The sequence below is a fragment of the Tamandua tetradactyla genome, chromosome 1 (genome assembly GCF_023851605.1).
Source record: "Tamandua tetradactyla isolate mTamTet1 chromosome 1, mTamTet1.pri, whole genome shotgun sequence".
NCBI classification, from domain to species: Eukaryota; Metazoa; Chordata; class Mammalia; order Pilosa; family Myrmecophagidae; genus Tamandua; species Tamandua tetradactyla.
The window spans coordinates 49368891-49513069 of NC_135327.1; the positions used below are offsets into that span (position 1 = coordinate 49368891).

General features: G+C 38.6%; 1 long non-coding RNA gene across 1 annotated transcript; it reads left to right on the plus strand.

The window, feature by feature from the left end:
• The first annotated feature begins 48962 nt into the window (after positions 1 to 48962).
• LOC143684291 (uncharacterized) lies at positions 48963 to 103655 on the plus strand. The gene is made up of 4 exons (XR_013175959.1): positions 48963 to 49079; positions 95933 to 95988; positions 100792 to 100863; positions 102656 to 103655. It is a non-coding gene; the product is annotated as an uncharacterized LOC143684291 (long non-coding RNA).
• The last annotated feature ends 40524 nt before the right edge of the window (positions 103656 to 144179 follow it).

Consider the following 144179-nt stretch of genomic DNA (forward strand, 5'->3'; position numbering starts at 1 on the left):
ACACCATATCAATAAGTCAAAGTGGAAAAACCACATGATCATATTGATTGATACAGCAAAGCCATTTGACAAAATTCAACATCCTTTCTTAATGAAAACACTTCAAAAGATAGGAATAGAAGAGAAATTTCCCAATATGATAAAGGGAATATATGAAAAACACACAGCTAACATCCTCAATGGGAGAAAATCTGAAAGCTTTCCCTATAATATCAGGAACAAGACAGGATGCCCACTGTCACCATTGTTATTCAACATTCTGCTGGAAGTTCTAGGTAGAGCAATTAGGCAAGAAAAAGAAATAAAAGGCATCCAACTGGAAGGGAAGAAGTAAAAATTACACTGTTCACAGATAACATGATGCTATATGTATAAAATTACAAAAAATCTACAGCAAAGCTACTAGAGCTAATAAACGAGAACAGCAAGAGCTAATAAACAAGAACAGCAAAGTGGGAGGGTATAAGATCAATACTCAAAGATCAGTAGTGTTTCTATAACTACTAATGAGCAACCTGAGGAGTAAATCAAGAAAAAAATTCTATTTACAATAGCAACCAAAAGAATAAAATATTTAGAACTAAATTTAACTTAGTCCATAAAAGACCTATACACAGAAAACTACAAGAAATTACTAAAAGAAATGAAAGAAGGCCTAAAAAATGGAAGGACATACAATGTTCATGCCTTGGAAGACTAAATATAGTTGATGTCAATTCTGCCCAAATTGATTTATAGATTTATTGCAATACCAATTAAAATCCCAACAACTATTTTTTCTTCCTTGCTTTAATTTTAAAGTGGTTTATGAAACATATTGTACAAAGAGGCTTTATGATGATTACTTAGATTTTTTTTTTAATTTGCCTATGGATGAGCTAACTATTTTTGTTGGTTAGGATTTCCATATGTTAATTGTTAAAATTTTTGTATCTTCATATTTTCCTGAAATAAGGAAAATATTTAGTAACATAGTTCATTGCTATAGTAATGCTGATATTTGTAAAAGAACATTCACAGTTCTGACAGCTGATCAAATTATACCTCAGTTAGTGTTTAATAATAGAATTTAAGAACTTTGCTATCTGAATATGTAGATTTTTTTCCTTGTTGCCTCAATTTTAAAACTGATTTGTGAAACTTACTGTGCAAACACAGGCTTTCCAATGAGTATATGGATACATTATTTAAATATGCCCATGGTTAAGCTAACTAAGATATACAATTTTGGTTGTTCTAAGGGTATTGTTTTTTTTCTTAAATAAAAAATAATCTCAACAACTTACTTTGCAGATGTAGAACAACTAATAAGCAAATTTATTTGGAAGGGCAGTGTATTGGTTTTTTAAGATGCCAGAAAGCAATATATCAGAAATGGATCTGCTTTACAAAAGGGAATTTAATAAGTTACAGGGTTACAGCTCTAAGACCGTAAATAGGTTCTAACTAAGGCACTCAGAGAATGATACCTTGGCTCAAGGAAGTGTGACCTGGGAAGGGATGTGGTTGGCATCTACTCGTCCTTGTTCACTACTTCTGTTGCTTCCAGGTTCTGATGCTAGTGGTTTCCTCTCTAAGCATCTATGGGCATTCACTTATCTTCTCCAGAACAAAACTCTGGGGTTTCATCTTTTAGTTTAGCATCTGCCGGAGTCAGAGGCTTCTTCTCTTCAGGTTCTGGCTATTTCTGAGTCGTTGTTTAGCACCCGGCCTATTTCTGTCTTGATCTCCAAACCTCTACATTAGCTCTGTCTGAGCACTCTCCAACATGTTTTCCCTTTTAAAGAACTCCTGTAAACTAATAAAACCCAAACTGGAATGGGCGAGTCACATCTCCTTCTAATCAAAAGGCCACACCCACTATTGGGCACACCACATCTCCATGGAGATTATCTAATCAAATTTTCCACCCTACAATATTGAATCAGGATTTCAAAACACAGCTGCCCCCAAGATTGGATTAGGATTAGATGTGGCTTTTCTGGGGTACATAATATTTTAAAACAAGCACATTCTACCCTCTTAACCCCAAAGAAACATGTTTTTTTCATATACAAAATTCATCCATCCCACAAAATCATAAAAACCTTAAACCATTTCATTAACAATAGAAATACCATACAAAATAAACAGTACAAAATCTCATCAAAGTCAACTACAGCATGGTCTGTTCTAAGGTAAAAATTTCTCCTCTGGCTGTGGACCTGAAAAACACACAACGAGTTATCTGCTGCCAGTATAAAAAAGGAGGAACCGTCATAGGATACACAAGTCCATTTCCACAGGGAGAAACTGAAAGACAAACAGGGGACACCAGACCCAAACAGTTCTGAAAAACTGCAGAGTGAACTCCATTAGGTTTCGAAGTCTGAGAGTCACTCATTTGAGGGGCTTTAAAAATTGGCAGTTGCACCCTTTCCAAGGGCCTACACAAGGATCTTGCACTCTGCAAATGCCTGGGTGTTTGCTGCAAAGTTGAAGGACATTGTGATGACCACCATCTCCAAGTTTTGGGGCAGCAGCCAGGATCTCTGTCATATCCTGGGCACATGCTTAACCCCTCCTGAACAACGAGGTGACAGCCAGTCTCTTCACAATCAGAGTATGCTCCACCCTCTCTGTGGGTAGGGCACCATAACTCTTCCAGAGCATCTCAGTGGAAGGCCCACCCTCTGCCTTCAGGGCAAACTCACCCTCTCCTTAGGTATGGATGGGTCAGCTCTCCTGGCTTGAGATTTCTGGCTCCAGCTTCATGGTTCTGTCTTTTAAACAATTTTCTCTTCAATTTGTCCCTTTTCTGTCCCTCTTAGTCCAGTGGGTCTGTTCATACAGATCTTGCAATTTCCATGCTCTTTTAAAGGACTCCAGTAAACTAATCAAGATTCACCTGAAATGGGTGAAGTCACATCTCCACTTAATTAAATGTCACACCCATAATTGGGTGTGCCACATCTCCATGGAGATAATATAATCAAACATTTCCACCCTCCAATATTGAATCAGGATTAAAAGAAATGGCTGCCCCCATAAGATTGGATCAGGATTAAAATATGGCTTCTCTGGGGTACATATAATACTTTCAAACCAGCACAGGCAGTGTGTCTCAAGTAGCTAAAAATATCTTGAGAAAGAAGAATAAAGTGACAGTTCACACATTACCTGACTTTAAAGCATATTACAAAACTATGTTGGTCAAAACAGCATGGTACTGGCCTAAAGATAGATTTATAGACCAATGGAATTGAATTGAGTGTTTAGAAATAGAATTTCTCATCTACTGAAAATTGGCCTTTGATAAGGTAGTCAAGTCAAGTTAACTTGGATAAAACAGCCTCTTGAATAAATGGTTTTTGGAGAACTGGATATCCATAGCCAAAAAAATGAAATAGGGTCATATCTTACACATAATATAAAAATTAACTCAAAATGGATCAAACCCTAAACATCAGAGCTAAGACCATAAAACTTTTAGAAGAAATTGTAGGGAAATGTTATAGATCTTATAATGAGAGGTGGTTTCCTAGAGCTTATACCCAAAGCACAAGCAATGCAAAAGAAATAGATAAGTGGGATCTCTTCAAAATTAAACACTTTTTTTGTGCATCAAAGTACTTTTTCATAAAAGTAAAAAGGTAGTGTACATAATAGGGGTAATATTTGGAAATGACATGTTATATAAGGGTTCAATATCTAGAATATATAAAGAGATTCTACAACTCAACAACAAAAATACAAACAACCTCAATTAAAAAATGGGAAGAAGACACGGACAGACACTTTTCTGAAGAGAAAATACAAACGGCTCAAAAACATATGAAAAGATGCTCAACCTTCCCAAATGGTATTAGAGAAATATCAAAACCACAATGAAATATCATCTCACAACTACTAGAATGGTGAGTAGATGTAAAAAAAGAAAACTACAAGTTCTGGAGAGGATGTGGAAAAAGAGGCACACTTATTCACTGTTGGTGGGAATGTAGAATGGTTCTCCCACTCTAGACAGCAGTTTGGTGGTTCCTCAGGAGGCTAAGTTTAGAATTGCCATATGATCCAGCAATCCCATTACTAGATATATAGCCAGAGGAACTGAAGGCAAGGACACAAACAGACATTTGCACACCAATTTTCATAGTGGCATTATTCATGATTGCAAGTGATGGAAACAGTCAAAATGTCCATCAATGACAAGTGGCTAAACAAACTGTGGTATATACATACGATGGAATATTACACAGCTATAAGACAGAATAAAGTAAGGATGATGCAACAACATGGATGAAACTTGAGGACATTGTGCTCAGTGAAATTAGCCAGAAATAAAAAGACAAACAATTTAGTCTCACTAATATCTACTTTGAGAGTTAAAGTTGAGAACACAGGTTGTCATGAGCTAGAGAGAGGGTAGAAATTGGACTTTGATGTTTAAGTAGTACAGAATATTCAACAGGATTGATTATAAAGATTCAGAAATGGTGGTGGCACAATAATATAAGTAAACTGAATGAAGCTGAATGTAAACATGGTTGAAGGAGGAGGGCTGGGCACACGTATGAAGCTATAAGGAAAGACAGGATAAAGACTAGGACAGTATAACTTAGCGAAGCCTATTGTGGGCAGTGATGATGATTAAATGTGCAAATAGAAGAATGTTTTTGCATGAGGGAGAACAATCAAATGTCAACATTGCAAGGTGTTGAAATGGGATACTATACGGAAAAATATATAATCAATTCAGCTAGGGTCTGTAGTTAACAATAGCATTGTAATAAACTTCCATTGAATGTAACAAAGACAACTTGCCAAAGTGAAAGTTCAATAAACAGGAGATACAGGGGAGGGGTATGGGATTCTTTGGGAAGAAGTGGAAATATACTCATATAAACTGGAAGCAAAGGCATGGCCATATAATTATGCCAGGAACCATTAATTTTTTACTTAGGTTGGATAGTATGGTATATGAATAAAACTGTTTAAAAATGAACAGAGAGATTCAAGTGCTGAAGAAAATGAGGAGAGACAGATGTACTATTCATTGTTGGTATGGAAATAAAGTGGTGCAGCCCTTCTGGCGGGCAGTGTGGTGGCTCCACAGTAGGCTAGGGCCTGCGACCCTTTCATTAGGTCTATACTTGGAGGAGCTGAATGTGGGAACATGAATGGACATTTGCATGCTATGTTTATGGTGGCAGTGTTTGTGATTTGAAATGGATTTAAGTAGCCTAAAGATAGTTCCACTGAGAGATGGAAGGGGGAATTGTGGTGTATCTATACAATGGAATATTGAGTGGCTACAAGAAGATATCAAGTTCTGATGCGTTCTAGTTTGCTAGCTGCTGGAATGCAACACACCAAAGATGGATTGACTTTCAATAAAAGGGGACTTAAATATTTAGTTAACGTATGGTTCTTCAAAGGAAAGGCAGCTAATTTTCAACTGAGGTTCTTTCTCACCTGGGAAGGCACACGGTGATTTCTGCTGGCCTCCTCTCCAAGCCTCTGGATTCCAACAACTTTCCCTGGAGTGATTCCTTTATGCATCTCCAAAGGCCTGGGCTGAGCTACGAATGCTGAGATGAGGTATGCTGAGCTGCTTGGGCTGCTGATGATATTGACTGCTCTCTCATTTAAGCACCAGCCAAATGAGATTTAATGATGTTAAATCAAACATCATTCATTGCAGCAGGCATGCCTCCCAGCCGACTGCAGATATAATCAGCAACAGATGAAGTTCACATGCCGTTGGTTCATGTCCACGCAATAGAACTAGCACCGTCACCTGGCCAAGTTGACACCTGAATCTAACTACCACATGAGGCATGCCAACTAAGTGGATGAAACTTGAGGACAGTATATTGAGTGAAATATGCCAGAAATGAAAAGATAGATATTATAAAACCTCACTAATATGAACTAACTATAATGTGCAAACTCTGAGAATTGAATTCGAGAACATAGGTTATCAAAAGTCCTATGTAAATTTTCCTAGATTGTCAGCTTTTATAGCAGTCACATCCATTCTGGAGTAATACCTTATTTCTTCTGAGATTCTGAGCTCTTTGTGTTTAACCTGGTTGTTCCCTGGAATATCAGGTATTTGTGTGACACCTGAGACTGAGAGCTAGAGTTCTGCAGCTATGACAGTCACCATTACCCCACACGGCAATTGCTAAAAACACTGACAAAGTGATCAGAATACATTTAGAGATATGAGTGAAGTTGATCTGGGTAGGGCTAAGTTAAATCAGACTAAAGAGTAAAGGATGATATTGACTGTGTATTAAAACTTCAACTTCTGTATGAGATCATAGGAAAATATATTTATTTGATGCAAAATTCATATTTTTACTAGCACAATATCTAATTTAACTTCTATGGTTAAGTTAATTGAACACCATAATTACATGGAACATTGAACAGGGAGTGAGGGTTTGCTGGTCTGTATAAGTTGGTAAGATGCCTCAATACATCCCACAGTAATTTGGTCAGAAGGTTAAAAAAAGTATTTGTAAAGTCCCCTTGAGGGACTGGGATAAAAGGTGGAAATATTAAACTTCCACACCTGGGGAGGACCTGATGTTCTCACAAGCATCGGGCACGACCAAGCTGATGGGCCAGGCCCTCAATCTTGGGGCTTCCCCTTATGAAACTTATTCCTGCAGGGAGAAGCTAGGCCTGCTCATGATTATGCCTAAGGGTCACCCCCAGAGCACCTCTTTTGTTGATCAGGTACAGTCTCTCTCTAAGCCAACTTGGCAGTTGAACTCAGTGTGCTCCCTGTTACAAGGAATATTACACCCAGGGGTATAAAATCTCTCTGGCAATGAGAGACATGACTCCTAGGGATGAACCTGGCCCTGGCTACATGGGACTAAGAAGGTCGTCTTGACCAAAAGGAGGAAGATAAATGAAACTAAATAAAGTTTCAGTGGCCTTAGAGGTTTCAAATAGAGTCAAAAGTTCATTCTGGAGGTTATTCTTATGCAGTATATAGATATCCTTTTCAGTTTTTAGTGGATTAGAATAGCTAGAAGGAAATACCTGATAGTATTGAACTGGAATCCAATAGCCTTGAGTCTTAAACATGATTGTATAACTATATAGCTTTTACAGTGTGAACATGTAGTTGTGAAAATCTTATAACTGACACCCCCCTTATCAGGTGTGTGGACAGGTGAATAAAAAAATAAAGACCAAAATAAGTAAATAATAGGGTGGGATGGGGAGTATGCGATGCTTTGAGTATTATTTTTACTTTTATTTTTAATTTTATTCTTATTTTTTTGAGTAATGAAAATGTTTAAAAATCTATTGGGAGGAATACACAGCTGTATGAGCAATATAATGATACTATTGATTGTACACTGGATGATTATATAGTATGTGAATATATATCAATCAAATTGCATTAAAATAAGTAGGATTAACATGTTTGATGTATGAGTTCAAATTGAATTGACTTTATCCACTCCACTTTCCCTTCAGTTTATAGTGATATTTAAAATTGTAAATCTTTTTTATCTGGATGATCATTCAAGCTATAGTAAGTTTTGTAGTTGTAGGAATACAGAATGTCAAATTGGTATAATTTTCAGTCATCTTCAAGAAGGGGTTAGTTAAATCTTGTTAAATGAACTAAAAATGAACATTAGGGGAAATTTTAGATAATTGACATGTTTGAAGTTTGCAGCATGGTGGATAACTCTTAGTGGTTGAAACATTTTGGGGGGCCACCATGTAACAGAATTCTCAGTTAGAAGGACTACTGCTTTCAGCCTATTGTGACATTTCCCAAGTTCTTAGAAATGTTGAAGCCAACAATTTGTGTTTAACATCTTCACGTCTTTAGATAGTGCCAATTTTTTATTTCTTAAGAAACAACGCCCTATCTCACTTGAAAAACCACAATGGAATGTTTTTAAGAGTAATGAAGTCTCCACAGCAAAAGACTTCTTACTAGTAAGTAAATCTTTGTTCAGAAAGAACCAAACTGCCAAACTTCTGAGACAAGAATTATAGTATTTGATTTCTCGTTTAGCAAGGAATTAAATTGTTCCTTTATTTCCTTCCCTACATGAGCACCTACAGCTTAGGACATTAGGAAAGTTTTGCCATTATTGTTGGTTTTGTGTTTATTCTTCAACTCACACAAAGAAAAAAGAACACTAAAAGCGAAAGAGAAATTTACCTAATTGTATTCTTCATCACTATTCGCATACCTGCCTTAAAGTCCACTGCCTGCACAATTTCCAAAAACAGGAACGCCTTCCAAATTGTAGACTGATGTCCTTCACCACAGCCATGAAGTGAATGACTAGCTAATGATTCATAGTCCTTTCCTCATCTGCTTTTCATCTGAAAATGAAAAAATTACCTCTTAACTACGATCCTGACAAAACACCTCCAGTGTGCCCCTGGAATTGAGAGATCTTGTCATAGTACAATTTCTCAGTCTAGGTTACGTTCACCCATGCAATCAAATCACGTTACTTACTATGTGTTCACTTGGTGTTTCAGTTTCATAGGCTGCTGAAGCAAATATCATGAAATGGGTCAGCGTGAACAGTGGGAATGTATTCACTCACCGTTTGAGGCTGAGAACAAGTCCAAATCAAGGCATGCGCAAAGTGTGCTTTCTTCCTGAAGATTGTGGCCTTCTGGGGCTGTCTGCCAGCAATTCATCGTCCTTAGCTTGTCACATGGCAAGACACATGGCGGTATCTGCTGGCCTCTCCTTTCTTTTCTGGGTTCCATTGATGTTTAGTGTCTTGATTCCAGTGGTTTCCTCACATCTCTTTCTGAATTTTATTCCACTGATACAGGACTCCAGTCATAGGATTAAGACTCATCCTGACTGAGGTAGGGCATAACCTGAACTGAAATAACCCTATCAAAAATTCCAATTTATGATGAGTTCACACCCTTAGGGATGAATTAGGTTTAAGAACATGTTTTTCTGGAGTACAGATAGCTTCAAACCACCACAGTTGAGTACTTATTCAAGTGAGGTCCCACAATTAATAAAGGTTAACAGAAGTACAAGATCTCACCTAGAATTTCATTGGTACAAATAAAAATAGTTAACAGTAAAGACAATGGCAAGCAGAACTACATGGTTCTGTTACTTAGGAGACACTTCCACTAATGCAGCTGGGTTAGACTGAGTGCTCATCCACATTCAGTTCTATTTTACCTGGTCACAGGCCCCTTGTAGTTAGATGGCCTTGTGATTAGTTCTGGTCAGTGAAACATGAATAATAGTGGTGTGCGACACTTCCGAGCTAAAGTTGAGTATTCATTTACTAATGCTACTTACCAAACTATCACAAACTTAGCAGCTCATAACAACATGCATTCACCATCACACAGTTTCTGGGGGTCAGGAAGGCAGGTGCAGCTTAATTGGATCCTCTGCTTCAGGGTCTCTCAGGGCTGCAATCAAGGTATCAGCTACTGAGGAAATATCTGCTTTCAAGCTCACAGCGTTTTCGGTAGCATCCAATTCTTTTCAGGCTATAGGCTGAGAGTCTTAATTTCTTGATGGCTGTTGACCAGAGGTCACCCTCAAATCCTTGTTGCATAGATATCTCTGTTGAGAAGTTTACAAGATAGCAACTTCCTTCTCCAAAGCCAATAAGGGAATGTCTCCTAGCAATTTGGGTTAAAAATCTTATATAATTTCATATACGAAATGACGTACTTCTCCTCACACTTGCCATATTCTGTTGGATACAAACAAGCCACAGGTCCTGCCCAGACACTAGGGGAAGAGGACCACACAAAGGTGTGAAACCAGGTAGTCAGGTGGAGGGGATCAAGGGGCCACCTCTTGGGTGATGCTCCAGTGCCCTCTTTTTCCCTATTGACTCTAGAAAATGGATGATGAAATGGCAGAGACCAAGACAGAAACCAACTGTATCCCCAAATCGCCTCTTAGAAAGGGAATTGTCGTGAAGCCTCACTTCTCCCACAGTGGATTTCGACTAAGTTAAGAAATTTGAGGGTTTTTACAGTTTGACCCAAAAAATTTACCTGAATGATGAAGAAGGAAAAGTAAAAGGAGGAAGATATCGGCAATTAAGATGAGTTGTTTAAAACGGAAAGAAAGATGTCAAGTATGAAGATGGGAAAACACGGAATCAAAAAATTTGGAAGTCCATAGAGGATTCTGATGGAGGGAAGAATTATGCTAATGTAGGGAGGATGAATGAGTTTCATTGCAAAAATATATATAAAAAGCTTGATATAATGAAATTCTATATTATTGTAAGTCGACAATATAAGGTATTGGAAAAAGAACTTATAAAGTATGTTAAAAGGAATTGCATTAATAGTGTATAAAGAAGGAGGATCCATGATACATTTTATGCATCTGTGGTATATCAAGGTCAAAGTCAAATCTTTATTTCTCCTGCTAAAATGTCTTTGTATAACTTCTACAACAAAGTGCAGGATGTTCTGGAGGGAAAACAAAGAAAAAAACCAAAAGCTTAATGTTCAGCATGCAATAGAACAAGAATAATTTTTTGACTAAAAAATATAGTCTTTTATACAATTGTATGCAATTTAATACTACTTCATTCTAACTGATATTGAAACATTAAATTAAGGCTTAAAATGTACAGGGTTCCTATTTAGAATGATGAAAATGTTTTGGTAATGGATGGGGATGATGGACGCATAATACTGTGAACATAATTAACAGTACTGAACTATATATCTGAATATAGTTAAAAGAGGAAATGTTAGGTTGTATATATGATAGTAGAATACAATTTTTAAAAAAATCTATGGAGGATGGGCCATGTTGGCTCAACAGGAAGAGTTCTCACCCACTATTCTGGAACCCAGGTTCCACTCCTGGTGAATGTCCATGCCAAAAAAAAAAAAAAAAAAAAAAAATCTATGGAACTGCACTACATAACCAGTGAATGCTAAACCACAGATGGTAGTTAACACTGCAATTATAAAAATGTGCTGTCATCAGTTGTACAAATGTTCTATACCAATGCAAGGTGTTAATTATAGGGTGGTATATGGAAATCCTGTATTTTACACGATTGTTCCATAAACCAACTTCTCTAATAAAAAAAAAAATTTGTAGATTTACAAAACAGTTGCAAAGCAAAGCTTCTGCAGAGAGTTCCTATACACTCTGCACCCAGCTTCCACCATTGTTGACATCTTATGTTAGTATGGTATATTTGTCACAACTAATGAATCAATGATGGCACGTTGCCCTTAACTAAGCTCCAAACTTTATTCATGTTTCCTTAGTTTTTACCTCATGTCCTTTATTTTTTTCTGTTCCGGACTCCATATAGAATACCACAGTACGTTCAATTTTCATGTCTCCTTAGGCTTCTTTTGGCTGTGACAGTTTCTCAGACTCTTCATTTTTGAGAGTGCTGCTCAGGCATTCATGGAATGTTTCTCATTTGGAATTGCTTGATGCTTTTCACAGGATTAGACAGTGAAGTGTTTAGGAAGGAGAGATCACAGAGGTAAAGTGTCATTCTTACCCCTTCAAGGGTAAATACTCTCTACATGTCTTATCACTGTTGATGCTAACCTTGATGGCTTGCCTGAAGTAGTGTTTGTCAGCTTTCTCAACTGTAAAATTATTCTTTTTTCCCTTTCCCATACTGTACTCTTTGGAAGGAAGTCAGTATGCCCAGTCTACACTTAGGGAGTGTGTCCACACTCCTTCTTCAGGATGGAGTATCTCTATAAACTGTCTGGAATTATTCTGTCTGGAAGATTTGTCTGTTCTCCCTCATTTATTTATTTATTCAGCCATGAATTTATTTCAGTTTCAATTCATGAATATTTATTTTGTATATTGGGATCCAATTTGATGCTGAATTGTATTGCTCAAACTACTCCAGCTTTGAACAAGGGGAGCTCTTTTCGTTGGCACCTCTGCCCCACTGATGTACCTTTATTGTCATGTGTTATTTGAGCACTTTCTTACATTCTGGCACATCAGTATGCTCCAACTTTATATTTCATATATTTCCTGCCCTAGTCCTAGAATCAGCTGTTTCTACCAGGGGTCCTGGTTCCTTCTTTTGGAGAATAATATCAAAAAACAAGATCTGACCTTAGGTATGCTCATTTAGCCACTGAGTTTTGTAGTGATTTGTTACACAGCAACAGCTAACTGACAGAGGAGAAAGTGGTAAAGATATTTGCAGCTAAGTTATACAAAAGTAGTCTGATATACTAAAAGGAGTTAATGTCTTATTAGGTTTCTGTAGGAAAATGATACATTTTCTACTTCAAAGAATTTTTAAAGTTGTAAAAATATTCATAAATAGATTATGCTAATTTGAATATGTTGGGTATTTTAGAAGGATACTTTTAGAAATGAGAATGCATAGAATGTTAAAAGCCTATATGCTTTTATCTGTATGTTAACTATATTTAGTATATAAATATGTAATTAAAATAGAAAGAAAACATTGTGATATAAGTAGGACAGATACAGCTGTTCCACTTTTCATCAAAGAAACAGAGACTGAAAAGGATAAAAGCAAAACAAATTATTAAAATATGGTGCAGAGAGGGCTGGGAATTCAAAAATTGAAATGCCAGCTTTGTATCCTGAGCATAATAATAATGTAATTTTGTGGCACTAAAATATCTAAAAGCAAAGCAGTTATTTTATCAATTCTGTGGTTGAAAACAAATCCCACTTCTCCCAATATCATCTTTATCCATGGGTTGAAGTACTTGGTGACTCAATAGTTTCGAATTTCCTTGTTTTCTTTCATGTTTCCTTTCCCTCAAAGTCCCAAACCCTTATCACACTCAGCACAAAATCAGCAATTATTCTGACACTGTCGCTCATAAACTAATTAATTTCTTGTTTTAAAAAGATGTTAGTCTTGGGGGCTGTTCTAGTTTGCTAGCTGCTGGAATGCAACACACCAGTGATGGATTGGCTTTTAATAAAAGGGGATTTATTTCATTAGTTCTTCAGAGGAAAGGCAACTAACTTTCAACTGAGATTCTTTCTTACATGGCACACGATGGTCTCTGCTGGCCTTCTCCCCAGGCCTCTGGTTCCAACAACTTCCCCTGGGGTGATTTCCTTCTGTATCTCCAAAGGCCTGGACTGAGCTGTGAGTGCTGAGATGAGGTATGCTGAGCTGCTTAGGCTGTGCTACCTTGAGCTCTCTCATTTAAACACCAGCCATTTAAATCAAACATCATTCATTGCAGCAGGCACACCTCCTAGCCGACTGCAGATGTAATCAGCAACAGATGAGGTTCATGTACCATTGGCTCATGTCCACAGCAACAGAACTAGGCACCTTCACCTGGCCAAGTTGACAACTGAATCTAACTACCACAGGGGCACAGGAAGAATTCTCGCCTGCCATGCGGGAGACCCAGGTTCGATTCGCGGTCCATGTGCTTCCCCCAAAACGTACAAACAAGCAAACAAACAAGAAAATTCAACAAATAAGAAATGGAGCTGGGTTTTAGAGGATAGAAAAAGGAAGACAAAAGTATATCCCAGGAAGGTGTGAAAATCCACCCTCTTAATTTAAGTGGCAACCCCTGATAGCCTCCACTTTGGAATAAATATGGACATGAAGTTAACTAAATTTTACTTTAATCACCTGTGTGATCCAGAGAAAATTAAATTTTTGAATTTTAATTAAGGGTGGTATCAGAATGGTTGGCCTACAACTAACTGATAGAAACAAATTCCTTCCTGGAGAATTATACTGTTTCCTTAAATCTTAAATTCCTCCTCCAAAAACTTTCCAAAATACATTGACTAACATGCAGTTAAAGATAAGCAGGAAAATAAGCAGATATGATGGACAACAGAAATTGACATTCAAAAAATTGAGAAACTGGAATTATTAGACAAATGAAAAAACAATTTTGCTTTCTGTTTTTAAAATTTTTTAAAACGGCAAGTTTTAAAATTTTAGGTGGGAACTGGAAACTATATGGAATTAAATAGATTTTTTAAAAAACAAATAGAAATCCCAAGAGTTTAAAGTACGATAACCAGCATTAAAAACTCAGAATTGAATAGTGAGCTTGTAAATCGGACATTAGGTCAGAAAAACCATTCAGAGATGAAGCAGAAAGAAAATAACATGTGGTAAATAAAGAAAAGGAACCAAAATATTTAGAGCATGCAGCAAGGAAGTCTAAGGTATATGTATGTGGAGTCCTCTAAGGAAAGGAGCAAAAAAATTGTGCATAGAAATTATTTGAAGTGATAATGCTGAGCATTTCTAGATTTGAACTAAAATATAAGTCTAAAGATTCAGGTAGTTTAACAAGTGACCGTCAAGATAAATAAGAAAGATCTTCTCTATATTTCATAGAAGAAAACACAGAGAAACAACAACAACAAAAAAAAACAAGAATAAAATGTTAAAATTAAATAGAAGAAATAAAAGGTCATCTTCAAAGGAAAATAGTTTGGCCTTTAACTGATTTTTCAATACCACTTTAACCAGAAGACAAGAAAATGATTGCCAACCTAGAATCAACACTCAACAAAATTATCCTTCAAAAAGGAAAGCAATATGAGCACATTTTCAGACAAGCAAAAACTAAAGGAGTTTACTACCTGCAGATGTACACTAAGGAAATTCAAAAAAGAATATACTTCAGGAAGAAAACAGTGGTCCCAAAGGGAATGAATGAAAAGCAAAGAAAGGAGCAGATATAAGGATAAATCTATATGAATACTGATTTTCTAAAACATTATTATTGGGAATTTGTATATGTATATGCAACTGAAATCACAATAATAACAACATATAAATTGTAAGAAGGTAAAAATTGTTCTATTATTTATATTTTCTGAAGGAAGATAAATGTGTTCATCAAAATTAAAGTTAAGGTAAGGATACATGCTTTAACTTTTAGGAAAACATGAAAAGAATTTAAAAGTAAATGAGTATATAAAAAAATCTGTACCAGTTATCTATTGCTGTATAACAAAACTACCACAAACTTAGTGGCTTAAAACCACATGCATTTTTTTTTTGTCTTATCATTAATGTGAGTCAGGTGTCTGGGAATGGTTTAGCTGGGTTCTCCATTTTAGGGTTTCACGAGGACAATCAAGGTGTCAGCCAGGGCTGTGATTTCATCAGAATTTCAAACAGGAAGGCATTCACTTCCAAGTTCTGGTGGCTGGCAACATTCAGGTCCCATGGGTTGCTGGGCAGAGGGTCTTGTTTTCTTGCTACCTGAAGGCCACCCTCAGTTCGCTGTCATGGGGCCAGCCTTCCCAGCATGGCTGATTAGTTCTCATATGTGGCAAGGAAGAGTGCCTGCTTCCAACATGGACACTGCAATAATATATGGCAATCATATACACATACTCATGTACATCGTATCCCCTTTGCATTTTCATTTGGTTAGATACAAGTCACAGGTCCTGCCCCTACCAAGAAGAAGGAATTACACAAGGAATTGATTCCTAAGGAGTGGGATCTGTGGCCAATTTAGAGCCTGTCCACCAAACTATCCACAAGAAGACAACAAATTTAAGCAACCTAAATAAAAAGAGAGAAATAAATCGATTGCACAAAATAAGGTGGCCAATTTAAATAAAATGAAATCAGTAACTATACCAAATGTAAAGGCACTAAAAGTTCCAGTTAAAAAAATGATAGATGGGTGTGCAAGTGTAGTGCAACGGTAGAATTCTTGCCTGCCATGCGGGAGACCTGGGTTCAATTCCCAGTCCATGCACTTCCCCAAAAAACAAACAATCAAAACAAACAAAGCAAAAAGTCAATAACGTTGCTGCAATAAGAGGATGCTCACATAGAAAAATAATGAAATGTGAACCTGCCATACAGCTACACACACACACACACACACACACACACACACAAAGGACTGACAGTCTGAATTTAAAGAGAAATAACTAAAAAACAATTATATTCAGCAAACTCTGAGAGTTAAATTAGAGAACACAGGCTATCAGGAGATAGAAAGAGGGCAGAGATTGGACAATCAATGCTTAAGGAGTACATATTCAATAAGGTTAATTGTAAAGGTTCAGAAATGGATAGCACAATACTGTGTGAGGATAGCACAATATCGTAAGTGTAATTAGCAAAGCTGGGTGTGAGTATGGGTGAAAAAGGAAAGCTAGAGTCATGTGTGTCACCAGAAGAAAAGCTAGAGGATAAAAAGAGACTGAATAACTTAGCAAAACCTAGAGAGGACAATGATGTGGCTAGTTGTACAAATTTAAGAAGGTTTTCACATGAATGAGAACAAATGTATGTCACTATTACAAGATGTTACAAATGGAATGTAAATGGAAAAATATGATTAATGCAAGCTAAGATCTATAGTTAACAGTAACACTGTAATATTCTTTATTAATTGTAATGAAGGCAATATGCTAAAGCTAAATGTAAGCAAGAGGGGGTTGTTAGGGAAAGGTTTGGGATTTTTTCTTTCCTTCTTTTGGGGTGTTTGCATGAAGATTGTGTTGGTGAATGCATAACTGTGTGATTACACCAGGAGCCATTGATTGTTTGCTTAGGATGGATTACATGGTGTGTGAATAAAACTGTTTAAAAAGTAAACAGAAAACTACAAATGCTGGAGGAGATGTGGAGAAAGATGTATAACTATTCACTGCCAGTAGGAAGTAGAATTATGCAGCCCCTCTGGAGGGCAGTGTGTCAGTTCCTCAGGAACTGAGTATTGCCATATTATCTAGCAATCCCATTACTAGGTATATTCTGGGAAGAATAGAAAGCAGGGACACAAATAGACATTTGCACACCAATGTATATGGTGGCATTATTCACAATTGCCAATGAATGGACGTGGCCCAAGGATCCAGCAACTAACTGCTAGGCAGAGGGGCAAACTGTGATGTTTACATATGAAGGAATATTGTGCAGTTGCAGAAAGGAATGAAGTCGTGAGGCATGCAATGATGGTGATAAACTTTGAGGACATTATATTGAGTGAAGTAAGCCAGAAATGAAATGACAGCTATTGCATGGTCTCACTAATATGGAGTAACTATAGAGAGCAAACTCTGAGAACTTCTAAATATGCAAATATAAGAATGTTCTTACATGAACTTGAACAAACTTGTATCACTATTAGAAGCTATTAATAATAGGGTGGTATATGGGAAAATACAATTAATATAAACTAAGGTCTATAGTGAACAACAATATTGTAATATTCTTGCATTAGTAATAACAAAGGCACTGCACCAAAGCTAAAAGTCAATAATGGGGGATGTCAGGGGCATAGGATTTTTCTTTGGAAGATAATGAGAATGTCCTTATATTAACTGCAGTGGTGAATGCATAACTAGTGATTATACCAAGGGCCATTGATTGTACACAGGATGGATTATATGGTGTGTGAATAAAACTGTTTTTAAGAAACTAATTATGTGCTATTTACAAAGATATGAGAACCCTAAAAAAAAAAAAAGAATGACTGAAAAAGGAATACCACACAATCATCCATTAAAATAGTCAACGGAGCTCTATTAATATAAGAAAAAATGGCCTTTAAGACCAAACAGATTTTTAGAAATCAAGAAGGCCCTTTCTTTGTGATAAAAATATACAATTTGCTAGGGAGCTTAAACAATTCTAAAGTCTCAAAATATAAAAGTGAAATTTGACACAATCACAAGAAGAAATAGAGAAATTAACAGTCAGATTCAGGGAATAAAGCACTCTTCTCTTGGTAATTCAGAGAAGATGCAGGCAAAGAACTCAATAACGATATTGGTACAAAAGGATTAGCAAAGGTGATGTCAGGAACAAATACAGATGACTATACTACACAACTACAGACAAATTATTTTATAGCACAAATGGAATATTTGCATAAATTGACCATATCCTAAGGCACAAGCAAATCTCAACAAATTCCGAAACATATAAACTGAAGAAAGTCATCTGATGAGAATAAAATTAAGAAACCAATAATAAATTATAAATAGAAAATAATTCAGAGTCTATGAATGTAGATGATAAAAACATCTATACCTTTGTTATCACTTTCTCTTCTAACTGAAACTCTCAATTTTTCCTTGATATTGAATGTAGATGACAAACCTCCATAAAATATAGTACCCATTGTGGTAGTTAGATTCAGGTGTCAACTTGGCCAGGTGAAGGCACCTAGTTCTGTTGCTGTGGACATGAGCCAATGGTACATGAACCTCATCTGTTGCTCATTACATCTGCAGTCAGCTAGGAGGTGTGCCTGCTGCAATGAATGATGTTTGACTTAATTGGCTGGTGCTTAAATGAGAGACTCAACGTAGCACAGCCCAAGCAGCTCAGCATACCTCACCTCAGCACTAGCAGCTCAGCCCAGGCCTTTGGAGATGCAGAAAGAAATCACCCCAGGGAAAGTTGTTGGAACTGCTGGCCTGGAGAGCAGGCCAGCAGAGATCGCCCTGTGCCCTCCCAGGTAAGAAAGAACCTCAGCTGAAAGTTAGCTGCCTTTCCTCTGAAGAACTAAAGAAACAAATCCCCTTTTATTAAAAGTCAATCTGTCTCTGGTGTGTTGCATTCCGGCAGCTAGCAAACTAGAACACCCATGATTCTCACAAATAGCAGTCACAGACATTTCTATGTCATATCACTATTGTTACAGATCGCTCCAAATATCTTTTACACTCATCACTATTTAGAAATTATGATAAAGATTAGACCTGTTTCACTTGATCCTGCTCTTCAAAGTGTTAATAAAAAGAATACTCATGACTTTATTGCAAACTGTTTTTATTATATAATATAACATATACAAAACAAAGAAAAAAACAATAGTTTACAAAGCACTCTTCAACAAGTAGTTATAGGACAGATCCCAGAGTTTGTTATGGGCTACCATGCCATCATCTCAGATTTTTCCTTCTAGCTGCTCCAGAACGTTGGAGGCAAGAAGGAATATATATTTTTTATCATCACAATTGACTTTTCTTTTCTTTTTGTAAAAAATAACATACATACAAAAAAGCAATAGACTTCAAAGCACAGTAACAATTGGTTGTAGAACAGATTTCAGAGTTTGGTATGGGTTACAATGCCACAATTTTAAGTGTTACTTCTAGCTGCTCTAAGATACTGGAGACTAAAAGAAATATACTGATTCAGCACTCATACTCATTTGTTAAACCCTATCTTCTCTGTACAACTCCACCATCACCTCCTCCAGACGTCCCTCTTCTGTATTTTTTTTCAAATAGCAGATCTCCCTTTAGTATTTCTTGTAGGGCCAGCCTCTTGTTGACAAATTCTTTATTTTAATTTCTCCCTCAGTTTTAAAGGGCAATTTTGATAGGTACAGAGTTCTTGGCTGGAAGTCTTTCTCTTTCAGGATCTTACATATATTATGCCACTGCCTTCTCACCTCCATAATGCCTGTTGAATAGTCTGAACTCAGTCATATGTGGTGTATAGTAGATTATTTTTCTTTTCTGCTTTGAGTATTTTTTGCTTCTCTTCAACATTTGACAGACTGAATAGTATGTGTCTTGGGGAAGGCCTATTTGAATTTATTCTATTTGGAGTTCTTTGGGCTTCTTTGATTTGTGTATTTATGGCCTTTGTAAGGATCGGGAAGTTTCCCCCATTATAGCCTTATCTACTCTTCCTAGCCCTTTACTCTCCTCTTCTCCTTCTAGGATACCAATGATTATATTTGAGTGTTTTGTTTTGTCCATCATTTCACTGAGATCCGATTCAAACTTTTCCTTCTTCATACCATTTGCTGTTTCGAGTATTGGAAATCAGTTGTTCTGTCCTCTAATTAGCTTATTTCTTCTGCTTCTTCAAATCTGTTGTTGTGTATCTCTAGTATGTTTTTTATTTGGTCTACAACATCTTTAATCTCTGTGATATCTGCTATTTTTCTATTTATTCTTTCAAATTCCTCTTTATGTTCTTCTTGTGTTTTCTTGATCTCCTTTATGTCATTAGCCATCCCATTTATTTTATTTATTAGAGTTATATGAACATATTTGATTAGTTGTTCCAAAGTCTGTGTCTCCTTCGGTGTTTTAATTTGGTCATCAGGCTGGGTTATATTTGTATGCATCTTAATGTGCTTAGTGATCTACTGTTGTCTTCACCGCATGTAAATACCTTGATAGGTTTACTTTGGAAGTTGATTTCCTTTAGTAGTTTAAACCTTTGTATTTTGGGGCAGGACATAACAGTGCGGTAATGCTTTACAGCACAAATATAGGTACAGGTTGAGGACACTAGGTAGGTGCCTGTGAGCATGGGGTTTTGATCGCAGGGTCGTAGAGTTGCTGTGCAGAGGCAGCGGCTATGTGGTGCAGTTCAGGCAGAACTCGGAGTGTAGGAGCAGGGTGCAGCATGAGGGATGCAAAGGTAGTGTGCTGTGGGAGGCAGATGGGGAGGCCGTGTGGATGCCTGGTGTGCAGGTAGGATGTGGGTGGGCACATGGAGTGTGGGGATTGTGGGTATCAGGGTGTAGGGTAGGTGGCTCAGAGGTCAGCGCACGGGGTACAGGGCAGAGGTATGTCCTTGTGCAGGGTGGCAGGGGAGGGGGTGGGGGGATCCAGAGGGTCCTGGATGCAGATGTGGGAGTGTGCAGAGGTGTGCACAGGTCATAGTGGTTGAGGGACGTGGGTGGGTGGGGCTGTTGCATTGGATAGGCAGTGCGCTGGCTCAGATGCACAGATGTGGAGAGGGTTGGAGCAGGTGTGTACGTGTGTGCAGGGCAGGGGCTAAGTAGCAGAGATGTGCACGGGAACACCTGCCAGGTGTAGGAGCAGGGTGATTGTGCCCGATGGGGAGAATGTGACTGTGTAGGTGTGCGGACCTGGGGGAGGCGGGGCCCTGATGAGGGCTGGTCTTGCGGGGGGGGGGGGGGGGGGTCCCTTGTGTGCGCATGCGCAAGGCCATCTTGTGCGCATGCGTGGGGGCCCTTGTGTGTGCATACACAGAGCTCAGTGGCAGCGGCCTGCAGTTACGTTCGAGGGATGTGACTTGGCTTACTTCCATGTCCCAGTCTCCCTGTCCGGCACTCCTGAGGTCTCCAGGCTTCCGTCTGGAAAGAGGTACATTAGGCTGTTTGCACCAGCCAGATGGTCTCCTGTTCTCTGCTTCTCAATTCCTCAGCTTTTGCAACTAGGGATACCCTATTAGTGCCGAAGACTCTCCCAGCTTACACTGGAATTGCTGTCTCAGTCACCTTCCCATCCCTTCTCTAGTAGCTGTTCCTTGGAGCAGGGGTCAACTCAATCTATCTCATTCCACCGTCTTTCTGCAAACTTATTTTTATGTATTTGAATATCTGTATTTCAATATAGTTGTTGTCCTTTATAATTTTATCAATTTTATTATATGTGTCAGAAATGTTATTTTGAGAAGGGTCCATCACCAAGGTTCGTGGCATATAAAAGCCAAGAACTTCTTTATATCATTGATGATTCTTTATGCCTTTCCTTGAGGAGTAGCTTCTTCCCTGCTGCCTTCCCCTCTTTTAGTTAGAACAAGATGGGGTGTGTTTTTCACCAGTGTTCCAGGTGATTTTCCCGTTAATATAGCAGATGAGAGGGAGAGAGACTCCTTTCTCTGGGTACTGTGGTTTGCCAGAAGATTCTTAGGTCAGTATGGAATTTTTGGAAGGAGGCATGTTGGGGGTGAAAGGTGTAGCTCCTAAAGAAAAATACAACTGGACAAAGGATTCTGTGTGCTTACATGTGTGGTAGGGAATCTCTGGGTGATACTCCAAAATAAAAAATGTGTGATTCCTTCTTTGAGATATCTCACGTCTTTGACAAAACTACATCACAATATGCTGTGTATGCCTGTACCACTTCGGGAACCTGGTCAGAGCCTGATTCTGGCATAGGTCAGTGTGGCAAGGGAGGCCAAGCAGCCAGGAGGAGCACAGACCCCGAGGATGGGGCTGGCCTTGGCCAGGTTGTGAAGTTTGGGTTTGGGCTTGATTGACCTCTACCTCTAAAAGGCATGGGAATCACAGCCAGCATCCTTCAAGTGTGAACTGCAGAGCAGAAAGCTACCAAGTCAGTAGCAGAATGGATAAATTAACTGTGGCATATTCGTGGAAAGGAATATCCTACACGACGAGAATGGACACATGATAACTGCACTCAGTGGTATGGCTAATTCACACAAACATGATGTTGAGTGAAAGAAACCAGATATAAAAGACACAAACTATATGATTCAACTTATTGAAAGATCTAAAACAGACCAAACTAAGCGTTGGTGTCAGTAATGTGATTTTTTGGCAACTGGTAATGTCTGGGAACTGGCTACACAAGAATGTTCAAAATGGGAAAATTCACTGGGTTGTATGCTTATACAACAACAACAACCGTGATTTTCAATATTTAAACTTCTATTAAAAATGCAAAAAAAACCTACAGAGGAGAAATGACTTCCTCAACCATGAAGGCAATGGATAAAACTCTTGCCTCATTTTTCTGCCTCAGTTCCTTTATTTTTCAATGCTCTGGAGATAAGGGAAGGTTAGGACAATTTGGAGGAATGAAAGAAATACAGGGAGAAGTGTTACTTTGAAGGAAAAGGAAAAATTATCATTTTCGAGAAAAATATTTACACATGCATAATTTACTAAAATTAAATTATGAGCACCTATTAAGTGCCAGGCACTGTTTAATAAATTAAATTATTGAGCACCTATAAGTGCCAGGTACTGTTGTAGGTACTAGGAATAATCAACTAACAAATCAGGCAAAGATCCTACCTTCATGGAACTTAGACTCTAGTGTGTGTGGGGGGGGTGGGGGGGTGGGGGGCGGACCATAAAATATATTAAATACAGATGTAAGTTTTATTGTAGTTAAAATGGCAGCAGTACACTGGAAAAAACAGCTGGTAAAGGAGGTCACAGTGCTGAAGAGGAACTGGTTATACATTTTTAAAGGTGGTGAAAATACATTTAAACAAAGACATGAAGATATTAAATGATCTGTATTCCTCTGGTCACTTGATTATTCTGAAAACAAAATTAGCTTTTGACCTTTGGATATGCATATGGTCCCTAATCTATCCCCAGAACGATCAACACATGCAATTGAGTCACCTTTACAATATTAACCACATATATGCAAGCCATGTCCCTGAAGTCATGACCAAGGATAACAAAATTAACCAAAACAGGTCCTTGCCATTTATCTGTTTTGTTACAGTATAGCAAACAAGCCTCTGGCAGGAAGCAGGCCCCTTCCCCCATAACCCCTCTTTAGCAACCCTTCCTGAGTCTACCTACCAGCGAGCAGCCAATCACCTCCCTCCAGTGTATCCAGTTACCATATTAGGAAGATGCTAGCAGCCCTTCTGTCTATAAATACCTTGTATCAGGCTCTGGACAGGGCTCAGACTTTCAGAGGCTGCTCACCTGAGCTCTATGACCATAAACTGATAGGACCTACTTCCTGAAACTTTGGAGCCTTGATCCCAGTTCATTCTATTTCTGCATAACGTCCCTGGAGGCTTGCAGCCTTGTTCCTGATCACACGCTCCAGTCCTGTTTTCGCATAACGTTTCTGGAGGCTCTTGCAGAGCCTTGTTCCTGGTTTCGTGCTACATTTCTGGGGGCTCACCCAGGATCAAGAGGCTGGTGATAGTCTCACCTCCCTCGCTCACAGTGCAACATTGCCCGGACCAGAGACACAGTGGGATCCAGTGCTGGCAATGGGGCTTTTCCCCCTCTTTTGGACTCCTGACCTCCCTGGCCAGGGCACTTATCACTGCTGGGGTGGCAATGGATCTGGGACAGTTTCAGGAACTAGGTCCCAGTGAGCACTGGCTGTCTGACTGATAAGCACCCAGGTACATTCGGTGTCGGCTCTCATAAAAGCCTGGGGGAGCCTGAGTGCAAGGGGAGCCTGAACACCTCCCAAGGCTATCCGAGTACCGGTCTCTGCCAGAGGACCAAGGGTAAAAGAAGTCTACAGGTTTGGTTTTGGGAAGGGCAGTGCAGGAGGAGTGTTGGAGTGTGTGTGCGACTGTGTGAGTGAAAGAAAGCCCTGGGCCATAGGAGCCATGTTCCAGGCCATGATTGAGTTCAGACCCTGCGATTCCTGTGACCCTCCTAAGGGCCAGGCCAGACCGAACAAAGTGACTGTCTGTCTGAGATCCTCTGTTGTATCATTAGTAACTCCCTCCCTATCTGTTGGCTCCACTGATATGGGAGAGGAGGTCCGTAAGACACTGTTATGGTACATAATGCCCAACTTTAAGAAAGCTTTTTACTGGTGACTGGGGAGTCAAGCTGACCCCTGGCTAACTTAGGAACTTGTGTGAATTAGAATGGACCACCTTCGGGGTGGGTTGGCCATCTGAGGAAGTTTTTGAATTAGAAAAGGTGAAGGCAGTTTATAGTGTAGTGTCAGGGATGCCTGGACACCCAGATCAGTTTCCCTACAGTGCCATTTGGCTGAAAGTTGCAAAGAAGAAGCCAGGGTGGATAAAGACTTGCCTTGATGGACAGTGCCAGGTGCTTTCACCCAAGTGGTAGACAAGCCCCGCAAGAAACCGAAGGGCAAGCCCAAGGTCCTGTTACATCCAGTACACCAGAAGAAGAATATCCCCCGCCTTATTTCATGCCACCAACACCCACAGCCCTGCCAGGTTCCTCCACAGTGAGCCCAGACTCCCCCGCTAGTCCAGAAATGTCGCCCAGGGCCCTGCTGAGTCTGGCCACTCCTGAGCCCCACGAGCAACAGCAGCTGTGGCCCTGACTGGGAGCAACAAATGAGACAGAAGACCCTGGCCAGATTAAGACCGGCGAGCCCACGTGCCCCTGAGATGGAACCAGTGTGCCTACTGCAAGGGGGAAAGGCACTGGAAGAGGTGCCCCAACGAATCTGCCCCCTGGCACCCGGAGACAGCACGACGCCAGCTCCAGGCCTCACCCTGATCCTGCCGCCGGTGCCCTGGCCAGTGACAAACTTTCCGACTAGGACAGACTGGGCTCCATTTTTCTGGCCCCCAGGAACCCATGGTTGAGGTAAAATTGGGGGGCCAAGCACTGGACTTTATGGTAGATACTGGTGCCGAACACTCGGTAGTAACCCAGCCCCTGGGGAGCTCAGCTGTTTTTAGGCTGAACAGTAGACATAGTCAGCGCCGCCAGCATGGTACAGAGGGGAAAAAAAACATTCCTGAAGACCAGAGAATGCAGTATTGGGGGCCACTCAGTGTCACATGGGTTCCTGTATGTGCCAGAATGCCTGGTGCCGCTACTGGGCAGAGACCTCAGGAAGCTGCATGCCCAGATTACTGTTAGGCCTGGAGGAAAAGCCTCCTTAGGGATTAGCAGCCCCAGAAGATCTTACTTCTAATGCAGCAGCGGGCGAAGAAGCCCAAGGCAGGAGAGGCGGTCTGTCCTAGCCTGCCTTTTCTGGCATTCCAAGTGTCTGGGCTGAGTACAACCCGCCAGGCCTAGCCAAACACTGTCCCCCAATGACAATTGCCCTGAAGCCCACGGCACGCCCCGTGGTGGTACAACAGTGCCCAATTCCTCAGAAGGCCTCAAGGAGATCCAAGGCCATTTGGTGCGGCTAGAACATCACCAGATCATCCGGCCCTGCAACTACCCATGGAATACTCCACTACTACCCATGAAAAAAACCCAAACAGAAAAATTCCACCTAGTCCAGGACTTGTGAGCAGTTAACACAACCACAGAAACCATTCACCCGTGGGTCCCTAACCGAGACATTCTCTTTAGTCTGTTCCTGGCGTAGGTCAAGTAGTTCTCCTGCCTGGAATTGATGGACACCTTTTTCTGCATCTGGATAACCCCAGTCAGCCAGGAAATATTTGCCGTTGAATGGAAAGGCCCTCCATGGAAACCAGAAGACAATATACTTGGACTCGGTTGCCTCAGGGTCTCAAAAACTCCCCCATATTTTTGGGCAAGCACTAAGGAAGAGCTTGCAATTTTTCCCAGCTAAAGATTGCAACTGCACTGTCATGTAGATGAACTCCTGCTTGTCTCCACACCCCTCAGTGACTGCGAGTGGGGGACAGAGCACCTTCTCCGTTACCTGGAGTAGGCAGGGTACCGTGTGTCCAGGAAGAAGGCCCAAATCTGCCAGCAGCAAGTCAAATATCTGGGTTTATACCTACAGGAAGGGACCTGAACCCTAGGACTGGAGTGTAAGCAGTAGTCTGTGCCATCCCCACACCAACTTCCAGAAAACTAGTCAGAAAGATTCGGGTGGCAACCAGGTTTTGCAAAGTCTGGATCTCTTTTTAGTAATCAGTTCTCTAAAAAGAATTGTTGATTGGTTGGCTAAATTTACCACTAACTGCTTTAAATTTGCTACAACTTTCCTTTGTTTATATGCTTCAGAGTGTAACAAGATGTTAAATTTGCAAGTTTCAGCAGAAGCACCAAAATATGATAGATATCAAATTCCAGTGGAGGGGCCATGCAACGGTGGCTCAGTGGCAGAATTCTCGTCTGCCATGGCAGAGACTGGGGTTCGATTCCCAGAGCCTGCCCATGCTCCCTCCCCCCCAAAAAACCTCCAGTGGAGGTACTGGACCATGGGCAAAAAACTTAGAAGAAATTATTGTGAACCATTGTGATAACTGTTGAAACTATCACAAAAGGAAGAGACAAAAACGTTTCAGTGCTTGGGGAATGAAAAGAATTCTTTGGTAAGAGTTGCTGTGTTGTAAATCCCAGCCTATCAAGGAAAGAGCGAAATGCATCTTTCCTGCCTCTCAAGTCTACAAAGATCAGTTTCACCAGCACCATTTGGAGAGCTTGGTTAGTGTTGGTCCTTATGGAGGAAGAACCACAATGTCTGGGATCTGACCTACACCAGAGTATTAACAAACTAAGAGCCTGTTGCTTTTAGCTCGAGAAGGCAGGGCAAGAGAGGAGCAAAAGTTGACGACCAAGTTTATGAAATAAGTGCACTTCCAACAAAGGTGGGACAAAGGATCCCTGGGTCTCCTGTGACCCATATGTGGTTCTCAAGGAAAAAGCTAAAAGCTTAAAGTTACCTTGACTCTTGTTTAAGGGGACCAGAACTGTTGGGAATTCGATCATGTCTGTGTTGAAGAAGCACTTAGAAAACTAGTGACAGAGGGTAGAGTGGAAGCTTGAAGAATAGAATGCATCACCCACATTGTGGGATTGGATTAGTAGAGCTCAGTAGGGGATCCACCGAAAACCTATGAAAAAGTCCATCAGAATCAGCTCTAAATATCTGCCAGGCACAGATGATAAAACCAACTCATGGCAGTATCAGTCAAGGAAAAACTTTCTACTCCCATTGCCAGCCTTCCTGCCTCCCCTTGCTTATCCCATTGGGCGTCAATTATGTACCTAGTGAGGGGCAGAGGGAAAGGGAAACAAGGAAGATAAGGATACTTTCTCTCTAAAGGCAGATGACCAGCTGGCAGCCAGCCCCAGTTAATGAGGAAATATCTATTAATGTTAAATCTAGTTCAGAGTGTTGATTATTTTCTAGAGGTAGTCATTATTTTATTTTTTTAAACATTTTTTTATTGTGAAATATAACGTGCAAAAAAGTGATAAATTTCAAAGTACAGTTTAACAAGTAGTTATTGAGCAAATTCCAAAGTATAGAATGAGTTACTATATTTGCATATATTTCCTTCTGTCTTTTCTAATACACTAGAAACTAAAAAGAAATATCTGTGCAATGACTAGTAGTTATAATCATATGTTAAATCCTAATTTCTCTATTATAACTCCTCCCACTCAGTTGATCAGTCTCTCAATATTCTAGACATTCATGCAATGGCTGTTTTAACTTCTTCATGCTGGAAAGGGGTGTTGGCCTGAAGAGGTAGGGAATGCAACTGGTGGATGATCTTAGAGACTGTTGCCTCTGGGTTTCAAGGCTTATCTGGCCAGGAACAATCTGGAGGTTTTAAGTTTATAAAAAATAAACTTAATAAGTAAAATTTTTATAGAGTCTCAGATAGAGCCATGGGCATTCTTTAGCATTTTCAGATATACTGTTGATTGGGATTTAGCATGCCATGACAATTTGCAATATCTGGTTGAAGCCTGCTAAGAGCAATCTCCAGAATGATTTCACAACTCTAGTCATTTGAAATCTCTTAGCCACTGCACTCATATTTTGTTACATTTCTTTTCTTCTTTTTGGTCAGGAAGGCATTGTCAATCCTGCAATTCTAGGACCAGGCTCATCCTCAGGAGTCATACCCCATGTTGCTGGGATGGGAGGGGAGCAATGTAACTTTTTTTTTTTTTATTAATTAACAGAAAAAAAGAAATTAACCCAACATTTAGAAATCATACCATTCTACATATGCAATCAGTAATTCTTAACATCATCACATAGATGCATGATCATTGTTTCTTAGTACATTTGCATTGGTTTAGAAGAACTAGCAACACCACCGAAAAAGATATAGAATGTTAATATAGAGAAAAAAATAAAAGTAATAATAGTAAAAAAACAAAAACAAAACAAAACAAAACAAAAACCTATAGCTCAGATGCAGCTTCATTCAGTGTTTTAACATGATTACTTTACAATTGGGTATTATTGTGCTGTCCATTTTTGAGTTTTTGTATCTAGTCCTGTTGCACAGTCTGTATCCCTTCAGCTCCAATTACCCATTATCTTACCCTGTTTCTAACTCCTGCTGGACTCTGTTACCAATGACATATTCCAAGTTTATTCTCGAATGTCGATTCACATCATTGGGACCATACAGTATTTGTCTTTTAGTTTTTGGCTAGACTCACTCAGCATAATGTTCTCTAGGTCCATCCATGTTATTACATGCTTCATAAGTTTATCCTGTCTTAAAGTTGCATAATATTCCATCGTATGTATATACCACAGTTTGTTTAGCCACTCGTCTGTTGATGGACATTTTGGCTGTTTTCATCTCTTTGCAATTGTAAATAACACTGCTATAAACATTGGTGTGCAAATGTCCGTTTGAGTTTTTGCCCTTAATTCCTTTGAGTAGATTCCCAGCAATGGTATTGCTGGGTCGTATGGCAATTCTATATTCAGCTTTTTGAGGAACCGCCAAACTGCCTTCCACAGTGGTTGCACCATTTGACATTCCCACCAACAGTGGATAAGTGTGCCTCTTTCTCCGCATCCTCTCCAGCACTTGTCATTTTCTGTTTTGTTGATAATGGCCATTCTGGTGGGTGTGAGATGATATCTCATTGTGGTTTTGATTTGCATTTCTCTAATGGCCAGGGACATTGAGCATCTCTTCATGTGCCTTTTGGCCATTTGTATTTCCTCTTCTGAGAGGTGTCTGTTCAAGTCTTTTTCCCATTTTGTAATTGGGTTGGCTGTCTTTTTATTGTTGAGTTGAACAATCTCTTTATAAATTCTGGATACTAGACCTTTATCTGATATGTCATTTCCAAATATTATCTCCCATTGTGTAGGCTGTCTTTCTACTTTCTTGATGAAGTTCTTTGATGCACAAAAGTGTTTAATTTTGAGGAGTTCCCATTTATTTATTTCCTTCTTCAGTGCTCTTGCTTTAGGTTTAAGGTCCATAAAACCACCTCCAATTGTAAGATTCATAAGATATCTCCCTATATTTTCCTCTAAGTGTTTTATGGTCTTAGACCTAATGTTTAGATCTTTGATCCATTTCGAGTTAACTTTTGTATAGGGTGTGAGATACGGGTCTTCTTTCATTCTTTTGCATATGGATATCCAGTTCTCTAGGCACCATTTATTGAAGAGACTGTTCTGTCCCAGGTGAGTTGGCTTGACTGCCTTATCAAAGATCAAATGTCCATAGATGAGAGGGTCTATATCTGAGCACTCTATTCGATTCCATTGGTCGATATATCTATCTTTATGCCAATACCATGCTGTTTTGACCACTGTGGCTTCATAATATGCCTTAAAGTCAGGCAGCGCAAGACCTCCAGCTTCGTTTTTTTTCCTCAAGAGGTTTTTAGCAATTCGGGGCACCCTGCCCTTCCAGATAAATTTGCTTATTGGTTTTTCTATTTCTGAAAAATAAGTTGTTGGGATTTTGATTGGTATTGCGTTGAATCTGTAAATCAATTTAGGTAGAATTGACATCTTAACTATATTTAGTCTTCCAATCCATGAACACGGTATGCCCTTCCATCTATTTAGGTCTTCTGTGATTTCTTTTAGCAGTTTTTTGTAGTTTTCTTTATATAGGTTTTTTGTCTCTTTAGTTAAATTTATTCCTAGGTATTTTATTCTTTTAGTTGCAACTGTAAATGGGATTCGTTTCTTGATTTCCCCCTCAGCTTGTTCATTGTTAGTGTATAGAAACACTACAGATTTTTGAATGTTGATCTTGTAACCTGCTATTTTGCTGTACTCATTTATTAGCTCTAGTAGTTTTGCTGTGGATATTTCAGGGTTTTCGACGTATAGTATCATATCGTCTGCAAACAGTGATAGTTTTACTCCTTCCTTTCCAATTTTGATGCCTTGTATTTCTTTTTCTTGTCTAATTGCTCTGGCTAGAACCTCCAACACAATGTTGAATAATAGCGGTGATAGTGGACATCCTTGTCTTGTTTCTGATCTTAGGGGGAAAGTTTTCAATTTTTCCCCATTGAGGATGATATTAGCTGTGGGTTTTTCATATATTCCCTCTATCATTTTAAGGAAGTTCCCTTGTATTCCTATCTTTTGAAGTGTTTTCAACAGGAAAGGATGTTGAATCCTGTCAAATGCCTTCTCTGCATCAATTGAGATGATCATGTGATTTTTCTGCTTTGATTTGTTGATATGGTGTATTACATTAATTGATTTTCTTATGTTGAACCATCCTTGCATACCTGGGATGAATCCTACTTGGTCGTGATGTATGATTCTTTTAATGTGTTGTTGGATACGATTTGCTAGAATTTTGTTGAGGATTTTTGCATCTATATTCATTAGAGAGATTGGCCTGTAGTTTTCTTTTTTTGTAATATCTTTGCCTGGTTTTGGTATGAGGGTGATGTTGGCTTCATAGAATGAATTAGGTAGCTTTCCCTCCACTTCGATTTTTTTGAAAAGTTTGAGGAGAGTTGGTACTAATTCTTTCTGGAATGTTTGATAGAATTCACGTGTGAAGCCGTCTGGTCCTGGACTTTTCTTTTTAGGAAGCTTTTGAATGACTAATTCAATTTCTTTACTTGTGATTGGTTTGTTGAGGTCATCTATATCTTCTTGAGTCAAAGTTGGTTGTTCATGCCTTTCCAGGAACCCGTCCATTTCATCTAAATTGTTGTATTTATTAGCGTAAAGTTGTTCATAGTATCCTGTTATTATCTCCTTTATTTCTGTGAGGTCAGTGGTTATGTCTCCTCTTCCATTTCTGATCTTATTTATTTGCATCCTCTCTCTTCTTCTTTTTGTCAATCTTGCTAAGGGCCCATCTATCTTATTGATTTTCTCATAGAATCAACTTCTGGTCTTATTGATTTTCTCTATTGTTTTCATGTTTTCAATTTCATTTATTTCTGCTCTAATCTTTGTTATTTATTTCCTTTTGCTTACTTTGGGATTAGTTTGCTGTTCTTTCTCCAGTTCTTCCAAGTGGACAGTTAATTCCTGCATTTTGCCCTTTTCTTCTTTTCTGATATAGGCATTTAGGGCAAAAAATTTCCCTCTTAGCACTGCCTTTGCTGCGTCCCATAAGTTTTGATATGTTGTGTTTTCATTTTCATTCGCCTCGAGGTATTTGCTAATTTCTCTTGCAATTTCTTCTTTGACCCCCTTGTTGTTTAAGAGTGTGTTGTTGAGCCTCCATGTATTTGTGAATTTTCTGGCTCTCGGCCTATTATTGATTTCCAACTTCGTTCCTTTATGATCCGAGAAAGTGTTGTGTATGATTTCAGTCTTTTTAAATTTGTTAAGACTTGCTTTGTGACCCAGCATATGGTCTATCTTTGTGAATGATCCATGAGCACTTGAGAAAAAGGTGTGTCCTGCTGTTGTGGGGTGTAATGTCCTATAAATGTCTGTTAAGTCTAGCTCATTTAGTGTAATATTCAAATTCTCTGTTTCTCTATTGATCCTCTGTCTAGATGTTCTGTCCATTGATGAGAGTGGGGAATTGAAGTCTCCAGCTATTATGGTAGATGTGTCTGTTTCCCTTTTCAGTATTTGCAGTGTATTCCTCGTGTATTTTGGGGCATTCTGATTCAGTGCATAAATATTTATGATTGTTATGTCTTCTTGTTTAATTGTTCCTTTTATTAGTAGATAGTATCCTTCTTTGTCTCTTTTAAGTGTTTTACATTTGAAGTCTAATTTGTTGGATATTAGTATAGCTACTCCTGCTCTTTTCTGGTTGTTATTTGCATGAAATATCTTTTCCCAACCTTTCACTTTCAGCCTATGTTCATCTTTGGGTCTAAGATGTGTTTCCTGTAGACAGCATATAGAAGGATCCCGTTTTTTAATCCATTCTGCCAGTCTATGTCTTTTGATTGGGGAATTCAGTCCATTAACATTTACTGTTATTACTGTTTGGGTAATACTTTCCTCTACCATTTTGCCTTTTGTATTATATATATCATATCTAATTTTCCTTCTTTCTACACTCTTCTCCACACCTCTCTCTTCTGTCTTTTCGTATCTGACTCTAGTGCTCCCTTTAGTATTTCTTCTAGAGCTGGTCTCTTGGTCACAAATTCTCTCAGTGACTTTTTGTCTGAAAATGTTTTAATTTCTCCCTCATTTTTGAAGGACAATTTTGCTGGATATAGAATTCTTGGTTGGCATTTTTCTCTTTTAGTAATTTAAATATATCATCCCACTGTCTTCTTGCCTCCATGGTTTCTGCTGAGAAATCTACACATAGTCTTATTGGATTTCCCTTGTATGTGATGGATTGTTTTTCTCTTGCTGCTTTCATGATCCTCTCTTTCTCTTTGACCTCTGACATTCTAACTAGTAAGTGTCTTGGAGAACGCCTATTTGGATCTATTCTCTTTGGGGTGCGCTGCACTTCTTGGATCTGTAATTTTAGGTCTTTCATAAGAGTTGGGAAATTTTCAGTGATTATTTCTTCCATTAGTTTTTCTCCTCCTTTTCCCTTCTCTTCTCCTTCTGGGATACCCACAACACGTATATTTGTGCGCTTCACATTATCATTCAATTCCCTGAGCCCCTGCTCAAATTTTTCCATTCTTTTCCCGATAGTTTCTGTTTCTTTTTGGAATTCAGATGTTCCATCCTTCAAATCACTAATTCTATCTTCTGTCTCTTTAAATCTATCATTGTAGGTATCTATTGTTTTTTTCCATGTTTTCTACTTTATCCTTCACCTCATAAGTTCTGTGATTTGTTTTTTCAGTTTTTCTATTTCTTCTTTTTGTTCAGCCCATGTCTTCTTCATGTCCTCCCTCAATTTATCGATTTCCTTTTTGAAGAGGTTTTCCATTTCTGTTCGTATATTCAGCATTAGTTGTCTCAACTCCTGTATCTCATTTGAACTATTGGTTTGTTCCTTTGACTGGGCCATATTCTCAATCTTCTGAGCGTGGACCGTTATCTTCTGCTGGCATCTGGGCATTTAGTCAGATTTCCCTGGGTGTCGGACCCAACAGGTTGTAAGAATTTTCTGTGAAATCTCTGGGTTCTGTTTTTCTTATCCTGCCCAGTAGGTGGCGCTCGTGGCACACGTTTGTCTCACGTGTTTGGAAGGGATCCCCCCGGTCACCGTTCTCCACGGCCTGGGGATTTCCGATCCAATTCTCTCAGTTGGTCTGGGGGGCCGCGCGTGGTGGGGGCGTCAGCCACCGCGGCTTGAGGGGACCCTTTGGCTCCTATTATTAAAGCCCCTATTGGTGTTTGGTTGGACCCAGTCCCTGTCACTGTCGGAAATTTCCTCCTCTCCTTGGAGGGGTGCCGGTCGCCGCCCGCCGCGGCCTGGGGAACTCGCCACCGGACCAGGAAGCCGCCCGTGGGGGAGGGGTGCCGGTTTCCGGCCACCATGGTTTGGGTAGCCCTCTGATCCGAGGCTCTTACCCGGTCCAGGAAGCCGCCCGCAAAAGAGGGGCACCGGCCGCCGCGGCTTGGAAAACTTGCCTCTCTGAGACTCTCAGCCGGCCTGGGAAGGAGGGAGGGAGGTGCTCCAGCTGCCAGCTGCTGCTGCTCGGGGAATCGCGCGCCGCTCGGGAATCTCACCGTAGCAGAGTCTCGCAGTCAGTCTAGCCAGTCCAGACTGGGGTACACTGTGTGTCCATTCCCTGCCATGGCCCCGGGAGCTATTCTGCACTGTTTCTGTTCACCTAGTAGTTGCTCTGGAGGAGGAACTAAGATGCACGTATCTTACTAAGCCGCCATCTTGGCCCTGCCTCTCTCTCTGTTCGCAATGTAACTATTAATTTTAGACAAATGTCATCACTTCAAAGAGAAAAATAACAGACATACCCCCACCAAAGAGAAAACCAAAACACCCCATATCCCCCCCCCTGATTATTTACCCGTAGTATTTGTTGGTACTAGTAAAGTGTTCCTTTTAAATATAGTCCAGTGCATGAAATAGGTAATTTGTCCCATATATCACTATATTATTGACTCTTTGTGTAAGTGCTATGCAATTGAAATAGTTCATACAAGACTTATTTGTATTTGTAGGGTTAATCGGTGAGATACATCACTTTAAACAACCCCTTTCATATTCATCTTCAATACACCACTATTACTTATAATCCCAATAATGAACTACCTTCATCTCTATCAATTCCCATGCATATGTTCAACCTCATTAACAAGTCTGTACACATTAGGTAGCCATTATCCCTTCTGTAGCTTCTGTCTATCTCTAGCTCCCTATGTTCTACATTTTAAGACTTTGAATTTACGTTTTCTATGGTTTTCATATTAGTGAAATCACACAATATCTATCTTTTTTGTCTGGTTTATTTCACTCCACATTATGTCCTCAAGTTTCATCCATGTTGTTGCATGCTTCAGGACCTCATTTCTTCTTACTGCTGCATAATATTCCATTTTATCTATATACCACATTTTGTTTATTCTTTCCTTTCATGATGGGCACTTGGATTGTTTCCATCTTTTGGCAATTTGGAATAATGCTGCTATGAATATCAGAGTGAAAATGTCTGTTCTTGTGATTGCTTTCAGACCTTTTGGTTATATACTGAGTGGCAGAATTGCCAGGTCATAAAGTGTGAAACCAAAGAAAAAGATGTTTATTTGAGGCAAAATTTACCCAGTTATGGGTAGGACATTTTGATTAGTGGTTTCCATGGAGATGTGTCTTCATCCATTCAAGATAAAATCTTAATCCACTTACTGGAGTCCTTTAAGAGGGAAACATTTTGGAAAATGCTTTAGAACTAACACAGACATTTGGAGATGCATTAAGAAAATACTCATGGGGAAGTTGTTTGAAACCAGAAGCCAAAGAAGTAGCCATGCCAGCCACATGCCTTTCCAAATTGGCCTTTCTTGAGTCAAGGTATCTTTCACTGAATGCCTTAATTTGGAAATTCTTATGGTTATAGACCTGTAAACTTGTAACTTTAAATTCTCTTTATAAAAGCCAACCTATTTCTGGTATATTGCATTTCTGGCAGCATCAAGAAACTAAAATACCAACTTAATTCCAACCCCTTTCAATATTGACATTCATTTATTCTCCTTATGTGAAAACATTCTTCTATTTGTACATTTAATCACCATCATTGTCCACTCTAGGTTTTGCTAAGTTATGAAATTCTGGTCTTTACTATCCTTCCTTCTGCAGTCATACATGCCCCTTGTAGGAAACCTTTTGATGACTGATTGAATCTCTTTACTTGTGATTGGTTTGCTGAGGTCTTCTATTTCTTCTCCAATTAGTACAGGTTTTTCAGTTTTTTCCAGGGAACTGTCTATTTCATCTAAGTTGTCTAGCTTGTTGGCATACAGTTCATAGTATCCTCTTATGACTTTTTTTTTTCACAGTCCCTGGTAATGAACCCTCTCTCATTTCAGATTTTGTTTGCATCTTCTCTCTTTTTTACTTTGTCTGTCCAGCTAAGGGTTTTTCAAGCTGGTTGATCTCACAGAACTGACTTTTGGTTTTATTGAGTCTCTCTAATTTATTTTGATTGTTGTTGTTTATCGGTTCGTTGAATTCTACTTTAATCTTTGTTATTTCTTTTCTTCTACTTATTATAGGGTTAGTTTGCTGTTCTTTCTTCAGTGGTTCAGTTAGGTCTTTGGCTTTAGTTCTTTCTTTTTAATGTAGGCATTTAGAGCTAAAAGATTTCCCCTCAGTACTGCCTTTGCTGTATGCTAAAAATTTCCCTCTCAATACTGCATTTGCTGCATCATATAGTTTTTGATACATTGTATCTTCATTTTCATTTATCTCCAAATACATCTTTCTCTTGTAATTTCTTCCTTGACACACTGATTGTTTAAGAGTGTTTTACTTAACCTCTATATATTTGTGAAAGTTCTGGTTCTTTGGTGGTTATTGATTTCCAGCTTCATTCCATTATGGGCAGAGAAAGTGCTTTACATAACTTCAATCTTTTTAATTTTATTAAGACCTGTTTTGGGCCCCAGCAGATGAGCTATCCTGGAGAATATCCATGAGCACTAGAGAAGAATGTATGTCCTGGTGTTTTGCAATGTAATGATCTATATATGTCTCTTAGGTCTAATTCATTTATTACACTGCTTCTTTTATTAATATATAGTGTTCTTCCTTGTCTCTTATGACATCTTTGCATTTATAGTCTATTTTGTCTGATATTATAGCTGTTCACGTTTTCTTTGCATTACAGTTTGTGTGGAATATTTTTTTCCCACCCTTTCACTTTCAATCTATTTGTGTCTTTGGGTCTAAGGTGAGTCTCTTGTTAACAGCATATAGTTGGATCATAATTTTTAATCTGTTCTACCAATGTGTATCTTTTAATTGGTGAATTTGGTTTGTTAACATTCAAAGTTATTACTGTAAGGCAGTTCTTAAATCAACCATCTTATCCTTAGGTTTTTATATTTCAGATCTATTGTCTCCTTCTCTCTTTTTTTATCCTTTAAGTGTTACTTACTAATGCTCTTTAACTTTGTGCCCTCCATGAGACCTCTCCCTCCTGCCTTGTTTTTTAACCAATAGAACTCCCTTTAGTATTTCTTGCAGGGCAGGTCTCTTGTTAACAAATTCTCTCAGCATTTGTTTGGGGGTGAAAGTTTTAAACTCTTTATCACTTTTAAAGGATGACTTTTGCAGGATAAAGAATTCTTGGCTGGAAATTTTTCTCTTTCAGAATCTTAAATATATCATACCACTGCCTTCTAACATCCATAGTGCCCATTAGGTAGTCAGTACTTAGTCTTATGTGGCTTCCCTTGTATGTAGTAAATCACTTTTCTCTTATTTCTTTTAGGACCTTCTGTTTCTCTTCAGCATTTCACAGTCTGATTTGTATGTGTCTTGGAATGGATCTATTTGGACTCATTCTATTTGAAGTTCGTTGGGCTTCTTTGATTTGTAAATGTATGTCTTTATAAAGATTGGAAAGTTTTCCCCAGTTATCTCCTCAAACAATATTCTTAACTCTTTCTTCTTCTCTTCTCCTCTTAGGACACCAGTCATTCTTATATTTGTCTGTTTTGTATTGTCCATATTTTCATGAGATCCAATTCCAATTTTTCCATCTTTTTTCATCATGTATTGAATTCGATTTCCTTTTCTTTTAGTTCACTTATTCTTTCTTCTGCCTCTTATCTGCTGTTGTATTTCTCTAGTATATTTTTAATTTGATCTACAGTATCTTTCATTTCTGTAGAGCCATTATTTTCTATTTATACTTTCAAATTATCCTTTATCCTCTTCTAAGCTCTTCTTGATAGCCTTTAGGTCTTTAAGCAACCCATTGAAGTTATTTAGGAGATTTGTATGTGTATCTTTGGTTAGTTGTTCCAAATTCTGTGTTTCCTCCATCTTTTTTTTTTCCATTTTTTTATTAATTAAAAAAATTAACAAACAAAACATTAAGATATCATTCCATTCTACATATACAATCAATAATTCTTAATATCATCACATAGTTGCATATTCATCATGTCTTGTGCATTTCCATCAATTCAGAAAAAAATAAAGAGACAACAGAAAAAGAAATAAAATGATAATAGAGAAAAAAAAGAATATACATGCCATACCCCTTACCCCTCGCTTTCATTTACCACTAGCATTTCAAACTGAATTTATTTTAACATTTGTTCTCCCTATTTTTTATTTATTATTTTTTTTATTAATTAAAAAAATAACTAACACAACATTTAGAAATCATTCCATTCTACATATACAATCAATAATTCTTAATATCATCACATAGATGCATATTCATCATTTCTTAGTACATTTGCATCGATTTAGAAAAAGAAATAGAAAGACAACAGAAAAAGAAATAAAATGATAATAGAGAGAAAAAATAAAAATTAAAAAATAAAAAATAAAATATAATAAAAATAAAAAAAATAAAAAACTACCTCAGATGCAGCTTCATTCAGTGTTTTAACACAATTACATTACAATTAGGTAGTATTGTGCTGTCCATTTCTGAGTTTTTGTATCCAGTCCTGTTGTACCGTCTGTATCCCTTCAGCTCCAATTACCCATTATCTTACCCTATTTCTATCTCCTGATGGTCTCTGTTACCAATGACATATTCCAAGTTTATTCTCTAATGTCAGTTCACATCAGTGGGACCATACAGTATTTGTCCTTTAGTTTTTGGCTAGTCTCACTCAGCATAATGTTCTCTAGGTCCATCCATGTTATTACATGCTTCATAAATTTATTCTGTCATAAAGCTGCTTAGTATTCCATCATATGTATATACCACAATTTGTTTAGCCACTCGTCTGTTGATGGACATTTTGGCTGTTCCCATCTCTTTGCAATTGTAAATAATGCTGCTGTAAACATTGGTGTGCAAATGTCCGTTTGTGTCTTTGCCCTTAAGTCCTCTGAGTAGATACCTAGCAGTGGTATTGCTGGGTCATATGACAATTCTATATTCAGCTTTTTGAGGAACCGTCAAACTGCCTTCCACAGTGGTTGCACCATTTGACATTCCCACCAACAGTGGATAAGTGTGCCTCTTTCTCGACATCTTCTCCAGCCCTTGTCATTTTCTGTTTTGTTGATAATGGCCATTCTGGTGGGTGTGAGATAGTATCCATTGTGGTTTTGATTTGCATTTCTCTCATGGCCAGGGACATTGAGCATCTCTTCATGTGCCTTTTGGCCATTTGTATTTCCTCTTCTGAGAGGTGTCTGTTCAAGTCTTTTTCCCATTTTGTAGTTGGGTTGGCTGTCTTTTTATTGTTGAGTTGAACAATCTCTTTATAAATTCTGGATACTAGACCTTTATCTGATATGTCATTTCCAAATATTGTCTCCCATTGTGTAGGCTGTCTTTCTACTTTGTTGATGAAGTTCTCTGATGCACAAAAGTGTTTAATTTTGAGGAGTTCCCATTTATTTATTTCCTTCTTCAGTGCTCTTGCTTTAGGTTTAAGGTCCATAAAACCACCTCCAATTGTAAGATTCATAAGATATCTCCCTATATTTTCCTCTAAGTGTTTTATGGTCTTAGACCTAATGTTTAGATCTTTGATCCATTTCGAGTTAACTTTTGTATAGGGTGTGAGATACGGGTCTTCTTTCATTCTTTTGCATATGGATATCCAGTTCTCTAGGCACCATTTATTGAAGAGACTGTTCTGTCCCAGGTGAGTTGGCTTGACTGCCTTATCAAAGATCAAATGTCCATAGATGAGAGGGTCTATATCTGAGCACTCTATTCAATTCCATTGGTCGATATATCTATCTTTATGCCAATACCATGCTGTTTTGACCACTGTGGCTTCATAATATGCCTTAAAGTCAGGCAGCGCAAGACCTCCAGCTTCGTTTTTTTTCCTCAAGAGGTTTTTAGCAATTCGGGGCACCCTGCCCTTCCAGATAAATTTGCTTATTGGTTTTTCTATTTCTGAAAAATAAGTTGTTGGGATTTTGATTGGTATTGCGTTGAATCTGTAAATCAATTTAGGTAGAATTGACATCTTAACTATATTTAGTCTTCCAATCCATGAACACGGTATGCCCTTCCATCTATTTAGGTCTTCTGTGATTTCTTTTAACAGTTTTTTGTAGTTTTCTTTGCATAAGTCTTTTGTCTCTTTAGTTAAATTTATTCCTAAGTATTTTATTCTTTTAGTTGCAATTGTAAATGGAATTCATTTCTTGATTTCCCCCTCAGCTTGTTCATTGTTAGTGTATACAAACACTACAGATTTTTTAATGTTGATCTTGTAACCTGCTACTTTGCTGTACTCATTTATTAGCTCTAGTAGTTTTGCTGTGGATTTTTCAGGGTTTTCGACATATAGTATCATATCATCTGCAAACAGTGATAGTTTTACTCCTTCCTTTCCAATTTTGATGCCTTGTATTTCTTTTTCTTGTCTAATTGCTCTGGCTAGAACCTCCAACACGATGTTGAATAACAGTGGTGATAATGGACATCCTTGTCTTGTTCCTGTTCTTAGGGGAAAGGTTTTCAATTTTTCCCCATTAAGGATGATATTAGCTGTGGGTTTTTCATATATTCCCTCTATCATTTTAAGGAAGTTCCCTTGTATTCCTATCCTTTGAAGTATTTTCAACAGGAAAGGATGTTGAATCCTGTCAAATGCCTTCTCTGCATCAATTGAGATGATCATGTGATTTTTCTGCTTTGATTTGTTGATATGGTGTATTACATTAATTGATTTTCTTATGTTGAACCATCCTTGCATACCTGGGATGAATCCTACTTGGTCGTGATGTATAATTCTTTTAATGTGTTGCTGGATTCAATTTGCTAGAATTTTGTTGAGGATTTTTGCATCTATATTCATTAGAGAGATTGGCCTGTAGTTTTCTTTTTTTGTAATATCTTTGCCTGGTTTTGGTATGAGGGTGATGTTGGCTTCATAGAATGAATTAGGTAGCTTCCCCTCCACTTCAATTTTTTTGAAGAGTTTGAGCAGGGCTGGTACTAATTCTTTCTGGAATGTTTGGTAGAATTCACCTGTGAAGCCATCTGGCCCTGGACTTTTCTTTTTGGGAAGCTTTTGAATGACTGATTCAATTTCTTTACTTGTGAATGGTATGTTGAGGTCATCTATATCTTCTTGAGTCAAAGTTGGTTGTTCATGCCTTTCTAGGAATATTTCCATTTCATCTACATTGTTGTATTTATTAGCATAAAGTTGTTCATAGTATCCTGTTATTATCTCCTTTATTTCTGTGAGGTCAGTGGTTATGTCTCCTCTTCCATTTCTGACCTTATTTATTTGCATCCTCTCTTTTCTTATTTTTGTCAATCTTGCTAAGGGCCCATAATCTTGTTGATTTTCTCATAGAACCAACTTCTGGTCTTATTGATTTTCTCTATTGTTTTCATGTTTTCAATTTCATTTATTTTTGCTCTAATCTTTGTTATTTCTTTCCTTTTGCTTGCTTTGGGGTTAGTTTGCTGTTCTTTCTCCAGTTATTCCAAGTGGACAGTTAATTCCCGAATTTTTACCCTTTCTTCTTTTTTGATATAGGCATTTAGGGCAATAAATTTCCCTCTTAGCACTGCCTTTGCTGCATCCCATAGATTTTGATATGTTGTGTTTTCATTTTCATTCGCCTTGAGATATTTACTAATTTCTCTTGTAATTTTCCTTGACCCACTGGTTGTTTAAGAGTGTGTTGTTGAGCCTCCACATATTTATGAATTTTCTGTTACTCAGCCTATTATTGATTTCCAACTTCGTTCCTTTATGACCCGAGAAAGTGTTGTGTATGATTTCAATCCTTTTAAATTTGTTGAGACTTTCTTTGTGACCCAGCATGTGGTTATCTTTGTGAATGATCCATGAGCACTTGAGAAAAAGGTGTGTCCTGCTGTTGTGGGGTGTAATGTCCTATAAATGTCTGTTAAGTCTAGCTCATTTAGTGTAATATTCAAATTCTCTGTTTCTCTATTGATCCTCTGTCTAGATGTTCTGTCCATTGATGAGAGTGGGGAATTGAAGTCTCCAGCTATTATGGTAGATGTGTCTGTTTCCCTTTTCAGTATTTGCAGTGTATTCCTCATGTATTTTGGGGCATTCTGATTCAGTGCATAAATATTTATGATTGTTATGTCTTCTTGTTTAATTGTTCCTTTTATTAGTAGATAGTATCCTTCTTTGCGTCTTTTAAGTGTTTTACATTTGAAGTCTAATTTGTTGGATATTAGTATAGCTACTCCTGCTCTTTTCTGGTTGTTATTTGCATGAAATATCTTTTCCCAACCTTTCACTTTCAGCCTATGTTCATCTTTGGGTCTAAGATGTGTTTCCTGTAGACAGCATATAGAAGGATCCCGTTTTTTAATCCATTCTGCCAGTCTATGTCTTTTGATTGGGGAATTCAGTCCATTAACATTTAGTGTTATTACTGTTTGGGTAATACTTTCCTCTACCATTTTGCCTTTTGTATTATATATATCATAACTAATTTTCCTTCTTTCTACACTCTTCTCCACACCTCTCTCTTCTGTCTTTTCGTATCTGACTCTAGTGCTCAAAAGTATTTCTTCTAGAGCTGGTCTCTTGGTCACAAATTCTCTCAGTGACTTTTTGTCTGAAAATGTTTTAATTTCTCCCTCATTTTTGAAGGACAATTTTGCTGGATATAGAATTCTTGGTTGGCATTTTTCTCTTTTAGTAATTTAAATATATCATCCCACTGTCTTCTTGCCTCCATGGTTTCTGCTGAGAAATCTACACATAGTCTTATTGGATTTCCCTTGTATGTGATGGATTGTTTTTCTCTTGCTGCTTTCATGATCCTCTCTTTCTCTTTGACCTCTGACATTCTAACTAGTAAGTGTCTTGGAGAACGCCTATTTGGATCTATTCTCTTTGGGGTGCGCTGCACTTCTTGGATCTGTAATTTTAGGTCTTTCATAAGAGTTGGGAAATTTTCAGTGATTATTTCTTCCATTAGTTTTTCTCCTCCTTTTCCCTTCTCTTCTCCTTCTGGGATACCCACAACACGTATATTTGTGCGCTTCACATTATCATTCAATTCCCTGAGCCCCTGCTCAAATTTTTCCATTCTTTTCCCGATAGTTTCTGTTTCTTTTTGGAATTCAGATGTTCCATCCTTCAAATCACTAATTCTATCTTCTGTCTCTTTAAATCTATCATTGTAGGTATCTATTGTTTTTTTCCATGTTTTCTACTTTATCCTTCACCTCATAAGTTCTGTGATTTGTTTTTTCAGTTTTTCTATTTCTTCTTTTTGTTCAGCCCATGTCTTCTTCATGTCCTCCCTCAATTTATCGATTTCCTTTTTGAAGAGGTTTTCCATTTCCATTCGTATATTCAGAATTAGTTGTCTCAGCTCCTGTATCTCATTTGAACTATTGGTTTGTTCCTTTGACTGGGCCATATCTTCAATTTTCCTGGTGTGATTTGTTATTTTTTGCTGGTGTCTGGGCATTTAATCAGATTTCCCTGAGTGTAAGACCCAGCAGGTTGAAAGACTTTCCTGTGAAGTCTCTGGGCTCTGTTTTTCTTATCCTGCCTAGTATGTGGCGCTTGTCTGTCTGCTGGTCCCACCAGCAAAAGATGTTGTGGCTCCTTTAACTTTGGAAGGCTCTCCCTGCTGTGTGCATGGTGGAGACAGAGGAAAGGTTGTAGGCTGGTTTTAATAGCTTCAAATTGCGAAGTCCTGGGATCTAAATTCCTTGAGAGAGGAATTCCGCCTGAGTTGCATTTCATCCCTCCTCTGGGGAAGGGTCAGGTGGTAGAGAGCCCTGAAAGCAGCCTGTTTCTGCATTTGGGGTAGTTGCAACTTGTGTAATCCCGGCGCTAAGCCCAGAGGTAACCAAGCCTCCATAGAAACAGCCACAGAAGGCTCTGTTTCGCCCCCTTTCCTCTTTTTCAGTTAGCCCAATAGGTGACTTCCGCCTTGATCGGTTTTGCCTGAGCTGGGCGCCTACTTCTAGTAGTCACAATTTGTCCATTAACGCCACTATTGGTGTTTGTTTGCACTCAGTCCCCACTATTGTTGGAGACTCTTTCCTTTCCCTCCGGGTAGCCACCTGTGGGGAAGGGGCGCCGGTCGCCGGCCGCCGCGGCTTGGGGAATTCACTGATCAGAGACTCCCAGCCGGTCCGGGAAGGAGGGAGGGAGGGGCGCTGGTCGCCGGCCACCGTGGCTTGGGGAATTCACTGATCGAGACCCACTGCTGGACCGGGAAGCCACCTGTGGGGGAGGGGAGCCGGCCCCCGCGGCTTGGGGAATTCGCTGATCGAAGACTCCCAGCTGGTCCAGGAAGGAGGGAGGGAGGGGCGCCACGGCCCGGGGAAGCGTGTGCCGCTCGGGGAGCTCACCACAGCAAAGTCTCGCAACGGGTCCAGCCAGTGCAGACTGGGGTACGCTGTGTGTCCAGTCTCTGTCGTGGCTCCGGGAGCTGTTCTGCACTATTTCTGGTTATTTAGTAGTTGCTCTGGAGGAGGAACTAAGACACGCGCACCTAACTAAGCTGCCATCTTGGCCCCCTACCTCCTCCATCTTTTTAATTTGGTCATTTGGCTTGGCTATATCTTTTTGTTTCTTCATGTGTTTTGTGATTTTCGGTTGGTTTCTAGGCATTTGGTTATCTTGATAAGGTTATTTTGAAAGTTGATTTCTCTCTCTCTCCTAAGATTTTGTATTTGCTTGGGTTTGTATTGAAGGTCTCCTTCAACACTTGGCTTATCAGTAATCTCATGCAAAGACGAGGCCAAGGCCTGCAGGAAAAGAAAGTCTGTTTGAACATCTGTACAATATTTGGCAGAATGGCAGTTTGTGAGAGTGCACATTCCTAGTCTTCCCAAAAGATGGCACTTTTGGGCCACTTATTTCCCTCAAGCCTGCTTTTCCCTTACTGCAACAGCCCACTGGGCAGGGTCCTGACCAGGTGAAAGTCCAGTCAGTAGCAAGTTTCTGTATGTGCTAGAAATTGCCAGCCCCCAGGGGTGCAGGTGTGGGGACTGTGGCACCTTGGTGGGGATTCTACATGAGGGCACAAAGAGGTCGGTGATTCCCAGGATTCCAACTGGAATGACCTCATGCTGTGGAACTGAGAGTTTCACCTTTCCAGCCCACAACCAGCCTGTTAGGGCCGTGCTTTTTATAGGCTCACAAATTCCTGGCTGGTGTGCACCTGTATACGTCTCGGGTAAGGGAAGAACTCCTGGCTCTGCAGTGTGGCTTGCTCCCTCATCCCAGACACTCCACCTGTGCATGCTCTGAGTTCTGTGGGCCTCCATGGAGAAAGGATAGAGGCAGCGGGACTGAATTTCTCTTTCACCAACCCACTGTCAGATCATCTCTGCCCACATACTGTCTCCCCCCAAGGGGAAGGTCCCCTAGACTGGTTCAGGACTGGGGGGTAGGCATTGGGCACAGCAGCAAGGCCTCTGTGTGTGCACAAAACACATCTGTTGGTTCCCGTGTTCTTACACAGGTGCTCCCAGCTGCAGGACTGAGAGGTGACTCCCCAGTTGGCTGTGGAGGCAGGAATGCAGGAGCACACTGCTCCTCCAGAAGCCACTCCAGTCAGCATGTAGCAGCTGCCCCAGGTGTGGTCACTATTGAATAAACTCACCCTGTCCTCTCAGTCATGTTTTCTCTGCTTTTTCATCCAGGTCCTCCCTATATAATGTAGAAGTATCTCTCTGGCTGCTCAGACCCTGAAACCACTGTCCTGGTTGTCTTCTGACTTTTCTTTGGCTATTCCATGGTGGGGGAGTTAGTTTTGCCTACCTTATTCCACCATCTTCCCAGAAGTGCCTATCATTTATTTTTAATTACTCGATTGTGACTAAGTGGCTTGAAATAGTATATGAATTTCTGTTAATTTAAGGATATCCATGATGATTATGTGAACTTTACCCAAAGGCAGTGAAGTATCCTACCTGCCTAGCACTCTTACCACCACCACCAAGGAAATTAAAGACATGGTGGGAGAGAAAAATTAAGCTGCTTTCCCAATCATTTCCCATGAGTCATACTTGTTTAAAATGATGAACCCATGAGTAAAGCTTTCTGGGCCCACACATGAAGACTAATCTAAGGTTTAGGCAAAAGAAAAGTGTACAGTTAGTTGTTATTAACCCTAACCCATGTTTAATTATATGAGACCAGTGTTCTAATTCACAGTGTTTTGCCTCCTGTGGTTAGATCAGGGCCTCAGAGCAACCTGGGCAAATCTTCAAAACAGAGTAATTCTAGATCAATGATTCCTAAACTTTAGTATTGCTGCATAAAAGTAGTTGTACATAAGCAACCACACAAGGGCAGCTTGTTAAACATGAAGATTTCCAGGCCCCACCCCAGAGATTCAAATCCTAATGTTGGGGATATACCATTGTTAATCAGCACCCCAGGTTCTTATGAGGTAGGTGGTCTCCACCTCACTTTGGAAACACTGATTTATGGCATTAGTTCTCAAATTTTAATGGGCATATGAGTCACCTGGGACTCTTGTTAAAATGCAGATTCTATTTCATGAGTCTATGGTGGGTAAGATTCTGCATTTTAAGCCCTCCCAGGTGATACTGATGTTACTGGTTACTGGTCCAGTGACCACACTGAATAGCAAGGGCTAGGGTACTATTTCCTGAAACTCATTTTTCCTAACAATCGCAGATACTACCCATGAATAAAACAGATTCCAGGCTTCCATCTTCATCTTGTTGATCATAATCTAGATATCCAACATGTCTAATGGTAGACATTATGGAGAGCATACAGCAGCATGAACAAAACAGCTATTCCTCTCTCCTTTCTGATCTCTAGACCACAACAGGGGAGAAAGAGAAAGAAAAATTCAAAGCCTGTTGCTCTGTTCCAGTCCTCCTGGACCATGAAGGACAATTCTGAGTGTCTCCCTAGGTGGCTCAATACCCATACTTGACTTCACACAGAGATTTTCACCCTAGATCAGAAGTTCTTATCCTGACTGTACACTGAAACCACCTGGGAGCTTGAAAAAATATTGATGCCTTGGGTCGCAGTTCCTAGAAATTGTAACTTAATTAGTTTCCATATTGGGATTCTTAGAAGCATCTTGAATATGTCTAATGAATGGTGAAAGTTGAGAACCAGTGGCTCTAGAAGATTTTGTTCCAAGAACAACTACATGAAGAAATACTACCCGTCATTTTGTAACTGTGGCTAAAATCCTGTCCTTAGTTATTTGAGGTCAGGTTATTGCCTCCAAAAGTTTTCTGCTAAAACTCTATGGCCCAGATTCTCAATGGATGGAGGTGGCCTAAGGGTACGATGACTGAGAAATGGAAGGGGAAACTGTGGTGTTTACATACAATGGACTACTGAGCAACTGCAAGAAGGAGTGAAATTGTAAGGCATGCAACTCGCAACTCGGTGAATGAACCTTTAGGACAGTATGTTGAATAAAATGTCAGAAACAAAAAGACAAATGTTATAATGTCTCACTCATATGGATTAACTACAATATACAAACTCAGAGTATTGAAATCAAGAGCATGGGTTATCAAGTTGGGGCCTGTAGTAAAGGGTCCTAGATTGTAAACTCTTACAGCAGCCACATATATTTAGGAGTTATAATTGATATTTCTAAATTCTGATATATAAATTATTTGTATATAACCTGGTTGTTCCCTGAAATTTCAGGTATTTATGTGATACTTGAAACTCAGAGTTAGGCACTGAAGCTATGAAAGTCAGTATTACCCCATTCAGCAGCTGTTTAAAAAGCTGAAGAAGTTATAGACTTCATCTAGAGATATGAATGTAGCTGATCCGGTTAGGACTAAGGTAAATCAAAATACTGGGTAAAGGATGATATGCCCCATATTTTCAAACTTCAACCTCTGTGTAAGGCCAAAGGGAGAGATGTTTATTTGGTGCAAAATTTATATTTAGGTAGCACATTATCTAATTTGACTTGTATGGTCCCTTTACTTGGACACCATAATTACATGAAATCTTGAATAGGGCATGAGACATTGTTGGTTTGTCCAGGTTAGTGTGATGCCCCAATATATCCCATAGTAATATGGGCAGAGAGTAAAAAAGTATTTGCAAAATCCCCTTAGGGGACTGGGGAGAAAGGAGGAAATATTAAACTTCCCCATCTGGGTAATTCCTGATATTTTCATAAGCAATGGGATAACCAGTTAAATAGGCTGAGCCCCCAATCTTGGATTTTTACCCCTATTAAGCTTATTCCTGCAGAGGAGAGGCTAAGCCTGCTGATGATTATACCTGAGTCACCCCAGATAGCCTCTTTTGTTGCTCAGATGTGGCCTTTCTCAACTGCCCTTCCCCATGCAGGACATGAATCCCAGGGGTGTAAATCTCCCTGGCAATGTAGGACTTGACTCCCAGGATGAACCAGAACTCAGCATCATAGGAATGGAAAATCCTCCTTGACCAAAAGGGGGAAGAGAGATATAAGACAAAATAAAATCTCTGTAGCTGAGAGATTTCAGAGTTGGGAGGTTATCCTCAAGGTTATAGCTATCCCTTTTTAGTTTATGGTACATTGGAGTAGCTAGAGGGAAGTACCTTAAACTGTTGAAATGTGTTCCAGTAGCCTTGATTCTTGAAGAAGACTGTATAACTATATAGCTTTTATAGTGTGACTGTGTGATTGCAAGAAAAAAAAGGTACCAATTGTGTAATTCCTAAACCCACTACATATGATGAATTGGCAAACAGTTGTTTATTGTAGTATAAAGACAACTGACACAACTTTATGAAAAAATAAAATGAAACAAGTCTTCAAAAAAATCAAAACTATATGGCCCATAATTGAGTGCACCTCTTCAGCCTCATCTCTCTCCACATTTCTTTGTTTTAACCATACTGACCAGCCACAGGATACTAGACGTGCCTCTACTCTGCATAGAACCCCATTCCATCTTCTTGTCATCTAGCTGACTTCTGTTCACTTAAGTATTTGGAACACTCTCTGTAATTGTAGGTGAGTATCTGTTTGGAGATGCTGAGCACATTTGGTGGTGTGGTGTGTGTGGGTGTGTGGTGTTTTATTTTATATTGTGTTTTGAAATTCAAAAGGAATTCCCTTCCTTTTGTGACATTTTTTATTGTGAAATATAACATATATTCAAAAGAGCAATAAATTTCAAAGTATATTAGTAGTTATAGAACAAATTTCAAAGCCTGGTATGGGTTACAGTTCCACAGTTCTAAGTTTTTCCTTTTAGCTGCTCAAGATACTGGAGACTAAAAAGAAATATCAATATAACGATTCAGTAGCCATACTTATTTGTTAAATCCTATCTTCTCTGTTATACTTTCTCATTCTCCTTTGATCCTTCCCCTAATCTTAAGGAATATTTGGGTTATGCCCATTCTGAGTATTTCATATTGAAAAGGGGTATTGATAATATGAGATGGGGTATGGAACTGGTTGATGTTTTGGAGAGACTGGCACCTCTGGGTGTCAAGACTTATCTGGACTAGGAATCATCTGAATGTTTTAGGTTTCTGAAAAGTAAACTTAGTGCATACAACTTTTGTAGAATCTCAGATAGAGCCCTGGTTATTCTTTAGAGTTAACAGGAGAGATATTGATTGGGGTTTGGCAAGCTATGGCGATTAGTGATATCTAACTGAAGCCTCCAGAATAGGCTCTCGACTCTATTCAAATACTTTTAGTCATTGATACCTTATTTTGTTACATCTTTCCCCCTTTTTGGCAGGTAGACCTTGTCAATTCTACAATACTAAGGCCAGGTCCATCCCTGGGAATCATGTCCTGTGTTGGCCAGGGGGACTTTCACCCCTGGATGTCATGTCCCACATAGGGGAGAGGGTAATAATTTTACGTGCAGAGTTGGGCTGAGAAAGAGAGGCCACATTTGAGCAACAAAAGAGTTTCTCTGGAAGTAATGCTGAGGCATGATTATAGGTAGGCTTAGCTTTTTGGCCACAGATATAATTGCCATAAGATCAAGCCTCAAGATGAAGGGCTTGGCCTATTAACTTGGGAGTCCCTAGTGTTTGAGACAGTATCAGGGCTTACTCAAGTGGGAAAGTTTAATAGCTCTGTATTTTTTCTCCAGTCCCTCATGGGACTTTACCCAATACTTTTCAATTATCTGCCAACATACTCTTGGATGTATCTGGGTAAAACATTAAGCTATACAGAATTGCAAGCCTTAGTTTCCATTCTAGGCTCCATGTGTTTGGGTTGTTTAAATGAACTATCACAGACAGGTTGAATTAGATTGTGTGCTACAGAAAATTCAGGTTTTAGACAAAACAAAATTCTCTTCCTTTGGTCTTATACACTAGATGAAGTTCTAAAATACAGACACTTAAATTCTCTTCCTTTTTAAGGAGAGGAAATCAAATCCTGTTGGAAGAATCTGACAGCTTAACTAGTGAGTCCTTTTACCCTTCTCAATCTTATCCATTGAATACAGGAGAAACTGAATGGAATGAGGAGGGGAAAATGAGCATGTTTTAATATGACTAAACCCCAGACAAAACTGATATAGAACTAATATTAGGTCTTTAACGCATACTCATCCACAATGTCACCTCATATTTTATTGGCTCATTTCAGTCTTACTCCCAAGTAGAACTACATGGCTGCCAGGGAATCTGTTGGCCCCTGGTGATGGGTGAAAAAAGGTCAAAGGGATGCTTTTTATCTGGGATGAAGGTTTAGTTGTGTCTCATCCAACATATTGAAGACAATTGTTTTTCCAAGTGTGCTCCTTGCTGGTAAGTAACGTTATTCAAGTATATGATTGCTGCAGTAGGCTACAGTGCATTTTTATCAGCTTTGAACTGAACACTGAAATATAATTACATACAATAAACTGCACCCATTCAAAAGGTACAATTTTATGTTTTGACAAATGTATACACCCTTGTAATCCCCACCAAGAGTCAGAACATTTCAATCCTCCTCCAAAGTTTCCTCTGCTCCTTTGCAATCCCTCCCTCCCTCCACTCCTGGCCCCAGGCACCCACTGATCTACTTTCTGTCTCTCTATATGTATTTTCTAGAATGTTATATAATGGAATCATATATGATGTACTTTTTGTTGTATCTAAATTATTTCACACAGTATATTTTTATGTTACAGCTCCTATTTATTCCAACTAAACAAACTATTGGTCAAAATAAGCTTGTGAAGATCATTTTAAAAAAAAGGAAGGCAACTCTAATCAGCAAGTTGTAGGATTTTTTAATATACATTTTTATTCATCAATCAGGCAACTGTTATGCAGACTTTCATATCATGCCTAATAAACCTCTCATAATAATAGCTAATGTTAGCAACAATGTAGATAGATAAAAGACTTTCCTTCAGAGAACATAAGGTTCCATCAGAAAATTTTGAAGCACTGTTTTATTTTTACACAGGTGTGACACTGTAGTGTGTTAGGAAAAGTAACAGACAAAAGAAATGAAACCAGCTACAAGTAAAAATGCAAAATTTTCAAGGGAAACTAAGAACATAAGACTTGTGCAGGAGACAAAACTGCATTCTATATAATCGGAGCAAAGATTAGTCAGAGATGAAAAGTTTTAGAGCACTTTTAAAAAAATATGCTGTATTATTTTCAGATTCCCATAGTTAATTCTGCTGGCCAAGACAGAGGAGGAGAAAGTTCATTTCTATTAAGCCTGAAAATTTTCAGGTTTATTTCTGTAAAGGTGGGAATCGCTTCTGCATAGTCATTTTTCTGCTTAGTAGATGTGAAACACTTCCCAAGAGATTTCTCGCCTATTAGAGAGAAATTCACTCTCCCCACATTGTTTGCTTTGTGTATTCTTACTTTATTTTGATGAGAAAATCAACCCCTCTATAAAAAGATAGTACTGCGTGTCAGTGATTAGAGAAAGTTAAATTCTCAATAAAATGATAGTCTGTTAATACTGTTGGGATCACAGTGCAAACATTGTGACCCCTTTCTAAGGAATGTTAGCAGTGCCTTATTTCCATAATCTTTTAAAAATCTACTAATTTTAAAAGCTTCCTCATCCTCCACTGATTGTCATGAGGTCTATTCTCCCCTCCCTGGGAACTTCTGGGTCTCCTTTCCCCTACCTAAGTGACACCACACCCCTTTTTCCCTGCTGACCACAGGTAATGCTGGCAAAGACTTTGGTTGTATTTGGTATAAAAGAATGTAGTTTGGGCACGTGAAGGGCTGGGTTGTGTGTGGTTTCTGATTGCTGCTGACCCCATCCCCTGTTTCATTCACCCTGTAGTATACTTCTCATAATGACAGTCTTATTTTTAAAGCCAGTGCTCTGTCTATTCCCACAACATTTGGATTTCAGAATAGCCTAAATGAATTCTTGAAGATTCAAATTAGTGGTTTCCTAAATATCATTCTTCATTGGGAAGTACATTTTTCACATTTTATGTTAACTGAATTGGAATGTCTTACAATTGTTGATGTTTTTTAATCTATCAATCATCCAGCTACATAGATAGACAGATAGCTATCATCTATTTTATTTATTATTTGGCCAGGCAACAGGTATATGTTGTCCCTCTCTGTAAATATTTAAAGTCAGTCCTATTGTCCTCACCTTGTTTGAGTTATGCACAAAGTCACTTTTGCAAATATTGAACTTAATTACTCCTTAAAATATCTTCAGAAAAATCACACTGTGATTTCAGCATTGAAAAAAAAGTTAATAAATACACAGGAAGGCATGTAAACAGAGTAGCAGATTATAATTTGATATTGTGAAGCAAATGCTCATTGTTGGAGGAATTACCATAGTGTATGGCTTTTGCAAACAATATGTTATCAGTGAAGGGCACCATAGAATCCAAGAAAGAAAGTATTTGAAGCATATGAAATTGAGTTAAGTCTGGTTACTGCAAAAGAATTGCCTATTACATGCCATGTAAGATGACCCCAGCATCAGAGTACAGGCCACCTGGAAGGCAGTCTCAAAGACAAGAGTGGGGACCTTTCCTAAGAAAGGCCATATCACCAAAACTCTTGATGGTCCTAGGACCATATTGCTTAGGAAAAGATGGATGTAGACAATCTGTGTTAAAAAGTCATCATTTGATTCTGACTGTAAAGATGCCTTAGGAATGCCATAACTAATTTATTTTCTTTGTTCCTTCATTATCTTATATACACAAAAGTGATATATGACAAATGTGTATGTCTAAATAGGTCTTAAAGAAGATGTTCAGTCAGTACAAAATAAATTCAGTGATAATAAGTCATTCTGTTATAGATTAATTAGCAGCATTTTTCCTTAGTGGAACATAAAATAATAGTGCACTTTTATGATTAATGACATCTTAGATTCTGTGAAATATGGTAATGAAATTATACCAATGAACCAGGAGAAAAATGCATCTTTGAGGGCACAACAAGAGACACAGCTAAGTGGTGGCATCTCTTATTTAGAATGACAGATTACTCTTTTTAGTTCCTTCAATTAGTGCTAGTGTGGGGGGAGGATGGGAAATAATTGTAAAGCAGGAAAATTTACCAGGAGGGCTTCCACACCTCTCCTAATTATAATTCATTTGTATTAGCATATTCCCCAGCCACCATGTAAGACCCTCCTGAAAGGGTTGGATTAGTCAGCCATTCACATTTTAGTGGATTATTTGATCGAAGTGATTCCCACTAAACCTTAGCAGGCATAACCCAAGCTGAAATGAGAATGGGATTTCTATCAGAAAAGGTAGAGGGTAATTCATGGAAATAGGATAAAAGGGCAACGTCTTACAGATAATTTATGCAATTAAAGGATACTGGGCCAACAAAGGACTGAGAATACAGTAATGTTGAGCAAGGGAGGCAGATGAGCACCTACTTATGATTGTGGCGTCAGTGGAAGGAGCAGCTCTCAAATATGGCCCCCAACATCTTTGACCTTCCTCCCCACAACAGGGTACTAATGGCCCCAAATAATTCTGTCCCCCAGCGATTGGAGTCATCCTATCTGAGGCCCCAGGCATCATGAAACAGGCAAGCCATCATCTCGGTGTCCTGCTCAGTGTCCTGGCCCACAGAATCCATCAGCATAATAAAATGATTGCTCTGGGCATTTTGTCGCCCAAAAACCAATGACTAGAATGTTGTGGCTTAGTGAAAACATCCACGGGTCTCTCAAATTTCTGTAAGTTTTGTGAGCAGAGGCACTGACTACCCTTAGTTCTGGGATATCTTTTCAAGGATGCTTATATAGCAAAAAGATAAAGGTAGGGTCTCCCTCTGGAGCAAAGGGAAAATTTCCATACAACTTTGGAAGACAAAGAATCTCCCTTCAGAGTAGAGGCCAGGCATGCATATTGCTCATTATAAAATATTTGGTTTCCCTAAGCTCAGGGCTCCTTTTTTCTTTATATATAACCCATTGTATGTGCAGGAATTAATCTGGGACTGGCTGCTTCACTCCCATGGGACTTGGGGGCAAGAGAAGCTAACATAAATATGCTTGTAGTCAGATTCTGTATGCATAATAAAGGTGTTTTTTTTTTATCTTTATCCTAAGAGTCTCTTGCCTTGTGCCAGTATATATGACACAGTAACAGGTTGGTTGGCAGCTTGATGTAGGATAAAATCTCAGCCTCTTCACGGCTCTTGACAAACACATGAGTTGTAGAGATAGACGTTGGTTTAAATCTGTGGAGTGATTTGAAATTGGTGTGAGGTGGGCTAAGTTATGTAGCCCCTTTGAGTCTCAGCTTCCTCACCTGCAAATTAGGACAATAATCATATCCACCTTACAGAGCTGCTGTGAGAACTAAATGAGGCGTTGTATAGATAGTGGTCAGAATAGTGCCTGGCATCTTGTTAGGTGTTCATTTACCAGAATCTTCTCTCATTTAGTGTTCATTCTCCCTGGATTTTTCCAGAGCAATGGTCACATCAAATAGTCACATTACTCACCCAGGTGCCTCCCATTTCATGCGCAATAGGTATAGTCCTCAATCCTGGGGACATTCTTTCTTTATTTGCAGATTCAAGGTGTACTCATATTGCCATAGGATGTATTGTGGTTTTTGGCTTGGAAAAATATCATCACTGTTAGAGAGATGCATTATTTTCCCAGCCCTTTCCTGTGCTCTTCTTATATCTCTCTACTGAACCCTTACCAGAAACAACGAACAAGGCTGGCATCATTGTCACCTTTTTACTGATGACGGAACAATACCTTAGAGAGTTTCCACACCTTGGATAAGTCTAACCACCAATTAGTGGAAGAGGCTTTTTGGAAGATTAATATAGAAGTGGCAGATGTAATAACCTGAAATGGTCTGTATGAAAAAATAGTTTCAAAGCTATTGATCTTTTAAGAAAAGTTTACATCTTAGTTACAATTATAATTTACAAAAAGACCAAGCTTACTTTCTTAAAAAAAAAAAAAAGGCAGTGCTCTATGATCTTAAGTAAAGTGATCATAGAATTTATTAAGAGGATGCTGTTAATATTTATGTCAGGACAAGAGGCACAATGTAAGACTGTTCCAGAAGTTCAGTCTCTCTAACCTGAAAGGAAGTGACCCTCTCAATGATAAATGAATATAAATCTAGGTTAGCCTCTAAACCTGTCCAGAACACAGGCAAAATTAAACCATCTCATTACGAAATGAATTGAAAACTATAGAAGAGAAATACTGATAGACATAGCACTTATATACTTCTGTCCACAAATAAAGTTATAAACTCCAGTATTTGGGGGGAAAACATTTCTATGGAATGTAAATAGAGTGGCACATAGGACATTGAAATCACAAGCAAAGTTAAAATAAGCATCCTGTGAGCTTTTCTTGTATGGCTCACCCTTATTATAGCTGGAAACTCAATACCCACATCTTACCTTTAGATTTACCTAACAATTTACTTTCCTATTACTGTATCTGTGGATATGTTCATGTGCGTGATTGCATCAAATTGTCTATGATTGATGTCAGCTTTTACTTTCCCAAACTCTAGACCAGTGCTTCTCAAATTTTAGCATGCATAAGAATTAGCTAGAGAAATTTGTCAGAATATATATTCCTGCCCCACCCCAACATTCTGACTCAGAGTTCTGGGGTAGGGGTCTGACCTTTTTAAACATCCTATTCAGATAAGTATTAATGTACAACAAACTACCTTAAAACTCAGGGACACAGAACAGTAGGCATCTTACAGTAATCAGGGTCTTCAAATTTAAGGTGCCTGGCCTTATTACTTACATTTCAATGTGTTCTGAAATTGTTTCCAAACAATAAAATGCTTGTTATTATTTTAAATCTTTCTTCCACCTACTCCCTCAGTCCATAACCTACACTCACTGCAACACTTAAGAGAAGAAGAAAGACAACTTCTAAAAGACATAGGGGAGTAAAACATATGGCTAAAGAATAAAGAACTATTAGGGGGATAAAGGGTAAAATCACTTGGGTAGATGGAAATATTAGTGGTTAATGAGAGGGAGGGGTAAGAGGTATGGTATGTATGAGGGTTTTTCTTTTTATTTCTTTTTCTGGAGTGATGCAAATGTTATAAAAAATTATCATGGTGATTGATATCACCATGTGATATCACACAATTATGTGATGATATTGTGAGCCACTGATTGTACACCATGTATGAAATGTATGTGTGTGAAGATTTAGCAATAAAAATATTTAAAAATAAAAGAGGAAAAAAAGGCATAGGGGAGAAAAGGGCTAGGGGTGGTAGTTTTCCCCTCAGGAAAGGGCTTGAACATACCAGCTTAAACTGACCAAGATCTCTCTCCCAAGGAAACAAGTTCATGTGTTTCCAAAGATCTTGTTTATGTAACTCTTTAATTATAGTATAACCAAATCACAAGCATTCTACCATGGGAAAATGTAAAGTCATTAAGCAACTTAAATACCACCCCGCCCTTTTCAGGCAGACAACACAATTATTAAGCAATTAATGCATGTTGAGACATTTCCCATTTTTTTGGCCCTAATGCTGGGTTCAATCATTTGGGGCTAGGGAGCATAGATGAAACCTACTCATTACACTTCTTAATGGGAAGGAGAGTACCTTATATGTTTCTTTTTTAAATGGAATTTCAATTTCCAGCCCCCACCGGGCATAGAGCAAGGCAGGTTTAACCTGGTTGCAAAACAAAATTGGATACTGTTTGAGACTGCCCAGCATTTCCAATAGGCATATGAGTCATATTTGGAGTTTAATCTCTGTTAATTGGATGTCTTCCTGAGTTTGTAGACTTTATGTATTATGAGATCTCGGGTTCTGCTGACATATTGGTCTGTGGTTTGCTCTGGGTCCTACAGAATGGAAAACTCTCTTCACTTCTATTTCCCAAACAAGTACACAATGACCTGCTTTATTTACTTATGAAAATGTAGCTAGAGTTGGTGGTGAGACATGTTCTTTACAGTAGTGGTCGTGGTAAAATTATGGACACATATAGAGTTGAAAAATAAATGGAGATTTTTGTATAATCCTTAAATTAAAAATGTAAGTCACTAAACATTTTACACTTCTGTGGTCTACATTTGCTCTAAAATCAATTATTTTAATTCAGTCACTGACATGATGTTCTTTGTGGATAAAAATTTCTTTATCTCCGTAAGAGGCAAGAATGGACCATTCATTCAAGAAGTACAAATTAAGGTTCACCATGTACCAGGCACTGTTCTAATAAGCTTGAGGTCCCTGCTTTTTCATGGATAATATTCTCAGGGTGAGAGACAGACTACAAAATAAACAGATAAATAAACAAGGTAATAAAATAAAGCGAGGAATACTAGGAAGGACATCAAACACAGTAATGTGATAGATAGTTCTAAATCGGCTAGTCCAGTTGCAAGGCTAGTCCAGATTCAGTAGTCCAGGAAATAGGCTCCAGCCTTGAGAGAAGTTGTGGTCACATTGAAAGGAGAGGTTAATGGAGGGGTGAAGAACTGGGGCAAGTTTGCAATCAATCTACCATAGTAAGAAAACGATAACATTGCTGGGTAGAACTGAATGTCTATTACAGGAGTTGGCAAACAGTTTTATAAAGGGCTGCATAACAAACACTTTTGACTTTGCAGGCCATATGGCCTCTGTCACAACTATTTAACTCTGTCATTGTTGCACTAAAACAGCAATAGAAAATAAGTAAATGAATGGGCATGGCTATGTTCCAATAAAACTTAATTTACAAAAACAGATGGTGGGCCAGAATTTGGACTTTGGGGGCCAAAGTTTACTGATCCTTTGTTAACCTAGAATGAGATAATTTTGCTACCAAAACTTTAGTATTTCAGACAACAGCCTAGAATATAGGAAGGCCCGTAGTGGCATCCATCAGACACTAACCCATCTGGGAAGAAACTTGTTGGCTCACATCTCAGACTACAGGCCAACATATGGATGAGCTTTTGTTCTAGTGGTGGAGGAGGAAAGACCTTCCTTTGCCTTTCAATACAGCATTTGTTTACTGAATTACTTACATAAACCAAGATATCTATCACTGGTAGTGGTTGTTTTCTGCCTGGATGTAATAATCACTTATTTCCTTTTTGTTTGTTGTGGTTAGTTCACTTTCAAGGAAGAAAGACAAAAATTTCTAAGCAGAACAAATGCTAAGAGGCAAAGGAAGGAAAATAGTAAAGCAATTAGAAAGCTCCTCAAGGGCAGGGATGGGGCCCTGCCCAGGAAGCCAAATTCTCCAGCTGGAAGTCATTCTGAACTTCTGTGCGCTCGTGCTCATCCTTGAGTGCACATTAGATTCACCTGGGGAGCTGTGCAAGCTCCTGATGCCCAAGCCACACCCCAAGACAATTAAACCAGGCCAATGCAGGTAGGACCCAGGCATCAGCATTTTAAAAATGTTCCCATGTGATTACAATGGGCAGCCAAGTTTCAGAACCAGAGTTCTACCTTCTTACCACTCGCTTCTGATTCCCTCTGTGGTCTGGGACCATCCCACAACTACATATCTCCCCTCACCTGAACTACGAACTTCTGAGAACCCCCAGGTCTATGCTTTGCTGGAAGGAACTCAATGATGATGCAATTACTTAATCTCCTGGGTGCTGACATGGCCCTGAGCCCTGAACTTCAATATTTGTGGACTTAAGAGTTCATTCCTTTCTTCAAAATCTCATTTTTCTTTTCAGCATTTAGCCATAGGCCTATCATCTATACACAGAGTGCTCTATTTTGGAAAATCAATGCTGTTTTCTACTGAAGTACTCTTCTGTTGAGATTTTAAAACAATGAAATGCCAGAATTGCCTCAAAATAGACTTCCGACAAAGAATGCATTTAAGCTTCTAATGTATAAAATAATCTTACAATTAAATTCCTCTAGATATGCCACTAAAGTCAATATTTCATTAATTTTCCTCTTAACTGCTCACAGCAGCATGAGACACAGCTTTTAGAAGCTCCAATGAATCAGTTAAGTTTCCCTGTTACTCAAATCGGGTGATGGATGGTTTCCATTCCTTCTTAGGCTCTTCCAAATAAACAAGTTAAGTGACTTTCCCAAAGCAATAAGAACACATTTCTGATTATATGTAGTCTAGAGAGGTAAGAGGCTTGTGTTCAGGTGCTCCCTAGATTTCCATAAATTATGTTCCCAGTCCTGCTATCCCAGCTGTCTTCCTCCCACACAGCCACTTCAAGGACCATTGACTCTGAATATCAGTGACTACTCTGCAGAAGTGAATCACTCTAAGGCATCTCTTCAAATCTGTCCTTGCAGAATCACAGTTTTTCAATTTAGTTACTGCTGTCCCCATAGCCAAATTTGTGACTCCATATCCACTTATCCCAGTCTCCTCCAGGGATTCCCCACAGGGGCCACCTGGGACAAACGCACAGGCTGCTGGTATACACCATTTTCCAGTGGGGGAGTAGGAGCCCCACTGCTGGAATACAGCAGATATTTCTGTGGTCAAGCCTTCTCTCTCTCTGTGATGCATTCCTAAAGCCTTTAAAGGAACGTCCTTAGTGTGGGGTGGGGTGGGGTGGGGGGAACCAGCAGCAAGACAATCAGCGTAAACATCTGTCCTGGGGCTGATCCTCCACCTGGAAGGGAATTGGCACCCAGCTTTGTACAACCACCTGAAGCTGAGAAGGAGTATGCCTGAGCCAGAAAATCATCCTCTGACCCCAATCTCCCCATTCATGCTGCTGCAAAAGAGGGTCAGGGAAGCTTCGGCAGCCCGTGGAACATTGATCACAGAGCACACATTTCACAAGGGACCTCAAGGGTTGGCCCTAGCATTTGCCATTCTTATGCTGCCAGTGGTCTCAGCTAACCACTGGCTTGGAGAATGAGCAATTGTTAGACAAGACTGTCCCGAATCTGATCAAAGGTATGTAGCATCTCCAAGAGAAAGGGAGCAGACCAGCCTATTAAAGTTAGCTAATGAGTTCAGTTCAACCTCACATTAGCCAATGATCTTATAATCACTTAAAAATAACAACTTTAATATGCAGTATTTACTTTAGTGAGTATTAAATAAATAGAACCAAAATATCAACTTCCTGATTTCACTAAACTTTAACTTTGCTTTTCTTATTGACAGCTGAATATTGAAAGTTTCAAGTCTACACAGAAATAGAGAGGACATTACAATGGAAACTCACATACTCCTCTTACTTTTTAATATAGTGTCAAATTTGCTTTATCTCTCTTTTTTGTTTGCTATAAGAAGCTATGGGAATTTAAAGACATCATGACATTTCACCCCAAAAATCTGTTAGCACTTCTAAAATTTAAGTACATTTTCCTACATAATCACACTATCATTGTCTTCCTCAACAAAATTAATAATTCCTTAATATCATCCCATACCCCAGTCCATTTCAGATTTTCCCAGTTTTCTTCAAAATATATTTTGGTGCTGGTTCATTCAAATCCAGACCCAATCAAGGGGCCCATTTTGGATTGGGATGTTATAAAGTCACAAGTATTGTCATTTGTTGAAATGAGCAGGAAAGAGATTGTGGGTTGACACATCAGTCCCAGAAGACTCTAGAAGAAAATGGGATTTGGGGGGGAAGGAGGGATAAGGACAGGAAGTTTTTTGGGTAAGGTAGGAAGCATAGACAACTGGGGAGGTACTTCCAGGTGGACATAGCAGGAAACACTGGGTAGAGGAAAGTCAGTGTATTGGTTTATAGAAATACTGAAATAAATTATTTACACATGCATGCTGTTTAGAAAAAAGGAGTCAGAGAACCAACCCCTGGATATTTAATAGATTGAGAGGAAAAGAACAGAAGGAAGGTATAGATGACATGGGAAATGAGGCTGGAAAATTAGAACAATGTAAAACGTCTATGAAGTCAAATAGACACTCAGGGTGTCCCACAGCTGAAGGCAACAGAAGAAGGAAGACTGAAGTTCTGCAGCAGAGCTGCTTATACCGAGGGTCACACTGCAGCACTTGATCAGCATCGCTGCACTGAGATGCAAATTTTGGGGTTCAGCTCAACTGACTAAATAAAAATCTTCAGGACTGAGGGGCTGTGAATCTGCATTTTTAACATCTTCTCCCAAAGATTCTTGCACATGGTCAAGTTTGGGAAATATTGCTCATCTTGACCAGGTCTTGCTTGCCTCAGTACATATCCTGCTTCCACGAATAGCATCTTCAATCTTTACTCTTGCTTTCTTTACATAGCACCGACTTTCCAGATTCTTGAAAAAGAGGAAGGATGGAAGGATGGAAGGAAAGAAGGAAGGGAGGGAGGAACACATACACCAAAGCAACCAACCAGAAGACACAAAACTATTTTCTACCTTTTATTTTTTCCTTTTATCTTCAGTGCCTCAAATCGTGTATGACCTAAAACCATAGCCCCCACCCTCTCACAAAATACGGCAAGAGAACCTGAAATCTGTCTTTTATAGATCCCCTTGAACTGCTTCAAACAGTGGCATACTCTAAGATTGTCATATGACCTGCAAACCAGGAAGTCTCCATTCTTGTTCTCCTTGTCCATCGGCAGTATTCTTGAAACTTAGCTCTTGGGAATCTTAACATGATAGCCTTTAATTTTACATTTTCCATTTCTCAGACTTTCCTATTTCACCATCCCAAGGAACAAGTGCATTTCCAAATTTCAACCCTCAATATTTGCTCTTTACTTTTCCATTTTCTCTCCCTTAGAGTTAATATCCAATGTTTCCATTTTGGAAGTCCCCTGCAAGTGAGTGACCATGCTATCCAGGGACAGTTGGGCTCACCTACCCACTCACCAACTGGACATTAAGTTATATGCCTTCCTGGCACCTGACATCCATGTCTTTACTCAAAACTCTCAATCCTTCCCAAGTGGTCCTTTCTAACTTCCTTTTTAACTGTGAGGAGACGTGGCCAACTCAAGCCTTAATCATCATGTCATCTCAGCTTCACTTTTGCTCTATCATATTCCATTAATTTACCAGACGATGTGTCTGCTATATTTACTTTTGTCTTTCCCAACCTTACTTCTCTGACTCTTATTCCAGCCCCATAATACCCATCAATTTATTAAGCATAGACAATGATAGTATTTTTAATGGACTTTAAAATGTTTAAGAAAAAAATCCCTAGCTAGGAGTCTAGAGCCTTGAATTCTGATTAATTTACCTCTCAGAGGCTCAGCTTTCTGGTCTGTACAGTGATGGTAAGAATGCTGCTTACCACATAGAGCTGTTGGAAAGAACACAGGCTTACTATTCATGAATTCCTTATGTATTTCTTGGTACACATACACCAGTTTATTGTCATAATTATTATTATTCACAGATACTTCTCTATATCCTAGTCTTTCCCTAAATGATACTGATTCTTCTTTAGATCAGGATATGAATGAGCAGAGTTGAGAGCTAAGTAAAATTGTGAAATAGATGAAGGCAGTTTTCCATGTCATTGAGACTCTTGAGTGTTTATCTTCCTATCGAAGCTGCAGCTTCTGGAAGCTCTTATACAACTGATCCTATTAACATGAGATTTCAGACAGGGGTTCTTTGTGTATGTTGTGTCTGTGTGTGTGCACACGTGTATGCATGCATGCACTTGTGGGCAAGTATGGCTGTGGAGATCAGCTTTGAGGAGGGGCCAACTTCCCCAGCATCCCTAAAATTTCCTCCAATCCTCTCTCCTCTGCTTTCTGATGAGATGGTCCTAACAGGCTTGAGAACAGAAATAAATGGATTAGAGATTTCCAACTGCCTCTCGTCCCACACAGACTCCATTCCCCTCTTCTTGGCACAAATGGACAGGAGCCAGACAGCCTGTTCTTCTTGCATGATTCACTTATTGATGCCTCCAAATCATTTTAGAGCTCAAGGCTGAAGGCTGAATGGCTCTAAATTGACAGAGTAAGTTATTGTCCTATTTATTCATTAAGGTAATACCTTTAGAACTAAAAGTTCCCTTGAGAAATACAATGCTCCAAATGACGGCTAATAATTACTTAAAGTTTAGATATGCAGTAACAGCAAAACAATTTAAAAACTAAAAGGGAAAAATTAAGCACAATAAATAATAGTAGCATAACAATTGATGTTAAAAACCCATTTAAGATGGAATACCCAGAACTCAGAATATTCACATGTATGAGTAATGAAATAGCAAGCGCTACAAAACTATTTTTTATTTGAAGCAAAACTTAGACTGTGATTGCAGGCAATGACATAATGAAAATATTGAACTTTGCACATCTGGGACAGTAAATGCAATTTTATCCATTTCCCACAGAGAACTGGATGAGGGATGAACATTTGTTGGGCACAGATAACTTTATACATATCTTAAAATTTGATCCTCACAAACATAATATTAGATGATCACCGTTTTGCAGATGAAAAAATTGGGGCTCTGAAAAGCTAAGAAAGTTGTTCAAGACCACCAGCAGAACTGGGTTTCAACCCAAGTTCATGTCATTCCAGACTCTCTTTTCTTGAAACTTTTCTATTAAAACATAATATTCATGCCAAAATGAATACTAGACCTACATGTACAGTGCTCACGTTTTCACTTAGTAAACATTTCATGTACATAGCTCCCAAAACAAAACAGGGGCCCTTATGTTCCCTTCCTTATTATTCTATACTTAGTAATTTTCTGCCGTTCTTATTTAGCACATTTTAGGTATATATTGGTATCTCACTGAGGATTTAATTTATATGCAGACCACCTTCTTCCATCTGTCTCCCTTATGTTTGATGCTTTGCATTATTGAGGTAGAGAATCTGAGCCTTTACATATAAGCAGTGCCCTCAAGTGTATCTAAGCAAGAGAAGCAGTAGGCCTGAAAAGAGCAAAATGAAGTCTCTTGATGAAAACTAATATTATAATAATAGTTTTTTTAAAAAAAAGGTGAGAGGCAGTTAGTACTAGAAGCACAGCAGTTTTCTAAAATAACTCAAATTCTCCATCCCACCCCCGCCCATCCACTTTAGCAATGCTGCTCCTCCAGTCAAGAGGTAGAGTGGGTTTCCCCAGCATTTGGATATGGGCTGCCCTTTAAATTTACTTTGGCCAGTAGTATGCAGCAGAAATGAAGGTTTGCCAGGTCTGAGCAGAGGCCTGAAGACACTTTGCATATTTCCACATATTTTCTTGGAACCCATTGGCCCACCACATAGACAAGCCTGGGCTAGCTGCAGAAGCAGGTGGGAGACACATGGAACAGAACCAAGTGGTCCCAGGTGAGACCATTCTGGTGGTCTGCAAGAAGAATTATGAGAAAACCTTCCTGGAATCAGCTGCGCCTGTTCTGGATCAGCAGAACCACGTGGTCAACTGCAGATTTGTGAAAAATAATAAATCGCTGTTTTTTAATCTACTCAGTACAAGGAGATTGAGAGAGTTGTCCTCCTATTTTACATAGCTCCCTAAAAGTGGGCTCCTACTGTAATATGATGCTAAATTTCTGTGCCCCATATTATTTCTTCTTCCTAGGAAAGAAACTGCTCTTAACCTGCAGTGTTCCCAAAAAGCCAACTGAGATATGATCCTTCTGCTCGTCACTAATTATTTTATACCATCTTGAAGACCCTTGCAGATGTTGAGCAATCCCTTAGTAAAAACAGGCTCCAAGAGGGAAAGCCCTGCTTATGATACAATTTACTTCTGGATGATGGCTCTACATCAGTTCCCAAGTCCAGGCCAAGAAAGTCAGGAATTGCCTGTGTCAGCACATGCAGCTCCCCCTGAACTCTGATGTGTTGCCAAACAGTCCTCCTCCCAAAGCAATCAAATCATCTCTTTGCTGGTGTTGAAAATGACTGCCTTTGATGTCTCACCAGATCTGTGAGAAAGCATTTCCAATAAAGAAAATGACTCTGCAAAAAAATCTTTCCTTGGTTGAGGGCAACATGGCAGAATGGGCTAGGGTGGTGCTTTAAAGTGGACGGGGTTCACCTGGGGATCTTGTTAAAATACGGACTCTGATCAACTAGGTTGCCGGTCGGGGAGACCTGAGTTTCAGCATTTATAACCAGCCCTTGGGGAATGCTGATGCTGCTGGACGGTGGGCCAGAACTTTAAGCAGCAAAGGGCTTGACCACAGGTTCTGCAGATCACTTAGCTTCAGCTTTCACATCTGCTCATTGGGTTGCTGTAAGAATTATATGAGACTGCGCATGCAAAGCACTAAATGCAGCCCTAGCACAAAGGACATGCGGAGGGCAGACCCATAGGGTTGCCCAATATTTAATTTGCAATCTCACTTTGCAGAAATGAGTGTTGATTCTAATCTTACTGATTCCATGGGCCCAGTGCCAGGTAGCTTTCGATGTTTTTCTGAATCCCATTTTGTGTCCTGACAGCCTTGGGAGCAGTAATCAAGCCAAGGTAAAATACAAGTTATGGAATTTAGGTTTTGTTGTGGGAGTCTTATTTATAATGAAAAAGGTTCAAAAGTGGAGGTCATAGAGTGTGGCGAGTGAGGGTCCCCCATATTCAAAACCTAAGTTATTTACCCTTTGCCATGATTCCCACTCCTTCCCAGTCCTTATACAATCTGTAGTCCTACACATTTCCCCTTTTATCATAAGGGTAAATCAAAAGCAGCATGAATCTGCCCTAAGCAAAAATACTCAACAGGTTTTCCAAACTCACTTCCCCATGCAAATCAAATAGTCACACAACAGAAAGAATCAGGTCTAGGGGACTTTTTCCATCACTTCACTGATGGACCCCTATTAAATATGTTCACAAAACCCTTGCTACTCCAGTTCAGGTATCATCTTGGAGCCTATTATAAATGCAGAGTCTCAGTTCTCATCTAGAAAGATGCAATCATGATGCCTGGGGTGGAGCCCAGAGAGCTGTGTTTTCACAACCTTGCCAGGTGATGCTGAGCTATGCTAAAGCTTTAACACATTGCTTTAGGTCTAGCTACTCCAAAAAGGATGGTCCTCAGACCAACATGTCAGTTTTACCCCTTCCCAGTTTGTTAGAAATGCAGGCTTTCAGGCCCTAACCAAAGACTTACTGAACCTGAAGTTTGAGAAACACTGTTCAAGCCTCGAACATACTTTTGGCCCAGTGTGTTCTCAGGAGAGCCAATTCCATGGGGTGTGCATCCAGGCAAAATACAAAGAAATTATTGGAGGGATAGAAAAACCCAGACTACATTGCCCTTGCAAGGGACTGAAATAAATAGAAAAGAATGAAAGGTTCAGGCATTAATACTTTGCCATTTCCACAGCTGTTCACCAAGGGTTGGGGTCCACAGTGCTTTGTTAACCAAAGAGTATTATCAACAGCTTTCTTGCAGGAAGATAATTAGAAACAATATGCATCTTGGCAACAACTGTGGAAAAAAAAAAACCAAAGGGTTTTAGTTTCTTGCTTCCTCCCCATTCGATTGATATCAGAGGCAGAGACAAACAGAAAGAGGGAGGAGGTTTTGTCCTTTGGGTGCAGGTGAGGTATTTTTGCCCAAATTTTTACTCAGGGCCCTGGATTTGAAACTAACAGCATCTGCCAGTTCTGAGTCCCTTCAGGCCCTAGCTATAGAAAGAGACTTCTGTGATTAAAACAAGACAGCCTCTGGGACCGGAAAAAGAGGCTTCAGTGGGCCTCAGCACCTGCTATCTTTGCCCACTACTTGTACCGCACGGGGTTGGCATGTCAGCTTTGGTCAGGAGCTGTGTCTAGGCACGTCTTGGAATTTTTATAATCTGGGGATAAAGAGGGAGAGAGCAGCCTTGCGGGAGTGTCTAACCCATATGTGGTACTGGTATCATCATCAGAAGATATAATAATTTAATGACTATTTTTTCTTATCAATGTTATGTATCTATAGCAGCTATGGAATTAAGGATATTAAACACATTAGCCTCCTTGTCCAGGTCCTCCAAAAGTGATGCAGAGATCTGATTTGTCTTGCAAGGATCTCATTAGGAGGAATGCCTTGAGAGAAAATAAGGAGGGAGCCAGGGAAGGTTGGGAAAGCTGTCAGACCATGAAGCAGCTCTCTGTTAAGGAGAGAGGGAAGAAATGAAGGTTGGGTGAAAGTGTCCAAGACCACTGGGCTCTGGGGAAGGATTGGAAAAATTGTCAGAGGTTCCTTGAGCCAAAATTGGTTGTCAGAGGGCTCCAGTGTCTCCCAAGAATGGGCCTGCCTTCGTATTCTCGCCATGCTCAGCCATTGGATGGGAGCATTCTTGTCTCATAGAAGGCAATGGATGGATGTCAGGGAGCAGCAGGCAGGGCTCTAGTGCAGTGACTTTGCACTAAATGTCTGCAAGGCCCATCTCATGGCCATCATTTTCCTTCACTTCCTTATCATCAAAAACATTCAATGGCTGCCTAATGTTTAAAGGACCATATCTATATGATATGTCCTGGAGGTTTTCATAAATATGAAATACAGGTAAACTGTATATATTTCCTTAGGCATTCCACAGTATCCCAGCAAGTCATCTGCTGTATATATGCATAAGATTCTAAGTTCTTATAGGGGGAATACCAATTGAGGTTTTAGCTTTGATGCACAAAACTTGAAGAATGAAGTTGTGATTCTCAACCAGAGATGACGTTCTCTGAATGTTCTTGGATAATCTTCATGAAGGCAAGAGACAAATGTGATATCAAGTGTGAGTGAGATGCTATGCACCCTTCCTGGAGACATCAGCAAACTTGGCAGTAAGGATAGTTTTTTAAGCAGTTCTCTGAGGTTCTCTTAAATTCCTCTCTGACAGTCCCTGGATTTATTGCTGCGAATTTTTCAGTGAGGAGACTGAAGGAGATTGTTACCTCTTTGGTGGGATGCTATGGCTAAAAGACAGAATCCTTTAGAGGCAGGCCATGTCAGGTAGGCCAAAGGAGTGGTGACTTCTTGGAAGAAAGGTCTGGGTAACATTTGGGAGCATCAGAGGGAAGCTTTGAGTGGTGACATAAATAAGGGGCTGGAAACTCAGGAGCTGTTATAAAGCAGCAGAGCAGATGCAAAACAATACAGAGAAGAGTGGTATGGTAAAAAAAAAAAAAAAGGTAAAGCTGTTTAGTGACCTCTAAGAAGAGCATGAGTCTAACGGATCCCTCATAAAAGGAGAGGGGATGGTGGATTCAGTGGCATTGTTATCTGAGCCCTTGGCTTTTCCAAGGCTGTTACCGAGTTTGAGGGAAGAAGCATTTCATGATTACTCTCTTTATCTTTCATTAATATGATCAATACCAGGAGCCTAAGTGTTTCCTCTGGGGGTGAAGAGCAAGGAAAAGACAGATATGTGGCATCCCAAAGCAGTTCAATATCAATATAAAAAAACACAAAAGATTCCTAGGACTGGGAAACAGGAGACTGGGTTTACATCTAACGACCTTCCTATGTGACCTTGAGCAAGTCACTTAACCTTCCTTCAAAGTTATCATTTTCTCCCTTGTGAAAGAGAGAAATAATTGTCCTTGATTTTAATTCACTCAATAGATTGGTTTTGTTTATTGAATGGCATCACAAATTTGAAAAGTTTTAAATGCCATACAAAGGAAAGATGATCATGTGAGTTAGGCTCAAATCCTCTTAAGAAAAACAGAGTTTATTTTAAAGACACAAAAGGATAGGAACTGGAAACAGAAAGTCCCAAAGAAACAGCATAAAACCTGGAGTTGGCTACTCTCTCTCCTTCTCTAGATTTTCTTCTCACTCTCTTCAGACTGGCAGATTTTCCCTCCCCTATGTTTTTCAGTTCAAATCCTGGCCAGGATTCCATCTTTTAGTCCCAGCATCACACCAAAGGGGGAAGCACATCTCCTTCAGTCCTCAAGTAAACGGCCCTGGGCTTGAGATCAAATGGAAGGCTCCTCTGCCAAGAATAGCCCATGATGACTTCCTTAGAAAGGGGCTTTGGACCAGGACATTTCAGGAAGAGGGAGGGAAGTCGGGCATGCCTGATACCTAGATAAATCAATTAGGTGCAGACTATAAATTGGCAAAGTTATTAGGATATCCAACCAGATTCTGCACGTAAAAATCTGTTATAAACTCTGAGATGTAAAGTATGACCATTAGAGCTTAAAAAAAAACAGAAGCAAGCAAGCTGAGTTTCTAACTTGCCAGAAAAGTGAATATATACCAGTGAAGAAAGTCATTCAATAGTTTACTAAGGTTGTAGATGAGGTAGAAAGTCACAGGTTCTTAAGAATGAGAAAGGAGAGGGGATCATGTTGGTTAATGCAACTTAAGGATTGAAAAGTCACCCTATGCATATGATAGAATGGGTCCATAGGTCTGAACACAATTGGTTAAATTAAAGTTCCAGTGTTGATTGGTCAAGAATTTGAGTTAGGTCTGGGAAGGGGCTGGCATTCCAGGTCACTCAAAATTCAAAATTCTTTAATAGTTTTAGCTGGTTAGAATAGTTTTAATAAAAAACACATTTCAGTATTGATATCACCTGGGCAGGTCATGTTCAAAGTTTTTTATTTTATTAGAACATGCAGAATTTTTGATAAATTACAAATAGACATAGAAATTGATTAAGTAGTTGCTATGGTGTTGGCAAAGGCTATTCACTAATCTTTTCATAAAAGATAAATTGCAAAGTAGGGATTTCTTTCAACAAAGAATTGAGAGGGCTTTTAGAAACTAAAGAATCAGATTGTAAATTTGAAAACATTGGTCTCTGTAATCTCCTTTTATAAAGTATGTTTTCAAAAGCTTGCTGGTTGGCAAACAAGTAAAATCCAGAGCAGATTCATGAAAAAACAGACTGAGGACTTGTAAAGACCTGGAAGAGAGTAGACCTGTGCCCTTTTCTGTTTCTCCCTGGCTGCCTGGTTCAACCTTCCCCTGTGGTAAAGCATTTTCTATACTTTAGAACTAATGCTAATATCCTTGCCATCTCTAGTAAACTCTGATCCCAAGGAACTTAATTAATATTAGAAATATTAAAATATGATAAAGTTGGTAACAAATTATCCCCAACCTTGGTTGATTGAAACAACCACCAAGTGTGCAGGTAGTCTGGACAATTTGGCTGATGTGGCCTGGCCCTGGCTGAATGTGACTTGGCTCACTCACTTGTCTGCAGTCAGCTGGTATGTGACTGGGGAATGGCTGGTCTGTGTTGGCCTGACCAGAGACAAGTGGAATGACTGGGACCTCTTTCCCAGTGCCTGGGGCCTTTCATCTTTCAGCTGACTGATCCAGCCCTGTTCAGATGGTGGTGGCCATTTTTGTGAGGGAAAATAGAAGCATGTCACACTTCTTGAGACACGGTCTTGGAGCTGGCACACCATCATTTTCATTGCATTTTCTTTGGCCAAAGTAAATCAAAAGGTCAATTCAGATTTTCAGGTGGGAAAATAGCTACAATCCCCCATTCCAGAAGAGCATGGAGAAAAGAGGGATGAAGAATTGGGGACATTTGGGCCACCAATCAGCAACTGCATAATGGCTAGAAGGCTCTACCTTAACCTCGCTGATATGTTTTACAATATATATTTTTAAAAGTCATACAGTTTAAAGCTTTATTCATTCATGACCATGTAGATCATAAGAGAAGCGATAGATGCAGTAGCAGATGGTTCATTTCTGGAAAATTCCCAGAACTAACAGAAGAGCAGGGACATGGCATTTGCCTAAGGTACAGTCAGTTACTGACTTGTTTATACCCTTTCAAAAAAAACTGTTAGCTTCCAAGATAACCCTAAAATATCCTTACTCTTTCCCCCAGTTCATAAATAACAATTGAGGTTTTCTAGTGTAGTCTCCCCAAAAGCTGTGATAGAAGCAACTTACTTTACCAGAATAAGAATTGAGATATTGCCACCATGCAGAGCTATCCAAGCTTGAAGCCCCTCTTTCAGTGTTAAAGTTGAGTGATTAAACATGCTCTAGAGATTGAGGACTCACTCTTACCCCTGTTGTCTTCCTCCAGCTTTCCACTTGTACCAGTCACATTTCAAATGCTAAATAGGTACATGTGGCTTCTGAACACTGCAGATATAGAACATTTCTTTCATTGCAGTAAGTCCTGATGGAAGAGATGCTTTGGCAAATGTCTAAAGCTATCTGATGAGAGCTGGTCTGAGCGGGTCATTGGCCAATCCTAGGCATCAATGAAGAATATCAAAATCCAGGAAAGGGTTGTCCAGAAACAACATCATATTTCATGGAGTGTGGTCCCAGTTCTCTTAGCTACGAATTCACTCAGTCACCTTAGGCAATTCATTTAATTATCTGTGTTAGTTTATTCTTCAAGAAAATAAAGGAGTTAAGAGAGATCAGGTCTTCTCAGACTATCATGTGCACATGAATCACCCAGAGATCTTGTTAAAATGTAGATCTTGAGGTAGAAAGTGTGGGATGGTGGCTTAGATGCTGCATTTCTTACTAGCTCTCAGGTGATCTGGTGATGCCAATATTCCTGGATGAGGGACCACTCTTGAAACAGCTATGAACTAAAAGGCTTAGTTCATAGAGTCATTGGGTACTAGCTCAGAAAAGATCTTTATAAATTCCCTATTCCATTCCTATCTGTAAAGTCTTTCCAGCTCCTAGAATCCGTGAGGTCTGGAGAAAAGACCCAATCACATTCCTTAGTGGGCCTTGGTGCTTATGGCTCTGTAAGGAATTAATGGCCATATTTTGTTCTATAAACCAACAAAAATGACTTCAGAGTAACTCCAGATTCTCCTTCTAAGGAAAGGCTTGATTCTGGTCTAATGGCCTGCAGTTCAGTGAAGAGCTCTTACAGCTCATATATTCCACTCAGTGGAAACTGAGTGGGTAATATTTGCACTTGCTTTAAATGACCGCCCCAAGGTCATTATACTCAGCTGTTAATTGTAACAGTTCTCTGTTAATAGCCAGAGAACTATGGCTATTCCTAATAGCATAGCACTTTTCACTTAAAATTGGCCAAGGGAACAGTGGAGAAGCAACAGACCTGCTTGGAGGCACAGTAGTAGACTCTCTCTGGGTTTCTCCATGTGGCTGGTAGAAAAACAGACAACATTAAGGGGTTGAAACTGACCTCTACTATACAGTCCACTTCTAAGCCCCACAATATTCTCTGAAGCTCATAGGTCATTAGTCTTGAATCTGGACCTGCTGTTTTCTTATGAACTGAGCAATGAGTGCTTTGAGCCCGTAGTAACACCAGAGATGATGCTTTGGTATAACTAGAGCCATTCAGTTTGTCTTGAATGGGTGGGCATGCTTTTTGCATTTGCAACTTGGATTCCAAGGCTAGACCTAACAGAGCTGAGAAAGCCAAAGTACAAAAATGAAAAGAATAAAAGGACTAAACCAATAGGGAAAGGCAATTACAAAATATATTAATGTAGCCTGCATGGAGGGAGGGATTTGTTACACTTTCAGGTTTTTCTTTTTTTGCATGAAAGGTAAGGGGAAAAGAACTGAATGTTTGTCCTTCTGAGTTGGATAAAAACAGTTGCAAGGAATAAAGGGAGCTTTTAGAATGTGGGCAGCTGTGTAGAGCCTGAAGCCATGGTACTTGATACTCTACTCTTTTAGTGATTCTGGGCAGCTTTTGAGAACAGCAGGCAGGGCATTCAGGGTTCAGGACAATGGCAAATGTCAAGAATGAGAGAAAGAATCTAGAGTTTAAAAGACTATTTCCTGGTGCCTGCCCATGTGAAAAAAAAAGACTGTTGAGTGACAAGTAGGATGGATCAAAGAAACACATTTGTCAGGTATTTATAATTACATGCTAATAGAGATCAATAATCATGAAAAGAAGCTATAGCAAAAAAAAAAAAAGCTGATGATTTTCCATCTTAAAAACAAACAAAAAGAGGAAGAAACTGGTTAAAGACTCAAACATTCACCATTTCATCCAGTATGGTTTTTCATCATGCATTTTGCTACTCAACTCATCAATGAATGGAAGTTTCTTAAGTGTTTGAATACCTTTGTTTTAAATATGCAGTGGGAACTTTTTTTGAGAAGTAGAAGATGAGGCTCATGCATAATCAGTCACTGCGTATCAGTACAGTCAATTACTGCATTATCAAGCCCAGCATGTGATTTTGTTATACACAGGAAATGTTTTGGTAGAGGCTAGATTCTGAAAGCACACCACCTGGGCTGCTGAGCTTGTTAGCACTTCCTTCTCACTGCTAGTCTATGCCCCACACAGGTGTGGGTATGCAAAGCACTCTCATGGCAAATTGGGAGGTAAGGCTTGAAGGAAAAAACCCGTTTTTTTTTGAAACTTGCTCAGGCTTGCTCAGGACCAGAGTGGTTTAGAAGCCCAGGGAGAAATGTTGAAATCAGTCATTGCAAAATCACTTTTGCAATAAGTAATGAATAAAAAACTGAAGGAAAATCTCTTTCCTCCCCAAAGTAAAAATCTACCATATAACTTGTCTAAACAGCTCCTCATAATAGAACTTCAAAGGCAGCATAAGCCGAAGTGCTTCCCACGGTGGAGGCCAGAACCCCTGGAAGCTGTCATCGATCAATTCATTCTTTCAGTAAATATCTGCCAAGACACAGTGAGGGTAAGACCCAAACCGAGACATTGAGCTGGCTCAAGGATTCCCTTCACAGCCCTCAGACCTCAACTCACCTGTCATTTCCCCAGGAATCATTGTCTGAGCACTTTATCTTGCTCAGCCACACCTCAATTATTCTCTGTCCTCTGGCCCTGGTTATTTCCGAAGAGGGCTTTTAATACGAATTAAACGTTGCATTATTTTTAAAAATTGGGGTCCATCTTCACCCACTACACTATAAACTGTGGAGATCCAGTCTGACTTGCTCACTGCTGGGTCCATAGCATTTAATACAGTATCCTATAAACAGTAGGTGTTCAAAGAAGAATGAATGGCGATGGTGCAAACCATCCCAAAACACAGCTGAACACAGATAAATTGCACACAAAGAGAAAAGTGCAAAGATCCCTAAATTTCAAAAAATTGCTGTAGGAGTTAGAAGAAAGGAGGATCACTTCTGAAAAAGGCCACCAGAGAAGGCACTCCCTAAAACCTTCCCATTTGTATTTGGATTTGAATCAATGTGAAAGGACACCACAATAATTAACTGCTTTTAAAAAATGACATTCTGGCAATAACATATTCTGATCAATGGAACATAACCAAGACCAGAAATTATGAAAAATGCACATGGGAATTGAATGCATGTCAAAGAAGTCATTTGAAATCAAGGAAGAAAAGTTGAATTATTTAATAAAAAGTATTGGGAAAACTCTCTTGTTTTTCATAAAATAATTTAAAGTTGGATCTCTGTCTCACATTTTATCCAATTTAAATTGCACATTAAATTACTCTCTAATGTAATGTTTGAAAAATAAAGCTCTAGAACATTGGCAATTTGTAATATAATTTTGAGTGGAAAATTTATATAACCCTCTAATGAAGAAAATTTTCTATATCTAAATGTTAAAGTCAAACAGGAAATGATAAGCAGGGAAATTATTTGTAATGCATATTACAAAGGGTACTGCAACCAATCTGTAGAGAAGTTTTATAAATCAATAAGAAAAATATCAAGTTTCATAGAAAAGGTGAAGCAAGGACTTAAACAGGAAGAGAAATTCAAATGGCTTACAATAAGTGAAATCATGTTCACTCTTCTACACAATTTAAAAATGCAAAATAGAATAGCAATGGCATATTAGTTCCTGCCTAGCAAATGGGAAAATGTTGTTTTGTTAAATTTTATATTATGCAATACAGGTGAAGTAAAAAATATACTCAAACATTATGTGTAAAAAAAAAATGCTATGGTCTCTTTGGAAGGTGGTTTGGTAATATCTGTGAAAATTAAAACACATGTTCTTTTTGCCACCGAACTGCTCTAAATTTTCCTTAGAGAGATTTTTATATATATGAACAAATTATAACAACAAAAGAGAGAGGAAGAAGGGGAAAGCAAAGGAGTAGGAGTAGATGAAGAAGAAGTAGTAGAAGGAAAAAGATGAAAAGGAGAAGGGAGACACGAGGAGAAGAAACTAAATGTCCATGGGTAGGGACTGTTTTCCCATAGGGTGAAATGATATGCAACGGTCAAGGAAAGGAAGGGAGATATGTATATGTTGATATGGAAGGATCTCCAAAGTAACAGAAAAAGGCAAGATGGGGAATGGTTTAAAGAACTTTAGAAAAATAGTAAGAAAATGCCCACATTATGGAAAAGTCTATAAGAAATGGTACAAGTTATTAAACGATCATCTTTCAGCTCAAAGTCCCCCCATCTATGCTTTGAAGCTGAGGCCGGACTCTGCAGACCATGTTTATCCTTTGCTAGCTTCCTCCCTCGTAGGCTTCAGAACAGGAGATTGCTGATCTAGTTATCTTGGGAAATGGTTATCTTTGGAATAGAAGGGAAATTCTCCCTTCAAAACATAAGTGAAGAGTGGTGCAATGATGGCTCAGTGGCAGAATTCTCATCTGCCATGCTGGAGACCCGGGTTCGATTCCCAGAGCCTGCCCATGCCAAAAAAATAAAAATAAGTAAATAAATAAACATAAGTGAAAAGTTCAGAAATCAAGAAGCCCCAGTAATCGTCATGTCCACTGCAAATGGGTCTGTGAGCAGCACCAGCATGTCCTGTTCCTGGTTCTGGTACCAGCACAGGCACGTCGGGTAGACCAAGTGACAAATAATCAGACCTATGGGGAGAACAAAATTCCAGTGGAGGAAAACAGATTAACTTGAGAAGTCAATCAAACATTGTCTGACCATTAGAAGACAAAGTATAGGTAGTTGGACAGTGCTTTTCAAATATTTATTATCTGCAAAAAAGCTGCACATTTTTGCATTATAAACTACTAATACAAATTCACGCATGTAGACAATTGAAACGAACTTGCATCAAACAATACCTTTCCCTTATTACATGTGATTCACATTGATATTTCCCATCACATTCCGTTCCAATCTATTTCATTAAAAAAATGCTCGTCTTGACTCACAAACTTTGTTTCACTATCTTCTAGTGGTATGACACCAATAATATGAACAATGCTGGCATGAAAGATTAGTTATAAGTTTTCAAATCACGCTTGTCTGGTCCTAAATCCAGACTGACCCAGTTGTCAAGTGACATTTTGGTAGTTACATAACTTCTCTGAAATTTTCATCATCTGTAAAATGGGACTTTTAATAACTAATGCATAGGTGTTCGACAGAAGGAATTGGCTAAAATCTATAAAGTGCTTGGTCCATGGTTGGCACCAGCAGTCCACTTGTCCTTTCCCTGACCATGCATTTATTGAAGGAAACAGATGTGGTCTCTTTCCCCATGTGGGTTGTCCTCTCACTGTGTAGTCAGTAAGCTGAACCCTGCTACTTGATCATGCCATTGGGTGTTGTGGTAGTTAGATTCAGTTGTCAACCTGGCCAGGTGAAGGCACCTAGTTCTGTTGCTGTGGACATGAGCCAATGGTACGTAAACCTCCTCTGTTGAGGATTTACATCTGCAGTCGCCTAGGAGATGTGCCTGCTGCAATGAATGATGTTTGATTTAACTGGCTGGTGCTTAAATGAGAGAGCTCGACATAGCACAGCCCAAGCAGCTCAGCATGCCTCATCTCAGCACTCACAGCTCAGCCCAGGCCTTTGGAGATACAGATAGGAATCATCCTGGGGAAAGTTGTTGGAATCCAGAGGCCTGGAGAGAAGGTCAGCAGAGATTACCCTGAGCCTTCCCACATAAGAAGAAACCTCAGATGAAAGTTAGCTTCCTTTCCTCTGAAGAACTAACAAAATAAATCCCCTTTTATTAAAAGCCAATCCATCTCTGGTGTGTTGCATTCCAGCAGCTAGTAAACTAGAACAGGTATGAAAAGCAAATTCACCATAGCTTTCTACAAGTTTCTCAAGGATACTGAGGACCCTGTTAACAGACAGCCAGTAAAGAAGAAGCCATTTAAACAGGAAGCGCATTTGTCATGGACCCTGCTTTTGTTATAGTGATGGGTCACAGTTGTGGTGATTGTGCCCCATAGGATATGTTGGCAGTGTCTGAAAAAATTTGGGGGGTCACAACTGGGGAGCTGCTACTGGCATCTAGTGGGTAGAAGTCAAGGAGATTGCTAACATCCTACCAGTACTCAGGGTCACTCCAATATAAAGAATTATCTGGCCCAAATGGCAATACCGTATTAATAAAGCTGTGTTTTGGAAAGAGAACCTCTATGATTACTAGTGGGTGCAGTGTTGTCTTTGAGAATCTGGTATAGGAGCCATCCTTGCCTTCTTGGGCTAGTCTCCAAAGCTCCAGTTTCAATTTCTTCACCTGCAAAATGGGTATAATACTCTACCACCTCCACCTTTGGCTGAGATGAATAAATCAATCCAAAGATGAAAAACTTTACAAATTAGACTGCGTGGCCAGTTTTGTTTGGGTACCTTTTTATTATTGTCATTGGCCCTTTAGTAAACTAAAAAAAAATTGCTGTCATACTTCAAATATTATGAAAATTAGAAGAGACTTATCAAAAACACAAAGTTGGTATAATTATGGCACCCACACCCAATTTTCATCACTGAGAATATGGCTCATTCCGAGGGTTTGCATTAGAACATTACAGGTTCAAAAGGCAGTCGTGATTAAATTAGTTTCTTAATAGCGCCAACATTCCAAACATCTGATGTAAAAATAAACAGAGAATATATTATGGTTACACATTATTCATTCTGTTTATGGATACTTCCCTTTTCAATACTGTCCCAGGCTCAGGGAACCAATAATACAAATCTTGCCAAGAATCACAAATGGTGTCTTGCTTGGGACTTGATTATTTTTCCAAAGTTATCAAGGTTCATTTAAAAACCAACTTGCCAGTAGCTGTTATAGAATATGGGAGTGAAGGGATGAATCAGTAATTTATTTTTCTCTTGTATGCTCACACCTCAATATTGGTGCCTCTTAGAGGACCATTTGTATTGTAGCTTCTTTTTTGGCGTGGGGCGGGGGGGGGGGGGGGGGGGCGGCGGTGTGATGTATTGTCCAGGAATCGAACCTGGGTCTCCTACATGGAAGGTGAGCATTCTACCTTGTTCATCTCATTTTTCACCCTAGTGCATGCTCTGATTGTGAATCCAGAAGGGAAACGACCTTGCCTGATTCGTGTTGTAGCTTTCCATAGAATAGTGTGTAGTATAACCAAGTGAACTGAGTTCTGTGAATATTTCAGTCTTTGTTCTCCTCTACCATTGCAGAGATTCCTCATGAACTTTAGCCTTGTCAGTGGCATCACAGGATCAGAATAAACCCCATTTGCCAGAGCAAATCAGAGTGACTTTCTAAACCTACTGTGGGAGGAACAGGGCTATGCGCTAAGGGGGTGATGGACTTGAACAATCCAGTTGTATGGAACAGCAGGTCAGAGCTACTGTGACTTTTAAAGGTTACTCAAGCCAAAGGACAGTTGTACATAAAGGAGTTAGGCCATTCCTTGAGACTCTTCAAGAAACCTGATTAAAATAAAAAGAACAGACTTCATCAGTGGAAACAATCATTCCTTCAGTGCACCAAGTTCTGCAGTATGGTGGAGTCTAGGGTCATGGAGTTCAATAAAACTTGATCCCTTTACTCAAAGCATGTGTGGTCTGATGGGGCATTCAAAGATGTCCACAAAGAATGATGAAAATGGGAGAAATGTTAATAAAAAGTTATGAGTTCATTGACTGTGCCTGGGAGTATCAGAGAAGGCATCGCCAACTAGGTGATGATCAGTAAGAGTCTTAAAGAAAAATAGGAACAAGGCACAAAGGCCTTCACAAACTGAGAAGTATAATTCATGTTAGGGAGTGTCCAGAGATAAGTCTGGAGATACTGGCAGGGCTAGAGCTTGAAGAATTAGTTGTAATGTTTAGGTTTCATAGAATGCATCAGTCTTTCCCAAACTTTGGCATTTCATACCAAGAAATTTCCCTCAAACAAGTGGAATGCTTATATGAGGTGTTCATTGTTTTCTTTCGACAGGTCATGGCATTAAGAAAAAAATTTTGTCCCCTTCTGCTATCATCTGTGATAGAGATTTCTAGTGAAAAAATTATTTCATATCTTGTCCTTTCCTTTCTGGACACACTAAAACCATGCTTTCCAGCCTCCTGGCATTTAGATCAGTTCATATAATAGTCCAGGATATGTGTTACTTTAGATTTGAGGCAGAGAAATCTTTAGTGTCTCTTCCAGCTCTCTTCAGTGACCCTTGAGAGTCACATATTTCAGGTGGCAAAGCTCCAATGTGTAAGCCAGAAGTCTGAATCCCTGCTTGGAAAATGGATCTCTGTGAATGCTTCTGGAGTAGCAGCAGACTTGGTATGAATAAGAGATCAACTTTTATGTTACACCTCTGAGTTATGGGGGCTTGCTTGTTACTACACTAGATTAAACCCCTCCTGAGTAATACATAGGCATTTCATAAAAAGTATATTTGCAAATTTTAAAATCAGAAAGGAAATCACTTCAGAATAATGTACAATCCTTTGAATTGAATAAATTTAATACAATAAAGATGTCCCTTATAATCCGTATTTTCCTTGTTTAGCTATGGATTTAAGAAAAATATTTAAGAACAACATTATTCCTTAAAACATAATTTACACACTTTTGCTAAAAGGGGGACACTTTAATCATGGTTGTTCATAGTTAGATTTAAGTTTAGAGAGACGGATCTACTGCCCACAGAGAGTGAGTAGGAAACACCATTGAGAAAAATAAAAGTCCAAGATGAGATGTCTCCAAAGGCTCTGCCTAGGATGAATGCAGAGTACGGAAAGAGAAAACAAGGCTTATTTCCAGGAAATGCCAGCTCTAAGACTATCAGCATTGCCTTGGGAAAGTTAGAAAATTTATTTTCTCTTGAGGACACCAGCTTTTTGCCTTTTAATTGCTATTTGATGTGGTACCACTGTCTCTTGCTCCTTCTGGATACCACCCCAAGTCACTTCATTAGTCTGGCTCTCTAATCCTTTGCATTCTCTCAAAGAGCTGCTTTATTTGCTATACATTGCAGATCATTCTAGATCAAAAGCTTAATATGAAAGCACTGTAAGGGAAATATACTTAGAGTCTAGGCTTTATCAGGGAGTTGTAAATTCTAGTTCTTAGATATAAGCATCGGATTCTGAAAAATCTGTTGAAATTACATTCATAAATATATAGTTTACATTGCAGAGTCAGTAAAATGAGTATTTCCTAAGTATGAAGGGACTTATAATGCTGATTGAGTGTGTCTTTGGAGGGTAATGCTATTCGATTGCTAGCAAATAGCAATGAGCTCACTGAATCTAGACTTTGGATTACAAAGCCTAGATTCTAAAGTCTACTAAAGCTAAACTTAAAAAAGGAAGGCTTGGGGTGTAAGGGTAGTTCAGTGGTAGAATTCTCATGTGTCATGTGGGAGACCCGGGTTTGATTCCCGGCCCATGTATTTCCCAAAAACAAACAAACAAGCAAAGAAAGAAAGAAAAACAAACAGACAAAAATTCAACAAATGATGCTGCAATAATTGGATACTCACATGGAAAAAGAATGAAATGTGACCACTGCCATACAGCATACAAAAAAAAAAAAAGGCTGTGTACCAGAGGGCATTAGGAATCCATATTGAAGTGGGCATAACCAGATTGCCTTCCTCACTCACTGTACTTTCACTTTTCCAGATGAGTTCAAGAGGAAGGCAACATGTTCTTCAGTAAGCTGGACATTTTCTCTTGCACCCTGATAACCAGAATTTTGTCCAGGTTGAGGGTATAGATGGAAAATCCTGGCATGCCTCAGCTCAGTTCTAGTTTATGTATTTCATTGTAGGCAGGAAACAACCAGCATTTTGCCAGTCCTGCCATGAAGAGATCTGTAATTCCTGATCTAATTGTGGAAACAGGGTACTGTTAGAGGAGTTTCTCTAGCTGGAATTACGGGTTTTAACAAATTCTTTTCACATAATTTCCCTTACCTCCTTTAACATAAATTTTGCTCCTGATACACATTTATTCTTTAGCTTGAAAAGTCTACTTACTCCATCTTTATTTATCTTGAATTGTGTATACACACACATACAAACACCTATTCACACGTTCTATGAGTGGAGCTCCACCCATATACGCTTGACCTTCCCTTTTCATGCTCAGATTCCCAAATGCCAGCTCTTTCCTGCCTGAGGGCTTTTGTTGCCCCCCCAAGCCTGCTCTGACCTTGCAGAGAACAGGCAGAAAGTGCCCGGGAATTAACACCCTCCTCCCCCAGGAGCAACCTCAACCTGTGAGTGTCAGGAATGGTGTATAAAAGCAATGGCTTCCTCACTCTTTGGAGGGAGGTGCTTGCTCAACGTGGCTTTCTAGGATTTCCCACCTGGTACAAGTTGCTACAGTGGGAACTCTCTTAATACATGCCTTTTATTCACTGCCTTGCCTTCCCTGCCTCACTTTGCCAGCTCTCTATTGCTGTTTCCTCCACCTCCAACTGCTTGCATTTGACTCCTTCTATCAGGAACTGCTTATGAAGAAACCCAAACTAACACACACCCATGCACACACACAGTTTAATTACAACCTTTAAGAGGAATCTTCCTCTGATGACTCATATAGAAAATAATCTCTTTACCATCTTAATTCCCAAAACACAGTATCTCTAGCTTTCCATCTGAATTTTTTTTTACATTTTTGCCAACAGTACCTTCTCTGGAAGACTGCAAGTTCCTAAAGGGCGCTATCCATGCTGCTTCCTATGTACATCTTCCATAACACCTGAGTGTTGCCAAAGAAAAATTAGGTGATATCTGAGTTTAAAATTGAAGTATAAGGTGGACCATGGTGGCTCAGCAGGCAGAGTTCTCGCCTGCCATGCCAGAGACCTGGGTTCGATTCCTGGTGCCTGGCCATGCAAAAAAAAAAAAAAAAAGTAATGAATTAGTTAAAAACCAAAAAATTAATTAAATAAATAATTAAATATTAAATAATTCAGATTATTACTCAGTCTGAACTGAGTTTCATTGGCAGCATGTATAGAATTTATACTTCATTTTCTTTTTTTTTTTTTACATGGGCAGGCACCAGGAATAGAACTTGGGTCTCTGACATGGCAAGCAAGAACTCTACCTGCTGAGCCACCATGGCCTGCCCCTAATTTATTACTTTTTAAAATAGGATTCTTTCTAAAGACAGTGCATCTTGATTTCTGCAATGCATTTTACAAAGTAATATATGTCCTTACAGAGGATTTAGTTAAATCAGGGCCAGGTGCTATTATAGTTGCATGAATATGTAGTTGGTTGGACAGTCATAGTATATTGGTAAATGGTTCCATGCCAACCTAAATGGAAATTCCTAAGGATGGTACAAGTCTCTGACATTGATGTTGGCCTATTACAATTTTTTTATAATAAGAAAATATTCATTTTTCTTGTTCAGTACTCTGTGGGTTGGTCGGGTTTGGCTGATATTGACTGGGCTTGACTGAAATTGGCTCCATGCTGAGGCCTATTCCAGTTTTTATCAACACTTAATGTAAAGCTATAGTAAGTGTACTTATTAGATTTGTGAATTATAAAGGCTGGGAGAGAGAGAGAGGATAAGATGTTTGATGGTAAAATCACAAGTCAAAAATGTCCTTGACAGATCAGAATAATTGACTGAAACCAATTAAATATGTCAAGGACATTTTTGACTTATGATTTTACCATCAAACATCTTATCCTCTCTCTCTCTCTCCCAGCCTTTATAATTCACAAATCTAATAAGTACACTTACTACAGCTTCACATTAAGTGTTGATAAAAACTGGAATAGACTGAAACCAATTAAATATGTTTAAAAGAAGTGAGTGTAAATGTCTATGTTTGGATCAAATAACCATTTATATTAGCATAGAACAGCGTGACTGACTTTATGTAAAATTTTAAGAAAAGCTTGGGTGATCAATGAAGTCAATACCGTTCAATAGGAAACAAAATATAGTGTTAAAAAGAAAATCTAATATAATCCCAGGAAGCATCAATACACATGGAACCCATTCTTCTGAGAACCCGCTTGAAATGCACAGTTGAAATGCACTATGGCAAATCTGAAGCCCTGTCCACATGGATACTTTGGTTGGGTAGAGTGGATACTCTTTAGGAGTGCTATGCCCCCCACCCTACCGCCATTGCTGGAAACAGTGAATACTGATGGCTTATAGCTGCCGTCCTCTGAATATTTTCTCTGCTACAGGGAATGGTCTCTTCCAAGATTACATTGCCTTCCAGGAGGCAGGTGTGGCATGACTGACTAATGCAGTAAGTACAACTCAGGAGATCCTCCCAGCTTCAGAGCTCCCGTGGCGTTGGCTGAAGCTTCCTGTGTAATGGCACTGAGGATCAGCTTTTCTCACTGCCTGGTCCCACTTCCTCGTTTCCCTGCAGGGATATCTCCCAAGAGTATTCCCCAGTAAACCGTCTACATGCAATTCCCCATAAAACAGTCTGATTCCAGAGAATCCAATCTAAGACATCGTGTTTTTGGATGAATTATTTGTTCAGTAGACTGTGTGACAGAATCTTCTTAAGTATGTCTTCTCTCAGGAAGCTCAACGGATTTTATTAATATTCTGGGATGGAATTCAGGTCAGCATTTCTGATCACTATTGGCATGTTCCCCACCTCCATGCTTGCAGCTCATATGTATCACTCACTCTGGTTGATTTCACACAGAGTTGGGGAAATAAACTGAACTAGTGGATTCAGTGGTTTCCTGGTGTGTAGGAGTCATTGAACCTCCGGCTGCTTTCTTAGTCTCCAGTGCTCTTCTTACAGTTCTGGTCATTTCTGGCAGTTGAGACAAAGCCATAAGCCCACCCACCAATCTGAGCATAACAGGCAGGGCTTACACTGGGCAGAGATGAAAAAATAATGTGGACACGTCATCCTTTATTCCCTGTCTCCTGCTGTTTAAGTCAGTCGGTCTCCACCTCCAACTTAAGACTTGTTTTCTCAGACAGATGTGCTGAGAGACAGTGAGATCATCTCTCACCTTTTTGACTCAGAATAAGAATACAATTGAGGTTGGAAGGAATGAGTATCTTTTGAATACTGACCTTCTGCATACTTACAATAACTGCAAGGATTCCTAAAAATTATCCCCATTCAACAAATGTGGAATCCAAAGTTCAGAAAAAAACAAGTAACTTGAATAAGATCCCATGAAGTAGATATGATCTAAGAAAACTTATCTAAAACTTGGAACTGATGTAAAGGATAATAGCATGGCACGTCCTTTCATTGTCATACTGGAGCATTATCTACAGTCCCATCCAGGTGTATTTGGTTTTGTAAAATTAGAAGTGAGCAAACCATGACTCCTGGGCCAAACCTGTCCTATAGTTTTTGTTGATAAAAGTTTATTGGAATCCAGCTATGTTTATGCATTTTCTATGTCTGCTTTTGTACTACAGTGGCAGAGGTGAATAGTTACAAGAGATCATATGGCCCCCAAAGTCTCAAATATTTACTCTGTGGCCTGTACAAAAAAAGTTTACAGACCTCTGTCTGAATTGCTATTTACTGCAGATCAGGACTCAGATATTGAAGTTACTTGTTAACTTCATAGAGTTTTGTGCGATAGGTAAATGGTTTGTGTGGTATAAAAGATGACACAATAAGTTTCAGACTTTTTACTGTGGAGTATTAGCCAGTTTTGCTTCTAACCTAGCAATTTTATCCCAGCATTCTTTCAGTGTCTACAAATAATTTGTCTATCCAATTCTCTTTGAACCAGCTTTACCACCCTCCTGTTCTCTAATTTATGAGTTAAATAGATCTTTAATTCATACTGACTGTATGTGAGTAGTGTATGTGAGTACGAGAGTAGTATTCTAAACTTTGTGTATATTACATTTTGATGTTGACAGATGTGTGATTTGAAAAAAGTGTCTTTAAAAGTTTTTTATTGTAAAATATAACATATATACAAAGCAAAGAAAGCAAAAAGCAATAATTTTCAAAGCACACTTCAACAAATAGTTAACACAACAGATCCCAGAGTTTGTCATGGGCCACCATTCCATTATCTTAGATTTTTCCTTCTGGCTGCTCCAAAACACTGGAGGCTAGAAGGAATATTAATATAGTGATTCAGCAGTCATTCTCGTTTGTTAAATCCCATTTTCTCTATTAAACCACCTCCTTCTTCTTTAATCCTTCTCTCAATCTGTAGCAGTCTTTGGACAATGGCTGTTCTGACTTTTTCATGTTGAAAAGGGGTGTTCACACTAAAGGATAGGGGGATGTAATTAATTGATAATCCTGGAGAGGCTGATCCCTCTGAGTTTCAGGATTTACTTGACCAGGAACCCCCTGGGAATTATGTTCCAGGAAGGCAAACCTATACATGAAACCTTTATAGAGTCTCAGTTCAAGCCCTAGGTGTTCTTAAGAGTCAACGGGAGGGATGTTGATTTTGGTTTAGCAAACCATGGCAATTAGCACTATCTAACTGAAGCTTGTATAAGAGCAGCCTCCAGAATAGCCTTTTGACTCACTTTCTTCTCTTTTGGCCACTGATGCCTTATTTTATTACGCTTCTGTTCCCCCTTTTGGTCAGAAGGCATTATCAATCCCACAGTGCCAGGGCCAGACTCATTCCTGGGAGTCATGCCCCATGTTGTAAGGGAGATTTTTCACCCCTGAATGGCTTGTAACACTTAGTGGGGAGAGCAATAATTTTCCCTGCAGAGTTGAGCTTAGAGAGAGAGAGGTCACATCTGAGCAACAAAGAGGCTTCCCGCAAGCAATCTTAGGCCTCGTTATGGGTAGTCTTTGTTTCTCCCCTGCAGAAATAAGTTTCATAAGGGCAAGCCTCAAAATCCAGGTCTTGGCTTAGTTTCTTGGGAGTCCCCAATGGGTGAGAGGGTACCCGGGGTTTCCCAGATGGGAGAAGTTAATAGTTCCATATATATGTGTATATATATATCCAACCCTTTGGATCCTCAAGGGACTCTACCGATACTTTTTAATTATCAGCCCACTATAGTCTGAGATGTATCCTGGTATTATGTTAAAGTATACTAAATTATAAGGTCTTTTTCCCATTCTGGATTCCAGGAGTTTGGGTTGTTTAAATGAGCTATCCAGAAAGGCCGATTTTAGATTATGTGTTACAGAAAATTTAGGTTTTAGACAAAATAAACCTCTCTGCCTTTGATCTCATACAGTAGCTGAAGAAACTATCATCTTCTACTCTGCATTCTAATTTACCCAGGCAGATTGACTTTGTTTTAAACTCTAACTGAGGCCTGATCTCTTTTTTGGTTACTTTAACCGTTATTATATATAGCTATGCTAGGTGTCCGATTTTAAAACATGTTTTCATCTAATTGCTCTCTGTTGTCTCCTTATCTGTGGAAATTAAGAGGGGTGGATGAGCCCTTTTGCTGTGATGTTAAAAGGTAGAAGCAGAGACCATAAAGATTGCTTCCCCTTAAGCTCGATTTCTTTGGGCAAGAGCTCTTATGTAAGTCTAATAAACACATCTTAACAAATAGCTGTTGCTATTTCACCAATAGTAAAGGTGAAAAAAGAAGCTGGACTCCTTTTTAGCCTTGGCAAACAGGAATCAATTTGGAAGACAAATTGAATGGCTCAGCTCTTTTTTGTTGTTTCATTTTCTGTATTTGGAGTGTTATTGGGATCCAAAATTTTTTCAGTTTCTCAGTGTTCACCTGGTTGGAAAAAAAACTAACAAAACTCTTCCCAGAAGATGGATTTTGAGCAAGCTACTTGTCACTGAACAGCGTCAGGAGTTTGGGGACCCACAAACCCAACAATTGTTGTCATAGACAAGGTTCTTCTTTAACCAGCCCTTGACCAACGTCAAGTGAGCTGTAACCATTCTCTTCTGTAAAAGCAAAGATTATGACCATTATGTTGCAGACTTGTGAGAAACTGAAAGAATATTCAAATTACTAGGAATTTGGAAGGTGCTCAGTAAAAGCAGCTGCTGCAGATTCTTACATTCATTAAACTGGGACCAATCATTTTTATAAAACCATCTTGATATTTTCCATTAGAGCAGGAAAACAAACCTAAGTTTAGTACCAGGTCTAAAATTACTTTAGCAAAGAACTTGGAGGCAACCAGTGGTTTCTCCTGTTCTTCTAGGCAGATCTTTTAGGCTGAAGTGTTTGTGTACTATTGATGCATGGATGGCATTCACGTCTTAGCACATAACATCTGACAAGATAATTTCTATACCTCGTTCTGGGTAGCCTGAAATCTTTACCAAAGATGGAACTTCAAAAAATTCTCCCATTCTCCCCTTTCATCCATGGAGTGATATTTTATGTTTTCTATTGGCAAGCAAAAACCTATCAGATTTATCATTCTCAAGTGATCTATGGGGAAGAAGTGCTCAAAACCACTGCAGAATATCCACACATGCTCCTTTATGGTTTTCTAAAATGAGAAAATCTCTTATAAAATTATTCTCTGTTTGTAGGCCCTTTCCTGAATATCTTTTTAACTCTTCAATTGCTGAAAAGACTTTCTTAGACCAACTTTGTGCCCTCAGGAAAATAAGCAGCTTTTTGGATGTGGTTCCTGTCTTGCATTTCATTTTTTTTTCTCTCAAAGGTACTGTGCCAAGTTTGGAACCCAACTCATGCCTTAGAACACTGATGGTGTCAGAGATTTCTTCCTAGGCTATACCCATAAGGCCCTGTGAGAAATGCAGCCACCCGGCATGCACTGGGTATCTTTCCATGGGATGGGTGGTTATTAACCCTCCATGGCTCTCAAACTTTGTATTCTTAAGGGTTATAAAATCTACACCCAGGAAGACTGCCTGTGATTTCCTTCTTGAAATTGATTCTCAGGGAGAATGGGGCAAGGGAGATAAATTTTATTATGTGTCAGTTGCTTGACAAACATATCATTTATCTCCACACAACCCCATGAGCTAAATTATTGTCATCTCTACTTGAAAAGTGATGAAACTGAAACTCAGAGAGGCTAAAAAATTTGCCCAGCATCCTTGACAAGTAGGTGGGAGGGCTGGCATTCAGATTTAGGTCAGAGTCCAAACTTCAGTTTTTCAACACATTTTAGGATCTCACTGTGCAAATTTTAGTGCATATAAAAACACCTGGAGAGCTTGTTACAACACATATTTCTGGGGCCCAACCTCAGAGTTTCTGATTCAATGGGTCTAGAGTGGGCCCACGTATGTTGATGCTCTGTGGACCACACTCTGAGAAAGAAGCACAGAACCGAATCAGAATGCTTTAGCAGATACACTTTCAACAATCTGATAGACAATTTCTAAATCTCACCAAAATTGAATACTTCCAAAACTTGCATAATTTGAATTATATTTGTTTATAAACTCAGTAGGATGAGTTTATCCATTAAACGATATGAATGTTGTTCAGTCATTTAATGTAATGTTAATAGTATTTTAGAACTTGAAGGGACCTTGAGGATTGTCTAATTCAACCTCTTTATATTACAAAAAAGCAAGCTTGACTTGCTCAAATTTATTGGAGAAATAAATTTTCTGGTTCAATAAAGTTGTCAGGAACACAGTTGGTGGTAGTTCAAGTTGTTCCTTTCTGGCCAACTAAATTCTTTCAAAGCCAAAGAGGAGTGATTTAGGGCCAGTTTGTGATGAGAGCCCACCTCCAATGGCTTTGGAAAAGCTGTATTTGTGAATCCATCCTCTTCATTCATGGGCCCAGAAGAAATTGTATGTGGCCTGGGATGTCAGCTCTTTGAGAAGCTGGTGATGGAAATCTCTCTGGTTGGTATGTGTGGGAAGGGGTATGTGCATTCATACAAGTTATGAGAAGTTTTATTGTGTTTTTCCTGAATGTGGATCAGAGATCTTGACTCAGGCATAAAATTTCCCATCACTGCTTGCTTTAAAATAACCCTGCCTCAGACTCAGTTTTTCACTTGCCCTTAGTTTCTTTGTATTTGCTCTTATCTAGACCTTCTAAATTATATCCAAACAGATCAAGAAAGGCCTATTCATATTCCTTTGTATTTAAAAACACTTGAAGCAACACTTTTTTTTTTCATGGATGAGCTCATTTTAAAGGGGTTTGTTCTTGCCAGTTGTCCCAGTTCCATCTCACATCATAGTGTCTGAAGTTGTCTTCAAGGAGTTTTGGAAGTGGAGGCTATGTTGGGGCTGATCTGAGTTATCAAACAGGTATTAGTATGGGATAAGGTTAATTAAATGATTAATGAGGCTAATTATCAAATGTCTACAACTGGGGGATGTTTTGGAGAGTATAAATGGGCGGAGATTTTCTGGGATGCCAGTAGTCTTAGTGGGTGGGAAGGAGGTTGTTAAGTACCTGTGGCTGGTTTAGACAAATAGAGAAATGAGACATCATTTTACAGTGGATGGAAGCTTTACATCAGAGCCCAATTATGGTTGTAAGGTAATCACTAGGAAATTTATAACAATGGTGGCTTTCAAGCAGAACGAGGGGACAAGGGATTTGGGGTGAGAATAATATTATATTGTACTTTATAACTCTTGGAAATGATTTGAATTTTACTATATAAATGTATTGTGTTTTCCAATAAAAGAAAACAAAAGCTTTACTTTCCTAAAAGAATAACCATGGTTTCAATGGTATGAGATAAAGGACTGAATACAATTTTCCCAAAGAGAAACCATTGATAAAGAGAAAGTAAACTACCCACAGGTGGTACTCATAGCCCGCCAGTCCTTCATAGCATCTTAGAGTCTGCCTTGTGACAGACAGCACATTGCTCCCAGCGGTACAGGCAACTGTGATTGAATCCCAAACCTTTGTGAGGCCCCATGTTGGGTGCTATGAGGTCCAGCAATATTAGTGTAAGTTTTGGAAAAATATGGCACATTCTCATACAAAAAGGATTCCTAGGATGATATCCAGAAATGCATGGTACTTTTTCTGCCAACTGGAGAGAAGAGAGCACAAACCTAAGAGGAGAGAACCATATTGATTGTGGAAGCAACATGGAGGAGGTAGGATTTAAATAAATCCTGGATGGGATGGCAGAGCATGAAGGTGAAGAGAAGCTAGCTTTGAGGGCAGGAGCCCAATCTGTGAAGTGGCAAAATATGATGACAATATGAATATCCATTTGGCACATTGGTATACACTACAATGATAAAACTTATTGGAGCTAAATTTGTAGTTTGTAAGTGGGACTTGAATGCCAGTGAAGGAGTTTGAAAGAAACATCGTATACTTTTGGGCTGCCATGGTAATATTTTTAGGGTGATTATATTTTCTAATGTGTGCAGGAAAGATTGAAGGAAAAGCAATTGGAAAGTAGGAGGGCAGTTCTTTTCCCATAGGGATGCTTGGGGCTCAGTTATTTTAAGGGCCATCTGGAGCAGAAGGTGAGAGAGAAGAGGTGGGGTCCCAGGTCCCTAAATACTGCTTTAATAATAGCAACAAAGGTTGGGCTTGGTGGGTGTATTGAACTTTCACTTGGCATGCCAATCAAGAAAGCACTGTGCCCCTGAAGGAAGTTTCATATCCATTGCTCAATGTGAGGTCAACAGGGCCTCATCCAGACTGGAAGCAGGGTCATGGACAGTGCAGGGATCTTGGAGGCATTGTGAAAACATGCAACATTTGGCAAGTGTTTCTAACTGACTGGACATATAACAGAATGGGAAGAGCTATGAAATATGATTCTGAGGATTTGTGAGCCTCTTTTGTTGGCCAGTGTAATCTATAGAGAGTTTATATGATATCAGACTACTCAGCATAAATGTCTACCAGGAATTGGTGAACATGAACTGAAGCCAGGAAGAAACATGTGGGTGAGAGAGGTGGTTTTGAAATCTTGAACAAGGAAGCTTGCAAAGACATTGGGAATGGTTTTTAGACATGTTCTTCATCTATAGATGTGAACACATTTTTGCCAAGCATTATAAATGGATTATTGTATTTGATCTTCAGAGCCTTTAGAAGGTACACATTATTATATTCATTTTATAACTGAGCAACTATGTAGCACAGAGAGAGAAAAACAAAACCTTGCCCAAAGTCACACAGCATTTAAATCAGACCCAGGCAGAATTCAAACCCAGACAGTTTGGGCCCAGAGCCTGCAGTCTTGCAGAGGGCGGGTGAAAGGGGAATTTAAAAATGGCACAGCGATAAAGTGGCCAGAGAAGAACACCGACTGGTGAATTTGAGACCAATTGAGGAGACTGTTAGAGAGCTGAGAATTTTCATAGCAGTGTTGTTCCCTACAGCAAGAAACTGAATGCAAGCTAAGTGTTTGTCAATTAGAAGACTGGTAAAATAAAATGTGATCCATGCGGTCAATGGATTACTATGCATTCAATGGTAATTTAATTACTGCAGTAATAAAACAGATGAGGTATGTCTGGGTTTTGAATCAGACAGATACACATGTAATGCTGATGAGTGAAAAAGCAAGTTACAAACCATCTCATTTCATCGAGTCCCATTTATGTAAAATTTTATGGACGTGCTTGTTTAAGCACTAGAAAGACTTCTGGAAAAGATGCACTTTAAAATATTGAAGTTAATGAGTTATTTAGGGGTGATGATTAGAGGAAGTTGGATGATTTTTACCTTTTTTAGGTTTTCCTGTACTGTTTGGATTTCCTAAATTACAAATTAGTTGCATCATAAAAAAATAATCAATAAAGCTATTCTCACCTCAAAACAGAATGGTGAAGTATGTTAAAAAAAATGCATGAAGACTGAAGGGAAAAATTAAATTTGGTTTTGCTTCAGGAACTGTTCATTGTTCTCCAGTGAGATGGATCCAGGCAACAGTTATACATTTCCTCTGTTTTCCACCTCTTTTTCTACAAAAACTAGCAATACAATTTAAAACACAATTCTGTTCATGGGAAGCCCAGAACACATATGTTCTCAGTACTTGATAAGACACTTTTATGGTGGAATTCAAGTGTCAGAAAATATGACTTGCTCCCTTGGGTCCACATTCAGATAATTCTGTTTTCCAAGATGAATGTTCTGTCTTGTTTGTTTGTTTGCTTGCTTGCTTTTGCTTTATGTTTTAACTTTTTCTGTTCTTGGTTATAGTACACAAATGACAGCATATCTCAGAGTCTTGCTATCATCAAATATGTCTCCTCATCTCTAAGTTGACTTTGCCAGCTGTGTACAAAAGGTAATCAGTACACAGGGCATTCACACATATCATTTCTGAGCCAAATGCTATTTTCTACTTTAATTCCTAGTTGAGTCAGAACTTAGAAGACTAGAGAACTCATGGATTAATATCATCAGAAATAAATCTTTCAAAGTCCTTTAACTGTAGTACATGTCAGAGAGCTTATACAGAATTAAGTATGGGTCTTTTGCTACATATTCCTACAAGCTCATTTGCTATTGCTCCAGTTATAGCAATTGGAGATCCTTAGCTAAAACCCCTTAACATCTCAAGGAATTGTCACCATCGCAAGCTAGAACCAAATGATATACTACCACCACAGGCAAAAGTAACTTTTAAGGACTAATGAATCCTCCTTGGTTTTTACCTGTTTCATTTTGGTGTTTCAATTTTAAAACTATTTTTATCAGCTCTACTGGGTTAAATTATTTCATAAGTAATTTTTGTGGAAACATGTTCAAAAGAAGGTAACCCAGTAACAAGCTCTCCACTTTTGGGGGAAGAGTGCCACCTCAGCTGAGGAAGATTTTTCTCTCAGGAGAGAAAAGATTTGAGTATTTGAGACTGACATTCCCTTTGCCCACAAAATGAAAGGATTTTTGGCAGACTCAAGAGCCATCATTTGTTCTGAAGTTTATTGTGACTGTGGGAAAGAAGTTAATCTGCCAGGCCTACCTCCCTACTTGAAAAACTTCTGCCATATTTAATACATGTTTTCCATGATATGTTTGCTATTTTTCATAAATTAATTGTCATCACTTCCCTGAGAGGAAACTGTCTTTTCCATTTATGTAATAGAGATTTTGAAGAGCTTTTAAGTAGCATTTATAGAATCTGTGGAAATGGCAGTTGGACTGACAAACTTGACTAAGTCTTCCAAAAGTATGTCTGGTGTCATTGACAACACAAAGTAAAGTTTATACTCACACTTGGGTCTTTTACCTTTATATTTTTGCTTTTGCCTCAACTTTTTAAAGATATGGCTATTCTTGGACATTTTTATAGCATACCAGTGAAAAATAGAAAGATTTATGTCTGATTTGTGATTAAACCTCAGGACATCAAAGGAGACACTGACCGAATCTTGGAAAATGCTATAATTTTTATTTTTTTTATTTGTAAGTGAATGGTCCGAACCTAGGTCTCCTGCATGTAAGGTGAGCATTCTACACTGAACTACCTTGTGTACCCCTTGATCACACTGTAATTTTTAAAGTACTTTTGTCGAGTTGGAGTTGCTAAGCAAAGTAGCCATATTGCATGACATCTATAGAGGTTATCTCGGCCATGTGAGGCCCATGAAGCTTGATGTGCTTCAGGGAAAATGTTCCACCTTCCTGGCCATCTCCATCTAACACTGTTAACTTGCCTTTCTTGGCTTTGGCAAGCACAAGTCCTTCTTGGGAATACTAATGGAGACCAGTGATACTACCCCTTCTCAGCCATGGGCTGTTCCACTGTGTTCTCTATGTTCTGTTCAACTGCTAGAAGACTCTGGGGGATTCCATGATTTGTCTGACATTCAAACAAGGGCAAGGAACACTTCCTCTGTTCCACTCTTCTAATCATGATATCCATCATTTTGTTCCTGAATGAGCAACATGTCCTCACATACACAGACTTACAGACTCATCATCAGGCTGATGATTCTTTCACCACATTTGGGTTGGTTATTTACTAATCTTAAGAAAAACATTTTAAGCCGTTCCTAGTACTTTCTTAACTATTATTGTCTAGCAAACACAAAAAAAGAGAGAATCATTTGCCATTTTCTGAGAGGTATTACGAGCCAGTCTTGGAAATGCATACCTTATACATACTATTTGCCTTAATTCTCCCACAGATGTTGAACATTATCTATCTCCAGCCTGACTTTGCAGGTGAAATAACTGAAGTCCCAGAGTGCATAGCTAAAGATGGATTGAACCAGGATCATCTGACTCGAAAGATCACTTGTACTTGATCACAATATAATCTATCTCAACATGATTTTTTAAAATTTGAAAACTAAACTTTTAAAGAGGTTAGAAGTTGTTCAGAGAAGACAGGACAACAGATACTCCTGAGTATTGGTAACCTCCTCCAGACTTGTCAGTGCTCCTTTATTCCTGCCTCCATCAGCCCTACTTTCCTCTCCGTAAGCCCCTTTCCTTTCCTCCCTCTCTCCCTCCCAAATTCTTTCCATCCCTCCCTTCTTCTTCCTCTACTCCTCCCTCTCTCCATTTTTCCCTCTACCTCCAATGCTTCATCCCTCCAATTCTCCATTCAAACCTCTATTCAAGCGCATACACATATAATTTACAGAAGACTCAAAACATGACAGGTAGTGTGTTCATTAAATGGATAAACTTGTTTATGATGACATCTCTTTACTATATTATGTGTATGAAAATTGGCCCTTGGAGAGATTAGCTAACAAACCCAAAGCCTTATAATGTGTAAATGGTGCAGCCAGGCTTTGAACCCCAGCAATTTGATCCTTGAGCCCTTAATCTAAACACCATGTTATACTTAAATTTTATTTCACTAGGTGGAAATCAAAGAAATGCAAACTGAAACAATGAGGTATCAACCACCCCTCAACTAAATAAGCAAAATTGACAAAACATAAACAAAAACAAAAATACTGCACACTTGATGCTGGTGAATATGCAATGATTCAGAAACACGGATTTTTGGAAAACAATTTCACATTATATTAAGAACAATTTACAGTTGATTATGGTTTGGCCCAGTCTTTCCTCTTCTAGGAATCTATTCTAAGAAACCAGAAAAAAATGTACTTAAATATTTGTTATCTGAAACTCTATTTTAAGTAGGCAAAACAAGAGGAGGCAATATAAATGCTTAGCTGAAGTAAATTATTAAGTAAGATGTGGTACATCCAAACCTAGAAATGCAATGCAGCCACTAAAATAATATAGCTTTAACCTTTGCATTACGGTAAACAGCATGCTAACAGAAAAGTCCACAAATAAAGTACAGTTTAATGAATCATTGCAAAGAAAATACCCATGTGTCTATGTCTCAGATCAAGAAATAGGCCAACATTCCAGAATCCCAGCCTTCTTGGTCATAGTTTCTTTTAATTTTATGATCATCATCTCCTTACTTTTCTTACTAAGGATACACCCCACCTAAATAATGTTGCTTAATGGTCCTTGTTTTAAATACCTGAATAAATGGAATCTAAACTATATGTATTTTATTGTGGCTCAATTTTTTCAGTCACTATCTATTCTACTGTTGATGCAATTTGGGTTATTTTCAGTTTTGGATCTGAAACAAAACTACTGTGAAAATTCATGTACTTCTACCCTGGTGCACGTGAGTATGCATTTTTGTATTTGCATTGCTATCTATACTGGTGGTGTTATAATGTATATTGTTTGTATGCCTTCAAGTAGACTGTGTCCTGTTAATATATCTTCCAAAGTAACTTTGCCAATTTACTCTGCTACCAGCAGGGTTTGAAAGTTCCTATTGCTCAACCTTCTTGCCAGTTTTGCATGCTGCTTGTAAGAGCTAATTTAAATCTTTTGGTTCTTTGGGTTATTTTCTTTAATCTATTCTTTATTGATTTATAGAAGTTCTTTATACATTCTGATGACAAGTCATTTGGCTACAGAGCCACTGTCAGGAAAATATTTAACTTATAATAACTTCTAAAATTTTTATGGTTCTGCTTTTTGTATTTATGACTATGTTCTAATTAAAATTGATATTTAAGGTTGGTGTGAGTTAGGAATCCCAAACCATTTATTTCCATATAGGTACCCATCTATCCCATGAAATTCATTGAAAAGATAGCCCTCCCTTACTATTCTGTAAGGCCACCTTTTATGATTAAACTATGTTTGATTACAAATGTTCTGTTTGATGTCATCAATCTATTTATTTATCGTAATCCTAACCTTAATCCTAAACCTACCCTTAAATCTTCCCTAAACCCAACCCTAACACAAACATTAAACCTACTCCTAAACTTAACTCTTACCATTTTACCAATGCTAATCCTCAATCAAAACCATCTATTAATTGTATTCCTAACCCTAACACTGAACCTAGGACTAACCTAAAACTAGCAAAACAATAATCCTGCCCTTAAATCTAACCCTAATCCAGATTAAACCTAATCCAAACATCAACTCTAAATCTGAAGCTCACCTTCAACCTAAATGTATCTGTAGACCTAGTCCTAACGTCAGTCCTATTCCTAGCATTTAACTTAACCATAAACTTAATCCTAATATTCGGAAATTGTTGAGACTTTCTTTATGGTCCTGTTCCTCATGGTCAATTTTTGTAAGTATCCCATATAACTGGAAAGGAATGTGTATTTAGCAGTTGTATGCTGTGTTTGTTCTGCACACGGCTATGGTTATTAGGTTAATGTTTGTTAACCGAGTTAACATCTGCTCTATTTTATTGATGAATGTTTGGTTTGTCTATATAAAATAGATATAATAAAATTCTCCATTATGTTTATGCATTTTTTATTACTTCTTGTATGACTTTTTGTTTCATATATTTTAAACATTTGTTATTAAATACATGCAATTTTAGAATTGCTGTATCTCCCTAATGAATTGGATGTCTTATGATTATACGGTGACCTTCATCTGTTATAATGTTTTTGAAATTAAAGTATATTTTATCTGCTATTAATACAGCTTGTCTAGTTTTCTTTTGGTTAGTGTTTGCATGTTATAATATTTTTTATCTTTTACATTTAAACATTTTTACCTTATGTTTTATGTGTGTCTTGAAGATACCATTCTGTTGGATTATTTTTATATTGTGATTTATGCTCTTTTAATTTTAATAATTAATAAATTATTTACTCCATTTACATTTAGTGTGGTTACTGATATATTGAGTTTACATCTATTAAATTATTAGATTTTTTTCAATGTCTCCTCTGTTAGTCCCTTTTGGATTGATAATTTTTATCATCTTTTTTCTTTAATAATTGGATATCATTTACTCTCTTTCCATTCTTTTAATGAGTAGTTTGAAATTATAGTATACATCTGTGGCATCAGAATTTGAGATTAATTAAAATCTTTCTCATAGCTTAAATGCAATTTTAGGGTACTTTAAGTATATAAATAAACAGATAGGTAGAGATACTTAAATCCATTGGATTCCATTATCATTGCTTTTTACACTCAGTGTTTATTTAGAGTTGCCTTCTTTTCTATTCATTTGTTACTGTACCTCTGACCTTCCACCTATGATCCTTATAATTCTTCCTGAAGAATAGTCTTTAAATTTTATATTTTAAAATTTCACCTAATACAGGTCTCTAGCTAGCTAATTATTTTATTCTTTTAAAAAATTTTATCTGCAAATATATTAATTCCACATTCCTGCATAAAGAAAACTATTTCTCTGGGTTTAGAATTCTAGATTTGCCATTTTTTTCTCTCAGCTCTTTGCAGATATTATTCTACTACCCTGAATCTCCCATTGTTTCTGTTAGAAATAAGTAGCTGTCACTTTGTTTTCTGTGTCTGTGATTCTGTGTTTTTTCTCTAGTTGTTTTTATGATTTTTCTTGGTTGTTTTCTGTTTATTTCACTATTATTTCTTGGATATAAGTTTCTGTTTTATTTATCCTGCTTGGAATCCACTGGGATTCTTGCATCTAAAGATTGATGTATTTTTCCCCCCTGGAATTACTCAATCATAATTTCTTAGAATGTTGATTCTTCCCCAGACTTTGTCTCCTTTCTTTCTGAGATCTCAATTAAATACATGTTAAATTTTATCCCTCTATCCCATTTCTCTGTGATTCTTACTATCCCTTTTTTTGCAAACTCTCTTCCAGCTCACTAATTCTTTCTTCAGCTGTGCCTGACTTGATGTTAAGCCAACTTATTTCACTTTCAATTTCATTTATAGAATTTTATTCTAAACAATCATATTTTATTGCTTGTAATACCCCATTAGTATTTCTAAATTTGGTTCTTATTTTCTTGACATGGTAAGTATAATATTTTATAATAAATAAATAATATATTAAATTGTGAAATTAAAATATTTTATAATAAATATATGAGTTTGGATAAATCGTTATAATAAGTAAATAAGTTTAGAAGAATATATTCCAGAAAAATTATACTGGTAACTTAAGTTTTCTTCTTGATTCTTTTTTATATTTTACAAATTTTCTAAAAAAAAAAAAGCAAGCAATTTTCTAATAAGCTAAAAATTCAGATTATTGAAGGGGAAATAAATAAAACTGAGTTCTAATTCTGGTATCATGACTAAATAACTGTGTAATCCTAATCAGGCATTAGAGAATCACTCAGCCTCATTTCCCTAAATTCTGAAACAAGAAATTTAAAATAGATGAATTCCAAAGACCCTTCTACTATTAAAATTAAAATTCTGGGTTGAATGAGTTTAGTAAATGGGCATAAAGATGGTTTCCTGATGGTAGGTGTAGAAATAACACAGAAAATAAATTATGAAAAAGTTATGGCCTGAGGAGAAAAGAAGAAATGCCTAGAAAGGCATATTGTTTCTTGGATTTTTAAACCTTGTACATACCAAGTTGGATGAAAAGTGAAAATATCTATAATAAAGTATGATTTAGCCTAAAGCATATAGACAAGGGAAATAATAAAAAGTTCTTTATAATTGATGTAAATTAAGTCAGATTTTAAAGTTCTTATCAATTAGAGGAGAGTTAAGTATCATTTTGCTGGAAATACAGACATGTGCAAATGGGGATTTGTTCTTCTGCAATTAAATTCATATTTTCTTTTCTCTTCTGGCATTTTTATATGAGTGATAGTATTTTTATATTACACACATTTTCTCTTACATATTATTATCTCCTTGATGACAGAAATTGCATCAACTATACCCTAGTTTCCTTAGTATCCAGCATACAGTAAGAACATAATAAATTCTCAATGACTTTTGTAAAAATAAATATATCAAACAATACTACTTTTGAACCTGAGTTCTTAAAGTCTACTATATAGTAACAAGTCCCTCAATATCGGTAGAAGATGGCATTCTCCATATTTCCCTATGTTCACACCTTGAGCAGAGACTATCTTTTTTCTTGAATCTGGGCTGGCTGTGTAACTTGGTTTAGAAAATGAAATGCAGCAGAGGTGACATATGTGACATAAATGAGCCTAGAACTAAAGAAACACCAAGCCTCTTTCTCTTGGATCATTGGATACTACGCAAACAATGCTGAGACAGCCAAATGGATTATGAGAGACCGTGTGGAGTAAAGACAAGCTGCCCCAGCTGAAGTCATGCGAGACTATTCAGTCCCAGAGAACTATCATCAGTGAGAGATCCCATCCAATATCAGCAGACCGCAAGCACATAAGCAAGCCCCAGTGAATAACCAGCAAAGATAAAGGTTTATCTTTTTAGTCATGGAGTTTGGGAATCTTTGGTTATATAGCATTAGCTAATGGATATGGCATTCATATCCCAACCGGCCTTTTAAAGTAAAATGTACAAATATTATGGATGTGCAGATTCCTCATAATTGTAAATGAAATTTTTATTGCCTAAGAGTGTTTCCATCAAAGGCTGGATGTTCTTCCATTCATTCTGGAAATCAATCTCAGAAAACCCAATATGTCCAGTCACTGTTATCATGCCATCAACATCTATTCAAGGCTCTTAAGTAGAAAAGTCTACCTCACAGTCAAAGAGTTGAAGGCTATTTCCCACAGATGTCAAATTATCAAAGAATACAGTTTTAAATCTCAAACTTCTTTTGCATCAATTCATATATTGCATATATTTTCTGGGGACTGATTTTTCCCCCTTTAAACTAATGAAATGCTCCCACATATCAGGAGCCAGATGCCTTATTGGGTGGCACTGACATTTTAATTTACATGTTAATTAAAAATACTAAGCAAAAGAAAAAAGAAACAGTTCAATGTTTAACGTCACTTCTAACAATTGTTTCCATTTCTTGGGAAAATTCCTAGCATAATAAATGAAACAAACATTTCCATTATATATGCATTTATTATTTCCACATGGTGGTGTGTGCATGTGTAGTATGTGCTTTCTAATTAGAAATTCTTTCTAATTAGAAATGCTTTAAACCTCACACATGAAGCCATTTCTCTTTCATCAGGAGCCATGGATATTCTCACGGAAACTGAGAGACCCAAAGCAACTCTACAGCTGTGCTCCTTGGAGAATTAAGGTCATGTCCTTGATACTTTCATAGTTTCTTTTATTTGCTTCAACCATGAAAGAATGTCTGTATCTGACACAGTGTGTTTCCCTAGTTTTGCCCATTCATCTTCCCTTCTTTAAACTTCTTAGATGTCCTTCATCTTTCAAGGATCCTTCTCTTGCCCAAGAGATGTCTCCCCACCTAGAATCTATTTGCACAAGATCCTTTAAACACAGCATTTCTGGGCTTTACAGAGAGCAGTGGCATTGCCTCCTGTCCTTGCCTTCCAGGGACTAGACTGAAGGACGTCACTCTATAGCTCTACTCTGAACTTCAGGAGAACCAGTTTGCATTACATTCAGTTTCTTGCTTTGTGATCTTGCTAAGGTTCCTCAACTTATTTTTTTATATTTGTCAGCAACACTAAGAATACCTTTATTCTGAGATATGGCAAGTTTCTTCTGAGAATGAAAAATGTTAATTTTACACTAATAATGGAACTTACTGAATTGTAACTGTTATTCTTAACAATAGTAATGTTGGTGTAGAGAAATATTTTTCACAGTAAAATATCAAAAATACATACATTGCAAAGGCTACTTTCTGAAATCTATTACTTCACTAAATTGGTCAACACTGCAGCTAAATAATACACTGGGGATTCTGGGCAATTTCACCATTTTAGAAGTTCTCTGATATCTTTGCCAAGCTTCTCACAGAGGTGTCTGTTCTCAGTGCTACTAGAACCTACTATTCTGTAATCGCATACCTTTTTCACTCCACTTAACTTGCAAACATTATAAATGCATTCCAAATTGCCAAGTTCAATTAATGTGATTATTTTCTTACCTAAACTATCCATATTTGAAAGTTGACCATTACTTTTGGTAATTCTCTATTACCCTGTCTTTATATTATTTATATAAAATAATATATTTATATTATAGTATTTTATTATTAAAGCCACCTTTATGAAGCACTCATTTTGAGCAAGGCAGTTGTGTGGTGCTTTATATGGATTATTTAATTTTATCTTACGTTATGAAGTAGATTCTGTTTTTAATCCTCATTTTACGAAGAAGGAAACTGAAACACAAACAGGGGTTAAGAAACCTGTCAAATACCTGTTAAATATCAGAGCCAGGATTTGAACCCATCATTTGACCTTGAGGATCACCTGTGATCCTACACTCCCTGCTCTTTCATACCTCTGAGCCTGTGCTCAAGTTTGGGCTTCTCCCTTTCCATACTAGCTCACCAGATTGACGTGTATGTATCGTTCGAGATGTGGACCTGGAAGACGTCATCCTAGGAACCCCATGATGTGCATTATGCTCCCATAGCTTCCGGCGCATTCTCTTCTACTGTGTTTTATGACATTGGAATTGCCGGTTGAGTTTCTGCCTCCCCCCCACACACACTATTAGATGCTGCATTGTGATGTTTTTTCACACCTAGCACACTTAAAATGACCAATAGTTTTTCTAGCACACTGGGGGAGAGAGATGACCCTTCTCACAGCCAGATGCAACCAGCTGCTCCCAGGCCCCACCCTGAGCAAGCTGGCCATATCTGTGTCCTGAACGTCTGTAAGCTTCTGATGACAGCTGGTGAACATGTTCGTGTAAGGTGCCTGGTGACAGAGGCTCTGTGCTTTCCATCATGCATGTGACATGAGCACAGTATCTGTTCCAGGGCCGGCACTCAGTAAAGCTTGTTCATGTGGAGTATGTTAATTTGTAATAAGTACAGTCAACATAATTGGACAATTAGCTGATGTTTGAAATTATTTTGTGTCATATGGCTATTTTCTTTACAGGGAGATTGGTGGTAATGTTATTCAGACAGTTCTCTACCTCAGGACTGGATGAAATCAAAAGAAAATACCACACGGTAATTCTGCATTTGTGTCAATGTGTAAGTTCATAATATTGTATCCACTGGAATTGCTTTCTTATATTTTTTTCGAAATTCTTTCTGAAATAGTCTAATATGCAAATAGAAAATACAACTATATTATTTAGGTGGCAAGTGATAGGAAATTAAAATTCAGTCAACTTAAATAAGTAATTTTTTTCTTTTGGTTTTATGTAATTGGAAAGTCCTACGGTGGTTCTAAACTGGGTTGTGACTTTATCCAAGACTCATCAGGGACCAAGCTTTTCTTTCTTACTCTCTCTGCTCTACTCTTCCTGTGTTGACTCCATTTTCATATGAGGTCTTCTCTCATGGTAATCCAATATTTATAACAACCCCAGACCTTATATTCTCAGAAACACAAGTCCTATGGTGGCGAATGGAAGGAAAACATCTCTTTCCAGTCACTTAAGACAATCGTGGGTTAGACTAGATAACACATGAAAGGCTTGACTTCTCCATTCCTGAAGCAAATACCTTGATTATGGCATCAAAAAAGCACCAACTAAGGCTGAACCACATGTTCTACCCCCTAGAGCTGGAGGTGAACAATGCACCTCTTTGCTACAATGCACCTTGCTACAATGTTCCCACCCTCAAAACACACATCCTAGCTGGAGTGAGAAGGACATGCATAAGCAAAAGATTTTTACCCAAAATAGGATAAATGGATACTGCTTGGCAAAAACACAACATACCTGCGCAACCAACATGACACATCTACAAGAAGGCCCTCAGTCTAATGAAACATAAACAACAACAAAATAAACAAATAACTTGCATGTTTTTCAAGATAGAGCAATTAAGAGTGAAGATTAGAATTTCTAGACCATTGTTAAAAGCTTCGTTGGATACAGGTTGTGGTCTTTACAATTAAGGTAATTTAGCTGCTAACTCATTCATTTGTGCCCAGTAATGATAATGAAAACATTAAGGTACTACAAAACTCGAAAATGTATTCTAATTTTAAAGTTTAAATTTAAATTTACATTATATTCTCCATACTCTTAGTGCTAAGTAGCTTACTGCATTTTAATTCCTTCTAAATAGGGATTAAGTAAATGCATTGGAATGTTTCTACTAGGTCAAATATTAAGAAAAACACCATTTCTTATTAATGCTTTTAGCAAATCTCACAATAGAATTCAGGAGTCCCTGAAATGCTAAGGATGGAGTCATATAAAACCTTCTACCAAAATAAAGAGAGATGAATTAGAGTAAAACTATTCTCAAATGCAACTTGAGGATATAAGTCATACCTTTTGGTATTGGTGGGCAAAAGGCATCATTCAGCTTTAGTCATTGACAGTACCACAATCGAGCACCTCAAGGTGGTTTTTATTATTATTCTTCACAAAAAAATCTTTCTACAGGAAAAGACATCCACCTTAGATAATGTTGATGGCCTCAGAATCTATGACTGAGGCCATCTTGCACACCGGTACTATTTCAAACATAAAACAAAATTAAATTTCTTTCATTGGTGTGCCAAATAAAGTGAAAATAGGAACCTGCTGCCCCATGTTAAACAAAGCCCTTCAAGAGTTGAGTAGTGGCCTTTCATGAAAAGAGTAAATACTGGAGAGCAATTCACGAGGCATTACGAAAATAAAACCCTCAAAATTTAAACCCAAGAATTCTAGAAATAAAGCACGTTAATAGTCAAGGCTTTTGGTGGCAAACAATAGAATGGAACTTTTTAAACTTAAGTCATAAAAAATGTACTGGGATGTATTCTTAGAAATGACAGGAAGCCTGGAAAGTAGATTGAATGGGCTTCATGGGAAGCAGGGCCTGGCTGTGACCTTTCCCAGGAAGGGCCTCTTATGCCGGCACGTCAGGATAGCACCACTCCGTTACCACCCCACGTCCCTGGCTCCTGCTTTATATGCTTAACCTGGTGCTTCTACATTCCCTGCCACATCACCAGACTCTCTACTCTGCCATAACTGCCACAATGGCTTTCTGATCCTGTACTTTTCCATCACAACGTAGATATTCCTCGAGTAGAAGAGTCTGATTGACCACATTTCAGTTTCAGCTACAGCACCAGCAGGCATAAGGTGATACAAAGAAATATCCATTAGACAACATGAAGCACACAAATGTCAAAATCATAGGTGGCCCAGGAGAAGAGAAAGGGGCTAGGAAGGCTGTTTGAGGAGATAACTGGGGAAAGCTTCCCAAACCTTATAAAATACATAAATATGCAAGCTGTAGAAGCCCAGTGAACTCCACATAGAGTAAATCCAAAATGCCCCACTTCAAGACACATACTAATCAGACTCTCAAAATGATTAAGAGAAGCAGAAAGTCCTAAAAGGAGTAAGATAAAAGTGACTCATCACATACAAGGGTAGACAAATAAGTGTAAGTTCAGACTACTCAGCATGCACTGTGGAGGCAAGAAGGCAGTGATCTGAAATATTTAAGATCCTGAAAGAGAAAAATGTGTAGTCAAGAATTCTTTATCCAGCAAAGTTGTCCTTCAATAGTGAGGGGGAGATTTAAATTTTCACAGAAAAAATTAGTAAGAGACTGGCACTATAAGAAATCCTAAAGAAAGAAAGTTGTTGGCTGAAAAAGAAAGATGGGAGAGAGAGGTCTGAAGAATGACAAAATTGAAGAGTATTAGTAAGAGTAACTTAAAGGATAAAAGTAAGGGAGGGTAAAAATATATAGATCTGACAAATAAACCAAAGGATACAGCCCTGGTTGCAGAGGCCGAGGAACTGAGAAGCAGAAAGCTGGAGCCTGGTGCAGAGGCGCAGTGCCCATGGAGGCGCGGTGACCCATGGAGGCGCGGTGACCCATGGAGGCGCGGTGACCCATGGAGGCGCGGAGGCCCATGGAGGCGCGGTGGCCCATGGAGGCGCGGTGGCCCATGGAGGCGCGGTGACCCATGGAGGCGCGGTGACCCATGGAGGCGCGGAGGCCCATGGAGGCGCGGTGGCCCATGGGGCGTGGTGGCCCATGGAGGCGCGGAGGCCCATGGAGGCGCGGTGGCCCATGGAGGCGTGGAGGCCCATGGAGGCGCAGTGGCCCATGGAGGCACGGTGCCCATGGAGGCGCGGTGCCCGCGGGAGTGCACGGATGGGAGCCAGAGACTAGGAAGTGAGCCAGGCTGCGTTCTTTAAATGTGCTACCCTCCCCAGCGCAGCCCCAGGACCTGCGAATCAGCCCCACCCCCACCCCAAGTGCAGCCCAACCCACCCTTCCTGCACCCCTCCTGAGCACTCTCTTCCCCGCCCTGTTCCCTGCAGGCCTTTGCCAGCACCTAAAGCCTGCTGGCACTAACCTCCATACCCAGGCTGCCCTCCCCCTCATAGGGTCACACGGCTTTACCCCGCCCCTCCTGAGCTCTGCGCATCAGTTTACAGTGCTCGCAGACCTGCACATGCGCATAGCGCCCACAATCACGTCCTTCAGTTCTGGGAAATTCAGTTTACGACACTCCTAGCGCACACATGCGCACAGGTCCACAATCACGTCATTCAGCTCTGAGAACCGCACTTTACAGCAGTCCTATAACCGCGCATGCTTACAGCCCTCAGTCACACCTCCCAGCTCTGAGAAAGTGCAAACCTGCACAGCTGGGTCACATCTGCCCCCAACAAAGGCATAATACTGAGCTGCTGCCACAGCCTTACGCATGTGCACAAAGGGCCTCGTGTCCTAGACCAGCGCACTTCAGGGTTATACCACCCAGACCGCTGCACCCACACAGCTACATCCTCCTTGGCTGCTGGGCACCCACGTTCACAAGCGTAACATCCCCAACCTGTGCCTATTGAAAGGTTTTAAGATATGAGGTATTTGAGAGAAAGGAAAGTAGATGAAAGGATTGTAAATGAGCGTGCTTTATTGGCTGCACTCCTGGGCAGAGCTCACCGAACCCAGGAGGGAGTGAGGTGAGTCCACGCACGGACTTTGGTGAGTGCAGTTTTTAAGGGTAGGGGTTAGGTGGTGGTCTAGTTTGCTAGCTGCTGGAATGCAACACATCAGAGACGGATTGGCTTTTAATAAAAGGGAATTTATTTTGTTAGTCTTCAGAGGAAAGGCAACTAACTTTCCACTGAGGTTCTTTCTTATGTGGAAGGCCCCTGGGTTCCAACAACTTTCCCCGGGGTGACTTCGTTCTGCATCTCCAAAGGCCTGGGCTGAGCTGCAAGTGCGGAGATGAGGAATGCCGAGCTGCTTAGGCTGTGCTACATTGCGCTCTCTCATTTAAGCACCAGCCAATTAAGTCAAACGTCACTCACTGCAGCAGCCACGCCCCCTAGCGGACTGCAGATGTAATTGGCAACAGATGAGGTTCACTTACCGTTGGCTCATGTCCGCAGCAGCAAGACTAGGTATGCTCACCTGGCCAAGTTGACAACCGAATCTAACTAACACAGGTGGTGACATGAAAGGGGCGGCACATTGAACAAAGGATTATTATGCTAGCGGATTGAGCAACAGGTGGTCAGATGTCCGTGAATAGATGTTTGCTGCGCAAAGGCCTTGATTGTAATGGCTCACCTCCCGTTCCGGAGTGACTTCATGATTCCAGCCATAGAACCCTCCCTTATTCCCCCGCCCTAACACCTATGCATGCCCTGAAATGAATCACCGCACAGTTGTGCCCTGCCCCATACCCTGCTCCCTGAGGCACATCCATCCCGCAAACACAAGGCCTTAGATTACTGAAAGACAACTCCCAAAGTAAGTCAAATCAAGATACATGTGACAAAAACAACAGAAGGTCACTAAGCATATCACAATGCAGACAGATATACCCAGGTCTAATGACCAAATTACAGCACCAGAGGAGACACAGGCCTTGGGACAACTAATCAAAGCTGTTCATATAATTCTACTTAATAAAATGAGTGGGATGACAAATGACATAGAGGCAATCAAGAAGATAGTAGAAGAGCATAAAGAGAAATTTGAAAGAATAAATAGAAAAATAGTGGATATCACAGAGATTAAAGACTGTGGACCAAATAAAAAACATACTAGAGGCACACAATAACAGAACTGATGGGACAGAAGAAAGAATAAGTGATACAGAAGACAGTATAACTGACTTCAAAGACTCAAAATAGCAAATGGCAAAAAAGATGGAAAAATTTGAATTGAATCTCAGGGAAATGATAGGCAAAACAAAGCTCACAATGATAAGAATCATTGGTGTCCCAGAGGAGAAGAGAGGAGTAAATGGCCAAGAAGAGTAGTTGAGGTTATAATGGGGGGAAACTCCCCAACCCTTATAAAGGACATAAATATACAAGTCAAAAAAGCCCACCAAACTCCAACTAAATAACTCTAAATAGGTCTTCCCCATATACTAATCAGTCTGCCAAATGTTGAAGAGAAGCAGAAAATTCTGAAAGCGGCAAGAGAAAAACAATCTACTACATTCAAAGAAACCACATAAGACTAAGTTCAGAATACTCAACTAGTGCCATGGAGGCAAGAAGGCATGGTATGCTGTATTTAAGATCCTGAAAGACTTCCAGTCAAAAATTCTGAACCCAGACAATTTGTCCTTCAGAACTGAGGGATAGATTAAAATTTTCACAGACAAACAAGTCTTGAAAGAATTTGTTAACAAGAGACCAGCCCTACAAGAAATACTAAAGGGAGTTCCACCTGCTGAAAAACAAAAAAGACGGGAGAGGGAGGTCTGGAGGAAGGCACAGAATTGAATAGTACCACTAAGGGTAATTTAAACAATAAAAAGAGAAAGAGGGAAAAGAATAAATAAATCTGACAAATAAAATTAAAAAGATAAGATGGTGGATTCAAGAGACAGATTTTCAGTAATAACTTTGAATGTTAATGGACTAAACCTACCAATTAAAAGATACAGACTGGCAGAATGGATTAAGAAATATAATCCAGCTATACGCTGCTTACTAGAGACTCATCTTAGACACAAGGATACAAATAGATTGAAAGTGAAAGGGTGGAAAAAATTTTTCCACGCAAGTTGTAACCAAAAGAAAGCAGGAGTAGCTATCCTGATATTGGACAAAATAGACTTGAAATGTAAGACATCATAAGAGACAAGGACACCATATACTAATTAAAGGATCAATTACTTAAGAAGATGTAATAATCATAGAAGTTTATGCTCCCAATTAAGAAGCTCCAAAGTACATGAGACAGACGTTGGAACACTGAAGGGAGTGATAGATATTTCAACAGTAATGGTAGGAGACTTCAATACACCACTCTCCTCTATAAATAGAACAACCAGACAGAAGATCAGCGAGGAAATAGAGAAGTTAAATAACTTGATAAATGAATTAGACTTAACAGGCATATATAGGTCACTGTACCCCAAAACACACGGATATGCATTCTTCTCTAGTGCTCATGGAACATTCTCCAGGATAGATCATATGCTGGGGCACAAAAAGGTATTTATAAATTTAAAAACACTGAACTTATTCAAAGCACTTTCTCTGATCACAATGCAATGAAGCAGGACCACCAAAGAATGAGAACATTCGAAGATATATGGACATTTAATAACACACTCAAACAACAAGTGGGTCAAAGAAGAAATTCCTAGAGAAATCAATAGCTATCTGGAGACGAATGAAAATGTGAATGCAGTTTATTCAGAATTTATGGGATGTGGCAAAGGCTGTGCTGAGAGGAAATGTATTGCTCTAAATGCCTAAATTAAAAAACAAGAAAGCAAAAATCGAGGACTTAACAGCATACCTAGAGGAACTTGAGAAAAAACAGCAAACTAACCCCAAGGTAAGCAGAAAAAGAGAAATAACAAAGATTAAAGTTGAGATAAAAGAATGGGAGAACAATTGAAAGAATCAATAAAACCAAAAGTTGGTTCTTTGAGAAAATTAATAAAATTGATAGGCCACTACCAAGACTGACAAAGAAAAACAGAGAGAAAATGTAAATAAACAAAATCAGAAATGAGAAGGGTGACATAATGACAGACCCTGAAGAAATAAAAGAAATCATAGAAGGATACTATGAACAACTATATGCCAACAAACGAGACAACTTAGATGAAATGCAGAAATTCCTGGAAACCCACAAACAAGCTATACTGACTCAGGAAGAAATAGAAAATCTCAACAAACTAATCACAAGTAAAGAGATTCAATCAATCATCAAAAATCTTCCTACAAAGAAAAGCCCAGGTACAGATGGATTCACAGGGGAATTCTCCAACATTCCAAACATACCAATACCAATTACGCTTAGACTTTTCAAAAAAAATTGAGGAAAAAGGAACTCTACCTACCTCATTTTATGAAGCAAATATTTTAGTACCAAAACCAGGTAAAGATGCTATAAGAAAGAAAAACTGAAGTCCAATCTCCATAATGAACATAGATGCAAAAATTCTCAATAAAATATTAGCATTTCGAATCCAACAACACATCAAAAGAATTATACACCATGATAAAGTGTGGTTTATACCAGGAATGCAAGGGTGGTTCAAATCAAGAAAATCAATTAATGTAATACAGCACATTAACAAATCAAAAGGGAAAAAGCACATGATCATTTTGATCGATGCTGAAAAAGCATTCAACTAAATTCAACATCCTTTTCTTATAAAACCACTCCAAAAGATAGGAATAAAAGGTAACTACCTTTTCCCAGTGCCTACCTGTACAAAAAAAAAGTAACTACCACAATATGATAAAGGGAATATATGAAAAAACAATAGCTACCATTGTACTCAATGGAGAGAGACTGAGAGATTGAAAGCTTTCCCTTAAGATCAGGAATGAGACAAGGATGCCCACGGTCACCACTGTTATTCAGCATTGTGCTAGAAGTTCTAGCTAGAGCAATCAGGCAGGACAAAGAAATAAAAGGCATCCAAATTGGAAAGGAAGAAGTAAAACTCTTATTCTTTGCAGATGATATGATACCATACTTGGAAGATCCTGAGGAATCTATAGTAAAGTTACCTGAGCTAATAAACAAATTCAGCAAGGTGGCAGGATATAAAATTAATGTGAAAAAATCAGTAATGTTTCTATACACAAGCAATGACCTAGCTGAGGAGTCAGTTTAGGAAAAAATTCCATTCAAAATAGCAACCAAAAGAATCAAATACTTAGGAATGAACTTAACTAGGGACATAAAGGACTTGTACACAGAAAACTACATAACACTGCTAAAAGAAATCAGAGCTCTAAATAGGTGGAAAGACATTCCCTGCTCATGGATAGGAAGGCTAAATATAGTTAAGATGTCAGTTCTCCACAAATTGATCTACAGGTTCAACGTAGTACCAATCAAAATTCCAACAACCTACTTTGAAGACTTGGAAAGGCTAAGTACCAAATTCATCTGGAAGAGAAAGAGACCCCGAATAGCTAAAAGCATCCTAACAAAGAACTAAGTGGGAGGATTAACACTCCCTGACTTTAAATCTATTTTAAAGCCACAGTGGTCAAAACAGCATGGCACTAGCACAAAGATAGCATTGAGCAGTGGAATGGAATCAAGAGTGCAGAAATAGACCACCAGATCTATGGTCAACTGATTTTTGACAAAGCCCAAAATCCTCTGAACTGGGACAAAATAGTGTTTTCAATAATTGAGTATGGAAGAACTAGATATCAATAGCTAAAAGAATGAAAGAGGACCCCTATCTTATACCCTATACAAAAATCAACTCAAAGTGAATCAAACACCTAAATATAAGAACTAGCACCATAAAACTTATAGACAAAAATGTAGGGAAACATCTTCAAGACTTAGTAATAGGAGGTAGCTTCCTAAACTTTACACCCAAAGCACAAGCAATGAAAGAAAAAAAAATTTTTAAATGGAAATGCCTCAAAATCAAGTGTTTCTGCACCTCAAAAGACTTTATCAAAAAGGTGAAGAGGCAGCCAACTCAACAGGAGAAAATATTTGGAAATTATATATCAGAGAAAGGTTTGATTTCCTGTATATATAAAGAATCCATACAACTCAACCACAAAAGTACAAAAACTCAATTATAAAATGGGCTAAAGATATGAATAGGCATTTTTCTGAAGAGCAAATACAGATGGCTCAAAAGCACATGAAGAGATGTTTATTTTCATTGGCTATAAGGGAAATGCACATCAAGACTACAATGTGATACCACCTCACACCTGTAAGAATGGCTGCTATTAAACAAACAGGAGAGATGTGGAGAAACTGGGACGCTTATGAACTGCTGGTGGGAATGTATAATGGTGCAGCACCTATGGAAGACCGTTTGGTGGTTCCTTAGGAAACGACATATTTTGAGTTCCCTGTGACCCAGCAATAGCCTACTTTGTATATACCCAGAAGAGCTGAAAGCAATGACACAGACATTTGCACACCGATGTTCATAGTAGTCTCATTCACAATTGCCAAAAGAAGGAAACAAACCAAATGCCCATCAACAGAAGAGTGGATCATCAAAATGTAGTGTATACATACAATGGAATATTATACAGCCATAAGACAAATGACATCCTGAAGCACATGACAAGAAGGATGAGCCTTGAGGACATAATGCTGAATGAAGTAAACCAGACACAAAAGGATAGATACTGTATGATTCCACTTTTATGACTACCATAAAATTACAATTGAGGCTTATAAGAATACAGGGGACTTAGAGATACATAGACGCTAGAGATGGGCGAACAGTTTGCTAATGAGGTTGAACTCCATTGTAAAGGAATAGATAGAAGTGAAGGTGGTTAGGTAATTGATCTATGAATAATATTACCATATTGAAGATGAACAGGATTCAAAGGGGTTGTATAGACATACATGTCCCACTGATTAACACTAGAAATATAAATTAGTTCTTGCAAGAATTACTTCAGAGATAGGATTCATGAACAGAGTGTTTAAGCCCAGGCTTCAGGGGAAGAACAGATATTGCATGTTATGGGCTGTGTTCAAAAGGAAAACATCAGCACTGCCACAGCAATAGCAGAGGTAAATAATGGGGGAGGGACAAGAGTTAAAAGGAGGTTTAGATTTCCTCTTTGGCAAAGGCATGTCTATTGCTTTTCTTTCTCTTGGGAACAATAAAATTATTGAAAGTTGAAAATGTTGATGGACTGTGGACTTTGAGCATTATACATGATGCCTGATGAAAGCAGAAGGCTGAAGGATGCACTGACTGAGAAGTAGATTGGTGAACATTGGTGTATACTTATGAATGAAAGTTGTGCTGCTACAAAAAGGAACAAAGTCATGAGGCGTGCAACACTGTGAATGAACATGTGGGATATTTGGTGAGGCAAAATAAACCAGGAACAAAAGAATAACAATGGTATGGTCTCCTTTAGAAAATGCTTCTAAGAAAACAAGGGCTTGGATTTTAAGCTTTTAGAGCAGATACATTAAGTCCAGAGTGGTGATTATTATTTCTGGATTTTGAGAGACTGTTTTAGATATATAAAATATGTATCAATATATGTATATTGATACATATTATATATATATATATATATATATATATATATGTATATAACCTGATATTTAGAAATAAGACCAAAGCCGATAAGGTGGGGTCAAAGTAATTCAGAACACAGTAAGGAAGCCAGTGTCTATATACTCTTCGAGACCAAAGGAAGAAAGGTTTATTTGGTCTGGAACAGAACAGAAATTTTCTATAGCACATAATTTAATTCAACCTATCTGTAAGGCTTATTTGAACTATTGAAACACAGGGAGCTCAGAATAAGAAAGAGGTCCTTTAATCCTGTATAGATTATTGTAATGCCTGGATACATCCTAGAATATGTTAAGCAGATAATCAAAAAGTATTGACAGGGTCCTTTGAGGGATGGAAGTAAGAATATGGAGCTATTAAACCTTACCATCAGGGAATCCCCTGATACTGTGTCAAACTTTAGGGACACCCAAATCAATAGACCATGCCGTCGATCATGAGGCTTACTCTTGGAAGCTTATATAGGTAGCAGAGAAGCTTAGACTACCTATAGGCATGCCTAAGAGTTACTTCTGGAGGACCTCTGTTGTTGCTCATGTGTGGCCTCACTCTCTCTAAGCCCAACTCTGCAAGTGAAGTTATTGCCCTCCCACTCATCCAGAGGTGAAAGTCTCCCTGGCAACGTGGGAGATGACTCCCAGGGATGAATACAGACCTGGTACCATGGGATCAACAATTCCATCCTGACCAAAAAGGGAAAAGAAGTGTAATTAATAAAGTATCAGTGGCAGACAGAGTTCAAATAGAGTCGAGAGGCTACTCTGGAGGTTGCTCTTATGCAAGCTTCAGGTAGAACTTGCTACCTATCATAACCTCCCAACCCCCAACCAGGACCATTCCAGCCAATCCTAAAGAACACCTAGGGCAATATATAAGATTTTACAAGGGTTCCATGCACTAGAGTAGCATTGCAGAAACCTACAACCTCCAGATGGTCCCTGGTTCAGGTAAGTCCTGAAACCTAGAGGACCCAGCCTCTCCAGAACATAAGATAGTTCCATCTCCCTACTCCATATTAGTGACAGACTCTTCTAATATGAAAAATTTAGATTGGCCATAGCCCAAACACCCCTAATGAGAGGGATGGTAAGATCAAAGATGATGGTGGAGTTATAGAGTGAAGATAGGATTCAACCAATGAATATGAATGCTGAATCATTAAATTGGTATCTCTTTTAGTCTCCAGTATCTTAGAGCAGCTAGAAGTAAAAACTTAAAATTTTTACTTTAAAATGAGAATTGTAACTCATCTCAAACTCTGAAATATGTTCTACAACTAATTGTGGTGCTGTACTTTGAAATTTATTATTTTTTTAATATATGTTATTTTTCACAAAATAAGAGAAAAAGTCTATTGTGATGAAAAAAAATATTTAAGCCTTCTAGCCTCCTATATTCTGGTGCAGCTAGAAGGAAAAAAAAACCTAAGAGGATCATATGGTAGCCCATGACAAACCCTGGCATCTGTCCTATAATTACTTGTTGAAGAGTGCTTTGAAAACTATTGCTTTTTAATTTTTTTGCTTTGTATATATGTTGTATTATACAATAAATAAGTTAAAAAGAAAAACAAAGGATAAGATGGTAGACTCAAGAATTGCCTTTACAGTAATAACTTTGAATGTTAATGGACTAAACTCCCCAATTAAAAGATGCAGATTGGCAGAATGGATTTTAAAACATGATCCATCTAAATGCTATTTACAAGAGGCTCATCTTAGACCCAAGGATACAAATAGATTGAAAGTGAAAGAATGGAAAAAAGATATTCTATGCAAACTGGAATAAAAAAAAAAGGCAAAAAGGTAGCTATAGTAATATAAAAAATATAGAGACTTTAAATGCAAAGATGCCATAAGAGACAAAGAAGAACATTACATATTAATAAAAGGGACAATTCAAGAAGAAATAAGAATCATAAATGTTTATATACCCAATCAACAAGCTCCAAAGTACATGAGGTAAACCTTAGTAAAAGTGAAAGAAGCAATAGATGTTTCAACAATAATAGTGGGACATTAGTATTACAATCCCACATATACCAGAAATTATTAAAAGAGCTCCAATTTTATTCAGGCACGTGCCCAACTAAAAGACTATAAATCCCATTTCTCTTGCAGTGAGGTGTGGCCATGTGATAAAAAAAGAGGCCATTGAAACAAAAACTGAACTGCTAAATGGAATTTTCAGGAAGGCTGCAGAAAAATAGGGCACTCCAAAAAGTTGAAGGGAAAAGCCACTTCATTTCATAGTATGAGACCAGCATCACTCTCATAAGAAAACTAGGAAAAGATAACACAAAAATACCCAGCAATAGTGGAAAGCTTCAATACACCACTCTCTTCTATAGAAAAATATAACCAGACAGAGGATCAATAAGGAAATAGAGAACATAAACAATGTGATTAAAGAATTAAAACTATACAGATATATATAGGTCATTACACCCCAAAACACCAGGATATACATTCTTCTCTAGTGCTCATGAAATGTTCTCCAAAACAGCACATTTGCTGGGGCACAAAACAAGTGTTAATAAATTGTTAAAAATTTGAAATTATGCAAAGCACTTTCTCTGACCATAATGAAATGAATCTGGAAATCAATAATCAACAAAGGACCAGAACTTTCACAAACATATAGGGGTAAAATAACAGACTCTTAAAGAATCAGTGGGTCAAGGAAAAAATTGCAAGAAAATCCAGTAAATATCTGGAGAAGAATGAAAATGAGAATACAATATATCAGAAGTTATCAGATGTGGCAAAGGCAGAGCTGAGAAGGAAATTTATTGCACAAAATGCTTACACTAAAAAAAAGAAAGAGTAAAAATCAAGGACTGAACTGCTCACCTGGAGGAGTGAGAGAAAGAACAAACTAACCCCCCCCAAAATAGAAGAGGAATAACAAAGATTAAAGCAGAAATAAATGAATTTGACAAAAGAAAAAAAAAACCACAATAGAGTCAATAAAGTGAAAAGCTGGTTCTTTGAGAAAATCAATAAAATCACTGGACCCTTAGCTAGGCTGACAAATTTAAAAAAAGAGAAGACACAAATAAAATCAGAAATGGGGGAGGGTGTTACTATCATGGACCCTGAAGAAGAAAAAAATCATAAGAGGATGCTATGAACAACTATATGCCAATAAACTAGACAACTTAAATGAAATGGACAAATTCCTAGAAACACATAAACAACCTACACTAATGCAAGAAGAAATAGAAGATCTCAACCAAACAATTACAAGTAAAGAAATTCAATCGGTCATCAAACATCTTCCTACAAAGAAAAGCCCAGGGCTGGATGACTTCACAGGGGAATTTTACATTCCAAAAGAACTAACACCATTCCTTCTCAATTTTTTTCTTGCAAAAAATTGAGGCAAAAAATTGAGGAAAATTGAACACTACCTAACTCATTTTATGATGCTAACATCACTCTAATATCAAAATTGGATAAAGATACTACTAGAAAGGAAAATGACTGGCCAGTCCCCCTAATGAATATTGATACAAAAATTATCAACAAATACTTGCAAATTGAATCAGAATTGAAAGAATTATACACCATGACCAAGTCGGGTTTAATCCAGACATGTAAGAGTGGTTCAACACAAGAAAATCGATCAATGTAATATAACCTATGAACAAGTCAAAAGGGAAAAATCACATGATTATTTCAACTGATGTTGAAAAAGTATTCGACAAAATTCAGCATCCTTTTCTGATAAAAACATTTTGAAAGGTGGGAATCAAAGGAAATCTCCTCAATATGATAAAGGGCATATATGAAAAACCCACAGCCAGCATCATACTTAATGGTGAGAGACTGAAACCTTTCCCCTGAGATCGACAATGAGACAAGGATACTCGCTGTCACCACGATTATTCTACATTGTGCTAGAAGTTCTACCTAGAGCAGTCAGGCAAGAAAAAGAAATAAAAGTCATCTAAATTGAAAGGAAGTAGTAAAACATGCATTATTTATAGAAGACATGATCCTATACTTGGAAAATCCGGAGAAATCTATGACAAGACTTCTTGAGCTAATAAATAAATTCAGCAAAATTGCAGGATACACGATTAATGTGCAAAACTCAGTATTGCTACTATACACAAGTAATGACCTGAGGAAGCAATTAAGAAAAAAATTCCATTCACAATAACAACTAAAAGAATCAAGTATCTCAAAAGAAAGTTAACCAGGGATATAAAGGACCTGAACACAGAAAACTATAAAACATTGCTAAAAGAAATCAAAGAAGAGCAAAATAGGTGGAAAGACATTCTGTGTTCATGGATAGGAAGGCTAAACACCATTAAGATGTCAGTTCTACTCAAACTGATCTGCAGATTCAACGAAATATCGATCAAAATTCTAAAAACCTACTTTGAAGATTTGGAAAAGGTATTTATCAAATTTGTTTGGAAGGGCAAGCGACCTCAAATAGGTAAAAATTTCCTGAAAAAGAAGGATGAAGTGGGAGGACTTGCACTTTACTGATATTAAAGCCACAGTGGACAAAGCACAAGCAATGAAAGAAAAAAATAGATAAATGGGAAATCCTCAAAGTCAAATGCTTTTCTGTGCCTCAAAGGACTTTGTCAAAAAGGTGAAGAGGCAACCAACTCAATGGGACAAAATATTTTGAAACCATGTATCTGATGAGGGTTTGAAATCCAGTGTACATAAAGAAATCATATAACTCAACAACAAAAAGATGAACAACCCAATTATAAAATGGGCAAAAGATATGAATGAAAACTATCTATTTTTTCAGAAGAGGAAATACAAATGGCTACAAAGCACATTAAAAGATGTCCATCTTCATTAGCTATAAGGGAAATGCAAATCAAAACCACAATGAGATATCATGTCACCCTTGCAAGAATGGCCATTAAAGAGGAAACTGCAAATGTTGGGGAGAGGATGTGGAGAAACTGGAATACTTATTCACTGCTGGTGGGAATATGTAATGGTACAGCCACTGTGGAAGACAGTTTAGCAGTTCTTCAGAAAACTATGGCCTGGCAATACCACTACTTGGTATATACCCTGAAGAGTTGAAGGCAGTTTTACGAACAGACATTTGCACACCAGTGTTCATAGTGGCATTATTCACAGTTGCCAAAAGATGGAAACAATCCAAATGCCCATCAACAGATGAGTGGATTAACAAAATGTGCTTCTTATGCAGCAGTAAGAAGAAATGACATCCTGAAGCACATGATAAGATGGATGAGCCTTGAGTACATAATGCTGAGTGAAATAAACCAGACACAAAAGGATAGATATTGTATTATTTCACTAATATGAACCCACTGGAAAATGTAAACTCAGAATCTTAAAATGCAGAATATAGGGGAGCTAGAGATAGACAGAAGCTAGAGAAGAGGTAACGGTTACCTAATATGTATAAACAAGTTAACGAGATTGAATTTAGAAGTTTGGGAATGGACAGAGTGATGGTATTTCATTAGCGGGTTTCTAAGTAATAGTGCCAAATTGAAGGGATTATGATTGAAAGGGGTTGTTTAGAGCCAAATAACACACTGATTAGCATTATAAATATATGCTAATTATATAGTTCTTGCATGAACTATTTCAAAGGAAAGACACTTGTACAAAGACTTAAGAATAGAGGGGTATGTGGAAAAACTACTTATTGCATGCTATGATATGTATTTAAGAGGAATATATCGCTAGTACCACAACAATATTGGGGGTAAAAAATTGGAGGGGGGCAAGAGTTAAGGGGAGTTTAGGATTTTCTCTTTGGTGTGGGGGTGTCTGTTTTTTTCTTTGGAGCAATGAAAATTGTCTAAAATTGAGAGTGATGATTGTACAACTAAGTGAGAATACTGTGAAACATTGTTTATGTTGTACGGATGTATTAGTTAGGGTTCTCTAGAGAAACAGAATCAACAGGGAACACTTGCAAATATAAAATTTATAAAAGTGCCTCACGTGACCGCAAGAACACAGAGTGCAAAATCTACAGGGCAGGCTGTGAAGCCGACAACTCCGATGGATGGTCTGGATGAACTCCACAGGAGAGGCTCACCAGCCAAAGCAGGAATGGAACCTGTCTCTTCTGAGTTCTCCTTAAAAGGCTTCCGGTGATTAGATTAAGTATCACTCATTGGAGATGACACTCCCCTTTGGCTGATTACAAATGGAATCAGCTGTGGATGCAGCTGACGTGATCATGATCTAATCCTATGAAATGTCCTCATTGCAACAGACAGGCCAGTACTTGCCCAATCAGATAAACAGGTACCACAACTTGGCCAAGTTGACACATGTCCCTAACCATGACAGTCCACCCCTTGTCAACTTGGCAGCCATATATATATATATATATCACCTTAAACCATACTTAATTTCCAAATGAAAACAATAAAGCACACATTTTTTTCCTTTTACCTGACAATACTCAATTGTCCTGCATATACTGGAAACACATCAAATCTCTCCAGAATAGAATGCAAATCCTTGGGCAACATTCATTCTTAAACTTGATATCTTCCAACTTAAATAGTATAACATAAATAAAACAGCATTACAGTCCTCGTTTCTGTAACTGATCACGTGGTCAAAGTTCATATTTATCGCTACCTCTTCCACTACCCATTCCATGTTTCCTTTACCCTTAGCAAGCACTTCAGCTGGCCATGGTTCTTTGCCTGGTGGGGTGACCCAAACCTTCATTCATGAAGTTTCAGAGCCATTAGTAGTCCTGCCTGGATTGTGTTGTTGCAGTTTTCCATTGATTTTAATCACAGGACATGTTAGTACTAAAAGACGCCCTAGGGGGTCTCCTATATTCCAAGAAAAGTCTTCTTTACCTCCATTATATAGTTGCAGTCCTACTTCCTTCTGATAGTGAGGGTCAATTACCCCAGACAATAATGTAATCCCCTTCTTGGCTTGTTGATCCAGGGGCATAAGTAGCCCAAAGTGAACAGGTGGCAGTCTTAACTTCCAGTTCAGTGGAATCATTGTTGTTTCTCCTGGAGGAAGCACACCCCATTTTGGAACTAAAACCTGTAGACCAGCAGAACTCAGAGTAGCAGGGACAGGAAGCAAAAATTTTCCTAGTGGATCACTAGGGGTAATAGTGAGTGGTACCACACCCATTTCCACCCCTTGGTTCCTGGACCCATGGATCCTGGCTATGGGAGAAACAGCACCATACAGCAGACACTGATTCAGAGCATACACAGCTTCCTGGAGAACATTACCCCAGCCTTTCAAGTTTTTGCCACCTAGTTGGCACCGTAATTGAGTTTTCAAAAGGCCATTCCACCGTTCTATCAATCCAGCTGCTTCTGGATGATGGGGAACATGGTAAGACCAGAGAATTCCATGAGCATGCGCCCATTCCCACACTTCATTTGCTGTGAAGTGTGTTCCTTGATCAGAAGCAATGCTATGTGGAATACCATGACAATGGATAAGGCATTCTGTAAGCCCACGGGTGGTAGTTTTGGCAGAAGCATTGCGTGCAGGGAAGGCAAACCCATATCCAGAGTATGTGTCTATTCCAGTTAGAATAAATCACTGCCCCTTCCATGAAGGGAGTGGTCCAGTGTAGTCAACCTGCCACCATGTAGCTGGCTGGTCACCTCGGGGAATGATGCCGTATCGGGGGCTGAGTGTGGGTCTCTGCTGCTGGCAGATTGGGCACTCAGCAGTGGCTGTAGTCAGGTCAGCCTTGGTGAGTGGAAGTCCATGTTGCTGAGCCCATGCATAACCTCCATCCCTACCACCATGACCACTTTGTTCATGAGCCCATTGGGCAATGACAGGAGTTGCTGGGGTAAGAGGCTGACTGGTATCCACAGAATGGGTCATCTTATCCACTTGATTATTAAAATCTTCCTCTGCTGAAGTCACCCTCTGGTGTGCATTCACATGGGACACAAATATCTTCATGTTTTTAGCCCACTCAGAAAGGTCTATCCACGTACTTCTTCCCCAGACCTCTTTGTCACCAATTTTCCAATTATGGTCTTTCCAAGTCCCTGACCATCCAGCCAAACCATTAGCAACAGCCCATGAGTCAGTATACAAATGCACTTCTGGCCAGTTTTCCTTCCAAGCAAAATGAACAGCCAGGTGCACTGCTCGAAGTTCTGCCCACTGGGAGGATTTCCCCTCACCACTGTCCTTCAAGGACACCCCAGATAGGGGTTGTAATGCTGCAGCTGTCCACTTTCGGGTGGTACCTGCATATCATGCTGAACCATCTGTAAACCAGGCCCAAGTTTTCTCTTCCTCAGTCAATTCACTGTAAGGAACTCCCCAAGACCATAGCTCTGGTCTGGGAAAGAGAAGGTAATGTGGCAGGAGTGGAAACCATGGGCATTTGTGCCACTTCTTCATGTAACTTACTTGTGCCTTCAGGACCTGCTCTGGCTCTATCTCCAGATAGAGTGCTGCTGTGCATGCCCAACTTTATGGCTTGGTGGGTCAGACAACACCCAACTCATGATAGGCAACTCAGGTCTCATGGTAACTTGGTGGTCCATGGTTAAGCGTTCAGTCTTTACTGAGGCCCAGTAGCAGGCCAAAAGCTGTTTCTCAAAAGGAGAGTGGTTATCTGCAGCAGATGGTAAGGCTTTGCTCCAAAATCCTAAGGGTCTGCATTGTGATTCTCCTATAGGGCCCTATCAAAGGCTCCAAACAGCATCTCTATTTGCCACTGATACTTCCAGCACCATTGGATCTGTTGGATCATACGGCCCAAGTGGCAGAGCAGCTTGTACAGCAGCCTGGACCTGTCACAGAGCCTCCTCTTGTTCAGGTCCCCACTCAAAATTAGCAGATTTTCTGGTCACTTGATAAATGGGCCTGAGTAGCATACCTAAATGAGGAATATGTTGTCGCCAAAATCCAAAAGCACCAACTGGTAGTTGTGCCTCTTTTTTGGTTGTAGGAGGGGCCAGATGCAGCAACTTATCCTTCACCTTAGAAGGGATATCTTGACATGTCCCACACCACTGGACACCTAGAAATTCTACTGAGGTGGAAGACCCCTGTATTTTTGTTGGATTTATCTCCCATCCTTTGACATGCAAATGCCTTACCAGTAAATGTAGAGTAGTTGCTACTTCTTGCTCACTAGGTCCAATCAACATGATATCATCAATATACTGGACCAGTGTGATGTCTTGTGGGAGGCAGAAATTATCAAGGTCTCTGTGAACAAGATTATGACATAGGGCTGGACAGTTTATACACCTGACATAGGACAGTGAAAGTATATTGCTGACCTTGCCAGCTGAAAGCAAACTGTTTCTGGTGGTCCTTACTAATAGCTATTGAGAAAAAAGCATTTGCCAGATCAATAGCTGCATACCAGGTACCAGGGGATGTATTGATTTCCTCAAGCAATGATACCACATCAATACCAGGGGATGTATTGATTTCCTCAAGCAATTGGAGTTACCACCTGGTTGAGTTTACAATAATCCACTGTCATTCTCCAAGACCCATCTATTTTCTGCACAGGCCAAATAGGAGAGTTGAATGGGGATGTGGTGGGAATCACACCCCTGCATCTTTCAAGTCCTTAAGAGTGGCAGTAATCTCTGCAATCCCTCCAGGAATCCGGTATTGCTTCTGATTTAATATTATGCTTGGTAGGGGCAATTCTAGTGGCTTCCACTTGGCCTTTCCCCCCATAATAGCCCTCACTGCACGAGTTAGAGAGCCAACGTGGGGATTCTGCCAGTTGCTCAGTATGTCTATGCCAATTATACATTCCAGAACTGGGGAAATAACTACAGGATGGGTCCGGGGACCCACTGGACCCACTGTGAGATGGACCTGAGCTAAAACTCCATTGATCACCTGGCCTCCATAAGCCCCCACTCTGACTGGTGGTCCAGAGTGATGTGTTGGGTCCCCTGGAATTAATGTCACTTCTGAACCCGTGTCTGATAATCCCTGAAATATCTGATCATTTTCTTTTCCCCAATGCACAGTTACCCTGGTAAAAGGCCTTTGTTCTCCTTGGGGAAGACTTAGAGGAAGGTTAACAGTATAAATTTGTGGCAGTGTAACAGGTTTCTCCCCCAAAGGTACCTGGCCTCCCCTTCATTTAAGGGGCTCTGGGTCTGTAAACTGTTTCCAGTCTGGAAATTGATTAAGGGGCCATGACTCTGTGTTTTTGTAATTCAGGTTAGACTTCTGTTCACTTCACCTAGAACTCTTTTGTTTATACGGCTCCAACAAGAATTTAGTAGACTGCCCTTCTATTGTATTTCTAGGTACCCCATGATTTACTAGCCAATGCCACAAATCTCTGCATGTCGTATAATTTTGACGCCTGCTTTGAGTTTGCTGTCTATTATAGTAGTTACGTCTACCCTGTCTTTGGCGATTAAGTGCTGCCATCTGGCTTCTGCCAACTCAGGATCCTGTCATCCCCATTGTGTTTAAGGATTCCAGCTCAGTGACAGCAGTTCCTGCAGTAATATCTGACCTACAGAGAAGTACAACCACAGAGCTCTTTAGGGATGATGGTGCTAGTCTCACAAATTTATTTCTCACTGTTCTGGTAAAAGGTGCATCCTCTGGACATTCCTGGGGTATAAGAGCAGGCTTTGCATGATAAATCCACTCTAACATTCCAATTTCTCTAAGCCTCTGGATCCCCTCATCTACATTATACCAGGGCAGTTCTGGCATTTCAACCTCAGGTAATGTTGGCCACCTTTTGATCCATGTTTCAACCAACCATCCAAACAAACTGTTAACACCTTTTCTAACTGCTCAAGCTATAACACTGAATGCAGAATCTCTGCTTAGTGGGCCCATATCAATAAATTCAGCCTGATCCAGCCTTATATTCCTCCCACCATTATACCAAAGTCTAAGATCCATTGCCACACATATTCCCCTGATTTCTGTCTATATAAATTGGAAAACTCACACAATTCTTTTGGAGTATAACTTACTTTCTCATGAGTGATACTTTGTACCTCACCTTTAGGGGCCTGTTGGGACTTTAGTCTAGTTATAGGTCTGAAGAAATGAGGGGTGGTGGGGGTGGGTCATGAAAAGAATTAGTAATATCTTCCAAGCCATTTGCTTCAGGGCCTTCATTTGCAGTTTCATCTGGTGAAATAGGATTAATCACTCTAGGGTTAATCCCTTCAGGAGGAGGTTGGGTGGCCAATTCCTCAAGGCAGGCTGGAGGTAGGGCAGCTATGTCCTCAGGGCAGACTATTACAGGGTTATCTAGAGAAGACTCAGCATGATCTAGGGTTTCAACCTCAGCCCTGACATCATTATCAATCCATATGTCACCACCCCATTTTTCAGGGTCCCACTCCTATCCAATCAATGCCCTCACTTTAACAGCAGACACCATGCAAGACTGAGATTTCAGTTTACGTTGTAAAGTTGCTTCTCTAACAATAAGATTCTGAGTCTGATTTTCAGAGATCTCAAGTTTACGGCCACAGGAAATAAGATTTTCCTTCAGGATACTCATAGAAACGTCTACATCTTTCAGACCGTGCTTAAGCTTCTTGTTTGAAGCCTTAAGCCCATCCCTTTCACCCCTTAATGTAGCCAGTGTATCTAACAACAACCAACCAACATCTCCATAACTCTTATTTCTACAAAACTCTGTAAAAGTGTCAAAAACATTATCCCCCAGAGTCTGGCTTCGTACAAGTGAAGCATTAGGAGAATCGGATGATAATATTTTGACTATCTCCTTTGCCAACTCACTCCATGGATTGGGAGTGTAATTCTGATTATGGGAATCAGAGTCCTTAGTGTCTCTGAGTCCAGTCAGAGTAGAAAACCACTCATAAAAACCCATTTTTAAGATTCTGTTTCTTAAGAACCACTCCTGGTACCAAGATGTATTAGTTAGGGTTCTCTAGAGAAACAGAATCAACAGGGAACACTTGCAAATATAAAATTTATAAAGTGTCTCACATGACCGCAGGAATGCAGAGTCCAAAATCCACACGGCAGGCTGTGAAGCAGATGACTCCGATGGAGGGTCTGGATGAACTCCACAGGAGAGGCTTACCAGCCGAAACAGGAATGGAACCTGTCTCCTCTGAGTCCTCCTTAAAAGGCTTCCGGTGATTAGATTAAGCATCACTCATTGGAGAAGACACTCCCCTTTGGCTGATTACAAATGGAATCACCTGTGGATGCAGCTGACGTGATCATGATCTAATCCTATGAAGTGTCCTCATTGCAACAGACAGGCCAGCACTTGCCCAATCAGATAAAAAGGTACCACAACTTGGCCAAGTTGACACATGTCCCTAACCATGACAATGGATATATGTTATCTGAATATATTTCAACAAAATCTGTTTTTCAAAATAAATAAATAAACAGGAAGAGTCAAATGTCAGAGAAAATGTGGAGAAAAAGTTATACTTCTTCAATGTAGGTAGGGTAACAGAATGGAGCAGCCCCTCTGGAGGACTGTGTAGTGGATTCACAGGAGGCTAAAAATGAGTCGGCAATCCCATTACTGGTAATATACTTGAAACAACTGAAACTAGGGACTTGAATAGACATTTGCCCACTGATGTTTATGGTGACATTATTCATGATGCCTAATGGCTGGAAGTGGCCAAGGGGCACACTGGCTGAGAAGAGAAAGGCAAACTGGGTTGTATACATAGAGTGGAATATTTTGTGGTTACAGAAAGGAACAAAGTCATGGGGCCTGCAACCAGGTGAAGGAACCATGAGAATATTATGTTGAGCAAAATGAGCCAGAAATAAATTCACAAATATTGTGTGGTCTTTTTTTAGAAAATACTTGTAAGAAAACTAAGTATTTTCTAGAGCCTAGATTGTAAACTCTGACAGCAGTCACATTTATTCCTGAGCTTTAAATGCTATTTCTAAACTCTGAGATGCCATGCTGTATGTGCATAACCTGGTATTTTCCTGGAACTTTGGGTTCCTGTGTGACTCTTAAGAATTGGGGTTCTGCAAAAAAACTGAAAGTCAGCTTTCCTACCTACAACAACTGTTAAAATAGCTGAAAAAAGAGATCAGGCTTCAATTAGAGGTAAGAAAAAAGCTGATCTGGTTGGGACTATGGTAAATCAGAATACAGGGTAAAGGGTGATATTGTCTATATTTTAGAACTTCACCTACTGTATGAGACCAAAGGAAGAGAGGTTTATTTTGTCCAAAACTTAACTTTTCTGTAGCACACAATCTAATTTAACCTGTCTGGCTAGTTCAGTTAAGCAACCTAAACATATGAAGCCTAGAATTGGAAACAAGGTCTTGCAATTTGGTACAGCTTAATGTAATACCTGGATACATTCCAGAGTATGTTTGGCAGATAATTAAAAAGTATTGGCAAAATCCCTTGAGGGGCTGGAGAAAAAATATGGAACTATTAAACTTTCCCACCTGGGAAATACCTGATAATCTCTCAAACATTAGGGATTCCCAAATTAATAGACTAAGCCCTTGATCTTGAGGCTTGATCTTATGAAACTTATTTCTGTAATGGAGAAGCTAAGTGTGTTTATAATTATGCCTGAGTTACTTCCAGTACACCTCTTGTGTTGCTCAGATGTGACCTCTCTGTCTCTAAGCCCAACTCTGCAGTAAAATCTTTACCCTCCCCCCTTACATGGGACATGACATCCAGGAGTGTGCATCTCCCTGGCAACATGCAATGACTCCCTGGGATGCGTCTGGCCCTGGCACCTTGGGATTGACAATGCCTACCTGACCAAAAGGAGGAAAAGAAATGTAACAAAATAAGGTATCAGTAGCTAAGAGATTTCAAACAAAATGGAGAGGCTTATTCTGGAGGTTACTCTTATCAAGCTTCAACTAGATATTGCTAATTGCCAGGACATGCCAACTCCCAACCAATAGTATCCCTGTAAACCCTAAAGAACACCCAGTGCTGTATCTGACACTCTGTAAAAGTTTCACTTATTAAGTTCATTTTTCAGAAATCTAAAACCTCTAGATGTTTCCTAGGCCAAATAAGCTCTGAAACCCAGTTACCCATCTCTCCAAAAGCATCAACCAGTTGCCTCCCTCTACCCCATAATGTTGACACCCCTTTTCAACATGAAGAAATTAGAATAGTCACTGCCCAAATGTCCCTAAATATTGGGACAAGGAGCAAGGAGAAGGAGTTATATCAGAAAAGATAGGATTTAACAAATGAGTATGACTATAAATCATTGTATCGATATTCCTTTTTAGTCTCCAGTGTCTTAGAGGAACTAGAGGGAAATACCTGAAGTTGTGGAACTGTAACCCATACCATACTTTGAAATTTGTTCTATGACTACTTGTTAAAATGTACTTTGACATTTCTCACTTTTTTTATATGTGTATATTTCGCCATAAAAAATGTTTCAAAAAGAAATATCCATCAACATTTGGCAATCATAATAGCAGGATTATGGGACACTCAAACCTCAAATATTCACCATGATATTTTTGGCAAATCTTCTAAGTGAGAAAGTTACATATAAAAATAAATTCCATTGACAATCTACAATAAGAAAAGCCCTATCTGGAATAACCTTAATACAGCTAAAAGGTAGTCTGTTGGTCCACATTCTCATTAAGTACAAGTCTGAAGATGGACTAGCTTAGTGTTTTTCAGTTGTTCCAGTTGGCAACCATGCAGATCTACCTTTTGTGGCAAATTGTGAGGTGTTGGGAGACACCAGGGACCAACTTTTCAAGAAGAGCTCTAGAAAAACATAGAGTTAAAATGTAAGACTCTCACCTATGTCTTTAAAAACATAATAAATTTGTTCTGGCACTTGTCAGTTAGAAGCATGTACACATGCCTGGTGAGCATGATTGCCTTTCCTGAGTAATAGTGTTTTAGGAACAAGTTTTGAGGAAAGAGTATTCAAATATGAGCAATTCCTTGCCTACTGCATATGCCTAAGAAAGGAGAAGGTGAAAACAATGTTTGGGATTTCTGAGATGCTACATAATTCTGTTTTTCTATAGGACTGGAACTCAAGATTGTCTCATTCTTATTTTTTTTTCCCATTGTTAAATATGAGTGTGTTGATGCTGAATGCTCCCCTGTTCCTGCAGGCAAGCTTTGGCAGCTATGACTTCTTTGATGTTGACTTTTCTAAAGGCTGGACATCTTTGCCAATGGAGGTGGTGCTTTCTTGGAAGGGATCTTGAGTCATAGAGGCTTTCAAATTCACATAACTCAGGGAATTAATAAGTTTCAAAGAGATCTGGAATTCAACCATTGGGCAAGCAAACTGCACCCCCGTTTTTAGAAATGAGGACGCTGAGGTCAATAAAAGTTAAATATCTTGGCCAGAGCCACCAATCAAATACATGATGGAAAATGGTTTTTTAAACCCAGGATAATACACACATACCATATGGTACAACAAGTATGATTCAGAATGGTTTATGTTGCAATATCAAACATCCCCAAATCTCCATGAATACAGAATGTATTTCCATTTATTTAAGAATCAAAGAGGTTTGGTTCCTTATAGTGATATTCTGTGGTTTTCTGTATGCAATTCCTTTATATCTTTGCTTAAGTTAATACTAGAGATTTGGTTATCTTAGTTGTTATTGTAAATACATTTTCTCTTGATATCCTCTTCAGATTGTTCATTACCAGTATATAGAAATACTACTGATTTTACATGTTTATCTTGTATGCCACCATTTTGCTGAATTTATTAGCTCCAGTAGCTTTGTTGTGGATTTTTCATGATTTTTATAGATAGGATCATGTGTTCTGCAAATAGGAGGAGTTTTATTTTTTGCTTTCCAGCTTGGATGATTTTCAGTTCTTTTGCTTGCCTAATTGCTTTGGCTAGAACTTCCACTGTGATACTGAATATCAGTGGTAACAATGGGTGCCTTATCTTTTTCATGATCTTAGAGGGCAAGCTTTCAGTCTGTCACAAGTGAGTATGAAGTAAGCTCTGAATTTTTCATATATGCCCTTTATCACATTGAGGAAATTTCCTTCCATTCCTTAGATTTTTTTTATCATAAAAGAGGTGTTAGATGTGGTCAGATATCTTTTAGGCATCAATTGAGATAATTGTGTGCATGTTCTATTAATTTGGTATAGTACATTAATTTGTATTATTTATTAATTTTTAAAAATTTTCCTATTAAACCTGCCCCCTATCCTTGCATACCAGGGATAAATTCCACTCGATCATGGTGCATAATTCTTTAAATATGCTGTTAGAATTGTTTTACTAGTATTTTGTTGAGGATTTTTGCATCTATATTCATAAGGGATATTAGTATTTTCTTTATTGTGGTATCTGTATCTGGTTTTTGCATTAGGGTGATGCTGCCCTCATATAATGGATAAGGGAGTGTTCCCACCTCTTCATTTTTTGGAGGAGTTTGAGCAGAGTTTGCTGTTAATTGTACTTCAAATACTTGGTAAAATTCACTAGGGAAGCCATCTGGCCCTGGGCTTTTCTTTTTGGGGAGTTTTTGTTTTGTTTTTTATTGGTTTAGTCTCTTTACTTGTTGTTGGTTCTTTGAGATTTTCCATTTCTTCTTGAGTCAGTGTAGGTAGTTTTTGCATTTCCAGAAATTTGTGTATTTATCTAATTTGTTGGTATGTAGCTGGTCATAGTATCCTTGTATAATCTCTTGTATTCCTATGGGATTCAAGTCCCCCTTTTCATTTCAGATTTTAGTTATTTGCATCTTTTCTTTTTTTTCTTTGTCAGTGTAGCTGAAGATTTGTCAATTTTATTGATCTTTTCAAAGAACCAACATTTTGTTTCTTTGATTGACTCTGTTTTCTTTTCATTTTTTCATTTATTTTATCTCTGTTTTCTGTTTCTTTTACCTCCACTTTAAACTTTATTTCCTTTCTTGTGCTTGTTTTGACTTTAGTTTTTTATTCTTTTTCTAGACCTCCAGTTGTGAGTTAGGTGTCTGTTTTGAAATATTTCTACTTTTTTAATATAAGCATTTAGAGCTATAAATTTCCCTCTCAAAACTACCTTTGATACATCCCATGAGTTTTGATATGTTGTATTTTCATTTTCATTCACCTCAAGATATTTCCTAATTTCTCATGTGATTTCTTCTTTAATGCATTGATTGTATAAAAATGTGTTGTTTAATTTTTGCATTTTTGTCAATTTTCCATTTCTCCTTCAATTATTGAATTCTAGCTTCATTTCACTGTGGTCAGAGAGGATGCATGGAATAATTTAAGTATTTTTTTAATTGATTGAGACTTGTTTTGTGATCTAAAATATGGTCTATATTAGACAATGACCAATGTATATTAGAGAAGCAAGTGTAGCCTGCTGCTTTTGCATGAAGTGTCCTACATATTTCTATTAGGTAAAGTTAGTGAATATCATCTAAGTCTCCTATGTCCTTATTTAGCTTCTGTCTAGATATTCTATCCATTATTGGAGGTGGTCCTATTATTAATATAGAGCTGCCTATTTCTCCCTTCATATCTGGCCACATTTGCATTGCATATTTTGGGAATCTGCTGTTAAGTGCATATATATCAATATTATGTTTTCTCATGAATTTAACCTTTTCTTAGTATATAGTGGTCTTCTTTGTTCCCTTTAACAGTTATTGATTTGAAGTCTGTTTTAACTGATATAAGTATAGTTACCCTAACTCTCGTTTCTGGTATATATATTTTCTATTCTTTCACTTTCAATCTGCTTCTGTCTTGTGAATTTAAAGTTAGTCTCTTGTAAATGGCATATAATTTGGTCATGGCTTTTTATCTATTCTTCCAGTCTCTGACTTTTGACTAGAGAGTTTAATCCATTTATATTTAAAATAACTACTAATAATGCAAGACTTTTCTGCCATTTTGCTGTTTAGTCTTTGTAAGTCTTATATGCTTTCAGTCCCTCAATTCTTCTCTTAATGGCTACTTTCATATTCTTTGGGTTTTTTTCAGCATACCATTTTGAATCATTGCCCATTTATGTCTGTATATGTTTTTCAGATATTTTCTTTGTGGTTACTATGGGACTTAAATTTAATATCCTAACTCTATAACAATCACATTTCATTTGATACCTACTTAACTTCAGTAGCATACACAAATGCTGTTCCATCCTCCTACCTCTTCATTGTACTTGTAACAAATTATATCTTTATAAATTGTATGTCCAAAATCATCAATTGATGCTTTTGCATTTGCATTTTATAATCTGTAAAAAGTAAACAGTGGAGTATATAAAACAATAATACTAGCATTTATAATTACCCAGATGGTTACCTTTACGGAAGGTCTGTATTTCTTTATGCCTTAATCTACTATCTATTGTCCTTTCCTTTGCATCTGAAGAATTCCTTTAATAGTGCTTATAGTGCAGTTCCAATGGTTGCAGTCTCCTTCAGTTTTTGTTTATCTGGGAACACCTTAATCTCTCCCTCATTTTCAAAAGATGGTTTTTTCAGATATAAAATTCTTAGTGACAATTGTTGTCTTTTGGCACTTTAAATATTTTGTCTCATTGCCTTATTGACTCCATAGTTTCTTATGAGAAATTGGCTATTATCCTTATTGGAGTTCCCTTGTACATAAAACATTGCTTTTAAAATGAGGCTTTCAGAACTCCCAGTCCTTAGCATTTGACAGTTTGACTACTATGTGCCTGAGCATGGATCTCTTTGAGTTGATCCTATTTTAGCTTCTTTGGGCTTCTTAAATATATATATACACATTTTTACTTATATTTGGGGAGGTTTCTGCCATTATTTCTTTAAATATTCCTTCTTCTCCTTACTCTCTTTCCACTCTTTCTTGGACTCCCATAATGCTTTTGTCTGCTTTCCTCATTGTAAGAAGAGTGGATTTTTAAAAATCTAATCTGATTGTTCTAGTTTGCTAGCTGCCGGAATGCAATATACCAGAAACGGAATGGCTTTTAAAAGGGATAATGTGATGAGTTGCTAGTTTACAGTTCTAAGGCCAAGAAAATGTCCCTATTATGACAAGTCTATAGAAATGTCCAATCAAAGGCATCCAGGGAAAGATACCTTGGTTCAAGAAGGCTGATGAAGTTCAGGGTTTCTCTCTCAAGTGAGAAGGCACATGGTAAACATAGTCAGGGCTTCTCTCTCACATCTGGAAGGGCACATGGCATACACAGCATCATCTGCTAGCTTCATCTCCTGGCTTCCTGTTTCATGAAGCTCCCCGGGAGGCGTTTTCTTTCTTCATCTCCAAAGATTGCTGGCTCGTGGATTCTCTGCATCTCATGGCTACATCGTTCTGCTCTCTCTGAATCTCTTTCACCAAAATGTTTCTTCTTTTATAGGACTCCAGTAAACCAATCAAGACCCACTCAAATTGGTGGACACATGTCATCCCCTAATCCAGTTTAACAACCATTCTTGACTAAATCACATCAACCAGGGAGATGATCTCATTACAGTTTCAAATATACAGTTTTGAGTAGGGATTATTCTACCTTTATGAAATGGGATTTATATTAAAACATGGCTTTTCTTAGGGGGCATACTTCCTTTCAAACCAGCACACTGATCATGTCAGTACGTTCAAAAACCTTTTATATCTTTTGGGATTAAATTCCATGTCCTTACTACAGTCTACAGGGCCATATGTGGGTTGATACTTGCCTCCCTTTCTACCTTCTCTCATACTGCTCTCCTCTTCCATGAATTTTCTTAATCTTATTTTATTTATTGGATGTACAATTCTGAACAACTCCACTTTCTACCAGAATCGTTGCTCATCTCCCTACTAAATTATTTACTTCATGAAATCAGAGACCCAATCTCTTTTGGCTTAATTCATATAATGGCCAGGCCTCTTTCTTTCAAAAACAAGCAAAACAGGAAATTTTGTACTGAAGTAACTGAAGAGTCCAGGGATTCAAGTCCAAGATTCAGGTGTCAAGATTCAGGTGCTTAAATGGTGTTTCCTCTTCATCTTTGCTCAGCTTCCTTCTACATGCACTTCATTCTCAGAAAATCTCTTGCCATGTTTCAGAGAAGCAGTTAGTGGCAACCCAAGCTTAAATTCTACCACCTTAGCTATCCCAATAGAAAATGCTTCTCTTCACTTCTCTGTAGTTAAAAAATATATACATTTATATCATGATGTTAATTGGGTCATAAACCTATAAAGCCAATTACTGTAGACAGGCTTCCTTGTTTTTTACCCCATATCCAGACAAAGGAATCAGGCCCACTAAAACCGCATGGACCAAGAGTTTAGGGAGGATTTAGGGAGGGTTCTCCAAAAGAAGGAAAGAAAGAAAAAAGAAGGGAAATGAACCCTGGGTAGAAAAAAGTTCCTAGCATCATGCCTGGCATATACCTTCTATCCAGTAAATATTGGGTAGAAGTAAAATCAGGCACAGTTGATGTCAAGAAAGCAGATTATGATGAGAAAGAAGATAGTGGGCAGCTTGATAGAATGAATGACCTCCCGAATTCCATTTCCATTATTTACTTCTTTGGTAACCATAAGCAATTTTCTTTTCAGCCATTGAATTGTTATAATAATCACTAACAACCATGGATTTTGTAAGATGAATGCATTAATAAATATAAAGAGCCTACAATTGGTCTGGCACAGAGCAAGTCCACACAACTTTTCATTCATGAAATTCTTACTCTCAAACTTTGTCACTATCCATACATCAATTCTTTACTCTTCCTTCTTTGAGGTGGTGGCTATAATAATTGGATTCCAAGCACTATTTTTCCAACTCTTTTTAATTGAAATATGAATATTTGCCAATTAGGCAGGAAAAGGAGAGAAAACTGAATTAAAGAATGGGAGAAATAATGGTTATGAGTCAAGTGAAGTTGTAGGAATACCACATGCCTTCTTTTCTACACTACCCAGTGGAATCTTGGGCTGATAATATGATAATATCCTTTCAGTTTAATTCACACCTGGTTCTCAGGGAGCTGTAGCTCTGAGTTAGCACAATGAGCTTCTCTGTATTGTTATGTGCTATTTCCTCCTGCCCTCGCCTGAAACCGCATTTCAATCAATTGCTAATGTCAGCGTGGGAGTCATAATCCTGGTTTAGCTGCTACAAGTTACCGCATCTCCATGGGTCAAGGGAAGGAGGTTGTCTGAGGGAGTAAACCAGAAAGCCAGACAAAGCTTTCTCTTTTCTCTCAGGCGATGAGCTTCAGTGGGATCCAGCCTGATTGATCGCATGAATTGCCTTCCTTCTTGCCAAAGGAGGAGTTAACTCTGCAGTTAGAATTTCTTCCAGGCTACCAAGGCCTCTGGAAGTTAATGTACCCCCAATTCTACAGAACCTTTCTTAATAGACCATATTGATCTAACCTAGTATCTGCCATCTACAAAAGGGTTCAGCCTAAAACCTCAAGTGTTTATTTTTTCCATTGTATTTGAGGCCATGCCAAGCATGGAAAGTATATTTTTATGCCACCATACAAAGTACAGAACCACAAAAATAATCAGTTGGTGGTATCATAAAGAGCTTGAGGACAAGTTTGGAGATAGGACAAGAAGAGTGAGGGTCTTCTGATTCCCAGTTATAAGGCATTGCTATCCCTATAAAATGTGGCCAAGTGCATCAGCATATTTGGCAGGGTGCTTCTGCATGTTGCTTAGCTTCAGGTTTAACTCTAGTGATAGTCAATTGCCCTAACCAAGAATGCACTGTCCAGAGGTCATCAGCTGGTATTAACCAGAAAGTGCCATACTTCAGGGACAGCAACCACAAGGGCTTCTGTTATCCCTATCTGGGTCAAGTCTTTTGTAGTTAGTGTACTGAATGAGAGACATATTGGTGAAAAAGTTGTGGTTTATTGGCAAGCATGATAGATGCCCGAAATGGGCTCTGTTAAAGGCTACAAATAAGAATTAGAATCCAGTGAATATAAATGCCTTTTAACCACAGGGATGGTACCTGAGGCTCAGTTCCTAAGTTGTATGGTGTCCAACTTTTGGTTTTCTAGGATAGTTGATAACCTGATACCAATTCTAAATGTAAAACACTTTCTGGAATGCTATTACATCTTGAGTGAACCATCATGCAAGATGTGGCCAGGGTATCTTCAACGACACAGATTTGGAACATCCTCAAATAAATGATGATGCTAAATGAATGTCCATATGTTAGGTCCATTTTCTTTGAGACTTACTTTTATTTTAATAAAATGGTAGGGTGGTTGTGAGAGAGTAACTAACTCTGACTTTCCTAAACTCTTTTTAGTGACTGCCATAATCTGTCTCCAAAAAAACTAAGATTGGGCATGCTATAGTTCAGTTATTAGCATTCTTAAGAATTCCATATGACATTTATTCTGCAACAGTCTTCATTAGACTGTGTCAGCCATTACTGAGTTTTTAGAATCTGAATGCAATCAGACTGATGGCCTAGACCTGTTCTAGGCTGATAATTATAATATAATAAACAACTGGTATTTGTACAAAAATAGGTAGATTGCAAATCACTTTGTTCATGTACACATTAGCAATTAGGTAAAAGAAAGCTGAAGCCCGTCAATACTGGACGTATTTATTCTCCTACAGAATGCAGTGTTCAAGTATTTCAAAGGTTGTTTTGAAAGGTCGTAGGTATCAGTGATCTCAGGGGCAGGTAGCCTGTCAAACTCTCAGAGGATAAGTATAGGAAAAATGAGAAAATGTTGGATCATGGGCTAATTATTAAAGTCAGGCTTGCCCCATTACTCATTTTCAGCCCCATTTTCTCTTTCACATCTCTATTGTAGGTTTTGGAATAAGCATGCACACTCTGTCTGCCTCATAGCCAGTAGTGGCCATATAGCTGAGTTCTGGCCAAGAATACATAGAAGTTTTCTAGGGTGGTTTCTGAAAAAGGCTTTCCTTTGTTAAAAGGGAAAGTTATTTGCAGAATAGAAGCGGAGACATGGAAATCTGTTCATAAACATCTGAGCTTACAAATCTGAAGCACTTGAGTGACATAAAAGAGACAAGCATTAAATCTAAAATACCATAGCTTAAAAGCCCATAGTACCTACAGGTGGCAGTTGGAATCAGCAAGATACACATATATTGGCTTCACATAGATCTGTCATATACACCCCAAATCTGTGTGTCAGTCGCCTAGTGCCACAAATAAAGCTGTTAACAAAACACTCCAGAACTCAGTGGTTTAAAATAACCACCATTTTTTGTTCAAAAATCTACAGGTTGGTAATTCAGGTTGGATGATTCTTCTGGTTTCAGTAGCAGGTTAGCCACCTATTGGCTGGGAAGTCTTGGCTCTCCTCATATTTCTTTAATAAGCTGCATTGGGCATGTTCTCATCATGGTGACAGGAGTGCAAGGATGAGCAAGACCATGTTTGCAGTTCTTTCTCAAGCTTCTGTGGCATCATGTTTGTTGATATCTCATTGGCCAAAACAAGTCACATTGTTGAACTGAAAGAGTGAGAGGGTTCTATAAAGTCACATACGCTGGTTTAGGGATGCTAGAGTAACCATGAAGCCATAAGAAGGTGTGGCCACAAGTCTAGGACTTGAGTTACCACATGGAGACACCAAAGAGACCTGCCCAAATTGCAGCAGATTGTGAGTTGAGCAGGAAGTAATTTTATTCTATTGTCTCTGAGATCTCACTTCTTTTTATGGGGTAGTTTTTTGTTCATTTGTTTGTAACTTCAGCCTAGCCAGGTCATTCTGACAAATAAAGAAATCATAACTTTTCTATTTTAAATTTCTCTTCTAGGTTGTGAGAAAGCTTCATGGTATTTTTGCTCATTTCTAATTGTGTATGTTAGATCAGAGTTGTACTTTTTTGTATCAGAAAGATCATAAGATTTCTTAAAGTAAAAAATCATAAGATTCACAGTCAGAAAATGTGAGTTTGAGTCTTAGGTCTGCTAATTAATAATCTGTGCAGTGTAGGAAAATTATGTTTCCTCTCTAAGAAATGTCTTCGAGAGATTCAAGGCAAATAACATCTACCACAAGTTATGAGGCCATGCAAAGCACATATGATTAATAGGTATGAATTTTTCTTTTAGATTATAAAGTAACTTGCAAATATTATAGGTGCTATAGTTCTGGATACACATCCATTGTTTTGTCCAATTCAAGCTTACTGGGTTTCAGCAACATATTTAATTCCAAAATTCCAGGTTCTGTGGTTCAAAGACACAGCAAAAATTCCTGCTTTAACTGCTTATTCCCTATAGGGCAAGTCCACAGGGGATTTACAGGTTGTATCATAGTGAGGCTGCCTTCCTAAGCCATCCCTGACACTTCATCCCCAACTTTTTCTGCATTCACTGCCATAGCGAACCTTCACAAGGTTCACAAGGCCTGAGTTTCTTTACAGAGCTTCTCCCAGAATTCCCACTTCCTTGCCATGCTGTCTCCCCCAGGCCAGCATGGTGAGCTGCTCCCCAACATTAAGGATAAGCTTCCAACCTTGAGTTTTTGGGAACGTCTCCACTGACTCTCCTCCCACCCTCCTGGCAGTTAGTCACTCTCTTCCTGGGCTGGAACAAGCCCTCCTACATTCTTCTTAGAGTACTTCATTTATTTTGTTTACATGTCTGTCTCCCCAACAAGATGCTGAGTTCTTGGGAACAAGGCTGTGTTATTTGTCTCCACCCCAGCACCTCGCCCAGTGCCTGGAATGTGAACAAAGGCATTTGGGTACCCAGAGAAATTTCTCTGAGTTTTCTATCTGCTATTCAGAGAAAAGGGCAATTAATTTATGGAAAATAACCTTTCTCTTTAAGGATTTTAGACGAACATTTGAAATTACAGTATAACTGTCATATAAAGAAAATACTTTTCCCCTAAACATGCCCCCTAAATTTTCCTTTGATTTCCCTTCCAGATTGGTAGTGAGCCGTAGCACTGAGCCAGTGGTTCTTAAACCCTGTAGGCTTCTAAATCACCTGCAAGGACATATTAAAAACACAGACTCCAGATCCCCATCTCAGACCTAAAGAACTATGATATTTTGGGGAGAAGCCCAGGCATCTGTATTTCCAGAAATTTACCCAAGCAATTCTGATGTACATCAAAGTTTGAGGACCATCACATTAAGCCAATCTGACTTATAAATTGCTGGTTCCAATTGCTTCAAATGTTTCCTGTTGTCAAAAAGAGCAGGAACAAAAGTGCTCATTCAAAGACGTGGGAGCCCTATCCCCACCTGGCCACAGGTGTCTGGGCTCTCCCTGGAGAGTTACTGTCGCCTTCCTTATCACTCTGCAGCCTTTGATGAGGAACGTCTTCATTTCAGCTCATTCTTCAGATCAAAGTGGGGAAATCCGATCAGCTTCTCTCTCTTCCCTTCACCAGGGTCCCGTGGGCCCCACAGGTGGGCAGGTCACGTGGGAAATCTGGGCAGCTAGGCTTGAGCATTCTGCAAGGGGGAAGAAGAAAACTTTTGGTGTGGCCCTCCTGTCTGGTTCTCCTCAACACAATGGATGCCAAAGAGGAGCCAGGAGTGGAAATACAACCTTGTCAGCCTGCCGCTGTGGGTGTGGAATAACCATGCTTGGGGCGCAGGTTTAGGAACAGTTCTGTAGCCTTGCATCCCCTAATCCCTGATGCCAGTTCTCCTGGGCTAAATAGCAAAGCTTCTTTATAAAAAAATAATTTCTTAAAGCTTCCAGAATAAATCTTTTCATCTGAGTCATTAAAATTAGTTCTCAGAGGCAGATGTGAGATGATTTGGCTTTGTCAGTATGTGAGCAGTGTTCGTTCAATTTTCTTGGTAAATCACTCAATATCAGAAGATTAGCCTTTGCTGTTTTAAATCCAGGTTATCAATCCACATCCTACCCATTCCCTCCTCCCTGCATATATCCAAACGATGACCCAAGCACTATCTTTTAAAAATACAAAGAAATCATGAAGCCATTTTTAGAAACAGCTTTATTGAGATATAATTCACATACCATAAAATCCATCCATTTAAAGTGCACACATCATGATTTTTAGCATACCCACTGTTAGGTGACAGTTGCCACAATATGAGTCTAGAACATTTTCATCACTCAGAAAGAACCTCATACTCATCAGCAGTCACTCATCTTCTTCTCCAACCCCAGCCCTGGGCAACTGTAATCTAATTTCTATCTCCAAGGATTCACCTATTTTGGAAAATTCATATTCTAAAAAACCTTACAAAATGTGGTCTTTTGTGACTTGCTTCTTTCACTTTGCTTAATGTTTAAGGTTCATCCATGCTGTAGCTTGTATCAGTACTTTGTTTCTTTTAGTGGCTGAATGTTATTCCACTATTTCATTTTATGGATATACACATTTGGTTATCTGTGCATTAGTTCATGGACATTTGGGTCATCTCTCTTTTTGGCTATTATGAATAATGCTACCATGAATATTGGCGCACATGTTTTGTGTGGACATATGATTTAATTTCATTCCTTGGAATGGAATTGCTGGATCGATAACTGTTAACTCCATGTTACTGGTAACTCCAAATGTTGGTAAGTCCATAACGACCATTTTCAAGAATTGGAAAACTGTTTTCCAAAATGACAACTTGCATTTTATATTCCATGAGGGTTCCAATTTCCCCAAATCCACACCAACACTAATTTTCTATATATTTATTATAGTCGTTCTAATGGGTTTGCATTGGTATCTCATTGTAGTTTTGGTTTGTATTTCACTAATGACTAATGATGTTGACCACTCTTTCGTGTGCTTACTATCCATTTGTATACCTTCTTTGGAAAAATATCTATGCAGATCATTTGCCCATTTTTAAATTGGATTACTTTTCCTTTTACTGTTAAGTTTTAAGAATTCTGTACGTATTCTGGATACAAATCCCTTATCAAATAAAGGATGTGAAAATATTTTCTTCCAGACTGAATTATTATTTCACTTATTGTTGGTTTCTTGTGAAGCATTGTTTATAATTTGGATCATCTAATTTATCTTTTTGTTTGTTTGTTCCTGTCACTTTTGCTTTTAGTCAATATGTAAGAAACTGTTGTCTAAACCAAAGTCATGAAGATATACTCCCATGTTTTGTCTAAGCATTTCAAAGTTTTAGCTGAAACTTTATTCAGTGATTCATTTTAAGTATGATGAGGTAGGAATCCAAATTCATTATTTTGCATGGGAATATCCAGTTGTCTTGGCTCCATTTGCTTGAAAGACTATTCTTTCCTCAAAGACTTTTCTTAACACTCTAGTTCAAAATCAGTTGACCATAAATACAGAGTTTATTCCTGGACTCTCAATTGTATTCTTTTGATGTATGTGTCTATACTTATACTTGTATTACACTTTATTAGTATAGCTTTGTAATAAAATTTAATTGGAAAGTATGAGCCCTCTAATCTAGTTCTTTATCAAAATTATTTTTTTTAGGATTGGATTGAACCTTTAGGTCAATTTGGGAAGCATTACATCTAAACAATATTAAGTCTTCTAATTCATGAACATGGGATGTCTTTTTATTTGTTTAGATCTTCCTTAATTTCTTTCAACAATGTTTTGTAGTTTTCAGTGAACAAGGCTCATGTTGCTTTGTTAAATTTATACAAGAGAATTTTATTTTTTGATTCTTTTCATGTGTATGGATTGTACATTGCCATTGTATAGAAATACAATTTATTTTCTTATCCTGACAGTTTGCTGTGCTTGCTTGTTAGCTTTAATAGTTTTTAGATGAGTTCCTTAAGGTTTTCCATATACGAGCTCATGTATTCTGAAAATAGAAATAGGTTTACTTCTTTTCCAATCTACATGTCTTTTATTTCTTTTGTTTACTATTTGCCCTAACTAGATATCCAATAAAATGCTGAATAGAAGTAGTGAGAGCACATATCCTTGTCTTGTTCCTGATTTTATAGTGAAAGCATTCAATTTTCACCATTAAATTTGATGTTAGCTTTGGGTTAATTGTAGATGTCCTTTATCAGGTTGAGGAAGTCCCCGTATATCTCTAATTTGTTGAATGTCTACATCATTAAAATATTGGATATCGTCAAATGGTTTTCTGTATGCATTGGGATGATCATGTGGTTTTTATTCTATTATGCTGTATTAAATTATTTGATTTTCTGATGTTAAACCAAACTTGCATTACTGGAATAAATCCACTTGCTCATGGGATATAGCAGTCCTTTATGGATGTTGCTGGAATCAATTTGCTAGTGTTTTTTGAGGATTTTTATATCTGCATTCATAGGGTATATTGGTCTATAGTTTTCTTTTCTTGTAAGACCTTTGTCTGGTTTTGGCATCAGGGCAACAGTGGCCTTATAGAATAAGTTAAAATGTGTTCATTTCTCTTCTATTTTTTGTAAAAGTTTGTGAAGGATTAAATGTTTGGTATAATTCAACAGTGAAATCTTTTAGCTCTGGGCTTTTCTTGGTTGACAGATTTTGGATTACTGATTGTGCTGGTTTGAAATGATGTATGTCCCCTAGAAAAGCCATGTTTTAATCTAAATCCCATTTCATAAAGTCAGAATAATCCCTATTCAATACTGTGTGTTTGAAACTGTAATCAGATCATTTCCCTGGAGATGTGATTTAATCAAGAGTGGTTGTTAAACTGGATTAGTGACGACATATCTCCATCCATTTGGGTGAGTCTTGATAAATTTCTGGAGTCCTATAAAAGAGGAAACATTTTGGGGAATGAAGGAGATTCAGGGAGAGCAGAGCAGAATGGCATAGCCACAAGAAGCAGAGTCCACCAGCCAGTGACCCTTGGAGATGAAGAGGAAAAATGCCTCCCACAGAGCTTCATGAAACAGGAAGCCAGGAGAAGAAGCTAGCAGATGACACCGTGTTCATCATGTGCGCTTCCAGATGAGAGAGGAACCCTGACTGTGTTCATCACATGCCTTTCCAAATGAGAAACTCTGACTGTGTCCACCATGTGCCCTTCCATTTGAGAGAGAAACCCTGAACTTCATTGGCCTTCTTGAGTCAAAGTATCTTTCCCTGTGTGCCTTAGATTGGATGTTTCTATAGACTTGTTTTAATTGGGACATTTTCTCAGCCTTAGAACTGTTAACTAGTAACTTATTAAATTCCCCTTTTTAAAAGCCATTCTGTTTCTGGTATATTGCATTCAGGCAACTAACAAACTAGAACACTGATTCAATCTCTTTATTGGCTATAGATCTATTCAAATTTTTTATTTCTTCTTTAGTTATTGCAGAGTATGTCCATTTAATCTATGTTATCTAATTTGTTGGTGTATAGTTATTCATAGTATTCCCTTATAATTATTTTTTTACTTCTTTAAGATCAATAGTGATGTATTTCCCAAATTTCCTTATGTTATTGATTTCATTCCATTGTGGTTGTGAAACATACTTTGTATTATTTAAATCCCTTTAAATGCACTGAAAATTGTTATATGGCATAACATAAGGTCTATCCTGATGAATATTTCATATCTTCCCAGAGAGAAAGAGAGAATGGAGGAGAAGATATAAAGAAGGAATGAGATAAAGAGGTTTGGGGAGAAAAAGAAAAAGTAAAGAAGTATGAGGAGAAAGGGAAAAGAGAGTAAAGGAATAGCAAAAGATGATCCATTTTTTGAGGTCTGCTTCTGCAGATTTTAGGCACCTGACCCTTTGGATAATCCAGCTCTGCTAGAATTTAGGGCTGCAAGTTACCATTCTAAACTCACACTGTCCAATAGAAATGTAATGTTAGTCACACAGGTAAACTTAAAAATTTCCAGTAGATACATGAAAAAAAAGTAAAATGAAAAGGCAAATTAATTTTAATAATTGATTATATTGACTTAGTATATCTAAAACATCATCACTTCAACATGTAATCAACATAAATAGTGATGATATATTTCATTATGTTTTCTTGTACTCTCTTCAAAACCTAAGGTATATTTTACAATTACAGTGCATCTCAATTCAGATGCTAAATTTTTATCACAACTACTTAATCTATGTTTAGATTTCATAAAATATGGAAAAATATGAAAAATATAGATTCACATACCCACATTCTTCAAAACATACTTAAAAGTTTTCCCACAACAATATCCTGAGAAAGAAAAATGAAGTCAGAGGTCTCACAGTATCTGACTTTAAGGCATATTACGAAGCTACAGTGGTCAAAACAGCATGGTACTGGCATAAAGGTAGATATACTGACCAATGGAATTGAGTAGAGTGTTCAGATATAGACCCTCTCATCTATGGACAATTGATCTTTGATAAGGCAGTCAAGCCAACTCACCTGGGACAGAACAGTCTTTTCAATAAATGGTGCCTAGAGAACTGGATATCCACATGCAAAAGAATGAAAGAGGATCCATATCTCACACCCTATACAAAAATTAACTCAAAATGGATCAAAGACCTAAACATTAGATCTAAGACCATAAAATTTTTAGAAGAAAATGTAGGGAAATATCTTATAAATTTTATGACAGGAGGTGGTTTCCTAGACCTTACACCCAAAGTACGAACATTGAAGAAAGAAAGAAAGAAATGGGAACTCAAAATTAAACACTTTTGTGCATCAAAGAACTTCATCAAGAAAGTAAAAAGACAGCTTACACAATGGGAGACAGTATTTGGAAACAATGTATCAGATAAAGGTCTAGTATCCAGAATATATAAAGAGATTGTTCAACTCAACAACTCTTCTCAGAAGAGGAAATACAAATGGCCAAAGAGCACATGAAAAGATGCTTAACTTCCCTGGCTATTATGGAAATGCAAATCAAAACCACAATGAGATATCATCTCATACCCACCAGAATGGACATTATCAATAAAACAGACAACGACAAGTGCTGGAGAGGTGTGGAGAAATAGGCAACTTATCCACTGTTGGTGGGAATGTCAAATGGTATAACCACTGTGGAAGGCAGTTTGGTGGTTCCTCAGGAAGCTAAGTATAGACTTGCCATATGACCCTGTAATCACATTGCTAGGTATCTACTCAGAGGA